Consider the following 143,412-nt stretch of genomic DNA (forward strand, 5'->3'; position numbering starts at 1 on the left):
GCTTTCACGTGAAAGATTATTCCAAGAAAAAACTTTTAAGCTCATATTTGTTGGAATTGAACACTTAGTAAAGAAGCTGCGAAAAATAAGCGAAGGAAAAAAAACATTTTTTAATATAAAATCGTTTTTCAACCGATTTGAGCGAGCCAAAGACGAACGATTTATAATTTTTTTTACATATTATGAAACCTTAGACCCTAGTAAAACTTTTGACCACTATTACATTGCGAAATTATGTGTATCTTTTGTATACTGAAATATCTTATTTGTTAATACAAATTGTAAAAATTGTAAAATGTGGTAAGTAATTTTTTACTTGCGATATAGGTACTATAGGGCAAGTTTAGGATTCGTTAGAAAAATCGAAGTCGAGATAACAATTTTACATGACATTACGATGATGGAGAATGCCAAAAAAGTGGGCCCGGCAATTCTGTCTGTCTGTCTGTCTGTACATACTTCGAGCTACAGCCTAAAGGAGTGAAGCGATTTTCTTCAAACTTGGTAGTTAACAGTTTTTGGTGATTCCCTAAAGGGGAAATTGAAATTTTTTTTTTATGACCAAAACTAAAGGTACCTGCCATATAACGGATATAGAAAAGTTAATTTTTTCCAAAAACGGCTCTAACGATTTTGATTAAAATTTGTATGTGTAGTATTACACATAAGAACCAACTCATGAAATAAAAAAATATTTTTTGTACCGTTATTAACGGTACCTGTCATAGAACGGTTTTTTGGTTTCTGAATATCTCGTACAAAATTAACCCGATTTCAACGCAAATTTTTATGCAAAAGCGTTTAGATAAAAGTGATATTAAAATTTTAGAAAATTTTCAAAAAGTGCATTTTTGGATTTTTAAAAAATATTTCAAAATTTTTTTTTGAAAAATCAATTTTTTGAAAACGGGTTGGTGAAAAATTTTGAAATTTCGTTTTTATGTGTAACTTAATTATTTCTTTAAAATAGCATAACAACTTTTATTTGAAAAATGTTAGAAATTTTTTATATATAAAAAATTATTTTTTTAAAAAACGGCTCTAACGATTTTGGAAATTTTTTTTTCTAAAAATACCTTTTTATGCAAGTAATAAAATGGCAAACTTGGTTTTTTGTAAAGCATAATTTAAAACGGTGTTTCTTGAATAAAAAGCTTTAACATTAGGTAGAGTTACTTTTAGCAAGTACGTGCGACCCCAGTCGTGCATTTTATTATTTATTAATTACACTTTTTAAGAACCTTTTTCATTCAAAAATACCAAAAAATAATTTTAACCACCTTTTTTTGTCAAATACCCCCATGCGCGTGTGTAGTAAGTTAACGTAATAATTGCTCACAATAGCTCTTTTGCTTCATAATTCGGCTCAGCCTATGAAAGAGGTCCCAAGTCCATGGGCCGGAGCACTACAAACAAAAGGTGGCACATGGTTTAATGTGTTGTGGACAAACTGCCAAAAGAAAAGACATTCAGCTAGCTTTAAGGGCTGTCAAAATCAATGATTTATTTTTTTCATAATCAGGATACTGAGCAGAAGTCGTATAAAACCTGACAACTCTTAAAAAAGTGTTCTTTTGTCCATACATATAATCCATCTAATATAAATAACGGAAACATACTTCCAGAAACTTGAACAAATTATGAGCAAGTCAACTTTATACGTGCATCGCAATGCCATCACATATTCTTTCAATTTAAACTTTATCTTAAACATTTTAATATGAAACAATGAAGAAGAATTCTTTCCAGCTTCCTTCCTTCAACAATTCAGATCATAACTAAACTATGACGGAAAGTTTGTTCAAAGTTTCTTCAACATTAACTTCGCATTATTCAAAGTTTGCAATTCAATGATGATGCAGAATTAATATATACACAAGACACAACCAACCAACGCAAAGGCACGCACGTATCTTCAAGTTATATATACGTTAATTAAATTCTAGAACAAAACTTTTGTTTCATCACTATTTTCATTATAAAACGGATACAAGCATGGAATGAGATTGAAATTTATGTTTTGAATTTTAAAATCATCCTGCGTACAAACTGGATAAAAAAAAGAAAAATGTCTACATCCGTCTCCGCTGGTGCGGGTTCGCGCGGCGCGATGGGAGTTGTATATGAGATAGGGACATAAAACACAGTCCGTGTCATGTCGTCAATCAAATCCTATTTGGGATTCGCCAGACGCGGTGTTCATTTGATTCATTAGAATTCATAGAAAGACACTGCCGGAAAAATCAGCTGAAAAAGGAAAAAAAAGAACAAAGCAAAAAAAAAATGGAAACAAAGTTCTTTAGTATCAGTTTCAGTACGCAGCACACGCCTAAACAGAAAAATAAGCAAACAACACTGAATATTCAAAAGATGGGACACAAAAAATATGTCAATCTCTTTTCTCCTTTTTCACCCAACAAAATTTGCCTTACCAAAACACCCGTACTTTGTACCATCACTGTAGTCCCCGGATAACATCTGTAGAATTGGCATTGTCACTTTCGGTTCAGATGGTTAAGCTCTGTCATGCATCTGCACCTCATAATCCAGTATACAGTTTGGGGACAAAACTATAGTGGCTGGGGTAGCCAGCAGCAGCACAGCACTACTGGAAAGTTTATTCAATTGGAAAGATTTAATGGCTTTCCCTAGGCCACACTGGCACTAAAAGAAGGCCAAAACTTTTAGTGAGAATTTTGTCTCTCCTGTGCCCATGTTCTGTAACTTTTATCACTGGCGATAAAATATTTGAATAACTTGAAAATTCATTTTATCTCATCGAAATAAAAGAAATTTCGTTCAAAATCATAATTTCTTAATTCAAAAACTCTGAATGTCTTTTTATGCTGGTGGTCAGCTTTTAGAAGAAAGGAAACAAACCAAATGAAATTTTTAAATAGGAAACGTATTTAAACTCAAGTTGTATTGGAATTTTTCTCTCAATTCAAATAAAATGGGGGAAAATAATTCGGCCAATTTAGTCAAAAACTGGTCATGAAATTGCATTTTTCGCGGGACAAAATGTTTTAAGTAATAAAGAAAACATTAAAACATAATTGTGAGAGACTAATTTCCATTATAGAAATGGAAAATAGAGGAATATTCGGTCTTATTTCATAAAGCGTTATTTCATGTCACCACGAATTATACTTTAAATCTGATTTATATTTTAGTGTTAAACTCTATCATTTCAATAATTTTTGCTGAAATAAAAGTGTTTTTGGTGCTTTAACAATGGAGTAGAGTTGCCAAATACATGCTCGTATTTTAGAGTTTGCAGTCGACATTTTTTAATATTTTTTATCTGTATTAAATAATTAAGACAAAGCTATTTGTTATAAATTTTAGGTATTTAGTAAAATAAAATAGGGTTACCATACCTATTTGAAGGCCTAAATTCTTTAGATTATATTTCAAACACTGGAGTTTGTTTGACATCTAAAAAATTTCGTTATTTGGACAACCTATAAAGATGACATATTTAGCCATGTGAAACTTTTTCCTGTAAAATAGGGTTGCCACATAGAAGTTCCAAATTTAAAAGTGCTAATAACCCATGTTTTTCTTTATCAGTATGAACTCATCTATAATTTGAAACCAACCTCTAATGGTTTGAGATAAACTAGTAAGGAGTTAAGTATACTACCGTGTCGCCGCTTGGACTAAATGGTTTAGAGATACAATTTAAATAAATATAATACATATAGGTAAGCTTGGTTTTCCAAGTTTGCTGACTAGGTTATCCTCCCGGTTGTCCAGCTGTGGTATTGATTGTGTTGGATTGGGTGTAGTAAGTCGAGTACGTATTGGCGTAACTGCTTCCTTGTCGTCCATCCATTGGGATTATGTGCTCATCCGGGGTATCCAAAGCACAAAGGAACCTATGTTCAGGATGTCATCGTTAGGTTGTCATCAGTCTAATCTGCTCATTGGTGTGGTAGACCATATTGATCTTTGTGCTATACTACGGTGACCATCCGTTTATTATTTGAAGGACATGTTCATTATGAATTATTTTGTGTTAAAAAACATACAAATGTTCATTATTTCAAAAGCTGTTAATATTTTGTTCAGTATTTTTTATAATTTTGTTGAAACAAAAACGAATTTTTGGAATTTTGGAATGATAATGCGAACTTGGCCCAGTTTCCTGAAAGTGTAAAAATTTGTAACTAAATTTGGCCTAACCAACGGGTTGAAATATTGGTTCAACAAAGTTTTTATTATATTTATTGGAAAAGAATTCGATAGTAAAGTATCAGTGATATCAGTGATATTGCCTTTCGTCAGAATAACATTAACAAAATCATGAATACTTTACTATCAAATTCTTTTCCAATAAATATTCCAATAAATATAATAAAAACTTTGTTCAACCCGTTGGTTAGACCAAATTTAGTTACAAATACAACACAGTTTTCCTTGTTGTTTGTATATTCCTAATCTTTCGAATCGACTTCAAAATGCTCCTATTAGAAACAATGATAGGATTCGCTTAGCTTTTAAATCAGTAAATGTTTTGAGAAATTCACTTTTTTCTAATTTAAAAAGTGAATTTTCTAAAAACGATAAATCAGATATAGTATAAAAAATCAAATGTTTAGGTGATGCAGCAAACTATTGTCCATCAGTTATTGTAGGTACTTCCATGCAAAAGCTAAAAAATCGTATAGCTGGTCATAGATCGGATTTAATAACGGACATTCTCAAAAAACTGCTCTAGCTTTGCATTGTATAGGTGAGGGACATAGGCCAGATTATAACAATATTTTACAGTCAGAAAAGCATTATAATAAGAGAATGATATTAGAAATGTTACATATTTTGGATACAGACAACACCGTAAATAAGAGATCGGATTGTGAAGGGGTTAGTAGTATTTATAGTCAGTTTGTTAAAAGGAATTTTTTGAGTTGAATTATCAATTCAATTTGATAAGAAAAATTTTTGAATTTCTTATCAAATAATTTCAAAAAGTTTTAATGTTTTGAAATTTTGATAATTTTCAAGACATTTTTTATTAATTTTCAAAATATTGATGAAATAATGAAACCTTTAACTGCAATCAATTGGGGATCATTAGAGGATTCAAGATAAGTATTTACCTATTCTATACGTTTTTAGAACTTCCTAGAATTATTTTTCTTAGTCCTGAAGAAGCGTGTAAGCACACGTGAAACGTCGACACAGAATATAAGACAGAATCAAAACAAGACCTATAGCCAACGAAGAAGATTAACCGTATTATATTTTTTATCATTTTAAATGATAATATATTTTCAAACTATCAAAAAAAAAAGTTTTGGAAAAGCTACTCTCAATTTTTGTATGAAAGTACCTACGTGTGACCCATTCGTTCATTTTATCTTCAAAAATATAAGCAGTACCTACAATTCATGTAGTTTTTCTTATTTTTATTCTTTGATTCCATAAATTTTGAAGGCAAAGACAGTTAAATTTCTAAGCATACAAACCGTATTTCTATGTTTGTCCGAAATAAAAATAAGAAACCAAACTAATTTAAGGACAACAAACCTCTTCTGAACTGTATACCTACAGCAAAACCTAATAAACAACTCCTACGCAACACAAAACATTAAGGCCCATTTGCTGAAACGAGTCATAAATCTTCCTTTTAAGTATTCCAAACTTAGCTCTAAGAGAAACTTAGTTCTTAAGGTTCACTTAGTTTATTCTACGTTGCTAGGAAAAATAATATTTCGTCTCAGCAATGAATCGGTTTGACAGTTTATTAATTAAATTAAATTAAATTTTATTGATTAGAAAAAATAATTGTTGTTTTAAAAATATAATACCAAATGGCAGAAAAAAGGAAAAGGAATCCAAACTTCTCAAACCATGAAAAGTCAATATTATTGCAATGTGTGTCAGAGGAAAAAAATATAGTAGAAAACAAAAAAACAGACGGGACAACATGGAAAGAAAAGGAGCAAGCCTGGGTTAGAATAACCAATAGTTTCAATGCACTATCGGGAGGGGCTTGCTATAGAACCACGGAAGCCCTGAAGAAACTTTACATAGTTTACAAAAAAGATGTAAGGAAAGAAGCTGCAGCAGAAAAATTTTCAGCACTTCAAACAGGAGGTGGTAATCCATATACAGTTAAGGATCCTAATTTTGACCTCGCGGTTACAATTATGAACCCAAAAACTGTGCATGGATTACCTAATTCGTTCGACAGTGATTCAGTCCAAAATTTATTCATAAATTTGGTGTCAGATAAAGAAAATGTAGGTGGTTTTAAAAAAATTTATTTTATATACAACTTAAAATATATATATGCATGTAAATTTAATATACATATGTAGGAATCCCCAGAGTTGGAAAATTCAGTTGAAGATTGGTCAACATACAAGCCAGACCAACTTAGGGCTCCTGTGTCAAAGAAACTTAAACCAAATTCCTTGGAAGTTGCCAATGATGTACATTTTGGTTTAAAAGAGGAGGAAAATGCAACACTTCCGGTTAAAAACTCAGAAAAACAAGGCGCAAAGAGATGCGTAGAAAACAATTGGTCTACTCGCCGTAGACCTATAGCGGCTAGTTTACCGAGTTCAAAAATTAGCGAACAATACTCATTGTTATCTAAAATAAAAACGGAGTTGGTACAGTTGCAACTTCAAGCTGCGAAGGTTGAAAGTGAATTGAAGAAAAAGTCTTTAGAACTCGACATTCAAATAAAGGAAGAACTACTAAAAAAAATTAAAAACTCTACTATATCAAATGATGATGTAGATCTTTTACAGTTAACCAAAAACATTATTTAAATACATCATAATACGTTATTATAATTACATTATATCTGCACATTAAACATAATTTATTAAAAATAAAATAATGTTGTTTTAATTTTTTTGAAATTTGTTTTTTGAATCAAACCCCAGAGAAGATTTACAAATGGTATGGTAACAGCCTTTATACACATACATATGAGTGTATTCCATAATTGGGTCAGTGATTCTATCATGAAAACAAAACCCGGAAACTAAAAACTATTGCCAATTTTTTGTAATTTGATTTTTATTGAGAACTTAACCATTTTTACAGACGTGCGAAATAATTATTAATTAAATGTAAGCGTTTCTGCATTCCTGAATTGTTAGACGTTGAGTTAGAATTGTTATATGGAATGTTATCAACTTGTCCGCTAGTAATTGCATTTTGTAGATCCTCTTCACTGAAGTCCAAACTCTCAGGTGATTCATCCATTATTCCATTTTGCCGCAATATGTTGTGTAAAACACAAGTTGCAACAATTATGCTTAAAACAGTACTTAGTTTTAGTCGAACACCATAAGCTAAAACGGGAAATCTTCTTTTGAGAATTCCAAACGCTTTCTCAATAACACCTCTTGACCGAATTTGAGATTCATTATAAAGTTGCTCAGCTGAGGTGCGTGGATTTAGGAGTGGTGTCATCAGATATGTTTTTTGTGGATAGGCCGAATCACCTATTTTTTCAAACAAAAAAATACCATTTGATTACTAATATGAATGTACCTTGTATAATTTAGGAATCTACCTAAAATGAAACCATCAACATTCATAAACGAATCTCCTTCAAAAACAGCTCTAAGACTTGAGTTATTAAAAATAGTGGCGTCATGGGTAGATCCAGGCCACCTAGCTACCACATTTGTAAAAATCATTTTTGCGTTGCAAGCTGCTTGTACATTTACAGAAAAATAACTTTTTCTATTGCGGAAAACCTCTGCATCAAGCCCACCTTAGATAATAAAACCGAATTTGAAAATATATATTATACGCATTATTACAAAAGCTTAAAGCAAAACAGACCAGGAGACTGAATTCTCACATGTGTGCCATCAACGGCACTGATTACATTTGGAAAGGATGCGATATCGAAGAACTCTCGCTTAGTTTTCAAAATGTCAGATGTGGTCTCTGGAAATTTTATGTAATTTACTCCAAGTCTAGCTAATGCAGTTGAAACTCGCAAAACAATTCTTGATACTGTCGATACATGCATCCCTCCAAAATCAGCTATACTCAGAAGGTGATTCCCAGTAGCAAAAAAACGTAAAGCAACCAAAAGTTGGTTAATAGGAGCAATTGAATTATTACTGAAATATGAAATTTTATCTGTCATACCTAATAATATCTTTTAATTATGGACATATGGCATTTTATAGATACACATATGTATATTTTCTTACCGGTTTAATGGACATTCAAGCGAGCTTTCGATTTGCTCCAAAATATTAACTGTTATATCCTTCGTTAAACGAAATCTTTTATAAAAAGAAAGTTCATCAAAAGAATAGAAATATTCTTTTCTCTCATATATTTGGCGTGGCACTCCTACTTCTAAAATTTCGAGAACTTCAACATCATCTTCAAGTAAATCCAGGATTTCAAAATTCATCTTTACGAATTTATTTATTTTTATTCACAGAAAAATTATTTGTCAAAACAAACTTCAGGCACTATGTTTTACTTAGAGACTTAGGATGTACAAATTCTTCCCCCTAATATAAGTCATACTTAGCAACTTTTATGATTAAGAATATTGTTGGTGCAAACGAATAAGTAAAACTTAAGACTATAAGTTATACTTAAATATTTATGACTCGTTTCAGCAAATGGGCCAGTAAAAGTTTTTTTTTTTGTTAAGTTTGCCCTAAGAAGACATCTTTTACTTTTCCTATTCTATTATAAATTTTAAAGAAGCCTCAAGGTAACCTGTCATTGCCTTTTATATGGTAGAATACACGTCTGTTTCTTCTGCTGGTTCTGTTGCTGCTGCTGCTGTTCTTGCAATAGATTTATACATTTTCGGGTAAAAAGTTTTCCATTATCCAAATTCCAAAAGTTAAAAAGACAACAAGCAAGGAGAAGAAGAAGGAATAGGTTAGGTACTTAAATGGCATTTAAATGCAACCTCACTTCTAGATATTGCTTTTTCCGAAATTAAAGTTTAAATTGGTTTTGAAAGATATGGTTTTCTTCTGTTGAGGTAGTAAAGTTTCTATTTATGTATCTGTATGCATTAACAGATATCAAAGAAATAAGTTTTGCTTCGTCTTCCTTTTTCTGTTTTTTGAGAAATTTAATTTATTTCTGAAAGAAAAGAAAATTATTATCTTCTTCGTGTTTCGTGCCTTACTTGATTTTACATTTTTTCCTTGTATAATTTATATAGATTTTATGTAACATTAGGCTTCTTCGAAAAAATATTATCAATCCCAATAAACAGAACAGAACAGGAACAGACAAACAAGCTTCTTTGAAAATACTTTGGCAATAAGAAGAAAATGGATAAGACTTCATTTCACTTGACCTTTTGTCACGGCAACTATGAACTATAACGACAAGCGACAGTAGAAGCTGTTTCCGGGTAATAGTAAAAGGAATAAATATTAGATGCTACTATAGCTCGAATGCCTTCTTTTGTACAATAATCTTTAAGTGTGAATTGAATTTAAACAACTTGTTGAAAGTGAGCCCAAATTATATGTAGTTCGTGTTATTTTTGTATTGCAATTCCTGATCAGTCTTAAATCTTCGGGGAAGAAATTTCTTACATCTAATGGTGTGCACTGGCCGCTGTTAATAATAATCGGTCCCTGAAACTTGGATTTACAATTTGTATAGTCTGGCTTACTTTAACTCTAACGCGTAGCCCAACAAACAATATCACTTCTATAAAGCTTTATAGGAGCTATATTAACACCTGTAAAGCTTTATAGGAGCAAATTTGTTAGTCGGGAGGTTAGTAAATTGGAAATCTTCGACTGTTGCCGTGTTCCTTAATTGCTTAAATAATTATTCAACAATTTGACACCTCATTCGAAGTGTCAAACCTATAATGATGTAGGAAAGGGGATACATAAACTAATATCGAAAGGTCACTATGGCGTATTAGTAATATTTATTTATATAGAAAATGTTAAATGGTTATAAAGAAAATTTATGTACTGAAGAAAAGTTAAGACAAAAACTTAAAAGCCAGTTTGTAGAGAAACTCAAAGAAAGGAAAATTTTTACTCTGGATGAAATGCGTCTTCCCAAAAAAATTCAAATATAATGAATCGAACTTTGTGATGGATGACTTATCTCATGATGAGTTATCCTCTGATGATTAATATATACTGTGATACTTTAGGGTGATCCTTTTTTCTTTATGTTAGGTATTTTGACAAAGTGTCAAGCAGTTGGACTTATGACACTTTACAAGAGTTCTAGTTGAATGCATATTTATTTTTACTGGTAAAAACTGTCGATTTTATTAGTTATTTGAACCGCATTAAAGGTTTATTTATCCATAACGCTTTTTCGGAGTCTTCCGTACTTCTTTTCAGACATATAAACATATGTGCCCTTAATTATGAAAGTGGACTAAGTCACTCCTAAAAATGCCATCAAATCTAGCCTAAAAATAATTATTATTTAAGGGGTAAAGTTTATTTGAAAGCGAAATTGCAGCAAATAGACTTCTTTATTGCTCCTCTAGTGATTTCATAAAAGAAATATAATTAAATCGTTATAAGAAAATTATTATGTAAGTTTTTCTTCAACCAATGCAAAAAGTGACTTAGTCCACTTTCATAATCATAGGCACATGAGTACATCTCAAAGATAAACAAAATACACTTGAGTTTGTATTAACACCTTTAAATATACAAACTTTTCAAAAACAGCATCACACCACACAAAAGGCCTTCTGGGTGAGGTTTGGTGGGTTCATCCATAATGATAAAAAATAATAAAATATATACAAACAAAAATAATGTTTAAGGATAAAAACATATAAAAGTGGGATATGAACCTACATTACTCAGTTTTGATTATACCCTTGCGCCTTAGAATAAACCAAAGTTATTTCATTCCTTTCCAATGACGACAGAATGCGGGATGATTATCTCAAATAAAATCCATTAAAAGAGAAAGTAAGACATAACCTCGTATAAATAAATACATAAAAAAAATAAAACCTCTCTTTTATTTGGATTGATAAAAAATAAGGACTCACACAGGATGTGTGATACAATGTTACCCTCTATTTTGAGAATGTTTCCTTTTTTTTCATTTTTCTTGGGTGAATGTCATATTGTTTGTTTGCATGTAAAGAAATTAAATATAGAATCCGAAATCCTTTGAGCTTACGAGGCTTAATCAACTCAGATATAGTCGTATAGTATGATCGAATCGAAGGATGAAATGAATGTTGAACAAAGGGCAAAGGATATACGAAGCAAGAGTATTGTGAACGGAAACTGATTGATCTTTAAACAGGATTATGACGAAATAACATAAATATAATACATAGATTGAATGGAATTGAATTCTAGGATTCAATTTTGTGTAACCTTTTTTGGCATGTTTGTATGTAAGACTGTACTCACTGAAGACAACAAATCAATTAAAGTGAAAAGTTTACAAATACAGGCCATAGGCTGGGCTATACTCGTGGGATCAAGGGTTTACCTATAAATCGCAGTCTGTGATAGCAGACGTTACTATAAATAACAGTTTGAAATAGCAGACGTTGCTATTGATCACCGTTTGAGATAGCAGACATCAAAATTAATCACAGTGTAAGATATTAGACACGTTACTATAAATCACAGTCTAAGAAAGCAGACGTCACTATAAATCACAGTCTTAGATAGCAGACGTCACTTTAAATCACAGCCTGAGAAAGCAGACGTCACTATAAATCATGGTCCGAGAAAGCAGACGTCACTTTAAATCACAGTCTGAAATAGCAGACGTCACTTTAAATCACAATCTGGGATAACAGACGTTGCTATTGATCACCGTTTGAGATAGCAGACATCATTATTAATCACAGTGTAAGATATTAGAGACGTTACTTTAAGTCACTGGTCTTAGATAGCAGACGTCACTTTAAATCACAGTCTGAAATAGCAGACGTCACTTTAAATCACAATCTGGGATAGCAGACGTCACTTTATATCACAGTCTGAGATATCAGGTGCGATACAGGGCTAACAGTATTGTTTATGTGGACTTACTTATGTGGTGCATGGATTGAATAGTGCATTGTTCTGGTTTTTGTTATTTATACCATTACAATACAAAATTTGAGCAGTTTATGATTTAAAGTTCCCTTTGTCAATTTCTCACGTAAATAAAGCAGGTACCTACTAGCTACTCCTTAAAATAAAAAAAATGCTTAAGGAGCTCTAAAACGTCAACCTGCTTATTCAATCGAAAAACCAATTGCAGTGAATATAAATTTCATCTCATTGTTTATGATTTGCAATTCTAGGGAAGCACTAGTTGCAATTGAGTCTGCACACTCAAATTTCAATTTAAAAAGTTTTTCATGGAAAATATTATTTTATTATAAAATAATTTACTCTCTCGTTCGCTTCCATTCAAAGTCAGAAAACAAAAAACAATGTTTCGTGAAGCCAAAGTCAACGACGAGACGAGAGAAAAAACAAAAATACGTCTGTCTACAAATTTTCCTAAAAAATAATTTCATTTTCGTTGGAAAATTATGTGCAGGTACCTTCACTTTTCATGATCCTATAGAATTTTATTTAAAAACTTGGCAACAGAAAACACTTATTTAAAGTTTCCTTGTTTTTCTTTCTTATTAAAAGTTGCTGATGCTTTTGAAAGAAAATTAAATGTTTTTTTTCCACCCTCATAATTGTGTGATTTTTTTTTAATAAGAAACAAGAATATTTTGTAGCTTACTTAATCGCTTGGCAAATATGGATAACATTTTCGCTTAGCTATAGATAAATAGTGACCCGAATCCCAATAGTTTTGTTTGCTAATAATAAATTGATTAAAGTTAATAATATTGGTGGAAAGAACTACTAGATGGATTACTTTAAACATCCCAAACCAGGTAGTTTGTTTTTTTTTTTTCAAATTCACAACAACTTTACAAAGAATAAATTCTTTTTGTGACTCTCACAAGTTGTGACGGGGGACAAAATCGGGGTATTAGTTTAAAGTTCAATTTATTTCAATTCAATTTAAAAGATGGTCCCCTTGTAGCTTGTACCTTGTCCTTAAGACTTTCGAGGAGTGTTTAGAGGAAGATTTGCTTATTTAGTTATAGAAGGCTTTTTTCAAGACCTTCTGAACAATGCAATGTTTTTTTTTTCGAATGCATTAGAAACATTGCATACCTACAAGAAACCTCTTGGTCTTAACGAAGCCTCTTACTTACAAGAAGTAGGCTAGCTTAAGAATGTTTATAGCAAACTGAGGGAAGTCTTTATGTGTGGTTTCAATTACCTCACTATTTTTCACTCATCTTTAATGTTGGAGCATGGTCTACTCGATAGAGTGCAGGGCTTGTATTCGGAAGTACTACGTCGGAGCGGTTCTTGGCCGGACCATGTGAAAGTAAAAAATGTGTTCTTTCAATTAAAATAAAATTCTTACGGTTTCAGAGCAACAGAAAAAGAAGTGGAATGACCAAAAAAAGGAGATAATAAAATTTTTTTTATTGATAAAACCAACATCTAATGACAATAACCTCTACTACTACTAACCTCTACCTTTGGAAATATTTATCTACTTTTTAGTACTTAAAACTACTTTGATCTACTTTGCTATACTGAAAAAGTAGTTCAAAGGAGCTTTAAGTACTAAAAAGTAGATAAATATTTCCAAAGGAACGCAGCTTATAACATCAAACAAAAGTGATTTTGTTTGTGCATAAGTTAAAGCCGCTGCAGATAGACCTCCGTAAGGCCATTTTACTCTGTTCGTCACAAGTTTTTAACTTGTGGATTACGTGTGAAGAAAATTCCTAAACAATAGGTGTGTTTTTTTGTTTATCTATATAGATTTTGTGCAAAAAAACGACATCGAGATTTTTGAAATCCATGCAAACATTTGGCACCACTGTACATATACTTTGGCAGCTGTCTGTCAAAAATGTTGCTTTTGTTTTTTTTTTTATTTTAACTCCGAAGTGGAAAGGCCATTACATCCATGTTGGATGCAATCAAAAATTTTCATATGGCCATGGCATCCATGTTGGATTCAAAGCGTTTGAAGGTAGCCATATTGAATTTTTTTTTCGATTTTTTAAAAATCAAATGTGAAAACTTTTTTATTTTTATTTCTAATTTTTCGAAAAAACTTTGGTAATTTTATATACATATCTGTTCAACAATCTTATCAGGATCCATTTAAGACTTTTATCTGAAAAGTGCATTGCGTATATCTCGAGATATTAACATTTCAACGCAACCATGTCAAACAAATTTTTGATTATTTTTTTCTATGAGAGTTTTTTTCAAACCTCGTTTTCTCCGCTTTTTTTTTTGTTAATATTTTTAGATATTTCTGTATGAACACAACAATTAAACTACCTTGGCACTACTGTTTTTATCGAGAGAAAGTAAAATCTGGATAATTATTTATATAATTATAATTATTTATTTTGTTGTTTTTAACACGTAAATTGTTTTGATTTCAAAAATCTCGATGTCGTTTTTTTGCACAAAATCTATATAGATAAACAAAAAAACACACCTAATGTCGTAAATTACGTCAAAGTGATTTTTAAAAGACCTGTCCATTATCTAATAGAAGACAAATATAGCTAGCATTGAACTCTATGAAAGCTGAATTGTAGATTGTTACTTGAGAACGCAATAATACCTACGTGATGCGACATAATAAATATATTTGTATATTCGTCTTTTTTACGCTCGTGTTAGTTTATTCTCCATTCAATGCTATCCATCTCCTATTTTCCTCCCTACCGACGTACAAAAGCCGTCCGTCTATCAAAGTAGTAGAGCTATAAAATCAGACTAACAATTTAGCCTCTATAAAACTTTACAGAAGCAACAAAAATATCTTTAAAGCTTTATAGAAGCAAAATTGTTAGTCGGTACCTTCGTTTTCAGGAAAGGTGTTTGATTCATTGTATAGCCAGTTTCGAATAGAGACACAAATGAGATAATTTGCGAAAATATCTCTTTCGGGCTCTAGCAGAAACAGGCAATTACATAATTCTCATAAAACACCTCATTTGCTCGAAATTAACTAGAAAATTAATTCACATTTCTACAAACAAACCTAATCATTCATAGTAGGGGTAGGTGTTCATGTAAACGCGGAAAACCCATAGAAACTGTAGAAACCGACGGATTTTCTATCGGTAGAAATATGAGCTGTCAAAATTTGTATGGGAAAAATATTCAGCAAATCATAGAATTTATTCTCACAAAATTGAAGCAAAAACCGTAGAAAAAAATCTGATAAACTTTGGGTGAGTTCAATCACCTATATCGGATAGGCTATCTATAACCGTATCTGGAATATTTTTTTGAACGCGACAAAAATGTCTTATTATTCAGATAACCACAAATACAATATGTTAATATTGAAAAGAGAATATTATTTTATTTGAACAAATTACATTTTTTTTTTAATTAATGCATAGTATTTGCGAAATTAGCTTGACTTTATTTTTGTAATTGAACAAAGTTAAGAATTCTATCGTTACATGAATACCCTCATTATAAATAAATAGTGTGAATTTTCTACGAACAAACCAAATCATTCATTGTGAATGTGTTAGAAAGTAGTTCTATTATGAGCTGCGTCCTGCGTTCCTTTGGAAATATTTATCTACTGCTTAGTACTTAAAGCTGCTTTGAACCACATTAGACATTACACATAATAAGGTAATATATTCCGAACGTTGTCAAAATTTGTTTGCCAAAAATGGGCACCAATCTGTCAGGTCGGCCTTTAATTTTTATATTTCAATCGCAGTAAACAGGAAATTTGTTTTTGTTTTAATTTATAAAATGTCATTTAAAAATATTATAAATTGAAAAATAACAAATTTTCTTCGTGTTTCATCGCGGTTTATCGGTTTTTGTGCGTTTTTCGTCGGTATTTTAAACAATTAAGAATTCGGTAGCTGACATTGGTAGCCAAAGTGTCATGTTTTGACAATCTGGCGACCAATGTCAGTTCGGAATATATTACCTTTTTATGTGTACTGTGGCTTTGAACTACTTTTTCAGTATAGCAACAACAATTTAAAAAGGAACGCAGCTATGATAAAAGAAGAAATGAATTCTGGAACGACATGAACTAGTCTGTAATGAAAGCACTTATTGATTAATTTGCTAAATTATCTCGAAGTTTCAAAGACAATTTGCAAAATTTTATCAAAAATTATCTCATTTTCCCCATTTGAATGAAATTTGACATAAAAGAAAAATGTTTTTATGGCATTCATTGTGAATGTACTCCATATGCCTATGGTGAACTATCAAAAACCACATGCAACTACCCTACCGACTCCATTTTGACATTTCATCTGATGTGTCAGAATTTTTTAATTGACTTTTTTGTGTTAAAATAAATTTTATCAACAAAGTATAAATATTTTTGTTTTATTTGGTATGTTTATTTTATTCAATTAAAAATTAAATAAAAATAAAAAAGACATTTAATATTTTCCAATTCAATGTGTCACCAATCACTTTAAATAAAAAAACTAATATTTTCTAAAGCGAAAAGAAAACGTTTACTTCACATGTTTCTTTGAATTGGGTGACGCCCAAAAAAAATGTCTTAGTTTTGGTGCTGACGCCTTATTCTTAATTGAAAAAATACACTTTCCTTAAAACTCTTAAACTCTTTTTATTTATTTTTCTTAAATCAAATTAGTTTAAAATATGACGTTAAACTATGGAAGGAAAACTCCATCGAGTGCCTATCGATCAAATCCTTCTGTTTACTCTCATGCAACTGGAAGGTAAACAACGTCAACATGCACTTAATTTTCCCTCACTTAACTAAAAATTGAATTTTAATAGGTCATCAACGAATCTTCATTCGATAAAATCACGTTCAACTCGATCCGTTCGAATACCTTGGTACCAGAAACCAATTTTGAAAAACAATCAATACATCGATGTGCAAAAGAGTGCTCTGCTGATTGGATTCTTTTCTATTGTAAGTTGAAGAAGAGTGACATTATTCATGATTTTGTTTTAATGCTTTAAGTTTATCTTTGTAGTTCGTAGCATTGTTTACTATTGCAACTGCGATTTTCGATTTATATTGCTTAGCAATGGCTGCTCCAGGATCAACTCATTACGGATATTATATCATTTCGTATGAATTTGTTTACGTTGGAAATGTTCATGGTGAGTATTAAAATAATTGATTTAATGGAAATAATATGACTCTTCTATCAATGTTGTGGGAATTTAAAGATCACGTGTTGCGCTTGAAATGAATGCAACTCTGAAGCAGGGTCGATAATAACTTTTACCCAATAATTCATGTTTTATCTTCAGAAATGTATAAATTTTAGGGCCAATTTATTGAGCCTCCATTAAATTTTTAAATTTGTCGTTTTAGTTAAAAGCTTTGTTAATCTATTGACGTCTTTAAGTTTCCATCATTAAAAATTCATTTAATTCACTCTGCTTTAATTAAAGTCTTTACTTTTAATGGAAACTTTAAATTTAAAACTCCATTAAAAATATCCCAGGAATTTTTTTATTTTTTGAAAAATTAAACTGTCAAAAGCTACATTTTTGTCAAATAAAATATATTTAAATTTGAAGATTTGAAGGATAAACAATATAAAAACTCAAAAATGATGGCCCTTAAGTATTTTGCAGCTAAAACGCCAGGCAAAAACCCACAGACGGTGTTACGATATACAATATCACGAATAGAACTTATGACAAGGCTGAGCATAAACTGAAAATATGTATTTTGCAGCACGACAACCGTTTTTTTGGAGGTGAAGCAGTTGATATAGTATACATATGTATGTGACAATTGCCCACGTACATGTTAACGAAAATTGACTTATTATAATAAGTGAATTTTCGTTTGTTTAACCCGCATACCTTCCCTTAATAGAGCCTCGACTCGCAGTTATTTAAAATAATATTACCTTTATGGCATTATTTTGAATATAAACCAATTCTTAGTTAGCAACGGCTCGCATGATAATACCAATATAATCGGCAATAGATTCGCATATTTGCAAGTGCATAGAAGCATAAATTCATGAAGATTTACCCTATTGAACAGCTTTAGCTCCATTAAAATCACATCACAAAATTTAAAATAAAGTTTTAGAATAATTTGGGGTAGGTACTTTTACCAATTACAATTACCAAACGTTGGTCTTATGATATTGATTGAACACTTTTTCACCATCTCAATATTTCCATATTTTTATGCATATTTTATTTATTTTTAATTGTCAATTGACACTGAAACTTTTTTTAATAAAATAATAAATGAAATGACATTTGACGCTAATGGAGAGTGAATAAATAGAAACCCTGTCTAAAACTTCTATTTGCTCTAAAAATCCCTCTTAAAAGGTCGAATTTGGTGTTTTAACTAAAACGACTTTTAAATTTAATGATCAATTAGTTAATGATGCCAAACTTCAAAAAAGCCCTTAAAAGAGACTGAATTAAACGAATTTGGTTTTTAATTTTAAAATTCCCTTTTTTAATGGCGATTTAAGTTTATTGGAGAGTCAATAAATTGGGCCTTAATTAATAATTATAATTAATCTAGCTGTTTGGATATTAAAATTGTTTTATTCTACAGTCTACTCGTCTACTGCTAAGTGCCTTATAAAACTAAAAACATCGGTTGGCAGGAGTAATTCTTTGTTTAGTTTCTGCAATATTTACAAAAACGTTGAGGATGTTGAAATTAAACCTCAATCGTAATGTCTTGAAGTTATAATGGGCGCATTTAAGAACGTAGTGACTACGTAGTCGAGTTTCAACTAGCTTTTGGAATGCGAATTTGCACTACAAAGCTAGTCAAACGTAGACTGTCATATTTGATAGATGAAAACATGAAATAAAAAAAAAATTGTGTTTTGAGTGCCTTTAAATTGCTTTTTTTCCTTTCATAATTTTTCAATTTTGCAATTTATATTTAAATACTGCAGAATTATTTCATTTTGAATGCTTTTTTAATCAATTCCACCAAAAAATTAAATTAAATACAATTGCTTCCATCAAACAGCTGTCTGAGAAATGTCAACTAACTCTAAAGTCGAAATTTTTACACTACGTCGGAGGGGAAATTTTAACTAATTTTTTAGTTCTTTTCAGCCAATCAGAAATCGACTACGTAGTCACTAGATTTTTTAATGCGGTTAATGATTTACCTGCAGTGGTAAGCTCAGTTGGCTTAGTTCAACCAGCGTTACCGTTGAAAATTTTTGAAAGGTCGCTAAAAAAGTCGCTTTGAGAAAAAAAAGGTCGCTAATCTGAAAAATTGAAAAAAAGTCGCTTTTTTGTGGAAAAAGTCGCTATTTGATGTAAAAAAAAGTCGCTAAACCGTTTTCATATGTTTTAACATAGAGAAATGAACGCAAGTTGTCTTAAAACAAAGTTTTAATTCTTTGATGCCGGGTACAAAGGGGTTAAGTCAAAAAAATCGATTTTCTTTCGTTTGGTCCTATCGCCATAGCTCTAGCGTATCTCCTTCTGTTTGAAATGATTCGGTACAAAGGGTTTAAGTCAAATTTTTTTTAAATAGTTTGGTACTAAAGGCGTAAGTTGACTTAACTCCTTTGTTTTTGCATTCATTTTTAATTTTTAAATAAAAAAATTGATCCTAAAGCGTTAAGTCAAGAGGAAGGAAAAAAACGAAAAGCGATTTTTCTACAGTATTATATTATTTCAAAAAGAATTTTCACATTTGTTAATTAATCACATTAATATTTCCAATTTTCTTTTATAAATTAAACCTTGTTATCAATGTAAACAAAGATTTTTCTTGACTTAACACCATTGGACCAAGTTTATTTTTGAAGACTAAATGGCTCTAAAGTGTTAAGTCAACACAAGTTTTTTTTCAAAAACGGTCATTTTCTGGTCAACAGCATATGGATATTAAAATAGATCTTATAAATGATATTTCTGCATCATTACTTTTTAAAGATAATAATATTCAGATTTACAAACAAAAATTGAAACTTCAATTTCATTTTCCTCAAAACTACATTTTCTGACTTAACACCTTTTTACCCGGCGCCAAAGAATTTATACCAAAAATATAACAAAATTAGAAACTAAAAAAAAAGTCTTAATTTTAGGAACTTAAATTTAGTTGGAGGCTACGCTTGGACCGTAGATTTGAAGTATGTATGAAACATTTAATTTAACCAAGAATAAAATATTAAATGAAAAAAGGCTTTCAAGCTTACCAATATATTTTTTCTCTTACCAATTCCATTGAAAATTCCATCTTTTTGTTCGGCTATTTTTTCATTGTATGTGTTCTTGTTTGATTTGACATCTGAATAGGAATGTGGAAGAAGTGCAAAAGAACATACCTACCTACTCACATGCAATGTAATGGACTTTGAGTTTGAATTGAAGTTGTGGGTATGGAAATAGATGAGTTTATGGGTAGGCGTTTTTCTCTTTTAACTCAGAAAAAGGCTCTGAACAGAGCCAGAACATTCTGAGCACGCTCTGAATAGCCTCTGAGCGCTCAGAATTATTTTTAAAACACACCTAAACATTTTGTCTATTAACCTGTAATTTTCTTTTACAGAAACAAGAAATAAAATTTAAAACTTAAATTAAAATAAAAAACTAGACCGACTGCTGCACTTTTGCACCATTATTTTATTTGTTTGATTTTTTTTCAATTTCACTTGCTAAATGCTTGTGTTCAGCATTCAACTCGGTCTGCTCAGTTATTTTATTCAGAGTCCATCGATCGCACTCTGAACAAGCTCAGAATACGTTCAGAAAGAAAAAATAAACACAAATTTGAAGCTCCAAATGTTCAGATAAAAAAGAAATACAATTTTTAGAAAAAAAGTCGCTATTATGAAATTAGTGAAAAAGTCGCTTTGAATAAAAAGTCGTCTCTTGGTCGCTAAGGCTTCAAAAAGGTCGCTAATAGCGACTAAAGTCGCTTAGCGGTAACGCTGGTTCAACCCCTTTTTTTAATCGTTTCATTCATTGTTAAAACTTTCAAACATTAATGCAAAGCAACCCAATGCGCAATAAACTCGACCACTTTCTTTTCTTTTTCTCTCTTCTTTTGAGAAATCAATTTGCAGAATGTCTGCTTTCAATTGCCTGCATCGTTTTGTTTGTATTTTGAAAGGCGTTAAAATATTCCTGCAAAACAAAATCACTGACGCACTATTATCTATGATACGATGATATCCCGAAAACTGGAATTAATTCATTTTTTGTTTACAAACCAAATAGCAATGCCGAAAAAATTTCGTTACATTAGCAGACAGACATATAGACACTTTATTATATAGCCCAGTAACCTTGTCGAGTCTGTAGAGGAAGACCGTAGTTCTGATTTTAGGTACAGCTTTTTATAACAATGGCCAGGGGAACGAACAACAAAGTGTCGAAGAAAGTTTCGGACCGCAAATATGTAAAAAAATGCAATTTCAAAAAATACAATTAAAAAAATTATATTTATTTATGAACGGAAAAACTAAATAATTAAATAAATTAAAAAACCAAGACAAAACAAAAACTTATGAACTAATATCATAGACTCTTTACTTAATGACAGCACGTAGCTTGCACTGAGATTATCTTTGTCTTCTTGTAAATTCATCGTTCTCTTAATTTTTGCTGTATTCTCCAGTGTGAATCTCTTATTCATAATTCTTTCCTTGTCATCAAAATCAGCGGTGTGTCCATGCTCTGTGATATGCTGTAAGGGTCCAGCTGATACTCTACTCATTGTTCAGCTATTCTCGTAGCTAGTGTTAAAATTAAAATAATTCTTAAAAAATGCTAATATAATTTAAAATAATAATTCATTCTCAATTAATATGTTGTCGTATGGTAAACCTAGAGCCAACGAAGAAGACAACTTATTTATCAAAGAATAATTTAGCTCTTTAGTGCTAATTTCATCAATTTAGTTCAAATATATTATTTTTTTAATACTATATTATATACAAGTTGTTCCGAACCTTTACATTTTACTGAAATGAAATTTTTGAAAAAGCTGTTAGAGCATAAAATAAAACTTTTGAGATCAGAACCACGTTGCAAAACAATTTTACACTGGGAGAATTTCACATGAATCCCTTAAAAATTACTAATGTTACTCCTTATGTCGCCCTCCCCTTCATGATTTGAAATAACTTTATCCGTGTTAAAAATAAATTAAAATATATAAAACTTGGGGCTGTTGTTATTTGAAACATTTGGAAACTGAATGTTTCCTCTAATATAATTTTTGTTCTAAAAACTAAAACAAGGTTTTTTCGCCGAGCTGGAACTCAAAAAGGTAAAAATCTGTTTCAAATTCAAAGAAGAGTAACTACCATATAGTTAAAGCATGCAAAGTTTAACATTTTTGAGATGAATAGTTTTGCAAGAATTTAAAGTTTATTGCCCAAGGCCCAAAATTCTAGACTAGTATTTTTAAAATTCCCGTTTTAAATGGCGGTCTTGCCGTTTAAATTTTCAAACGTCGAGAAGTTATCGTATATGAATATGTTTACTTTTTAAAATGTCCCTTACCAATTCCAATTTGAGAAAATTGTGTAATTTCATCACCTGAATACCGTCCCGAAAGTTCGCCGGGGAGTAAATTGAAGGACAATTTTATTCGACTTTCTATTAGAGATTCGATCGCTTGCTTGTTTGAAATCTGGAGAAATTCCGCTTAAACTAAACTGTTTTGTGATTAAAAAAAAAAAAAAATAAAGGACATATAAGTCAACTTTGAGGCACAATAAAAAATTCCCATTTGTGATCAGGAAAAAAATCTAGAGAATTTTAAACTAAACAATAAAATTTATTTATTTATTTTTCAGTACGCAATGGACTCATTGTAGCAGCCTTATTTTCCTTAATTGGAGCTTGTGTCGTATTTTTCACCAGCATTCTTCTTGTTATAGCTTTACGCAAGGTAAGTTCTATTTATGAGTAACCATTTAAACAAAATAATATTCTAATTCATTACTTAAGTTTATTATGTACCATAATCAATTATATGTATATCAATATCAATCATTAACTTGCACATTTCACGCTCACTGCTCTCTGACTTTTCATTTTTAAAGAGAAAAGAGCATGGATATTTTAAAAATAGATTCTACATACCGGTAGGACTTTTTTCTTTCTTTTTTAATTTCATTTTTTGTTCCTTACAAATTGTAAAGATTTTTTTTTTAATTATCAAAAAAATGCTTCCATTCATTCATCTCGCATGTGTCTGCAAAAATTAAAAAATTAACAAAAACAACTAAAAGCTTTGTATATGTTTTGGTGGTAAAATTGGCTTCAAATTGATTGTTTGCATATCATGCCGAATGTGTCCATTGTTGAAATTGTGTTTAAAGGTTTTTTGTTTTTTAATTGTGTTTGTTAGGAATACGAAAGAAAAGTAATGCCATGGTTATGGTCGTTTGCTGCATTCACGTGCCTCAGATTGTTGGCTTTTATATTTTTCGCCATTGTCAACGATTTGATTTTCTTCTACAACATTGTAATGGTGCTTTTGTGGATTGTCATTATTTGCATTTCAATTTATGGCTGGCTAATTGTCTACTCGTTATTCTTGGAGTTGGCTGATTTGACAAAACTCGAAGATTTGGCACATTTAAGGGTGAGTTTATTTAAATTTATGCACTGATTCAATTTTAATGAGTTTTTTTTATAGATGGGAACAATGGCTTCTTTACATTCCACAACGCACTCCCTTGCTGGTTCGCGTCCAACAACACCTCACAGCACTGTGTCTACAATGCCCATTGGCGAGACATTTAAATAAAACAAAAATGTTTTGAAAACACAAAAAAACGAATACACATCCCATCCACCAATCGAATATAACACACATCCGTCCCTCTTTTTTATAGATTTTTATTATTAGGTGTAAGCTTTTAAAGTAAGCATTCCATAAACAGAAAGTTATGCTAGAAACTTTTCTAGTATTATTTTGAAAAAAAAAAACACTTTTTTTAAAGCAATTGTGCCTTAATGTTAAAGATAGATTTATTATATCATCACTTTATAATGTATTTTATTGTTAAACAAAAGAAAAAAAAAAAAGAACTTAAATGAAAGTATTCAATTCCGTCCACAAAGTTAAAATTCGTAAGAAAAATGGAATTTTTTCTTTTATAAATTAAAATTTTTTTTACACACAAGTTTTAAATTGTTTTGGATAAAACTTGTATAAAGTTCATTTTTACGTTATGACGTAACATTTTTTTAAATCATTGACATAGAAAATATTTACAAGTTTCCTAGAGTTTTTTTTACATTTTACTTATTTGCAAAGTTATTATTGTATTTTGTACTAAAGAAATAACATAACTGTTTAATATACAAAATAAATTTTGTTTAAAAACTTTAATTTCATGCCTTTTTCTGAAACAAACAAATCATAAGTAAGTTATCGAATTAAACGTTTCCTTTTTTTAAAATAGGGCGCCAATGTTTCTTGTTCGTCTCATAAATTCAAACTGAATTGGGTTGAATTGGTCGCACGAACTTGCTCTTAGAGTTCAAGTTGCTTAAACTTTTAAGACTTTTTATATAGAAATTTGGGAAATGTAGGGCCATAAAAACAAACCAAAATAAAAATAAAATTTATTTTTCAAAAAAATAAAACAACATCTGAAATCAAATCACCCCAAAAAACAAGTATGCAGTTTTATTTGAAATATTAAGGTGCATTTTTAGAAGAAAAATTTCAAAGTCGTTAGAGCCGTTTTTTAAAAAAACTAATTTTGTATAAATAATTTTTTGGAAAAAAAGTTTTAACAACTTAACTGTCCCCATAGAAACTCATTATAAAACCTCATACGTCCATCATTATTCTCATCAACAACCTTATAAGTCCCATGAAGCACATTGGATTCATATAATTTATTTTTTCCCTTGCCACCAGAGTCCAATGAGTCATATATGATACATACACATATTTTCATAAAATAGAATTTACTGTCCCCATACAAACTTCTTCAAAATCATCTCTACGTCCAGTACTTTTTTTCAAAAATAAGCATTACTATTTAAAAATAATGTAATTAGAATTGGTTTCTTACCTGAGTAATTGGTAAATATTGTTTAAAAAAGGATTTAGTTTTATGCTCCTATATGATTCACGGACGTATGATATTTGATTTTCATCGCCACAAGTCTAATGAATCATATAGGAGCATAAAACTAAACCCTTTTTTAAACAATATTTACCAATTACTCAGGTAAGAAATCAACTCTAATTGCATTATTTGTAAATAGTAATGCTTATTTTTGTAATGAAAATGTGAAAAACTGACATTGATACCGTATAGGCTAAAAAAGTTATAACTTATAAGGGTCAAATGGTCATGGAAATCAGTTTTTCACAAATATCTCGCGATCTATTTCTCGGAGGTCATCAGAGAGCATGATTCGTCGTAAAACTATATACAATATAATTTTCTCTCTAAAATCAACCGTTTCGGGTGTAGAGCGCAGAGAAGATGAACTAGATTGCACTTACATACGAAAAAACACATCTCTTTGGTTTATGTTTCTCAATTTTTGAGGTTCTTATAGAAGCTGAAGCTGCTTATATTTGTTTGGTCTAATTTACTTAGGATTATTATTTTTATACGGATTCTCTAAAAAAGTGCAAAAATGTACACACTGAGATAAAAAGTAATAAACAAAAAAGAAAAAAAAAATTGTTTTTAAATTGTGTATGTTCCCTTACTTCTTACCCCTTTCAACAGCCTTGGGGAGTAAAAAATTAAAATTAAAAGCAGGTATTAGTTGTTTGGCTCTCTAATTAAAAAAGTATTCATTCTATAGGAAAATTTTGAATTTAAAAAAGAAAGATAATATAATTTAATGTCAAAAACGTCCCTGCAAATTTTCTGTAAGATGAGTCGTTTTCGAGGTATTGATCAAAACGTATTTTTCAAAAAGGCTGGCGTGTGGAAAGCCGTACTAGACAAAACACATTATCAAGCCTCTTTTAATTACCCTGCATTCAAATTTTGATGCCTCTACTATTAATGGTGTTTTAATTTTCTTATTATGTATATACCCATACAATAATTGTGGATCGTAGTTAAAAAAATATTCTTCCATATGTTTACTCCCAAAATAAAAAAAAATCTTCAAAAAAATCAAAGATTTTTTTATGAAATAACTTTTTTTGCTCAAACATTTTTCCAATTTTTCTTGCAGTTTGGGAAAGTATTTCTTCTTTTAATACACATTCATGAATAAATTATGTTCTATAGCCATATTTTCATATAGCAAACACGTTTTTGGAAACACGTCTTTATGAATCATATATGACTCATGGACTCTAGAAACACGATACAGAAAATATTCTATGAGTCAAATAGGACTCATGGGACGTGGAGTGATGAATCCTTCAAATAAACAAAATAATATTGAACGTAGAGAGGTTTTTTAATCAGATTTTATGGGGACAGTGAAGTTGTTTTTAGTAAAATATGTAAATGAGTCATATATGATACATGGGACTCTGTAGGCTTGTGACAAAACATATATTTTGAGTCATATGGGACTCATTGGACAGTTAAGTTGTTTTAAAATAAAATTGTTATGCCATTTTGTAGAAACCACAAATAAAATAAAAATTTCAAAAAAATTCAATGTCCCGTTTTCGAAAATTTGATTTAAAAAAAAATTTCAAATTTTTTTTTTTAAATCCAAAAATTATTTTTTTCAAAATTTTATTTTTGGCTTATATTAAAATGAGCTGCATTCCTTTGGAAATATTTATCTACTGCTTAGTACTTAAAGCTGCTTTGAACTACTTTTTCAGTATAGCAAAAGTAGTTCAAAGTAGTTTTAAGTACTAAGCAGGAGATAAATATTTCCAAAGGAACGCAGCTATGTATTATATAAGTGCTTTTGTATGAAAAATTTCGTTGAAATACAATAAGCAGTTTGGCAGAAAATCAGATTTGAAAAAAGCGGTCCTATGGCAGGTACCGTTAATAATGATTTTCGAAAAAAAAATTTTTTCTTCAAAAGATAGACCTTGTTTAAAAACTAACATTTTAATTTTTTTTTAACAAAATCGTTGGAGCCGTTTTTGAGAAATTAAACTTTTCCGAAATTTTTATATGACAGGTACCGTTATTTTTGGTTCAAAAAAATTAATTCCAAAAATCCCTCTGGAGAGTCGCCAAAAACTGCAACATAACAAGTTTGAAGACAATCGGTCCATCCGTTTAGGCTCTAGTTCCTTATACAGACAGACAGACGGACTTCCGGGACCCACTTTTTTGGCATTGTCTATCATCGTCATATCATGGAAAAATGTTATCTCAACTTTTTTTGTTGTTGTACGTATGCATAACTTGATATAGCACCTATATCGCAAGTAAAAATCTCTTAGATGGACTTTCTTGATTCTTTATTCGCATGATAAATGAAACCGCATTATCAGATTTTTTTTTTGTTGGGTACCATATTTTTTAACAGTTTTTTTTTTTTTAATTTAGATAAAGCTATAACGTGTAAGTTCTAGTGACTGACTTTCGATCGCATACCCCACCGAAGGTTATTTTTCATGTGTACACAAAGTACTCTTTTAATTCTTTTTTCTGTTCTCCATTTTTATGTCAATTTGGAATCAAGGATTTCCCCAAGATATTTAGCTTCCTTTGAAAGTTTCAGAGGAATGTCATTTAGTTTAGGATAAGTAAAGTGTTCTAAATTCCTTTGTATTATTAGCACCGATATCATTTTATGTGCCCAAGAAATTCGTTAAATGCGTATTATTTATCTTTAATAGCAGTAAGATACTTACCCGAAATCCATATTACCTACTATATAGTCACAATTTCATTTGATTCCTTAACCTTTTAAATATGTCCGGGGTGTGTTTTTTGAGCTCGAGACTTTTTTTTCAATTTATAAAACCACTGCACTGATTTACCTTTAAGGTAAGCAAATAGTTAGGATTGAGAAGTGACCTAACATGCAAATCAATTATTCTCTCCAGTGTCTTGAGGAAGGACGGTGAGAGACTTATCGGTCTGTAATCTCTTGCAGTAGTGTGTCTTATATAATTATCCAAATTTAATTAAAATTTGTTTGAAATTAAAAAAAAAAAATACCGCCAAATATCGCTTGTCTGTAGCTGAAATTATATTGATGTATGCATGGTCCTTTAGTGCTGCACCACATTTGTCAATCTTCAATACCATTATAATATTTAAAAAATAATATGTAACATTTAAAAAAAGTTCCACATACGCCACAGTGACCCACTTAATTACAAACAAGTTCAACTTGACCTGTTATTGACTGTCAATGCTTTATTCGGCCTTATCACTAATCTATTTTATATGTATTTGCAATGAATCTTGAGCTTTTTGGGATTCCCAACTAATCAGCCCTATTGTGAGTTTCACGTGAACAAGATTCCACCCGGAAAAATTGAATTTCACTTTTCTCGTATTGTGAGTTCCGGGCGAAAAGTTGTTCACGTTCGGACATCTCCCTGTATTTTTAACTTTTTTTTTTCAGGTAACTTGTGAGGTATTCGACAGCTCTTCTCTCACTAGTTTAGCGGAAAATGTAAATGCACTTCGGGTGAAACTTATGATAGCTATTAAAATTCCGGACGAACAAAAATATTCCGGGCGGAAAACATTCCACGTGAAACTCACACTATCACACGATGACTAAAAAGCCATGATTTTTTTTTTGAAAACAAGAAGAAAAATCACTACGTGCCCTATTCCCACGAGTTGATTTGACTCAGTCAAGCAAAAAAATCTCCAAGTTGTATTGAAGTTACAAAACAATTATTATAAAGAGATACAAATTTATTTGTTGAGCTTTAATGAATGAAATTGTAATATTATCTCGAAAAACTCTACATAAAATTTTTAGTTTGCTATATCCCACGACATCTCTTCTTCTTCTCTTGGAATCAATTCAATCATTTGATCTCTCTTTAGAGACAAACAATTATAATATTCCTTAGCTTTATCACTTTCCGTTGGCAGATCAGTTCTCTCTGCAAATTCCATAGCACAGGTGTGTAATTTCGTTCGATTATAAATATCAAATCTTAATGTTGTGTTTTGTTTTGGTATCTCATTTGGTGTAGTTGAACTTTCTTGTCTCTCATACTCTTCCAAATTTTTGTAAAATTTTGCAAAATTTCTAGATTCATCCAATGAAGATTGATATAATTCAGAGTCATTTCCTTTTTTATATATTTCTTGGCACTCAACTGGCAAATATTTAATAATACCTTCAATTCCTGCCAAATCGAAATCACAAGTTACATTCCAGGCTGCGTGGGAATTTCCCAGCTGAAAACAACCTCGGATTATCAAAATATTGAGTTCAAATAGCTTTAGATACAAATAACTTACAAAAACTGAAATAATTATTAATAATTTTGCAAACATTCCGAGCGAAGTTGAGTCAAGTGTTTTGTTTAAATTAATATTTCCAACTGCCTTCTTCCCAGTTCACAGGAATTCGGAAAGCGCAGTCATAAAAACTTCATACAAAAAACAATTGTCGATAAGATATCATTGCCATTGAATATACATTTTGTGATAAGCTTTGATAAAAAAATGACGAATAAGTTCTTCTTATCAAACAAAAACCAAAATAGAATCAAAAATCTGTTTACTTTTTTCGTTTTTTTTTTTTTGTAACTTCTTTGTTGACGATTTTATTACAAATGAAAAATTAAAGAGAAATAATAAAACAAAAATAATAGATTTCTAATCTTAAAGTGTTTTGGAGTTAGAACAGAAAATAATGTGTTCAGACACAGGAGTGAAAATGGAGAGTTATTCAATGAGTTTCTTTGCTTTGAAATATCTTCGCAGGTAGAGCACTTGCCAAGTGGCTAATCCAAGCAGGCAGCACATACTGAATATGCTAAAGAACAATACACGGCTGTTTGTTGATTCTGTAAAAAAAAAGAATATACATTAAACAAATTTGAACAATCAGTTATATGATGTACACATTACCGTTTGTATCACGCATTTCTTCTTCGCGTTTACGCATCAAAGCAAAGTCACGAACAATTGAGTCAGATAAGTCTTCCAGACGTCTTAAATCCACTTCGAGAGGTTTAAGTTTAGCTGCTTCACCGATCTGTGAATTCAAATAAAAAAAGTTAATGCAAATTCTTGTTGAAATTTAAAATCAGCACTACATGCAGAAAAAAAAATTATTTTAATTGGATTCATGATTTTATTTAAAAACCTTTGAAATGAAAATAAATTAACTGAGTTTGGGATGAAAATTAATAGGTAGGTACAAAATACAGAAAATATTTAATTTATCGGAAGTGTTTAATGAACGATTGTATTCCTTCTATTTTATTTATAATGATAAATTTCCGTTCTTTCAGAAAAAATGCTGTCAATTTACATTTTACGCACGAAACTTTAAAAACTTTATGAATAAACTTCATATACATACATATGTATATCCAACCAATGGAAAGTGAAGAGGAATTCTTCTTTGGAAGTTTAGCCAAGATGTTAACTAAGGGTACGGTAACGTGTACAAATTTTGAGATAAGTCTGTCTTAACCATATCTAACCCTCTTTAACCATCAGCAAAGTTTCTATGGTAAACACAATTGTTTCTATAGTAAACACAATCGGGGAAAAGTAAGAGGGACTTAAAACCTAGAAACCGAACAATTAGGCGGTAATCCAATGATTTATGTCTAGATTTATGTAAGTAAATAAGAGTAACGAAGCACATGTCCGTTTCCTGCTGCCGTTTGATCATATCTCAAAGTGAGTATTAGAGTGGTCCTAAAAAAAATTTTTGTTGAACTTCGACTGAGACACCCCTCAATAATTAAAAAATCCTTTAAAATGTCAGGTATTTTTTTTTTTTAACATTAACCCGGCCTCCAAGAAGGCGGAAGGTTAATATGGGAAATCCCATATAAAACGTCAAACCAGACTTCTAACTCATATAATTTTAATAATATTTGCTCAAAAATTATGAATTTTGGCACTAATTTTACTGTGTATAAAACGGTATTTTTGAACCACTTCTTTTCTTATTTATTTGTCTGTCTTTTTCTACTATTGGTCTATGACAATGGTTAACAAGCTTTTTGCTACAAAAAAAAAAACCAAAATATACTTTTGAGCAGGTTTTGAACTCGAATCCGAAGTCAAAACATTTTTAATGGCCTCCGTTTTTGAAATATTGCCTTATATTATAAATGCAAAAAAAAAACGTTTCTTTTTTTGTATTAGATACGGATTGTCTTAAAAAAAATTGAAGAATTCATACATTTTGATTAAAAATAACGTGCAAAAGGTTTTCTATCGAATTCATGTCCGGAGAGTTATTAAACCGGTCCAATACTTAAATTTTTGTATCGCGGAATAACGTCACATTCTCAACTTTATGGCAAGGAATTCATCTTGCCTATTCAAAAATCGTAGAATCAAAATGTTCCCAAGTTCCTTTTCGTGTTGGCCTGGAGTTATGGTGTTTTTCAACAGAAAAAAATTTAAGATGTTTCGCTTGGGCCAAATAATATGGCAAAGTACGTTATTTGCACGCACCCAGAGAACGCAAAACGTAAACTTATATGTACATCTCGTCAAAATTCAATCCGCAACTTGGTAAAGCTTCTATTCCTATCGACAGCTGCGTGTTGTTTTTGTAATGCAAGTAAACGTCAACTGCGGACGGAAAGCAATGCCAAAAATACACAGCTGTTATTAAGTCTCCTTCTTATAACTCAGTTTGGAACGTTTAAATAATCCCACTTAACATTTCCATGTAATCGGTCACTTTCACTCGTATGGAAATTTTGCGCGAAGAAGGCATGCGAAATTTATTTTATTTTTAAAGTATAAATTTCTATTTGCTCTTACAAATGGCCTGAATGGTGTATAACGTTATACAACACTCAGGCGACTAATACAGTGTTTAAGCTATTTGATAAGAATTTTTTCTTTGACTGCGAAGCTCAAAAATAATTCTTTTTAAATAAATTTTCTGTCTACATTTTTAAAAACCACTTATCAATTAATAGGTTCCAATAAAAAAAATAAATACAAATTTTGAACGAGGAAAGAAAATATAACGGTTCAAAAATATGCTATTTCTGTGTTCGCTTGTTAGAGAGTAAAGAAAAGCAAGTGAAACTAACTATCCAAGATAACCGTGCTTTTAAGACTACTTTTTTGTCTCAACCCGTTTATGTTGACAATAAAGCAAAGAAATACAAAATTAAAAGCATTCCATTTTTCAAATATGCCATTTTGTATCATACGAAAACGTTTACAAGGTCTTTTTCTCTAGAAATCAATCGGATTTCAGTTTGAAGAAGAAGCAATTTCAACAAATTTCCCATATTTGTACACACTTTTTTTAAGCAATCATGATTTTTCGCCCCACTTGAGAAATTTTTTTTTTTTTCAATTAAGTTGGCATTCTTAATACAAAGAGGGCCTTAAAATATAAAATACTATGGCAGCTGCAACATCTTAGCCCGCACAAAGTTATTTTTGTTAGTGCATCAACTAACCAAAATAAAAAAAAAACTACTGTGAAAATTGCAGAACCCCCTACAACAGGCATGTCAAACTCAATGGTAACGAAGGGCCAAAACAGCGAGATCAAAATTTGTATGGGCCGCAGAAAAAAGGAGAACTAAAATTTTTATAAAACAAATTATTAAAAAAAAACAAGAAAAATGATTACATTAATGTATTCCATTTACCATGTTTTTTCTAAGACCAAGGTAAGTTAGGCTGGATCTTATAGGTAACTCATTCGTCTTAATGACTTAAATAACAACTCGCATCGACAGGTACATTTAACAGGAAAAAAGCGAAGAAAATCAAGAGAACTTGTCTTTCAAAGACATAAATCTGCAAGCCTTTTTCATATTCAGTATGAAAGTTTATATTTTTTTGTGGATTATTTTTGATAAGACCGATAAGGATAGATACGGATTAACTTAAAAAAAGTAAAAGAATTCATAAATTTCGATAAATAATAACGTGTAAAAGGGATTAAGCTCTTAAAGACATTTTCGTTTTGATTCTACGATTTCGGAATATGCTTGAGTCTCAAAGATGCTATATTTGTGCATAATGGGGTTCTTGCCATAAAATTAAGAATGTTATTCTTCCTAACAAAAAATAAAGTATTGGACCAATCTGGAAACTCTCTGGTCATGAAATCCTTAGAAAACGTCTTTTAGGGCTGTACGTTATTTTTTTTTATCAAAATTTAAAATTAAATGAGACAAAAAAAATGTTGGATATCTCAACAAAAACTTTAAAAATTGAGCAACATGAAACAAAAAATTGCAATTTTTTCGCTCATGCCTAATAATATGGCAAAGTACTGTAAATTATAAACTTAAACTCGAAATTTTTAAAAATGTGGACTGGGCCGCAGAGTTAAGCGTCGTGGGCCGCATGCGGCCCGTGGGCCGCAAGTTTGACATGCCTGCCCTACAAGAACCCAGACTCTAAGATAATCTATATTAATAAGTGTGAATGGCAAAGACATTTCCTCCTCTAGGACCGTGATTACATTTATGGGGGTTTTTCCACTTCACATAAGAATTGAAAACATTTTTTATTTTTACTTCTCGTAACACATTCCCCATCGACCAAGTCCACAGCCTCTAACGAGGAATTGATACAGTCTTTAAGAGTATCATGGTCATAAAAAGCCTCTCATTTTACCAAATCGAACTCGGCGGTAAATTAAATGTCCCTTCCATTATTGCACAATTAATTATAGGTACCTACGCACACAAAAATGGTTGAGATTTGTTATTCACTAGGCTTTTGCCCTTTCACAGGGTGACGACGCACAGTGGGGCAAAAGTAGTGGTTTTGTGCGATAAATTATTTTGAAGAGTCTAAAGTGACTTTTTGTGTTTAATAGTTATGTAAAATAGTAAAAATGAGCACAAATTTAATTTTTACTAAGAAAAGACAAAGTTGCTTAAACATAAACATGAGTGTTTACACAGGAAAAAAAGGCACGAGTACGATAACTTAGGGGAAAAGAATTTATAACAGTATTTTGTAGAAGAGTTCAATACAATTATATTTTACTATGGGAGGGGGGGTCTATCTCCCCCCGTTTAGGCGGGAGGGGCAATTTTCTAAAATATGACGAAAAATTAAAAAAAAATTATTAAAAAACAACGGCAACACTTACAGGTATAAATGATACCTTTTTCAAAAGCAGAAACTGTACACTTAATTTGAGTTTTAAAATCAAGTTATTTCAATCACTTGTTTTTGAAATAATCGATTTCAGAGTCAAAATTTGTGAAAAAAAATTTGAAAAAACAAATTGAATACTATTTTAATCAAGACTGTGACTTTAAATATGAAATTAATCGATGAAATAATCTGCCTCAACTAATTTTTTATCAAATACTGAAAACCATTTGCTTCAATGCCTTCTAGTTTCCGAGAAAATTGAAAATAAGAGAATTACCTTTGTATCAGATTTTCATTTTCTTGGCTATTTTCGCTAATATTAACACCTTTTTAACTTAACTCCCTTTTTAAGACCCTCTTTGTCCCGCATGCTATACCCCTGCAACCCCCCTGCTTGGGCACAATAAAAGATTTGGGGTGGGGGCAAGGTTGGGTATGTACAAAGTTTCTTTTGGATTCGAAAAACTTAAATTTTAAAGAAAATTTGTCTACACCCAAAATCGCACTCACCCGAAATACTATAATAGTGAGCCTTAGTAGGGTAGTTGCTAAGGGCATACTGCTTGCAAACATTATGTTTATGTAAAAACGAAAACAGCTAAAAAATACAAATCTGATAAAAAGGTAGTTTTTTAATTTTCAATTTTCTCAAAAACTAGGAGTCATAGAAGCATACGGTTTTCAGAATTTGATAAGAGATTAATTGAGGCAGTTTATTTCATCGATAAATTTCATATTTAAATTCACAGTCTTGGTAAAAATAGTATTGAATGCGTTTTTTTTTAATTTTTTTTTCCCAAATTTCGACTTTATAGTTGATTATTTAGAGAACAATTAATTTAAATAATTTGATTTAAAAATTAGAATTAAGTGTATAATTATGGCTTTTGAAAAAGGTATCGTTCATAACTGTAAGTGTTGCCGTTGTTTTTTAATAATTTTTTTATATTTTTCGTCATATTTTAGAAAATTGGCCCTCCCGCCTAAACGGGGGGAGATAGACCCCCCTCTCCCATAGTAAAAAATGATTGTATTGAACTCTTCTACAAAATACGGTTATCAATTCTTGTCGCCTTAATTATCGTATTTTCCCCATCGCGAACACTATTTTTCTGAAATGAAAAAAAAAAAATAGGCGGCAGAAGTTTAGCACTTCTGCTTTCACATTCATACTAAGGAAGTATGTCTTAGTCTTCGCCAATTATTAGGTTTGTTAAACTTTTGCCGCCACGGAAGATATTGTACAAAAACTAAAACAACGTCTAAAAAAAAAACACTCGCACTTCATATCCCTTAATTAATTACAAGAATTCTTTTTTTCATTTTTAAAATAAAAAAATTAATCTTCACATCTTTACCTTCCATGGACATATTTTATATTTTAAATGGCACAATAAATAACAAATTTATTAAAAATACAAAAGGAACTTATTTATGTAGGTACTATTTCCCAATTGCAAATTTCACAACGAACTTGTCAACTTTGATCGCGTGTCTAACATAGTGCAAGGCATGAAAATAAAAAAAAAATGGATTTTTCATATCATAAATACTGTATACTTTCCGAAACGAAAAAGTTTTTTCTTCTTTCGACAACATTTAAAAGTGACCTTTTGCGCACTGATCTCTATGGAGCTGCCCCAGTGTGCGACGTGCCACAAATTTTATTTTTTATTCATAGATCTTAAAATGCAAACTTATTGCTTTTGAACAAGGATCAAGCGATATAAAACTAACTAATGAGACAAATGTGACAGAAAAAAGTTATGCACAGATATTGTTCACTCTAGGGAAACTCATAGCACCATTGGGTACAGATTTTGAACCCAATTTTTAACATTTGTGATAGTTTGAATGATTTTAGTTGCACTCGTATGTATTTAACAAATTAAATTGATACACAAAACAACAGATTTGATTAGTCTATCACACCATCACTGTTCTTCATAAATAAACGGGATCATTAAACTTAACCGGTTTTTGAAAAATAAATGAAAAAAAAAAAAAACTCAAGCAATGCAACAAAAAGATAAAGAAATTATATGATTGATGGAATCAAAACTCGCAAAAAATAGAAAAAAAAAGTCTTTAAGGGGCAAAATAATATTTACCAACTGAAGACCGGAATTTTTTTTCAAAAATTAATATGCAATTAAGAAGAAAAAATATTTAAAATAGAAAAAAAAAGATAAGACAAGAAAAATATTCAAATATAAAAAAAAAGATAAACACAAAATTCAAATTAACTTACTCCTTCATAGCTTTTTGTTTCGACACCTTTCTTTGTGGTGTATGAAACTTCTTGTGAGACTCCACGTTGATCTATGAAAATAAAAATAAAATAACTTTAATTTCTTTATCAAACTTAAATCTGTAAAAAAAAAAATGATGGTAAATTGTCTCTATTATCTGAAGGAAAAACAAGTTACTACTTCTTACAAACTCTTCCATCTACAAGAAGTCAAAAAGAGAAAAAAAAAGTTTCACTTACGTGGCGGTACTGAGGACGTGAAACAGATTTCATAAGTGTCGTAGATTTCCGATGTGAAACTTATTTTTCCCTTTGTAATGTGTTGTTTTTGGGATAGAATATGTCCTTTGGTATCTTTTGCCTAAAAATATTCAACTCATTTAAGAAATAATTTAATTTAAAAAATATTTGTCATAGGTACAATATAATCGATCGTTTGGCCGGGAACATCAGTAACTTCGTACTCGCCCATTAGCAGCTGGTTAGCTTGGATGTCTTCTTTTAAACACTTTTGTGTGTTTGGAGCCAAGTTGAACATAACACCATCGACATAACACATTAATAGACATATTAAACTAATATATTTTATTAGAAATTCCATTTTGTATGGATTAATTTTTGGACTAAAAACAAAAAGAATTTTTTGAAGATTTTAGTGCCGCTGTGTCAAAAAATTTTTTGTTCTACTTCCCTCTATCAGTTTTGACAAAAGAGTCGTAAGCGTATAGCTGTTAGCGAGTATTAGGATGAGGTGGCCATCGCGCCGCCTGTCACTGGTTTGTCAGATGAAAATGACTGCATTCGAGGTAGTTTTGCTGTTTTTGAAACATAATGGTACGCTTGCACTGACTATCAATTTAAGATTTTCTTAAAACTATCTCGTCCTTCTCGTTAGCGCAATTGGTTTGTGAAAAAATCATACAAATTGTTTTTTAGACCAAAAACTAGTTACTTATTGCATCATTAGGTGTGTTTTTTATTACAACCGGTCTTTACTAGACAAAAAAAACGCAGTCTGGGCTAAGCAATTTAAATGTTGAATACAACAACACCTTAGCCCCTTGGGCTTAGTTGTTTAGCCCGGAGATTTCTCTGGGCTTAACTTTTTGAAGAGTTTTAAATCTGTGCTACCAAACTAATTTTTTCATAAATTGTTTAGAATTTGTTTAAAAACGTGAAATGAAAAAAATGTATTAAAATAGTTTTGCTAGCATACATTTTTGTATCTCTTTGTAAAACATACATGAAAAATACAAGAAAAGGATGAAAGCGAAAAATATGACAACTCTAAATTTTTGTTGTGTCTGCTGCTGATGGTAATAAAAAACACACCTATTATTTGAAGTTTTTCGTTTCCAGAAACCAATTGCAACTTTCTCGCGATTTCGCGATATTGGAAACATTTTGCATTGAATAAATTTAATAGGTTAAAGGTTGATCCATATTCTTAGACGCTGTCTAATGGGGACTTTTCACTAGTCGATTTTTGCCGTGCAGCGAAGCTTTTCGACTAGTTTGAACGTAAGTCGCAGGCGACTAAAGTGACAATCCCTATAGAAAAATGCTAGTTGACCGAAGTGTGGCTAAAATTGACTCGTGAAAAGTGGGCATAAAGGTATAAATACAACGGCCACTTTTTGCAATACCTAACTCAAAAACTGAAAATTTTCAAACGCATTTTCTGATAGTTTTTTCGACTACAAAATTAAAAATAATGATGCAAAAAGCTTATTTTTTGGTTTAAAAAACAATTTTTCTATTTTTTTTCCAAAAAACAAATAGCGCTAGAAAGAAGTAGGTAAAAAAATTTACTTATGTAAGTTTCCCACTTTTTTACTTCTTAAATCATTGTAGTTAAATCCTAGTACGCAGCTGAAACGAAACGAAAATTTCCATACAAAATTGCGTTAACGAAAACCTGAACGGAAAATTTCGTTTTGCTTTTCGTTTTTCAGTACGCAGCTCTAGCGAAAAATTGGAGAGTTTTCACTCATTTGTCACTTACTTTTAAATGTCCTGTGCATTTTTCTTAACTCCAAGAGCAGTGTTTACGGTTTTTCCACTTTTAATTCATTTATTTCTTGCTTTAAAAATTGTTTTCTGTTGATATTTCTTGATTTAAAATTAATTTTGAATTTTTTTATTTTGACTTTGACAGAATAATCGATGATATTTTTTCGTTAGAATTTTCGTTGTCGACTTTGGAGACTTAAAAATTTTTCGTTTCGCATCAGCAGCGTACTAGGCTTTAAGTAGGATTTTTTTCATCCAGAAAAATGGACTATTAAACAAAAAAAATTTAGGGCCAGTTGTAAAAATATTTAATCCGTGGCTCAGCAACTTTTATTTTCTGAAATCGATGATAAGGTTTCGGTTTATCATTGGTGCAATAGTCATATCCATGCTTGAACCGAAGTTGACCCGCAGATAATCCGCCGAAATCGGTGGGTTAAATTCCTGATCCGAGGCTGAGCCACGTTTGTACGACTGGCCCTTAATTAGAAATCTGAACTGACCTCAATTACGAAATTATTTCATTTTGGCTATCATAAAATCATCTCATTGTGGTGGAAACCACAGTACACAATAAGGTAATATCTTCCGAACGTTGTCAAAATATGTTTGTCAAAAATGGGCACCAATCTGTCAGGTCGGCCTTTAATTTTTATATTTCAATCGTAGTTAACAGGAAATTTGTTTTTGTTTTAATTTATAAAATGTCATTTAAAAAAAATTATAAATTAAATAATAACAAATTTTTTTCATGTTTCTTAGTGAATTATTGTTTAAAAATTAGTAGTGTGCGTGGTTTTTCGGTTTTTGTGCGTTTTTCGTCGAGAAATAAAAAAATAAGATTTACTGAAGCTGACCTTGGCCGCCAAATTGTCATGTTTTGACAATTTGGCGACCAATGTCAGTTTGGAAGATATTACCTTTTTATGTGTACTGTGGGAGGAAACACCATTTTAAATCTAGATTTAGGTTAGGTGGAGCTGGGACATAAAAAAAAATCAATTTTTGTTTCCTTTCATTTACTTGCTCGATATAACCGTCTCCTTAAGTACATACATGAGACATAGCTCTGAATGATTCCATTTTTCTGGCAGTTTGTATTGTGTTTCCACCTTAAATATATTTGACAGCTAGAAAAAATAAAACAGCTGTTAATTTTCTTGCGGTAACCAAATTTGAATTTTTCATCAATTTTTTCTTGTTTTTCTTATAATAATTAAATAAATTCAACAATGCTGATTCAAACAAATATTATTCGATGTTTAAAAAAAGTTTGTACAATCACAAAAAATCGATATTACAGTTCAAAAGTGATTGACATACGAAATATTGGTATTTTAGCTCACATCGATGCCGGTAAGTCTTGCAAATATTTTTTGTTATCAATCCACAACAATTGATTTACAATACAAAAATCCAGGTAAAACAACAACTACCGAACGAATGTTATTCTATTCTGGTAAAACAAGATCTCTTGGAGAAGTACATCGTGGAAACACCGTCACCGATTACTTAACCCAAGAACGAGATCGAGGAATAACAATTTGTAGTTCCGCAGTAACATTTCAATGGAATGATGCAAAGTAAGAATAAAAGTGGGAATGATTATGATTCTGTATTTATTTATGTTAAAATTTGAATATAGAATAAACCTCCTTGATACTCCTGGTCATATTGATTTCACGATGGAAGTAGAACAATCATTATTTGCTGTAGATGGGGTAATAATTGTTTTAGATGGAACGGCTGGAGTTGAAGCTCAAACTCTGACTGTTTGGTCACAAGCTGAGAAACATAAATTACCAAAAATGATTTTCATTAATAAAATGGATCGTCCTGATGCTAATTTTGATGCTTCTGTAAAAGATATTACATCAAGATTGGACATTAGGCCAATTTGTTTGCAATATCCCGAAAAAGATTCCAAAGCTAATTTGAGTGAGTTGAATTATATTTTTTAGTGGAGTAACTAAAGCGAATTATTAGATAACCCGGTCAAACAGCTCTCATTTTGACGATCTTTCTTTTAAACGTCGGTAATTAAATATACTTTAAAGTCTATAGTTTAAAAATTGCAGATGCTGCTGTAATAAAACCATTAGTCGGGCGGGTTAGAATTAAAAAAAACAGCTAAATTGTGCACATTGTGATAAAAGCATGAAATTTACATGGTTAGTAGTAGGTATAGGGTTGAGTTGCTAGTGATTTCAAAGGGGTTTATTTCAAATTTTCACTCGTATGCTGTTCTAACATATATGAGAACAGTATAAGAGCAAAATTTTGGAATAAAACCTACGAAATCCCTAGTTATAAGTTATTATAAGACGGCCGAAAATAGGCAACTCTACCCTACTCAATATAAAAGTTATTTTGAGATATTGGGCCACTTTGTATTCCATCCGGAAGGGATCAAATTAATAGGATTGTTAATACAATACATAACCCTCATAAGATATTGGGCCAATTTAATTTAATTTGATCCCTTTATCACAAACTGCACAATTATTTTTCATACTTTTACTTATGCACCTCACTCCTTCAAAACTTTAGTTTGTATGAAAATTAAATGAAAAATAAAAGCAAGCTCTTTAAGTTTGTCATAAAAATTAAATATTCCATGGTAAATTTTTGATTCCAATAGTATGTATAACATTTGTATGCAGTTAAACAAAAATGCATAAATTGTTCATGGTGTGCAATGGTACCATTTCAAAAGTGTTCTTTCACCCTAAAAAAAAAAATACCCTTTAACCCAATATATTTGTATGGGCATATTTTATTATTTTTTCGTATGGTATATGAAACGTCCATACAAAATTTCATTAGCCTAGCACTTATTTTCAATGAGTAAATGGTAATATTCTGACTCTAGCTCCTTAAGTAAAAGACTATTCATAAAGACTCCAATAACTTTTTACGTGATGGTCGAGACATTTTGGTGTCAGTTTTATTGGAACAGGCATTTAAAAATACCTCGAAATCATGTATCATTAGAGTGACCGCAACTCCCATAGAAAAAATTTTTTGTCGAATTTTTTTCGGGGGAACCCCATAAAATGTTCCGCCTTTGCAGATTTTTAGATAGCCAAAATTTCAGCTCGATTGGATAACTCTAAATGGTGCCGACACTCGCTCAAAGTATCAAAAATCTCTGTTTTTTCACTGTTTTTTCACTGTTTTTCCAAGAAAATTAGCTCTAGCTCCCAAACAAATCAAGTTATTTTCACTTTTTATATATTAAATTAAAGGTAGTGTTGTTACACATAATTCAGATGCTAAATTTGTTTAGTTTTACTAAAAATGAAAAATATTGTCATCAATTTAAATTTTCAGTACTTACCTCAAAAAGAGCTGAAGTGCAAACTCGATTTAAAATTAAACTTTTTTTTAACTGTTTTATTCTGCGGATTGGGATAGAATGGATGTTTCTCTATCTCTGGGCCCTCGGGTAGCAAAAGTATGAGGTATAGTCGTGGGGTGAAAGAGCTATTAACAATGAAACTTTCTATGTTATTGGATCGATGTAAGGCATCTGATAGAAATGCTTTTCACATAATTATAGCTACAATAGAAGCACTAGGGCAAAATCCAATTGACGTTGTAGTTTTAAAATCAAACTTACATTCGACAAGAAAAACTTTTGCTTGGTTTAATGCCCCAAGAGCTTATCTGACTCCTAAACAAGATCTTGATCTTTTGCGTAATAACATTGAATACCGCAAGATAAACAAAGATATTTCAGAGAAGGCTCTTGCTAAATTCTCAAACCATTTATGGTATTTGAGTTCAGAGCTGGCAGGTCTGGCGTTCTTTGACCTAACTTTACGAGATGGCGAAAAATTAGAAACGGCCAACATAATTTTGAAAACCAGTGAAACGGAAACCAACAGAATAGTAAATCCAAAGCTACAGACACATGAAGATGAACAATTTGTCACAGCAGGGTTAACAAATATTGTGAACAAAGAAACATTGAACTTTTTAAGCCGATTGAAAATAGACACAAGTTTTCTCAAAGAACCTCCAAATCTTTGGCCCGAAAACCCGCATTTTAAAGATGGCTTTAAAAAAGTGCAATCACTTAAAGTCGTAAATGACATGACAGAAAGAGGAGTCAAATTAATAACCGATTTTAATAACCTTTTTACTAAAGATGAGGAACAAAAACAATATGTACTTCAAGTAGTCAGTGAGTACCGAAAATTTGTATCCTGATGCTTCCAAAACTACTTTGTAAATCTCTTGATTAAATTTTTTTAGTATTTACTTCATTAATTATGTATAAAAAATGTAACACGATGTTATTTTTTTTTGTTTTTTAGGACGTGTGTGAATTGCGTAAAATAGTTAACATAGTGTAAAATTTTTGACACTATTGAGGTGAATAAAAAAATTTTCAGCTGTTAAAATTTTATTGGGCTCTGGGACTTGGCTAAATTTGAGTTCAATTTTTTTTGCAGATGGTTTTGTTTTGTTTTTTTTTTTTTTTATTAAAAAGGATTTTCATAGCAGAAAAGAGGCAGAGAAAAATATTAAACAATAAGCCATACAGCTGAAATTTTTTTGTTCACCTCAATAGTGTCAAAAATTTTACACGGTGTACTATTTAACGCAATTCACACACAGCCTTAGAATTCTGTTAAATGTTTCGTTTTTTTAAATAAAACAGTTTAAAAAAAAAGTTTCATTTTAAATCGAGTTTGCACTTCAGCTCTTTTTGAGGTAAGTACTGAAAATTTAAATTGATGACAAAATTTTTCTTTTTTAGTAAAACTAAGCAAATTTAGCATCTGAATTACGTGTAGCAACACTACCTTTAAGTTAATATATAAAAATTGAAAATAACCCGATTTGTTTGGGAGCTAGAGCTAATTTTCTTGGAAAAACAGTGAAAAAACAGAGATTTTTGATACTTTGAGCGAGTGTCGGCACCATTTAGAGTTATCCAATCGAGCTGAAATTTTGGCTATCTAAAAATCTGCAAAGGCGGAACATTTTATGGGGTTCCCCCGATTAAATTTCGAAAATCGATTTCTTGCGGTCACTCTAATGTATCATATTAATAAAAATGTTTCATTACCTATACTATAATATACAACAAACCGAGTGCAACACAGAAAAACTCTTATATCTACCCTTCCGGATGGAATATAAGGTGGCCCAATATCTCAAAATAAATCTTATATTGAGTACTACCAACGATGTAGATTTCATGCTTTTATCACAAAGTGCACGATTTTGTTGCTAAGCCGCCCCCACTACATATGTATGTTTTGCTTAAATTTCATAAAATAAATGATAGCAAAAGATTCTCTAGATAATTTAAGGAAAAAAAAAATGGGAATAAGGGACAATCTTTCATCGTTTAAGCGATAAATGCAATTCTCTCACACACTGACTTCAAACACAAAAACTTCAAACACAACGGCAACACCTACAATATTTGCATACAGGTTTTTGAAAAGCTAGAATCTCATTTCTTCTATCCACTAAATTAAAACATGAGTTTTTGAAAGAATAGTCCTCAACTCAAAATTGGAAAAAAACGTTATTAAAAAAATTTAAATGGCTTTTTTTTCAAACTTTTTCGTAGTAAAATATGAATTTATTTTAAAAAAATGTTTGGCCATAAATATTATCAGTTGAATTCCGAAGAGGAAAAGGTAATATATATAACAGTTTTGAAAAAAAAAAAAAATAAGTAAAAATTACTCCATAAGATTTTTTTGATAAAAACTGAATTTTTGCATTGAAATAATTAATTTTTTCAAAGGCTTTAGCAAATAAGAACTTTAAACTTTTGATATTTAACTTTCAACAATAAGGGCTATTGAATGAAGAAAAATATAACTTTATACATATTTAAATGTTGAACTTAAAAAAAAAATAAGTTAAATTTTTTTTTCAAAAGTTCTTCGAAAATGAAATACTTTTTAATTTTTTCATAAACTGTAATACATATTGACATTTCCTTTTATAATTTCAAGTCATAATAAATGTGGCCAGAAAAAATTTGAAAAATAAATGCATTTTATATTACGAAAAAGTTTTAAAAACGACATGTTGAAATTTTTTCAATAATTTTTTTTTTTCAAAATCTGAGTTTAATTACCATTCTTTCAAAAGTCCTTCATTCAATTTATGTACATAATTTTAATTTTACAAATATGAATAAGCTTCTAGCTTTTTTAAAATGTATATATATAAATATTGTAGGTGTTGCCGTTGTGTTCAAATATTTTTTTCTGTGTTTGAAGTCAATAATTTATGATATAAATATGATATGCAATATAAATTGCATCTATCGCTTAAACCATATATTTTTTTTCCTTTCATTTCCTTGACAATTTTTTGGCTTCAATTAATTTATGAAATTTAAGCAAAATTTTTGAAAACAATTTTTTTTTGTTAACAAAAATCTTCCATTAAATTTTAAAAAATCAAAAGGCCATCAGCGGAAATTTTTAATCTATAGACTTTATTTTTTTTTATTTTTATTTATCGACGTTTGAAAAAAAGATTATCGAAATCTAAGCTGTTCGGCCGGTTTCCCTAATTTTGCCATTTTTTTAGCTTTAGTTACTCCACTTCTTCTTAAGATTCAACTTGAGATAGAAATTCTTCAACAGGTATCATCGATGTTGTCACTCTTAATAGAATATCATGGAATCCAGAGACTTATGGTCGTACATTCCGAGTGGAACCTTTAAAAGATAAATCGCTAGATGAAGCGGTAAATTTTAGAAATAATTTAATAGATGACCTGTCTGGCATTGATGATGAACTAGCTGATACTGTGATAAGTGCTGAGAGCTTTAATACAGTTTCTAATGATTTAATATGGTCAGCTGTTCGACGTGCTACTTGCAGTCACAAGGCAGTGCCTGTGTTACTTGGATCGGCATATAAGAACGTTGGTATACAACCTTTGATGGATTCAGTTATACGGTTTCTTCCAGCACCACATGAGAGAAATCAATTGTATGATTGCTTTGGGTGAGTTTTTTTTATGAATAACATTAATAATAAAATTAATAGAGTGGAACATCGATTGGAAGATGTAGAGCGGTATTCAGAGTCGTTACTCAAGTACAAATTTTTCTCAAGCATAATTCTGAAATGAATTTTCTGAGTGTTTGCCCAAGCATTTACTTCAAAATATCCTCAGTTGGAATTCATAAGCTAAAAGTAAAGAAACCCTTAGGTTTTCTTAACATAACCAGTAGCTGAATAACATTAGTAATACAATTCTGAATTCCGCTCGTAGTGTAGTTATGCTCCAAAATGGAGTGCCTTTGTTAAACAAGACTCCGGTTTCTCATGCTATGTTTTATGGTTAAATTAATCTTGTAAATGCTGAGTTAGCTTTTCAGAGCTGTGACGAGAGTATTGTTTCCGCTTGCTGCACCGGTGTCCGTACTGAATATTTTTGCTCCTTTAAGAAGTGACTCTACTCCCTACTGGTCAGAAAAGCCCAATTAGTTTTGATTTTCGTCTTTTTTATACTATAATTCTATTAAAGGTGGCTTAAGCTGTGGCGCCCATTCTTCGACTTCCATCTCAGCCTCAAGTGCTGAGAGGGTTAAGGACACGATTTCAATGAGCTTAGTGTTAGTAGACTTACACTTGAGAAACCCATTAAATACTACTCTTATCAATTCGTAAAATAAGCATTCATATATAGTGGGAATAAGAAGGATTGGATACAATAAAATGAAATTGATGATCAGAAGCTTTCCATTTTGAGCCAAGAGGATTAAAATCTCCGAAAATAAGAATATCGTCTTGAGGGTCAGCTTAGGTTATTGCTTGATCTACAGCGTTAAAAGCAGTGTCGTATGACTGGCTGAACAGAATGGAAATTCGCTTGTGGCAAAGAAAAACGCCGTGGTACAAGATGTCAAATAAAATCGCTCAAAATGTAGAAAAGATGAACAGAATTATGTGGTGCGCTAAAATGTCAATTGCCTTGAAAAAAAATAATTTTAACTGAGCAACCACATTTGAAACGTAAAAAGTCATTGCGCTTGTAGCTTGAAGTAAAAGTCGACTCGACTTGTACCACAGCGAATTTGCTTGCCACAGCCACAGCTACGTATTCTGGCACCAATATACTAATTTCATACTTTTTAACTTTGACAGCGACACAAGACACAAGCCACAGACACACATTCTGGTCTACCAGTGAATCAATGAAACTTGATGAATCAACGTTATTTCTCTATGGTCATCCTCCACAAGGAGATGACTCTGAAATTATTGGTATTGGTCATAAGACCAGTGAAGAACCTATGCATCTTTCCTTCAATTCCTCAAATTTTTCTTCCTTACACAATTTTTCATCATTCCAGTTTTCGTATTAGGAAACCAGACATGGGTTCTAATAGCTGCTTGTATAGCTGTAGTATTGTCCATCTCTTAGTTCTGTTCCTTTTTCTCATCCACTGGGGGATGCGATGAAAAACGCAGTTAGTTTTTTTTCAATACTGCTGGCATTCGTTGGAGTTAAATAGTAATTTTCCTCAAAGGTGACACCCGAATATTTCTTCGTTTGGCTTGGGTTTTAGATATTATTCGTCAACAATCGTACGGGACTTCTGCAACCACACAGCTTCGATTTGGTTAAGTTTAATTATTTTGTTGCCCAATTTTATGTAGTAGTTAGATTGCTGTCCAATGTGGTCCTCTCCTCGTCATGAAGGTAACTGAATTGGACTTGAATTATGAAAGGGAGTCCGTCGCATATGACCGGTCATTGCTTTTCCTGACGATTCATTCTTTAATTTTAAAAGCGAATATAACAGAAACTATTATCGTTAACGTGCCCTTATTCACGGAATGACGCCCCTGTCCGTTTCTTTATCGGATTGTCTGTAATAATGAAATTGTATACTTGCTAAAACAAAATACTAATTGGGTTTATGAAAAGAAAACGAAATAATCTTAAGTAAGAAAATCTTGGTCCTCCCACCTTTTAGCTACCGTGTACCGTCTAAAAAACCCCAGATTCTGAGTTATTTTTTAATTTTATGATGCTCCTTCGATGAACAGCTACTATAGTTCTATTGATCTCATAAATTTCTTCGACGATGGCCCTCGTATCAAATTGGTTTTTAATCACAAGTTTTTCAGAAACGATTTTGTTGGCAAAGTGTTCAAAATAGTTCACGACAAACAACGTGGTCCATTGACTCTAATCCGTGTGTTACGTGGTTCTCTGAAAAAAGGAATGCGTCTCATTAATACTAAATCATCAACAGAATCTTTACAAAGAATCTATGAACCTTTAGCTGATGAGTATCGAGAAATAAATGAAGTTCCTTGTGGAGGTGTGGCTGTTTGTAGTGGACTGAAGGTGAGACACTTTATATTTCTTTAACAACAAAAATAAAACATTATTTGTAAATAAATATTTTAGAATACAGTTACAGGAGATTTACTAACATCCAGTGCTTCCTCAATAAAACAAGCTCAAAAAAAGCTACAAAAAATACTTGGCAAATCTGATGTGGACGACGAAGAAGACAATATGGAAACTATAAATGAAGTTCTCTCCTTGGATCCTCAAATACCAGATGCAGTATATTTCTGTTCGATTGAACCACCTAGTATTGGATCTCAAACAGCTATGGAAGCTGCTTTGAAGCAATTGCAACGAGAAGACCCCAGTTTGAGAGTTAATTTTGATGAAACTACTGGACAGACAGTTTTGGGAGGTTGGTCAAAGGTGTTCTTTTGTAAGCAGTTCCATGTACACAAAGATTATTCTTATAGGAATGGGCGAGCTACATATGGACATTGTAAAGTCTCGAATTCTTACTGAATATAAAATCGATGTTGACTTGGGTCCACTGCAAATTGCTTATAAAGAAACTATTGAATCGCCTGCAATTGATACTTTCACATTAGAAAAAGAAATCGCTGGATCTAAACAAAGTGTCACAATTACTTTGGAATTAGTAAATGACCAAAAAGAAATCTTTAAGTAAACATCATTTATTTAATGAGTTCTAAATAACAAAGAGTGTATTTTCTTAGCTTGAGTAAATCACAAGAAAATATGGCTAACCTAAACACTTTGCGACCGAAAACTCTGCAAGTTATCAAAAAAGGCGCTATAGCTGCTTTGGAGAGGGGACCTCGTGTTGGTGGTCAAGTTGTTGAAACTCAAGTTAGACTTCATAATGCAACTATTGGTCGTGGAACAGCGGATTCTTTTGTTATGGCTGCAACTGGACAATGTGTTCAAAAGGTTACTTTGTATTATTCCAAGTTTCAAAAAATCTAAAATTTATCTTCCATTCAGATTCTTATTAATTCTGGTACTCGTCTATTGGAACCAATAATGGCGGTACAAATAATCGTTCCTTCAGAGAGAGTATCAACTGTTCTTGCTGACTTATCACGAAGAAGAGCTAAAATTAATGATGTTCAACCAAAAGGGCAGCAGAATAAGGTGAGAACTATTTTTTTTTTTTAAGTTCTTCAATATTTTATTTTGGTTTTGTTTTTAGTTAATTGATGTTCAAGCACCATTAGCAGAATTATCCGGATACACAAGTGTGATACGAACAATTACTTCCGGAACTGCCAGCATGACAATGCAACCTTGTGGATATTCGAATATGAATTCACAGGATGAAGTTGTAGCTATACGTAGAGCTCAAGGCTTAGAATAATTGTTAATGTGCTATAGTGCTATTTTAAATAAAATGTTTATTATTTATTTTTCAAAAAAAAAAAATGACCTATTCATTTGTTATTTGATTTTCCGATTTGCCGTGATATTTGGCAAAAGAACACTGCTTTATTTTTATATAAAAGTAGTTATATAAAAAGCTTTAATAACTGGCGTTCTGAACAAAAGTCTTAATCGGAATGACTAAACCATACTACAGAAATTTAAGATACTAGCCACTTAAAGTCTCATATTACGTAATTAAACTGGTAAAATATAAAGGTTTTGGACAAAAACATGCATAGCAGTATGAATTTTGGCTTATTTCCGGTAATATTTTTTTCCCCTATTAGGTCCTTAAAAAACAAAGTACAAGGGGTTTCAACGATTTCTGGCAAAAATACCACTTTTATCGAAAACAAATTATAAAGAAACTTGTGCTACACTTGTTCTACAATTTGTGGTTTACATAATTTTTTAAGATAACCTCAAAAATTTTGAGAAATTATTTTTATCTTTAACAAAGATGTTTGGATTTTAATAAAATTTTGTGAAAATATATATGTATTTTTGTTTTTCAAGTAAACTTAAATTTTCTCTAAAGGACCAGATTTGGTCCGGCGAGCAATTTGGTCTTGTGTGATTTAACACCTATCACAAATCACATTTGCCGATTTCACCCTGGAGCCCGAATCCCCAAGAATAATTAAATAAAACGGCCATTCCAAAGTAACGGAGAAGACATATTGAAATTGTTTCATTGAAGAAGCAATATTTTTTCTTCAAACTTGGTAGGTCTTAAGGACTCATGATAAAGTTGATGTTCTAGAAGTTTTACGAAAAACTAATTAACCGTAGCCAAATTACTCACAGATAAAGCGGTAACTGACAAGACGCGTACAAGTCTTCTCCGTTACCGTCTTTGTCTCGTAAAAATTTAGATATTTTAAATTAGTTTTTCTTGAAACTTCTAGAACTTCAACTTTATCATGAGCCCTTAAGAAAAGGAGTTGAATATGCAATCAAAAGTAGTTAGCAGTAGATACTGGACCCCAAAAAAACATAGCTAAAGATTGAATTGTAATTGTTACGAATGTATTTTTCTAAAAAAAATTACTTCAAACCAAAGTGGACCAAGAAAAATAGAACTGCCCTTAAAAATTAATATCTGTTCAGTCAAAAAAAAGATATCTACATAATTTAAACTCAATTACAAAGAATAGCAGTTTTTTTTAAATTAAAACCTGCTAGAAGTTTCTACCTTTATTATCAACAGAGAAATTATAATTAACATGAGTCGAGGTATACAGTAAGTATTTTCTTAAATATTCGATAAGTGTGCCAAATTTGAAGATAGAGTCTAACTGTTAAACAATTTTTTTCTTAGAATATACCCAACAACAATCATTTAAATTTTAAGTATCTACTTACGAAGTAAAAAACTCAATTACAAAAAAATAGGTACGTATACGCCCGAGTGCCCACGTCAGTAGAAAAATGTGTTTCTTATTAAGCAACTTTTACGCATAAAAGCAAGAAATTGCGACCAAAATTTGTGAATATTTTGTGTAAATCACCATGTACAAAAAAAATATTTTGTGCTTAATAGTTATAGCGTTTTCGTTTGGTCGTCCGGGACTGTCCGGAATTCTTCCGAACGATTCTGAAACTGTTCGTTTGGCACTCAATGACAGTTCTAATTCTGAAAAGAAGAGAAAATCGATTCTGAATTTTGAGGCAGAATCAAAACCAGAATCACGCACACATGTTCACACTTAAGACGTCAAAGTAATAAAATGTCATTCTTTGTTGTTCATTTCTCAATTTTTAGATTTTTAACTATGCACAAACTTTAAACTATATTAAAATAAAGTGAAAAAAACAAAAAAAGAATAGATAACTTAATAATAATAAAAAAAAATAAAAAAAACAAAATTTTCATCAGACGTTCGCATTTGATGTTTCACAAATACAAAGAAACCCAAACTTCAGAATCAAAAAAAAGTATACAACACTGATCGTTTGGCATTCCGGATCGGACAGTCCCGGACAGTTCTAAGAATTCCCAAACGAAAACGCTATTAATCTCCGAAAGTCCTTTTCCAATTTTTTTGAAGTTTGACATAGGTTCCATTTCATTTTGGTTGTGATGTCGATAGATTAAAATAGTTCTGAAAGTTTTAAAGTAGTTTAAAGAATTTAGATTGCATTTTAAAAGTATTTCGAAAAGATGGTATATTTTTTGTATCAAAAGGATTAAAAGCTCAAAATTTTGAAAGAAAAGGGTTCAGTTTTTCTGTAACTTTTGATTCGTAAGTTTATAGAACTACTTCTCGTTTGGTTTCGTTTCCTTAACCAAAATATGAATGCAATCAAAAGAACGCAAAATTATAGGTGAATGCAAATTTGAATTCGCATTTTTATCATCCAATTCTTCATAAATTGCATTCAAAAAAGATTGCAAATCTTTTACAACTCTGATCCGTGTAGATTGTGTCAATGAGACATTTATTAAAAATTGTTTTGCGTTGAGCATTAACAAGTTGTTAAAATATTCATACATAGTCTCAAAATGACTTAATTAATAAAAATCATATTTAAAATGTACTTTGCTTATTTTTTTTTTAAATTAAAAATAAATCATTTTTAATTTTTTACCCGTTTTTTCGTTTTTAAATTTTATGTATTTTTTCTCATATTTTTTGTCCAAGCTGTATTAATTTCCCTTAAAATATTAATAAAATGGCATTTTCAACACAAAAAGGCTTTCAACATGTTCCCTTTCTAAACGAGTACCCTCAACCATTATGCCTTCCTATTGAAGGAATCAGGCTTAAAACTTACGCTAGCACCCGTGATGAGCGAGCATGGTGCAGGAGTGACACAAAAAAAGCCCAGTATTTAATTGATTTGGTTACATGTAGATTGGTAAGTTGTTTTATGCAGCTTAAAGGTCTTGTTGGAACTTTGAAAAATAACTGATTGTTTTTAGTATGACGATGATGCTGATGGAGATGGATTGCATGAAAAATCCACCCAATGCACAAAAAAATTAGGTGAGGAAGTTTTCCCAAGAAAGGATGAAATTCATGACAAAAAAGATCTTTTTGATTCCATCAATGCGGAAAAGGATGATCTAAAATCTCGACTTGCAGAATCGCAAGAGAATCTACAAATTCTCAGAGAAGAAAATAAGGCTTTAAATGCAGCTCTACGAGATGACCATCAACCTGATTTGTTTGTTGATATCAAGAGAAAAATCTCTCAACTGCGAATGTCATCAAAAATTGATAAAAATGATGAAAATGAATTGTTAAAGATGCTAGATGGCTTGAAGAAAACTGAGAAAGCCTTTAGCGCCACTAATATTGAAAACAAATATCTGAGAAGATCGATTGAGAAGCTTTCACTTAAAAAAGACCTTGACAAAATTCCGGTTGAGCCAGAAACGAATACCGATGTTGATTATCTTCAAAAGGAAGTTAACAAGTTGCGAAAAGAATTAGCTCAGTTAAAACGTTTTGAAGAGAAAGCACTTAAAAAACAAACCGTTTCTAGAGGAATCCAAAACTTGGATCAGCAACAAGTTGCTAAAGAGCAATTACATAGCCTTAGGGCAGAGCGAAATGCACTGAAAGAAAAATGCGAAAGTTTTGCTTCGGTTGAAGGAAAAATTATCGAATGGAAAAATGATTCTGAACAATTCAAAAGCTTCCGCAAAAAAGCTTGTATTGCTCTAAAGCAAAAAGATGAGGAAATTCACGACCTTCGTGAAAGAATTCAGGAAGTTGAATATGAATTCAAAGAAATTATTAAATGCTTTAAGGCCAAAGAACAAGAAAGAGATGCAGTTTGTTCAGCTTATGATTGTTTGAAGGTACATAACTTTAATATCCAGGTTTTCGAGAAAATCGTTTATTTGTTTAAAAATACATATGTCATAAAGTTGTCGATAGGGGGCTTTGTTAAGGTTTCTGAAACTGCTAAGCTACAAACATAAAAATTCAGTAAGCATGAGTAGTTTTTAAGATAGCTGAGAATGGGCTCTTATTCTTTACACAGGGTGTCATTTATAAGTTTTTCTTAAGAACTTATATCATTGCTTTAAAAAAAAAAACGTCTCTGAATAATGTTATATTCATACATATGCATCGATTGCTACAAGTTTTTCATTTAAGTAAAAAAAAACCAAACTTCTTTTGTTTATAAAAAACACCCTAAGATATTGGCAATTTTAATGGTTTTTTTCCATTACCTACTAATTAAACTTTTTTTTTAGATATTTCAAAGAAAAAACACATTTCACTAACGTTTTAAAATAACATATTTCAATATTTTTATTTTTTGATAACCTTGGTTTAATAAGCAATAATTATAAACTTTATTAGCCAAAGGAACGCAGCTATTGTAAAAAATGTATTGTAAAAATATACGCAATTTTTTGAAATACATTTTTGGGCAGGCAAAAACTATAAAAAAGTGTTTATGCAAAATTGGCAAAACATATTTCTCTAGGAAAAGATCTTTAAGGGATTTTTGTTGAGGAAATTGGATTGGGGTCAAAATCCCGAAAAAACCAAAATCCCGAAAACCTAAAATCTCGAAAACCCAAAATCCCGAAAACCTAAAAACCCGAAAACCCAGAATCCCGAAAACCCAGAATCCTGAAAATCCAGAATCCCGAATGGGATCCCAAAATACCGAAAAATTATATAAAATGAAAAATTTGCTCAAAATTTTTAATTTTATATAATTTTTTGGGATTTCGATTACGAAAACAATCCTAAGTGTTAAATTAAGGTGTTAACACGTAAAAAAACAATATAAGTGAATGATTCTGTTAATATCTCTTTTTACATAATTTCAAGTTCATACTGTGCTTTCAGCAGTGTTTTGTTGTGATTGAGTTAAGTTAGAAAAATCGTTGAACTAAAATCAATAGAGTTATGAGTTTTAACATTTAACTTATAATAATTGTATGTTTAAATTATGTTATTTAATTGGTTTTTATTTTATGTTTCAGTTAAGATTTCAGTGAAACACAATTTTGAAGAGTTTTCTAATTTTTCTGTTTTATTTTTGGGATTTTAGTTTTTCAAGATTCTTGGTTTTCGGGATTTTGGGTTTTCGGGATTGTAGGTTTTCGGGAGTAAGGGTTTTCTGGATTTTGGGCTTTCTGGATTTTGGATTTCGGGATTCTGTCCGTCTCCCAAGGAAATTGTTTTTCTTTTCTGATAAAAGTATTTTTTAAGTTTTTATTATTATAATAAATAATGTAAAAATAAAATGAAAAATTAATTTCAAGTAAAAAACCGTTTCAAGCTCAACGAATTTAAATGAGACTCAAACAGATAAAGAATCAAAACATTCTTAAGCAAAAACAAATTAATTCATAAAATTGTAAAATTAAAGTCACACAAAAATAAAGAATTGAAATTATGTATTTGTGTCTTTTAAAAATAGAACTTAGCTCTTAAAGTGTTTATCGATACAAAAAAAAAATTTTAAATAGAGGTGTAACTACAAATCTTAAGTGTTAGTTTCAAAAGATCTGATTCAACACATACCAAAATAATTTCTTTCAGGAGGAAAATCAACGTCTAAAAGAAGAAATTTGCCGATACAATTGCGATTTAAAAGCAATCACAACACTTCAAAATCAAATTCAATTACTGTCCAATGAGCTTTGTGAAAAGAATTGTGCTATCGAACAATATGACATGCAATTTCAACAATTATTGGTAATTATATTTTTTTCATAAAATATTTACAAAAAAACATCATTTTTTCTGAATTAATATTTCACTATCAAAGTACAAAATAAATAGTTTTATTCAAGGCGGTTATCAGAACATAAGATTCAGTGTGAAAAGCTTCTCTTAGTTGTTTTAGTGAGTACCAAAAAAAAAAAAAAAACAAAATAATTTCCTACAAAAATTCTAATTTGAAAACTTTTATAGAGATTTCGAGTAAAATTGGACCCCCATTTCCAAGAACAAGTTTTTACGTTTTTAAGAAAAAATAAAAATTTTACAATTTGTTAAAAAAATGCTTTATAATTGTACTTTGTTTGTGATGTATTAAATGAAAATAATTCTCAAAATTGCTATGTTTTTGTTTTATTTGAAATGTTTTTTTTATGAACTTTGTTAGGGTGTAATCGAAGGTCTACAAACTAAAGCAGCTGTAGATATTCGCAACTTACAAGATGTAGATAGTCAAACCCAGAGCGAAAATATTGAAGAATTAGCTGCTTCGACAAGGGCAACTCTTGAACAGATCTCCAAAGAACTCGAACAGCGACAAGAGCTTGAAGCAGATTTGGCTGAGAGCATGGCCGAATTGGAAACCATTCGTCGTGAGACCGAAGAAAAAGAAAAGGCAGCCATAGAAATGTTAAATACAAAAGAAATTGAAAATCAAGAGCTCAGAGAAAGCTTACAAAAGACTGCCATAGCAGTCAAACAAAGCTTAGAACAATTGAATCTAGAAGTCCACCCTGATGAGGATTGTATACAAGAAATTTCTCGACTAAATGAACTTATAACTAATTTAAAATCCGAGTACGAGAATGAAATTGAGCTTTTAAAGAAAAAGTCTAATGATCTTTTGCAAGATCTAGAAAGTGAAAAGATCAACCAATCCTCTGGGACGGAAAAGCTCACTGACCAGATCAACAATCTCAATTTGGAATTAACATCTGAAAAGGACAAAAACCGAAAGCTCCTAATTGAAAACGAAGATTTAAATAATGACCTGAAATATTGCCAAAATAAAGTAAAAGCTCAACAAGATGAAATCAAAAGATTGGATGAAAAAACTACAGAACTGTTGTGTTCTTCGGAAGCAGGTCTTAAAGAAGTCGGAAAATTAGTAAAGGATATCAGCAACGTCCAGGACCGGAATGAAAATCTCGAATCGGTCCTGGACGCTGTTGATTATTCAGAGAAGTATAAACAGGAAATAGATGATCTTAAAAAGTTATTAGAAGATAAGACGAAGAAGAATAAAAGCTGCGAAAATCAGAATAAGCTTTTACAAAAAGAACTAGATGATTCCAAAGAGATCCTTACTTCACAGAAAACAGCTATGGACAATATGAAAAAAGACTTGGAACAAGCCAAGGAAATGGCAAAAGAAGCAGTGAAAGCTAGAGAACTAGTCGAATCCAAAAAAGATATTAGTTCACCGAAGCCAATGAAAACTAGTGAACTAGTCGAACCCAAAAAAGAACTTAGTTCACCAAAGCTAGTTAAAGCTACTGAACTGGCCGAATCCAAACAAATACGTAGTTCACCGAAACCAGTGAAAGTTACCAATGATGACACTTTTAGGGCTGTTGACAAGGGGTCAAACGAATTGGAGACAGAAGATTCCAAACGAAAAACTGTCTCAAAAACGTCTGATGCTTTGGCACAACCCTCATCGTCGAGAGGAAAGAAAAGCTCTACAAAGTTAACACAACTTCAAAAACTTCACGAGGCTACACGTAACGCTGAACGTATTTACTATGAGAAAGAAATCGAAGGTCATCGAATGTCGAATGAACTTCTTAAAAGTTCCCTCACAAAACTTACATCAAAAGTTCAAACCACATCAACTGCTGATTTTGAAAAAGAAATGCGTTCGGTTCTTGATAATTTCGCTTTAGAAATATGTAAGTGGCGTTCTGAGAAAAATTTCAAGAAACTTACAAAACTTCAAGAAATTTGCAAGAGAATTTTAGAATACGGTATTTATTGTTTAACATATAAGGATCTTGTGTATTTGCATCAAAGAATGTCTGAAGCTGCTTTAAGACTTAAACCTGATTGTCTATCTTCAAGTACAAGTAGTTCACATAGGGAACTTTTGTGTTGCAAATGCTCTGGAAAAATTTGTGAAGTTCCTATTATTCCGATGGAGAATAAGATGCTTTTAGAAAAAAGTAAGTAAATGTTCAAATCGAAGATCAATCCACCGTAAAATTGAAATATTAATGTATTTATTTTAACCATATTATAGTGTTAAATTTAGAACGTGAAATTCAAAGTGCAAGAGAAGATCTGCGAAAAAGTAAAGAAGAAAAAGAAACATGTGTTTCTGAACTTGAGCAATCTGATCCTGATACATTGAGGTAAAATAATTAAATGAAGCTAGGTAAATATGTTTTAACGAAATTAATATTTTAGAGCTATGCCTAAACAAATCAGTCTTGCGGCTAGAAAGGTACCATAGAATATTATAATAGGCTTTTTAACTATTATAATTGAAATTAATGACTTTAAAACTTTTTTAACAGAGTTGTTCAAGACCAAAATCTTCTCGTGTTTCTTATAAAATAAAAGAGGAAGAATTTCAAATTCCAACCAAGGATAGATGTTGATATTGAAATGTTGGAAAACATTTTATTTTGTATTTTTCTATATTTGATTATAAAACAAATACAAATGTAAATGGATTTGAATAATTTCGTTCTATTCAAATATCTTGAACTTTGAATTTTTTTTAATTTTAAACTTATAGGAGCATTGAAAAACCACTGAGCTGTTTCTAAGTGATTCTATTTGCCACAAAACAGGTTCTAATTTCGACTATTTGGGATAAGGCACAATAAACTCCCGTAATAATTTTTTTGGGAGAAGGACTCAAATTGAATGATTTTGTTTAAACGAACAAAAATAAAAAACAGAAAGAAAATCTGGGAGTTATACACCCTTTCTGCGATATAAAACTATCAATATTGATAAAATTGATACAAATTAAAACATGATATCTCATAATCAAAAAAAGTTTTGAAAAAGAGAGAAAACGAATTGCAAAATTGTATAAAAAAGTTGAACAGTTTTCCCATAAATTAGAGTTTAAAATACCAAATTTAAGTATTATTAAATTTATCAATACTATCAAATGATAATTGTTGATCGCAATATGGGTGATTCTCTTTAAAACATTTCTCCAAGATATGTCACTAGTTGTTTGGTTGTATTTTTAGGGGAATATTAAAAATATGTGTTAATTATAATTTTTATGTGTGAATAATGTATGTAGATGTACGAGTAAGCTGATAAAGCGATAAAAAATGTTTATTTTAAAAAAGTACTACAGTTAAATTAGAAAAGTACCTACACATTACTTTGAGTAATTATATCGTATGAGAAATAATTACACTAATAGTGGGAACAAATTCAAATTCGGTACTGCATGTGAGAACCAAACTAATATAAAGTCACTTTTATGTGTTTATGAAATTCAAAAAGTAAATTTTCTCTGGGTACAATGCCAGAAAGGAAGTATAAATTCAAAAACACCTTCTTTGTTGAATATAGTACAAAAAAATTTTCACTTTTTTTTTCAAAAAATCAATTTTTTGAAAACAGGTTGATGATTTAAGCCTGAACTACATCAAAACACAAAGTCAGAAAAGTACAAAAAAGTAAACACGATGTTTTTTCTTGTTCCCCCTAGTAACTTATTTGTATATCTCTCTTTCATTTTTAAAAAGTATTCGAGTCAAAAAGCTTGAACATGAACAAGCTTTCAATTTTCACAAAGTTTCAAAAACAAATACACTCAAACAAAATTGTATATCCTTTCCGTAAGGTAGCTCTGCGATCACATAGTTCCTGTCATTTTCGAAGAAAAGCTCTTTTGACAAATAAATGTAATTTCAAACTAATATCTAAAAATTATGAGCTAAATTTATACAAAAGCTTAGAAAACAATGCCGTAAGTAAAAAATTTACCATTTTAAATGTTTTAGAATATTTGTATACCTAAATAAATTATTTGACATTGATTTCTTTATAGATTTTTCAAAGATTCTATTTAAATTGACCACGTGTTTGAAGAATGGATCCTTAAAAACCTTGAAATGGTCTATTCAATCGAAATTTTTAAACATTTTGACGAAACTTAATTTTCCAGAAGCAAGTAACGAAGATTGAAGAAAGTAATTTGATAACAATCATTCAGAAAATTCCAACAATTTGCGACAAAATGCGAAATTACTTCGAAACAGAAGCAACTTATTGCCCAACAAATAGCTCAACGCTTCTTGGGTTAGTTTTCGTCGTATTTTCAAGAGCGAACACTATATTTAAATGCAATTTTTTGACAGTTGTAAAATGTATGTTTAGACCGTATTCCTTAGAAATTATTTTTATATGTTAAATAATTTCTGCATTAAAATAAAAATATTTCGATTTTGGTTCGCAACTTATTATAATGAAGTTTTTTTTTTCAAATATACAGTCGATTCCCTCGAAGACGTACTTCCTTTAGGTTGAATTTCCCTCTAACAAGAACAAGATTCCTAACTTAAATTTCCATCTAACTGGAACTAATTTTGGTGTCCTGAAAAAATTCGAATTAGATGAAATCTACTGTAATTTGTTTACTTTTTCAGATTTTTTTTATTTGAAATTACAAAACTTCAAAAACAAAAGAGCTTGTTTAGTTAATTTTTTTCCAATAGATGTCAGGTAAATATACATGTGATTTTTATATTTTGAACTTTGTTTACTTTTTTGTACTTTTTTCACTTTGTGTTTTGATGTAGTTCAGGCTTTATAATTTCAACTTTTGAAAAATATTAAAAAGTTTGTATTTATTTAAGAAGAAAGGTAGATCTAAAAACTCGTACAAGCAAATGCAAAAACACCATTCAGCATTCAGTTGGCCTCAGAATGGAACAATGCAAAATATAGACATAAACTTGTTTATAATATTGGTACAAGCACTTTTTAAAATTGGCACCGAGGATTCATTAGTCTAATTAATACAAATCAAGAAACTACCTTAGTATATTTAATGGAAGTGACAAGTTTCTCACGACAAGACTCATGAGTAGTAAGCGATTTTTCATGTAAAGTAACACTATGAAATTCGGTTTAAGTATTACATTTGGCATGACAAGAATCAAAAAGATTCATTCAACTATCCATACATTTTATTTAAAAAAAATGCAAACAACGGCACTACGAACAGTATCAGGACAAGACAATTTAAGCTATATTTTTCTTTAACTTGGCTGATGTCCAAATTGCAAACAAATTTTAATCATTTCTCTAAAACTCAAGTATGTATTTAACTTTTTTGTATCGATTTGATTCATACTTTCATATTCAAAAATAACGACTTCTTTTATTAGGTACGATTCACTTATGTCGAATTATGTCGAATTCCTTTCAATTTTTTGAATCGCCTCAAAAAAATTGAATTTTTGGTGTTAAAAAGGAACATGAAAACAGACCGAATTCTTTTTTGCGATTGTATGTGTGTCATTTGACAACAATTTTTACACGAACGTCAAGCTGAAACCAAAACAATTTCTGCAAAATAAAACCAGAGATTCCTTTGATCAATAATATTGTTTATTTTCTTCGGTAATATAAATTTATTTTAATCAGAATCAAAGGGAAATTGCAGTTGTTATTAAAATCTGAGTGAAGATTAGGTAGAAGGTTATTATTTTGGCGGTATGCTGTGGTTTTACAGAGAAAAAATTTTCTGACGACAATTACGAGAAGAAAAGTCACAGTAATTTGACTTTTTCACAAGAACTATGCCAGGAAAAAATATATTTTGATCGCACATTGATTTCTTTTTATTTATTTCATATTTTTCCGCAATAAAAATACAATATTCAATTAAAATTTACTCTTTATTTGAAGTTGGTGTTCTCAAATAAACAAACAACAAGAATTTTTTTGAATTGAATTTCTTTATTGAGTCTTTTAGGTTACAGTTGCTGTCTTAGTCTAAAAATAACAATTCTTTACTACTTTACTTAAGTTAAACTGGCGGCTATAATGTATTGCCTGCTCTTTCAGTTGCTTTGTAATGAAAATGAATACAATGTTTGCCTCATGGCGGTCAGTAAAATGTTTTTCTTTTTTTTTTCTACTCTTGCTCATGACAGAGAGTTTTGTTTACGTTAACTGTGTGACGTTTTGTCACCCTCTTATAAACTAGGATACATATATACAATAAAAAAAACTACAGATACCTTACAAACTAACCCTACGATAGAATGCCTTGAACATTTGTTAGGTTTGTGAGATACGAATATACATAGTATGTACGGAATACAAATATACATTTTCTTTTTTTTTTTTTGTTAGAGCGAGAGCTCAGTCAGATTCTTGTGAATACATTGTATGTTAGGTTAACATTTTCGTTTATAAGAGCGAGTACGCCCTTAGATTCATTATTTATTTGTTTTTTTTTTTTTTTCCCTTTTTAGTGAATATTATTAACATGGAGGAAAAAGGCATTTATCGGGGAACACATTTATACTTCGATTGTTGTGTACGAGACGAGATAAACATAGATACACAGAGGGTGTTACAAAAGAAAAAAAAAGAAACTTCATTAATGAAGATAATGAATGACAGATAACATTGATTATTACAATTATTTGTTTTATAAAATATTTTTACTTTTGATTTGTTGTTCATTTAATTGTCTTTTACATTGGTGATTTTGTAATTATTTATTTTATAATAATACCTGTTATATATTGTTTGATAAATACTTGAATTGTATTTTATTTCAATTAGAAGATAACTAAATGATACTTATTCTAGTATTTTTAAGTAAGTACTGTCGGCCAATCTTTAGAGAATTTTGGTAACTTATTTTTAATAATTTTATAGGTAGAAAAGGGGTTCCCCCAACGTACACTGTAGTGAATCGCGGGACGCAAGTGGCGAATGGATAATTATCCGCGATTTTGATTTGGGATGGCCCTGTTATAGAACTCTAAAGGTTCTAACACTGGAGCGTCAAGATCCACTGAGAGTATTCCGAGTGGTGACAGATAACCAACGCCGTCCCAAGAGGACCCAGTCTAGGATGCTAAGGAATGTATTATTAAGTCGTTTTCGGATTGTTCAAAGTTTGAAATTGTTTTTTTCATGAGAAGCGAGACGTATCTCATCAGCGGGACAGTATTTGTGTCGCTGTAAATAAAGTTATTTGAGAATCTTTTGGTCCGGGTCTCAAAGTTTTTACCAGCACAGAGCCTAAGAAGTTTTCTTTCAAGGATTTCCATATTTTGGGCTACCGAGGGAGAGATGGTAAACCATATTGGAAACCCGTATGTCATTACTGGTCTAACTAATGTTTTATAAAACAGTAGTTTGGATTTTTTGTTTAAGGCTCTGTGCCTGAAAAAGGGCATCAGCATGTTAGAGACTTTTCTGGTCTTTTCAATGGTGAGTTTAGCATGATAATTAAATTTAAATAGATTGTTGAAGTTGATTCCTAAATATTTCAACTTGTTTTGAACTTGGATTGGGCAACCGTTGACGTTTAGTGTGAGATGTTTGCTTTCCCTTACTACTCCAATTGGACCTTTACCACTCGCGTTTCTGATGCAAATCAGTTCTGATTTTGGGACATTCAGCTTGATACCCCAGGTGTTGTAATAGTCGTTTATGACCCCGATGTGTTTTTCGAGGTCAAACAACAAGAATTTTGAATTGAATTGAATTTTATTGAGTCTTCAAAGTTAGGTTACATTTTATATCTTATTCTAACAATAGCTTTTATTGTACTAAAGTGGCTATAAAGTATTGCCTTCTTTTTCGAGTATTTTTTTTGTAAAGCCTCGTGGCTGTCAGTATTTATATAAAACTAAATATATGGTTGGACTGCTTTTGCTCATAAGCATTTAGTTGAATTTGTTTGTGACGGTAGTCACGAATACATATATACAATAAACTTAACCTATCTTAAAACTACATATATACGAAAACTGGCCAGTGCAGTGATATGCTTAATATCTAACATATTGCTTGAGATTTTTATTTTTTTTTCGTTTCTTTTCTTTTTTGTTTCTTTTGAGTTTATGAAGCGAGAGCGCCATATATACATTAAACATACAAGTAAAATCACATTGTAGCAAACAATAAAACATTCAATTTAGATGAAATTAAATCAATTAACTGGCGAATATGTTTTAAAGTATTTTAGATGTACTAGGGAATATGCTTTCAGTTTTAGCATCAGGTGTTTCGATGCGCCGTTATGATTCGTACCGCTTACTTGTATGGATATAGCGTGCGATGAAATGCCGCTATTTACTGTTGTGGTGTGTTATGTTGTACTGTTAGCACAGTTTAACTTTTTGTACATACTAGTTTCCCTGTTTTATGGCGATGTAATTATCCATCCTAGTCACTTTTTGTGTTATTATTAGCTGTGGCTAATTGTCTGTTGCTGTTGATGATTTATGTCGACTTCAAAGTCGCACGTTCTTTGCAGGACACACGAACGGGTTGGGGCATCCCGCAGACCCGTAAGTGACTCGTCCGGATCTCCATCACTATTTGAATTAATTAGCTGTGGCTAATTATCTATTGCTGGTGTTGACTTATAAGTCACACGTGTTTGTTGGACATACGAATGGGTTGGGGCAATCCCACAGACCCATTAGTAACTCGTCCAGATAATATAACTTTACGTTAAACTTTTACTAGCTCCAAGAGCTGCGACTGCCTTCGGCCACGACTGCCTTCGGCCACGGTTACTTCCAAACCCCCAAACAACAAGAAGAAAACTTTCAGCTTGACGTTTAAGAAATGTCAAATGTTCCAAGTGTGTGTGCAAATCCGTGTAAATCTTTCAAAAAAGAGGGATTACAAAAAATTCGAATTCTGCGGCGGTATGCTGTGGTTTTACAGAGAAAAAATTTTCTGACGACAATTACGAGAAGAAAAGTCACAGTAATTTGACTTTTTCACAAGAACTATGCCAGGAAAAAATATATTTTGATCGCACATTGTTTTTTTTTTTTTTTTTATTTATTTCATATTTTTCCGCAATAAAAATACGATATTCAATTAAAATTTACTCTTTATTTGAAGTTGGTGTTCTCAAATAAACAAACAATACGAAGAAAACTTTCAGCTTGACGTTTGAGAAATGTCAAATGTTCCAAGTGTGTGTGCAAATCCGTGTAAATCTCTCAAAAAAGAGGGATTAAAAAAAATTCGAATTCTGCTTCGTTTGAGGCGAATTTTTTTTCTATGGAACATGATTTTCAGAAAAAATTCGCTTCGAGATCGCCAAAAATTCGATTTTTCAATTGAAAGGAATTCGACATTACTTTCAATTGAAAAATCGAATTTTTGGCGATCTCGAAGCGAATTTTTTCTGAAAATCATGTTCCATAGAAAAAAAATTCGCCTCAAACGAAGCAGAATTCGAATTTTTTTTAATCCCTCTTTTTTGAGAGATTTACACGGATTTGCACACACACTTGGAACATTTGACATTTCTCAAACGTCAAGCTGAAAGTTTTCTTCGTATTGTTTGTTTATTTGAGAACACCAACTTCAAATAAAGAGTAAATTTTAATTGAATATCGTATTTTTATTGCGGAAAAATATGAAATAAATAAAAAAAAAAAAAAAAACAATGTGCGATCAAAATATATTTTTTCCTGGCATAGTTCTTGTGAAAAAGTCAAATTACTGTGACTTTTCTTCTCGTAATTGTCGTCAGAAAATTTTTTCTCTGTAAAACCACAGCATACCGCCAAAATAATAACCTTCTACCTAATCTTCACTCAGATTTTAATAACAACTGCAATTTCCCTTTGATTCTGATTAAAATAAATCTATATTACCGAAGAAAATAAATAAAATTATTGATCAAAGGAATCTCTGGTTTTATTTTGCAGAAATTGTTTTGGTTTCAGCTTGACGTTCGTGTAAAAATTGTTGTCAAATGACACACATACAATCGCAAAAAGAATTCGGTCTGTTTTCATGTTCCTTTTTAACATCAAAAATTCGATTTTTTTGAGGCGATTCAAAAAATTGAAAGGAATTCGACATTAAAAAGTACTAGATTAGACCAAAATAGTTTAACTTTACGTTACATTTAACGTTACGTTAAATGAGCACATGTTAGCGAAATGTCAGTTCAACAAACAACAAAAACACAAATTCAAGTTTGGAAATCGCCGGACGGACAAAAAGAATTATAAAAATCTTTCAATAAATGGACGGAATATTAAACATTTTCCAAGGCATTACCAGGACTGATGGTGAAAGTCTTGATATTTATTTAAATTCACTTAAGGAACACCAATGTTTTCGATTAAAAGTAAGTACATAGTCGGTAATTTTCCAGATCTTCATTTATGAATGAAAAAACCTTCTTCATAGGGAACAAGTGGCAACGATTCTATCGTCCAACATATAACTTCTGTGCTAAGTAAGCCAGCGACTCGTCATGAAGGTTTAGTTCTTCTAAAATGCTATCTTGATCAGTGCCCAGTTGAAGCATTGGAGCAGAAAGGTCATCTCTGGTTGACTTTGGCTCTGAAAGCCTGCAATCCTAAAGAATTGGAGAGTGTTGGCGAACTAGTCTATGTTGTACTGAGTAAGTTTTTCCTAACAAAACTAGTAAAATCAAATTTTCATTATTCCTTATCTCTTAAAGAAACCCTTGCGATAAAAAGTGTTGACATTCCCGATCTCTCCAAAGCGTTTATTAGTAATTTCCTTAATAAAATCTACGATTCTCTGAGTTCAGTAATACCATTAGCTTACCAATCGGCTTTGGAATGTATAGAAACTTGTTTGCGTCTTCATCCAGGGCCAAGTGGTCCATCACGTGGGTCAATAGAAAAGTTTCTTCTCAAATTCACTGATACTACAGATGAAAATTTGTCTTTGTTGAGTGGAAAATGTCTTCATTTGCTGCAACAAGTTCGTGGTGGTGGTGTTCAAGGAATCAGCCAAAAAGCTGCTTGGCAAAATTATCAAATGAAACTTCTCGGAAGTCTTCATAGTTTAATGGATTCGGCATTTGCTAATTGTACTGAATTGTATGATGATTTTGTTGAGAAGGAACAACTTAATATTGCCCCGCTGGTATTGAGTGATGAACCAGTTAAGAGAGCAATGCAAATCTATATTAGATTTAGGAATTTGATTAGATATTTGATTGCAGCATTACGGTAAGTTGTTTTGTTCGTAAAATGAGTTTTTGATTTTTATTAAAATTATTGATATTTCAGTCAACCCTATCCAGTTCCAAAGGCAATAGCTCCAAAGAAAATTCTTAATCTTATTACACGAGGATTGGGCGTTACTTGTTTGATGTTGCAGAGAAATCAAATATCTGATAATTTAGCAATTGGAACATTGTTGCCGAAAATGCAAATGCATTTGTGGGAGTTATTAGAAGCAACAATTCTAACGTAAGTAAAAAAACATTTACGATAGTTCAACAAAAAAGTAGTTTTTTTTTTTAAATTGTTATTGAATCAAAAAAAAAAACAAAAATAATTATACGTTTACACGTCGTCATTGCAAAATGTCCTAGCTAACCATCATAAATTAATTTTATTTAATTAGATTTAGTTAGAATATAACTAAAAAAAAAAAAGTGTATAGGGGCGTGAGAGCCAAATGGTGATTTTAACACACTTTTTTTTAAGAAAGATTATATCCTTAAATATTTTGAAGAAGATAAAGCTTTTAGCCCAGGCACTTTATAAAAACCAAAAGTTAACTGGCGAAAAGGCTTAATGCTGAGAGTTTAGATAATAATAATCTCAGAACTACCGCATTAAAAAATGTCAGGCCGAAAAAAGGCGCTTATTGTAGAAAAAGGGACACATTCAAAATATGAAAAGGTGTGATCTCCATTATTTTTATTAATTTTTTGACTTTGAAAATTTAAAATAAATAATTAATGGAAATCGCTTCTGTTCTGTGAACACGAAAAAATCATTGCTTACACAATTTTAATAAAAAGTTAAATATTTTTAACGTCATCATATTCAAGGTTTTCCACTTTTCAAAGAAGCTTACCGTTCTTCTACATAAACATTTATTGAAACAATCTACTTTAAAATCTTACATTGAAATAGCACTACCTTTATTTTTTTCTGTTTCAAGCTTCCAAAAATTTATTTTTCATGTTTTTTTTTTTATAGTAAACGGTTTTTTAAATTATTGTTTCTTATATTACCTTAAATCGGCACTGTCCAAAATTGTATAAATGGGCATTAAACCGATGTATTTAGAGAAAAAAAAACTAACCAGTGCATTGAAATGGTGAGCAATACAGCAAAATCCAAAGTAGTAAATCTTAGCACGAAACACGTAATCCAAAAAGATTCAGGACTTACCTTAGACTAACTGGCAAAGTATCATCCTTAAATAGACTCCAATAAACAAACAATTAACTCCAAGTTTCGGCAAGGTCAAAACCTTTGTTTTCTAAACCAGAAGTGATAGAGCGTTGATTTGTGTGTTCAATAGGTAAATGTGTCGAGCTAATGTCTATGTAAATTAATAAATTCTAAAAATATTTAAAACTGACCTATGAAAGGGGTTTTGCATATTTTTTTGCGTTATTTTTTTTTTATTGTAGTTTTCAGAAGAATTTGAAAAATTTCAAAATTAAAGAAATATAAAATTGAAAATCGTTTTTTTTTATATGAAGTTTCTTTCGATTAAAACGTTTCTCGGTCACTTTTCTTGATAAGAGAATACCATAAAGTATGCGCTGGTTGACATGTTTTACAAAAATATAGATTCACCATAACATCGACTGTGCCAAATGGAAATTAAACAATGGCCTGTATGCATAACAAACAGTAAATACTAGCAATATGAAATTAACAAGTATAAACTAGGTTTGATAAGCACAAAATGTAGATAAAAAACGTTCATACTTTACAATTTTTCAACATTTACTTTTTTATGCATATGACCCAATGAAGTAGGTTTGGGTAAGCAACCCCCCTGCTTGGGCGTACTATAGGAATGTAAAAGGTTGGGCGTGCTCAAAGTTTCTTTATATTCAAAAGATTCTTTAGATCCAATTTAGACTTTGCATAAACCTCGCACCTATCCCAAAATGTAAAATTAAATTTGGATCTACCTTTTCATACGTCCAGATTTCAAAAAGTCTTCAAAAAGGCAACATTTTAACAACCAGAAAAATTGGCAAAAATCGACCATTTTCCAGTCGATTGTATTTTTTTTAAACTTTTCTACGTAAATCATATAAATATTTAATTGTGTTTTATATATTAAGTTCAGTTCATAAGGCACTCTATTCGTAGTTTGAAACATAATTAGAAATCTTATCCATTTAATATTCTTAATTTTAGCTTGAAATCACATTTGGCCATGTACCACACTTCCATCTTAGGAGTCATCCTCGATACTCTCAAATGGACATCTTCTAAAAAATCCAATGGCCATCAAAAACCATACACGTAAGTTACAACTTTGCCAATTTCCTATAATATCATACTTTTACATTTAAACCGTTTTCTCAGATCTCTAAGATCTTCTGCTTACAAAGCTCTTAGTCTGTGGTGTAACACAATGAAACATGGTAGCAGATGTGAAATAATTGCCGATAACATTATCGAAGAAATTAACTTTGATATTACTCCTTATGAAAATGCTTTTACACTCAAGGTAAGATATGATGTGACTCATGAATTTAGAAAAGAAAAATATTTTGCTTCTCTAGGTTCTTAGTGGTGCAAAGAAGCACATGTCGAAGAAGGCTCGTCGTCAATTGCATAAGGCCCAAAACGAACAGTCAAATTTGGCTCAAACTCACTCTAACCCAAGTGATTCACAGGCCAAAAAACAAATTCTTAGCGATGAGGGCAATCAAAAACTATGTATAGCAGCTCTTCAATGTCTTCGTAGTGTCTTTCTGTCTGCTGGATGTTTCTTAAAACCAACAGTTGTCAAGGTAAAACCTGAAAATAAAATTAAATCTTTTAATTGTTATTCATCTCTTTGTTTTTTCAGTCTACACATCTTAAAATCGTTGGCATTTGCCTTTCACTTTCTAATGCAACATTGAAAAGGGAGCATCTTTACAACAATTATCTATGTCGCCTAGAAGTATACAACGTCTTGTATTCACTCATCCTTTCTCCACATCACCTTTGTCCACCACCAACGCAAATTACAATAAGTCTTCTAAAAACTGCTCACATTGGCGATTCAAATGTAAAAGTTCGTGAAACTTGTTCAATGTTCTTAAACTACATCGAGAAGATAATTCATCCACAAAAGGAGAGTTTAATATTTCCACCAGATATTCGTGAAATTAAAAATGCATTCCTAAAAGTAGGCAAGGAAAAATTACTAACTGAAGATCCAATGATTAATGGAGATGATGATGAAGATGACGAAGAAGATGAGTCATCAGAGGATGAAGAAAATGAACCAACTCCAGCAATAGAAGACGAAGAAATGGTAGATTTAAGTGCTCCAATTGCACCAGAATCTTCAAAAAAACCTGAATTTAAAACTCCAAATAGTGAAATTCAAACAGTTTCGGTAGATTTGACTGCAGATGAAAGTTTTGCCAAAGATGCATCAATTCACTTAGATTCATCAAATGACTCTGTAGAATATATTCCAGAAAAACAAAATAAACAGATTACAGAAGAAAATATTGAAATGCCAAAATCACCTGAAATGAATTTACGAGTCGAAGAAGATGAAGATGATGATATTGAAGAAGTACCAGTCACAGAAAAGGTTTCGGAAGTAGCCAATAAAGTTGGTGAAAATAGTGTGAATGATAATGAAAATGAAGCATCATCACCTAAGAAACCAAGATTGGAAGAAACTACTCCAGTGGATAGTAATAAGGAAGGAGAAGAAAAACAAAATGATGACAGTGAAGCATGCTTTGAGGATATCGCTGCTACATTTGTTGATGAATTAAACTAAGTTTTTGTATTGTGTTTTTGGACGAAGAATTATTGATTTTGTTTTTGAAAATATATTCTGAAATTTTTTTTTGGTTAAAATATTCAATTAAATATTTTTTATAATTTTTTTTATTTTCCCCGGAAAACATATTTTTAGATAGTCGTGGTTATGTCGTTGACAGTTTAAAGGGCTGACCTTCTGATTCGAGCTATTGTAGTTATAAACGAAACATTAACGCGAATACAACCTTCCCTGGAAATAGTTTCCACATTTTTTATTCCCGAAAAATTAATAGTGAGTAACCATCCCTCTGGCAAAAGTTTCTAACTTGATAAGGGTCTACTATGTACGTACAATTTGTTTAGGTCCCAAAAAAAAAAAAAAAACAAATCCGAAATTGATTATTCTAATCATGACTATGAAATATTTTCATAGATATGACTGAATAGAAATTTGTGTTTAAATTGTACAACTGGTTAACATTTCTATATTGACAAAGAGTAAATAAACAAATTTATTAAGAACCATGATCACTACGGCGTGTACGTAATTTTTTAGTTTGTATTTTTATATTTTACTTGCGTTAAAAATCGAACTCGAGATAACAATCAGACATGATATTACGATGATGGAGAATGCCAAAAAAGTCCAGAAATACCAAAAAGGTCAAGAAATTCTGTCTGTCTGTGTATACCTCGAGCTAAACTACTGGAGCGATTTTCTTCAAACTTGGGGGGAGTTGTTTTTTTACTACCAAAACTAACGGTACCTGCCATATAACGAAAAGAAAATAGTTTTTTTCAGCTGTTACGATTTTGATAAAAAATTCTGTTTCTGCCATAGAACCGATTTGGTTTTTTATTTGTGAATTTAGCGTGAATGAATAGCCCAGTGAAAAAATGGTACATGTCCACTTTTTGTCAGTTACACGGCTGTTCTGATATCCGTTCGAATTCTATTTTCTCCCGTTTTCAAATTTTAGCTGTTCCGTTTTCCGTATTGGTTTTCCGTAAACATTTTGCGAATTCATAGGCGTTTCGCAAAACGAACGGACCTACAATCCGACAAATTTTTGCCCTTTTCAATCCGGGTAGCAATTTGCTACCGGAAAAAATATTCTCCAACAAAAAAGTCGAATGGAAATCAGAGCAACCGTTTTCAATCCGTACGGATTCAATTTTCGTTACCGTTTTCCAATTCGGAACAAATATAAGAACAGCCGTGTTAGTGTATGTCTTGTAGTAATTACTGAGTACTATCTGATGACATTCTTATTTTTAGAAATCTAATTTAAACCTTTGCTAAAAAATTAAATGAATGATGTGCCTTCAGTTCTTAATTGTATGGAGAACAAAATTTAAAATTCTGTTTTTCTCGGATTGAGTTAGAATGGACTCGTGCTGTTTTTCCCTTGAAATCGGCAAAATTGCTAACGAGAAAGTCAGAAATCAAGGTCCTATAGCAAATACCGTTTATTACTGTACCTACACGAATGTGTGTAATTAAAATAATAAAATGAAAAAAATAAAACAAACAAAATTCTCTTTTAAGTTTCATTTAATTGAAAACTATGTAAAAATGCATATTTAACAAGTTTCGACTTTTATTTTCTTTTTTTTTTTTTGTTCATTTTTAATTGCTAAGGACTTTGTTTTTTTCCAATAATAATTATTATATAATAATAAGAGAAGCTTCAAATTGCATTTTGACAATTTTATGTTGTATATAGATTGTAGCTTTTTTTTTTAAATTTCGTGTCTTGTCTTGTTATTTTTTTTATTCTAATATAAATTTAAAAAGTGAAATAATTGCCAATATAATATTTATTGTTACATATTTTTTAAATTTTGCCGAATCTCTAATACTTATTTTCGTTGCTATTACACAATTTTTATGTTTTTTATTTTTTGTTATTTGTTTTTTTTTTTTTTTTTTTTTTTTTTAGTTTATAACAATATGAAGAAAAATGCCCTGCAAAAATCATTTAATATTTTCTGATATAAGATATAAGATGGGGAAGATTTTTTTTTTTAAATAAAACTAATTAATAAGATTATTGCTCTTGGAGTATAAATTTTTAAAGCCTAATTTATTTATTTTTTTGTTTTTGTTTTTAATTTTAATCAAAAGAATCACATTCTTAGAATGTCCATGAAACAAGTGATGCTACTGATGGTACAGCATGAGCCCAACGTGGAATTTTCGCCAAAAGATTAGCAAATGCTGGTGTATGCTCTTTATGATATTCTGAATGGAGTGTTACCAAAGATATGTCAACAAGGGATCTTTCATGATTATCACCCGTTGTCTATGAAAATAGGAAAAAATAAGATAAATGATGAAAGAAAAATGGAACAAGTGCATACCTTTAAATCTAATGTTATATTCATGGGAGCTGATTCAAGACCATGACTAATCATAACAAAATGGGATTTTTGTTTATTGTACACTGTCGCCTCGGGAACATAATCCATTATGTTCCAATTGTCCAGCACTACAGAGTCTTTTGGACGAATTTGTAATGACAATTGATAACTTCCGATTAACAAAAAGTTCAAACGATGAATTTTCGGGGAAATCTTTTCCCTGCTAATAAGTTTGAGAGTTGCAACTTCTCGGATCAGAGGAGTTGGAGCTGGTACCCAATAGCCGCTAAGAAAAAAAAAAAAAAACATAAAATTAAACAGAGATTGTGGTAAATTATGTTGCTTTCAAACTCACCCATGATGCAATTGTCGGGATGTTAAAAATGGCAATCCACAAAATACTTCATTCTTACAGAGAATATTGAATTCATGTGGTATAGGCGTCTCGGGCATTGAGAGACTTTCTACGGTCTTACGGCAGTTACGATCCATGTCACTCATCCAGAATCCAGAGTCAGTATATCGTATGTTACCATCTTTGTCGTATAATGTACGCACTGTGTGCTGTTTGAAAACCAACATAATTTCAAATAAAAAACCAAACCCATTCAAAGAAAAAATTCTATTTACCGTTATATAATGCCTTTGAACAGCTGGAGCACCTCCCCTATCATCTCGATATGGAAATCCGTAATGTGTAAAAGAAATAAAATAAAATCTCGTAATAACGTAGACAGCAAACAGCGAAATCAATAAACTTTTGCATCTTTTTAAAAGTATAACCAGTGGAGTAACATAACTTGTTGCAAAGAATGTTAAAGATCCACAAATCATGGCAATCATTATGTCTGGGTTTTTGTGACCACCTGAACGGCCAGCAGTTGGAATAAACATACTAACGACCATATGATAGAAATGCGTTGCCCAAATTATAACAAATATTTGACCACCAAGATGGACATAGAGCCAACTGCGAACTAAAAGTAATTTAATTCGAAAATGTTATTTTTAGGGATACACTGTGAAGGGAAGATCTTACTTGAATTTTGATATCCGAGGAAACCAATTGCAAGATTTGTGAAAAGAGTTATGACTAAAGGTACAATCAAAACATATGCAGTGCGTATGCCAGCTCCTGTGAGGGCAGCAGCTAAGAGACCCCAAAACATACTTGTTCCTGTAAGTCGAGCTTGTGTTTGGAGGGCTAGGCTAAGAGGAGCCTGTTAAAAAAAATATGAAGTAATTTAGATAGAAATGTTTCAAGATTTTTAATGTTTTGTGAAGACGAATTTTTAACGCTCACTCGCTAAGAAGTTTTACCTTATTATTTCTACTCAAGACGAGATGCACAAGACACTGAAAGAAAACAGTTGCTAGACAATAAGTTGGCACACAGAGAAAAGTGTTTGAGTACCTGCAAATACAAAAAAAGAAAGAAATAAACAATAAAAAAAACCTTTTTCCCATATTTTAACATTTCTACTAACCATGCCATCGACTTTCCCATTAAATCCAAATCATATGCAATTGCATAACAAATCGCTAAACCACCAACAAAACTTATTACATTTATTAAAAATCCCAAAAATATTTCAAATCGCAGATGTTTCTTGTTAATTCCTTTACAAAAAGATAAAATATTAGTTTTTTTCGATAAATTGTTGTAACACACTTCACCTCTTGTAGCTCTCGATAGAAATAAATATGGAAGCAATACAGCCAATGTTACCACGACATAATTGAATATATTAGCAAAATCCATCGAATATGATATAAATGTAAATCCAAGAATATCAAAAAATACTTCATCACCTGGAGGAAGTTTCTGAAAGTAAATTATTAATTCTTCATTGTAATTTTTGTTATTTTTATAATAACAAACTCAATCTTACATCAGAATTTCCCAATTCCTCCCAATTGACAATGAATTTTGTCAATTCCAAAATATTATCACCCGTGTGTTGAAGTACGCTTCGTGATACATAATCAATATGATCGTATTTCGTGTGATATCTGTATCCGTTGATGACATGTGCAAAATCTAGTCCAGGAATTTTACCAAAATCTCGAAATATACGAAAATCTGTATCCGATGGAATTAGACCAGAATGGAAAACTTCTTCAGCAGCAGATTGAGCATTTGGGTATGGAATTGCTCGGCCATACATCTAAAAGAGTAATAAAATTTATTAGAAAATTTATTTGGTAGATTATGCAAAATTGATAAATGATACCTTAACCAACCATGGTGTGTTTGGACCAGTTTGGAAGAGAACTTCCTTTCCTCCGGATCCAGCTGATTCAAGATTTATAAATGCTGTGGAAAGAATTGATAAGCACAATCAAAGAAAAGGTAAGTTTTTAAGTAATCCTATTGTTTAATTATAAAAGAATCATGTTCCTGTTCAAAGGACTTAATTTTTTTTTAACCCGTAAGAATATGCAAAAACAAAATGACAAAGAAAGGAAAACATTGATGCTTTCGTTGTTTTAAAAACAATTTTTAGTCTTTTTTTACAATTCTTATAAAATTAATGACAAAATTTAAGTTTTTTTTGTTTTATTAATGCTATAAGAACATCCTAAACGACTTAAACGATAAGAGCAAGTTCGTGCGACCCATTTGTGCATTTTATTTGTTTAACAAAAGAAAACAAATCCTAATAAAAAAAATGTATTTAAAAAAAAAATGTTACACATACACCACAGTGTACGTTTGAGTTTAAACCTTTGAAAATAAATACAAAATGAAAATAATTAGAATTAATGATAATGATACAACAGAAACAACGCTATTTATTAGTTCCTTAAAAGTGAACTTAGTTAAAATATATTTAAATTAGGTGACACAGTAAAACAATACATTGTAAATGTATATTATAAACATTTTATATACATATTTAAGAAATTCGTACATCGTTCGATGGATTTTCCCGATCACTGTATGTTATAGTTTTAACTTACATTTGACTTCTTTAGCCCATTTATGCTGTGTAATAAATCCATGTGAAGCCTTCAGTCCAACCTCTTCAGCTCCATTGAAAAGAAAGATAATTGAGTGCTTATTAAGCATACTTCCTCTCGAAAGAACTCGTAGAATTTCCAACATAACAACACAACTTCCTGCATCGTCACTTGCACCTAAAAATTTAAATTTTCAATAAAAGTTTGGCAAAATCTTAAAAATTCCATTACTTACCCGGACTTCCTGGAACTGAATCAAAATGACAATTAATCAATAGCGAATGATTTCCTTTCGTAGAACTCTCGCCATGAAGTTTAACAACAACATTTTGCACATTTCTATAAACCGTCGTCATTCCATAAGGTTTGAAATCCACCCAAAATGCACCACTAACAACCTTGAAGAGTATAAATTAGGTACAGGTTTAAATTCTAGTAAAGCTAGGTATACACGATTGCAAGATCTTCTAATACTGGCCGAACTTACAAAAGTCCTCCAATAGCAACCAATTAGGTGCCACATGGCAATTTTCTACCAAGTGAAAAATTGTCTGTTGATACGGTAGGATCATTTTATCCAAAAATTAGATAAATAATTGGGAGATAATCAGCTGATATCTGCCGCCAATTTTTTTTATCCAATTAAAAATTGTTTGTTTACATGGTTGGAAAAATATGGAAACCAAAAAATTGGTAGATTATTTGGAAGACAATTTTCTTAACAGATGAAAATATGGAAAAATATGGAAACCAAAAAATTGGTAGATTATTTGGAAGACAATTTTCTTAACAGATGACGGAGAATACAAAACTTTATTAAGAATTTGAATTGAGACAGAAATAAAATCGTATGGGAGAGCGTCTATTCCCCTTCGTTTAACTTGTAAAAAAAATATTAAACATTTTACAATGACATGCTATACCTTTAGGCAAACACAATAAATGTTTCCTTTATATTATTTGTAAATAAATCTGCTTTTAGGAATAGTGCTTGAAAAATTTATTTTGAATTTCAAAATCTTGAAAAAAATTTAATTTTATGTAATTGAGTATTACCTAAGGCTGTTTTCAATTCTTTCATAAGTTTTTAGTCAAGAACAGAAAACCGTATGCGAAAATGTTTTGTCGTTTTCACGAAACTAAAGAAAAAAAAAAACAAAATTCCTTTTTACATTTTCTCTCAATAACTAATGAAAAATTACACTAGCCAACAATTTTCAACTTCTTAAAATTTTCCAAAAGGATTTGTATCAAATTTTATAGACTTGGGTTTAGTAAGCTCAAAAATCATATTGGTTTCTTTCTAGCAGCTTTAGTTTTTGAAATATTTAATTTTTCATATTTGGGGGAATATTCATACGAATTTTTAAGTTTTCCATATTTTGAGCTTTTATTAAAATTTTGCAGAAAATTTTATATTAAACTTAATGTATTTGGAGTCAGTAAACCTTAAAATCACATTCATTCATTTATTTATAGGAGCTCTATTTTAAGAAATATTTTAGTTTTTCGCATTTTGTCGGAAGTTTCGTACTAATTTTAAATTTATGCTTATTTCAACTGTTTATTAACATTTTCCACAATTTTTTTATCGAAACTAATGCATTGGGTTCACTAACAGTAAAAATCAAACTGGTTGCTTTCTAGGAGCTCAATTTTTCATATTTTCATTTTTCAAATTTTGGGGGTAATTTTATACTATTTTTTTTAGATTACAAGCGTATTTAAAGTTTTGATGGAAAAATTTATTTCGAATGTAATAATTAAAATAAAAATACAAACAAAATGTTTTAAATAAAGAAAAAAAAATTTTATGAATTTTTATGCCTTTTCATGTATGAATAATTTAAAAACTAGAGCTGCTAGAAAAAAACTAATGCTGTTTTCGGAATCACCACCCTAAATTTAGTAAGAAATGATAAACAACGGTGTGGAAAATGCTCGTGTGTTGGGCAGTGTTATTATCCAATTTAAAATTGGACATTGCTTTTGATAAGAACATCATCCAATGACCAAGTAGTCAACAATCGTCCAATTATTTGACAGTTAGAAAAATCGTGTGTTTAGATTCAGTGGCGTAGATAGGGGGGGATCAGGGGGATATATCCCCCCCATTGGGATCGATAATTGTGCAGTATAAACAGTCATGAATAAATAAGTTGAAGAAACGCACTTTGAAAAAAACGCTATGGATTTCGAGTTCTTGATTAGCTTAAAGGTTATAAATATGGTTTACCAACTTTCGTTGCCATTAAGTCGGTGTTTCAAAGAGTGAATTTAGACTTGGTCCAAGCAATGGAGCTCGCTAAAGATTTAAGGGATCAACTAAAAATTAAACGGGCAGAAGATGACTCATTTTCGAAAGTTTTTTGTATATGGGAAAAAATTAGCTGAAATCCTTGACATAGGCGTTAAACATAAGAGAATAGTGAAGCGACAAAAGAATCGTTCGAACCCTTCGGTTCAAAGTACAGTAAAGAATATTTTCGTGTTCTTTTTCTCGATTTCTATGTAATGGGCCTTGGAGAAAAATGTACAAACCATGAAAACACACTAGAAGGGTTTCCGGTTCTTTCTAAGGATTCTTCGTCTGAAAAAGACAAAGCAGCTAAAAAATTTAATGAAACTGTTGAGTTTTACCAAAAACTAGACCACATAAAATAGAACAAAAACAATAAGATTTCCTTATAGTTTTCATCCAAGAAGGAAATATTATTTAAACAATCGGGATTTCCTAATTGTTTTACCGACTTCCAAAAAGGAGGAGTTATTCAATTCGTCTGTACTTTTTTTTTTGTGTTTGTCACCTCATAACTTTGGACCGAGTGAACCAATTTTGATAATTCTTTTTGTAGGTATTGAAAAGCTGGTGTCTGTTCAGTACTATTAGAAAAACCATAAAACCCAGTTTTGATCCATGGAAGTCGGTTTTGTTTTTTTTAATAAAAAAAATACGATCATGTACGGGATCACCTATTCCAACTTACTATAGAAATATTGGTCACAATTTTTGTTCTAGTGCCAAGTTGGAAAAAATATGAAATTTTTACAAAAAATTTTGAAAGATTTTGTACATGAAAATAATAAGAAATCTCTATGGAAAAACCTTATTAATTGTTGATATTAATAAGGTTTCTTCATAAAACAGTTCAATAAGGAAATCTGTTGGTATTTAGGTGGTCCTGGTCATATTTTTCTCTGTGTGAAGAATTAAAAACCCAGAAAAGATATTTGATCAGAAGAAAAAATACTTCCTCTATAAACTCATTGAAAGCGCTCGAAAGCTGCACCGAAAAAAGTTGTCCTGGTATTTATATTTTATTAAAAATATTAGCTACACTGCTGGTTTCTACGTCAACTACCGAAAGAACTTTCTCCAATTTAAAGAGAGTAAAAACAATACAAAGAAGCATTATTAAAACTTAAAAAATTTGCGAACTAGATCTATACCCCCCCCTTAGCAAAAAGCTATCTACGCCACTGGTTTAGATGAGTTCATACGTCAGCCAATTTTTTGATAGAAAATTGGCAAAAGATTGGCTGCCAATTTGTACTTGCTCTATAGGGCAAGTATCGGTTACGTGTAGAAAACAAAATCGAGGTTTTAATCAAAACCAACATTACGATGATGGAAAAGATAAAAAAGTGGTTTTCGTCAGGCCGTCTGTGTCGGTCTGTCTCTGTGCGCCCATCTGTACATCGAGCTAAGGCCTAAACGGATGAATGGATTTGCTTGAAACTTGGTACAGATGATTTTTACGTAATTCCCTTGACCCTTTTTGTTTTTATTTTTTTAATATCTTCTTTTTAACGCATATCTCCCATATAACGTTTCCGAGGTTTTCTCAAAAACAGCTCTAACGATTTCGATTAAATTTGGTGTACGTAATACTCTTATTGATTCTAACAAAACTGCGATTTTAGTTTTTCTCAAAAAATTCGGAGAACGGGAATATGGCGTTGCCTGCCGTTTTTCCAAAAATTGACATATTTTTTAAGTTCATAAATTTCATCAAAGCATAAGTCAATTTTATTCAAAATTTACAGACATCTTTTTGAAGTGTCAAATATAAAAAACAAAGGTTTTTTTTTTAAGTTTTTGAAAAAAAAAATTTTTCTAACTTTCAATTTTGTTGAACTACAAAAGCAAGTACGTGCAACCCAGTCGTGCATTTTATTTGAAAATTGATTGGGAAAAACCGGCCAATATTGGAAGATCTTGCAATCGTATATACCTAGCTTATGAATAATCAAAACCTACCTGAACATCCAATTCAATTCTCTGATTTCTATTAGCCATTTGCTTAATATAAGATATTTCTCTTCTCAAGAAATCAACAGCTAAAACTTCATTGCTATATGCTCCAGTCGGACGTGGTCCGAAACTAGTAAGAATCTTCAAATCTTTCCATGCTCTCTCGGCAATAAAGGAATTCGGTTGTTGCATTAGTTGCGAGTTCCCTAAACCTCTTGGAAGATTCTCCAAGTAATTGTATCTGCTAACAGCTCCTAAAGCTAGAATTCCAATGATGACAACAACACCCCATATCTCAGAAATATGATGAACACTTCGTTTGTTATAAGCTGCAAAGAATTATTTATGATTAAATCGATAGAACTTTAGTTTGCTTCTTATCGAAAGTGACTGTCATTTACCAGCTTCGAATATATTAACCCCTTTGTCTCGACGACAGTCCTATTTTTTTGTTTGGATTGATAGCAAATTAAACAAATCTGTTGTTAACTGTCTTATCTTTTTAACTTATAAATAATACCGTTACCTTGTATGCTCCATCAAGAACTCGCATATTTTCCAAAGAATATCAAGAATTCTTTCTATACTAATCAATAACTTTGTCGAAACCAGATAAGATTAAAACAGAAAAAAAAGAGTTTGGAGGCGACTTGTATAATGAGTCTATGGCTTCATTTGTCTAGTTAATAACAAGTTCATAATTTTGGAAGAATTGTTTTATAGTTATAAATTATAATTTGCTTTTTTTAATATGATTTATTATCTTTTTTTTTAAACACAAAAATAGAGCCGGCAATATTTTGCGAATGCAGATATATGATGCACATGCGAAAAAATCGACAACGATTTTGACGTTTTGAAATATGACAGCTGTTTGACAACAAAAAAAAATATTGGTAAACAAAATGGAATGAAATGGTATTTGAAATGAATTTGCAACAGGGATGTTAGTTTGTGGAAACAGGAAAAGGAAGTGTTGTTGATTTTCAAATGTCGTTAAAATTTGAATGTGTGGTACATTTAGCTTTATTTGAGTGTTTTCCATGTGGGGAACTTAAAATTTTGTTGGGCCAACATTAACTGTATTTGGAATAATGGCTATATAGAATAATACAGCAAAACCTTTATAAAGTTATGTGAATATAAAACAGCTATTAAATGTGTATTTAAATGGGTAGTAGTACCTGCATCTGATATTTAAAAAAAATCTACTCTGCGAGAAAATAAAATAAGTAAATGCTTCTTTTTGTTTTACTACCTATACTATCCATAATCTCGTTAAGGCCGTAACTACAAAATTTTCGATCTTGATTTTTTTTTACATATATTTGGAGTTAGGGCATCGTCTCTGATTTATTCTCATTTATTTTTTTTTTTGCCTAGGTCTTTACATAAGTCAGAAAATTCCAAATATTTTTGAAATTTTTAAAATTTTTATATGCAAATTGAGGTATTTGATTTTGTGTTTTCGTCTATAACTCAGAAGTATAAAAATGTAGTTAGGGCCTTTACTAGATTATAGGCAGTATAAGGCTTCAATAAAATCCACCATAGTACAGGAAAGATAGACTTTTTCGTGGAACGAAATATAGGACGGCTGAATTTTTCAAATCTGAAAGAGTTATATTAGAAAAGCTTAAGTCCTGGTTTTCGGGACGCCACCCCTTTGGCGAAATCCGCCATTTTGGAAAACGCGAATCGCTCTATATCTTCAAAACTATTTGTCCTAGAGAAATGGTTATTAGACCAAAGTTCTTGGAAATTTAATTATCCTTTTCTTTGTAATACATTATTATTCTGAGCGGGCAATAGTTTTGAGGTTATGTTGTTTTTATTTATTTTTTTTCGGTTTTTTTAAGATTTAAACATTCCCGGTATTAGTTACATAATTTTTTAAACAGTTAAAGTTATAGACCATCAAATTTCCAATAATTTGATATATTTTTGAATGTCATGCGATGTATGAGTCGAAAGTTATTGATCATAAAACTATAGTCTAAGTACAGGAAAATTAGTAAAAAAAAACAGGCATTTTGTGGAACGAAATATAGGGAGGCTGATTTTTTCAAATCTGAAAGAAGGGTATTAGAAAAGCTTAAGTTCTGGTTCTCGGGACGCCAACCACCAGGCGAAATCCACCATTTTGAAAACTTGAATTGGTCTATATCTGCTATACTATTGACTTGACCGAATAAGTTACTCAACCAAAGTTGCAGGCAATATAAATATCTTTTCTTGTACATGCACTGTTTTTCAGCGAGGACAACACTTTTGAGGTTATGTTGTTTTATTTTATTTTTTTTCGGTTTTTAATGTTTCTCAGTCTCTATGGAAACATAATGTTTAGCATCATAAAAGTTGGATTTTGACTTAAAGCAAAATATGTGTACCACAATATTCTAAGTTAACCGTTACCCACCTTAATAACTCCTCTCATATCATTTGTTTCTTGTTTTTACGTTACATAAAAGATTTAGCCTTTTTTTCATATCTTATGCAAAAACATATTAGTAGGTATATTTTTTGAAAATATTGAAAGGGATTGCTCTTAAAATTCCGTATCTTTGGTTTAAAAATATAATCTTCAAAATTATACCAAATTAATATAAATTTGATGTTCTACAACTTTATTCATGCTAAAAAATTATGTTTCTATCATAGATGCTGAGAAAAATTAAAAAAACCGAAAAAATAAAACAACATAACCTCAAAAGTGTTGTCCTCGTTGAAAAACAGTGAATGCACAAGAAAAGATATTTATATTACCTACAACTTTGGTTAAGTAACTTATTCGGCCAAACCAATAGTTTAGTAGATATAGACCAATTCGCGTTTTTCAAAATGGCGGATTTCACCATGGGATTGGCGTCCCGAGAACCAGGACTTAAGCTTTTTTCCAACCTTTATTTCAGATTTTTAAAAATAAGCCTCCCTATATTTCGTTTCACACAATTTCGTTTTTTATTTACTAACTTTCCTGTACTTAGACTATAGTTTTATGATCAATAACTTTCGACTCATACATCGCATGACTTTCAAAAATATACCAAATTATTGGAAATTTGATGGTCTATAACTTTAACTGTTTAAAAAATTATGTTACTATTACCGGGAATGTTTAAATCTTAAAAAAACCGAAAAAAAAATAAATTAAAACAACATAACCACAAAAATATTGCCCGCTAAGAATAATAATGTATAATAAAGAGAAAGATAATTAAATTTCCAAGAACTTTTTTCTGATAACCATTTCTCTAGGACAAATAGTTTTGAAGATATAGAGCGATTCGCGTTTTCCAAAATGGCGGATTTCGCCAGGGGGGTGGCGTCCCGAAAACCAGGACTTAAGCTTTTCTAATACCCCTCTTTCAGATTTGAAAAATTCAGCCGTCCTATATTTCGTTCCACAATATGCCTGTTTTTTAACTAACTTTCCTGTACTACCAGTTAAAATTTTGTTTTGCTATTTTGAATAACTTAAACTTATGTTTTGAGCAAAATATTCACTAATGTTTTCAAAATGAAACAATGCATGATGTTAAATTTTATTTAGAAATCTAATCTATATAAATCGTCGGTTCAAAGGAAAAACTCACTAATTAACAAAATCGATAATTTGATTCAAACACAATTTTCGGTCTTAAAGCTTAGTACGCAGCTAAAGCGAAACGAAAAAAATTCGATAACGAAATCTTGAACGAAATTAAATATGTTTCGTCGGCCTCATGTAAGGAAACCTCGTAACTCCCAAAATCAAAATTTTGCAGGAGAGACGAAAGAGTAGAAAGACTACAGAGTAGTTGATGAGTAACGTGCTGTGCAAAATTTGAATTTAAGTCTATTTAGAGTTTTCGGAATGACTTCAAATTTTCTGGGTTGCTCCGCTGACATATTTTCTAAAAAATGGCATTCAAAAGTCATTTTCGAAAAAAGGTGGAGTTACGAGGTTTCCTTATGAGACCGACCGGCGGTTTTGTTTTTGCTTTAAAACTTATTTTCTGATGTTTTTTCATGAATTTTTTTATTTGTATTTTTATTATTTTTACTTTTCTATAATACCCGATGGTATTTTTTCGTTTACATGTCCGCTGTTGACTTTGGAGACTTCAAAATGTTTCGTTTTGCTTCAGCTGCGTTCTAGGCTTAAAATTTCAATTTTGTGAATGTAGATACTGAATTGGTTTTTATACATTGCACGTAATTAAGCATTGGGATTATGGTGTCTTCTTAATTTTTAGTAAAAACCATTCAATGAAGTAGATTTTACACTTTTTTATACATTTTTCTTCAAAATTCTTCCGTGCGCTTAGTTGTCACAAAATGTGTAGTAGGTGAAAAAGAAAATGTGTTTTTTTTGGAGGAGCATAACTCGGCTGAAATTCTTGTATCAAATTTTGTGATCTAATCAAGCCTGTGGTTTCGATGGCAACGGTTAATAAGCGAATAGAAAGATTGAGGCCGGTATTCTTAAGAACGCTGAATCCGAAAAACTCCGAAATTTTAATTTATAAGTGCTTGAAGAATACCAAATATAATAGACGGAAGCAAACGGAAGCCAGAGTGTCAAATATAAACAAAGTGTTTCTTTCCGTTCTGTCAAATGGAAAGAAAGTGAAACACGCAGTTCGCAGTCGGATTCTTCCGTAAAGTGCGATATGGATCGATCGCACTTTACATTCAAAAATAAAAATGAACAAAACTTAGAGTTTCGCAATTGAGACGTTCAGAATAATAGTGGGTCAAGTCCACTTCTTTATAAGTTGGATGTTTTAAGGTCTTAAAAATTCAAGGTTTCGTAATTTTTGAGGTATCGATCTATTGATCAGTGAAACATTAATTTGTTTCTAAAGTTCCGTTGGTTCCTGAGAAAAAGCTTATCAAAGTTCAAAATAATGTACAAATTTCAAATGGACTTCACCCATTATTATTCCGAACGCCTAACATTTCCATAAAACGCAGTGCTCTCTAATTCGGCTATTACCTATATTTGTGTGGAGTTAACACTGGCGACCATATTAAATTGTGGATGATACATACCCTTTACAAACAGCAACATAGAACAACCTTAGCACGTTTCATGCATTTGCAAAAATGGACCAAATAATATAAATTTAAACTTCAGAATTCTATTTACAAACATGTGCTCATCACCCATATTATAGGGTAACACACTAACATAATTCTTTATTCTGGGTTGGTTATGAAAATTATCCTTAAATATAAAATCTTCTTTTTTTGATCTTAATTCTAAAAAAAAATAAAAAAGACTAAGCCTCTGTACAAAACATTATACAATTTTTATAGTATTTAAATCTAGATTCTTTATTTTTATATATGATTCTCTTAAACAGTCTTATTTGTTTATTATAGTTTTTTTTTTGTTTTTATATCCTTAATTTCTTAAACTAATGTCCTGAAAAAAATTATAGGAATCCGCACTTATTTTTATACTCATATAAAATATATGTACAACATACAAAATTATTAATTTATTCATATTTTAAATGACTTAAAACTTGCATTTCTCAAGAAATGTGTTAAATTTGTTTTGTTTTTAATTATCAACAAATTCGTGCCGAAGAAAATGATCTTAAAATCGATCGATTAAATAAATATAAAATATATTTAGCACAAAATATATAAATCTATAGAAATTGATATGATAGTAACGTTTTTTTCTTATTTAACGATTACTCGTGGTGTAAGGCACATTGAAAAAGTATCCGGTGGAACTGCAACACATGCGGGATAAGTTCTGATTGAATTGACATCTCTGCATGAAATGTCATATTTTTGTAAAATGTTAGCAATCATCACGAAACCAAAACCTTTTACAAGATTTTGTCCAATGCATGTCCGTTTGCCAATACTGAAGGGCAAAAAATGTGGAATGTTCTTACGTAGTTGATACTTTATTGGCATCTCATTATTTGACACTTGATTTGTCTTAGATTGATGGGATTGTACAGGAACTGGTTCAATGAATCTTTCAGGAAGAAATTTTTCTGGTTCATTCCAATAACGTTCACTTGTGTTTAATTCGTAGTTATTAACAAATACGATTGTTCCTTTTGTCACACCATAACCAGCAATTGCAACATCCTCAGTCGCAACATGAGGTACAATTGGCGAAGAGCAATAACGAAGAACTTCAAAAATCGTAGCAACTGTATATGGCATATTTTCCATATCCATCAAAGTGACTTTTCTATTCTCACTTCCGGCTATTAAATCGACTTCATTTTGAATTTTTCGAGCAACTTCTGGATTACGAAGAATATAAGCCAAAGCAAGTGTTACCAAATTTCCAACAGCCGAATGACCACCAATAAAATCTTCCAACATAAATATAATAGTTTCTCTCTCAACATCACCATCTTCAGCCAAAACTTTCAATAAAGCATCAGTAAAATCAACTTCCGGTTGATCAACATCAATATGACGTTCACGTTCATTGATAATTCGTTCTAAAATAAATTTACGAATCATTGTCGACCAGTTGACTATTTTTTTCATATGTCCCGAATAGAATGGTACAAGCCAGGGTAGAAAATCAACAGCATATCCTTGGTTGATTTCCCAAAAGATCTCATCGAATGATCTAACTATTCCTTGGAATTTCTCATCGTCATAATCAAATCGAATTGAACACATGTATTTTATGAATAAATTGGCACAAGTTTGTTGAATTAGGGGCTTGAGTTGGTAATCTTCACCTGGAACGATGATCTTTTCCAATCGACCCATGAATTCTTCCATTTCAAAGCAGCCAACTTCACTCATTTTCGAGTAATAAGCAGAAGCGTCCCGTGGTGAACAATGTTTGCGGGCTAAGTTACGACGTTTTTGTTGTAACTGTGACCAATCGCATAAGGCAAGAGCTGCAAATAAAAAAAAACATAATTTGAAGCATTTGTGATATTCGGATTAATGATTTATTATGCATATGGTGAGAAATCTGTCAGAAATTACAAAACATCACAAGAACAACTGTCAACTTACAAAAGTCGGCAGCCCTGTCAAAATTATAGATCTGAAACCTTACTTAACAGGTTGACAGCACTGGTTTGGTTTGTACCTATTTATAATTGGACCTGTTCAAAGTCTTGCTCTATTTAATTTTTTTTAAATACACTCCTGCTCAAATTTAACGCACATCATATTTATTTTACAAAAAAGTCCTACTATTACTTTATCTCACAGTATCGTGGTTATTTTCTCAAATAAGACAGGAGTTAGCTTAAATTGAAGGTATGGAATAAAATGTTTGTGGGGAAGATTTGGAGAGGTATGCTGAAGTCTATCTGTCAACCCGCGAACCTTTTAGAGATGAGTCATAAATTTTCATGGAGTAAACTCTGCCTCACAACACCTACGGAGTTAGTGAGATCTCCTAGACCTAATTTAAGTACCCAAAGATACTTGGCTGATATTCTCGAACAGCATGCGGTTCCAATCACCCCTAGATTTGGTCCACAAATCAGTCTGATGGACGATAATGCATGCTAGAGTGGTTTGAGAATATCTTCATGATTAAAATATGCCACCTTTGAATTGACCACACAGATATCCGGATGTTAATTCAATAGAACATGTCTAGGAAATGTTGAAAAAAATGCATTTGCGGCCGAAATTAACCTCCAAGCATTCTTGATTAACAGAAAACTGCAGTGAAAGAAAAGTTACAACAAAACCTTCAAAACTTAATTCGTGGAATGAATAGACGACTCCAAATTACCATATGCGCTAGAGGAGACAATGCCAAGTATTGAATAAAATTATTGGAAAGAACTGTCACGCGTTTCCATTTTTTTAAATTTTTTTTCTTAAAAAACAAAAATTATTTTAATATCAGTTTTCAGACCTTGAATTGCTAAATTTGGTTTATCTTTTTTTTGGTTAATAATACTGTTGCAATTTAGCATTTTTCTGACTTGCTAAACAATAAGCAAACACAAAAAAATACAACAAATAATTTTAAAGCCATTTCAAACAAGATGCAGGGGTATAACTAAAGAAAAAAAAAGTGTGCGTTAATTTTGAGCAGGAGTGTATTAGGTTTGTTTGTTGACTCAAACGTTGTAAACCGTTGTACAAAGTTGTAATACGTTTTTCCAGTTCTTCTGAAAAGAAGAAGAAAAGTTGAAAAGAGAGGGAAATCAAGAGAGCGAAAAACTCATTTCCATTGAAAATCTTAAAATTAATTTGCTCATGAGTACTTTACTAGCGATTTTAAATCGAACGCAGTTTCAATGAAATCAATGCAATTTTCATCTACTCGGGCATAAAAGATGTAGTTATAGATAATGTACTAGATCAGCTAGACGGAGGTGGTAACCCTACTAACAATTTTGCTTCTATAATGCTTTACAGAAGCAACAATTGCATCTGTATAGCTTTATAGAACCAAAATTGTTTGTCGGTAAACTACTATTTTACTAGCGATTTTCATTGGAACACCCTTTCATTGCAATGCGCAATTCCCAACAACTCGAGCAGAAGAGTATGACTGTATTTAGAAATAAACGTACTAGATTATTTTACTCATAAGTAGTTGTACTGTACTAGATCTAGATCTAATGAGTAGTCTACTGCCTTCAAATACTTGTTGTGCCACAGATTTTGAAGATGCTTTTTAAAATTTTAAAACATGCATCCGCAGTAAAATAAAAAATAAAAGCTTGAGTTGAATACTTGAAAAGACAAAAGACTGTATTGCTATTAGTTTTCTATTAAATTTTAAAACTCTCACTGTTTTATTCCACCTGTTGGCTTATGTTAGTAATTGGCACTTTTTCTCTTAAAAAAAAAATAAACAAACAAAAAATGAAGACAAAAAAATGCCTTCATTTAATGTTTTCACCTATTTTACGTAAAAATGAAACAAATTAAAACCTCAATATATCCAATTTCATATTCACTACGCATAATCTGATATACCTTTTATGTACGTACATATAAAGACATAATGTATTAAGATACTGATATAAAGCAAATGCTCAGATATCTTTAACACATGTTTATTTTTGTTTATATTCCAGACATATAAAGATAGAAAGTGTAACAGAAATTACCTACTTGCGTCAACCGGCATCGATTGTTTTGTTTTTTTTTCTAGGGATGAGCTTGCAGAAAAAAAATATTCAAAGAAAAAAAGGAACAAAAAAAAACAGAAATAAGAACATTTAACATTGAAATTCGTAACAAGATCCACGAATTTATTCGACCTAACTTTTGCGTCGTTTAATTATGTATGCGCTTAACTTGTAGGTGCGAAACAATAAAATTTATTTTTTATTCATTTATACAAATCAACTTACGTTGATTTCCAGACAGTGTCCCATTTAAAATTCCACTGAAATTGAATTATACTCAATGAATTGTTGGGAGATGATAAGCAAGCATCAAAAGTAAGGTATAATAAATAAGAACCCTTCTTATAGAGGTGTTATATAAAAATACACATATTAGCATTGACAGATCACGCTTAAATGTCAAATGAAACCAAATTTATAATAATGTCCAGCACTTGTTATTGATACATCCGTTCCGAAGTGCGAAAGAGCTTCAGTACCAATCCATTTCATTTATTAAGTAGGTATGGGGCAAAAGAAGTGCTACTCAAGGACGCGAAGCCTACACAATCTGCATTACAAATTATGTCTCTTCTGTCAAAGAGTAAAGTACCAGACTATATGCTTGTGCTGTCAGAGACATCAAAGATGCGCACTAATTTTGCATATAAATCGACGACGACAACGACGACGCGCCTACAGAAAATTGCATTCAAATGCAATATGCAACGCATTGCGCAAACGTAACGTTTTTGTTGTCTTATTTTTCTGCTGCACTCGAGCTCAGTGCTTCTCTGACCACTTAATTCCTCCTGCACTCTTCCATAATTGGATTAAATGCGGTTTTGATCGATAAACAAAAATGACCTTGAATTGTTGTTTTTGTTGCGCTGCAGGCAAAATGTAAACTCGGTTAAGTGGAACGATAAGGTCTCTGGCTCTCTGTGAACAAGTCAGTTTCACTTGCTTCTCCGAGGGATTCCACGCGCACATTCATTCATATTCTTGTAAAGTAGCCATTATAGCTGATAAAACAACACTCCAAAACTCACTCTTCACACACTTTGACGAGTAATGAATTCAAGTTGCCCATATATAAACATACTTTACCTACCCATTCGCACGCACAATGCAGTGGTAATTGCATTGTACGCATGCATAATAAACCTGATTGGGTACAACACCACTTCTTGTTGCGATTATCTATTTCCTTTCTTTATGGCGGTGGTGGCGACCCTGAACTTGAAAAATTTGTTGTTGTTGTTGTCTCATGTCGTCTGGCGTTTTATATATTGAAAGATGTAATTGGTATAAGGAATTCGATAATGTTTTTGTTTTTATGCTTTAATATCAACTTCCGGTCGGTAAGAAAAGTGGTCTGTGTAGTTTTTCTTTTTGATAAGAGAAAACGATCTTCTTAAGTGAAAGAGCTCAAGAGTCAAGAGTAAATTTAGTTGCTCGCGAGGCAACTCGTTGCAATTTGTATTTGCAATCTCTATAAGAAAAGCTATTATGGATTTCTTTTCAAAATACTAACATATTTCGGAACTTGGCAGTGACTATTATCTATTAAATTGTATCATTACCGTTATTACAGGAAAAAAGGAAGAGCCTTTAACAAGAAATTTTTTTGAAAGAGTGTATCAAAATGAAAGAATAAAACTGTAAAAAGTTGGTCATGATTATACCAACTTATAATTTTGTTACTATAAAGCTTCACAGCTTTAAAACAACAGAAGCATCTTTAAAGCTTTATAGAAGTAAAATTGTTAGTCGTGTTCCAATACTTATGATTATGGTCCATTAACATATCCGAAAAACTGCACACATAAATGTCATATAATCTGTCATAATTTGTAGCGTTTTGTCGAAGTTTGCTCCGTTCCTTTGGAGATGGTACACTACTCAAGAGTAGTTGATCTATATATTTATTACAAGAAAACAACATTCTGTTATCTGTTCTACTAGAATTGATTTCGCTTGAAAGTGCTTTTCCAGTACTATAAAGTTATTACATTGCCACCTCCCAAAGGGACAGGGGTGTTATATTTCTTTTCCGGCATTTTTGTATCAGAGTGAAAGTTTACTTTTTGAGAGAAGATGTCAAAACGACATTTCCCTATTTTAGCGTTTCTTCAGAGGTGTTAGACTACTCTAAAATAGATGACAAAGTATAATTTTTTCAATTTTAAAGGGAAACAAACGACCAAATGGTGGCTTACATATTATGGAAAATGCAACAACTGAAAATATTCAGAGCTCAGCTCAGATCAGACTTATCTCAGCTAAAATAATTTTTAAGGCTTCTCTTACAAGTTCATGTAGGCACCTCTTATATTTTTAATTGCAAAAGTAATGAAATTAAGTGAGTTAGCATTAGTTTTAAAAAATACATAAATGTAGTTTTAAATGTTTTTTTTTTAGATTTGAAGATTTTGTCTTAATATATACGAGTGCAAGTTCAAAATGGTTGAATTTACTTGATTTTAAAACTACCGGACATGCATACAAAAAGAACTATAAAACAATAACTGTGCAAAGTTCTCTAACTTGCAAATCGAGAGTAACCGCGAATCGAAACAAATTTCATTTGAATCAAAAACAACATTAAATTAAAGGTTTTTTCTTCCGGGAACGCATGTTTTGGGATTGATTTAGATTGAACTACTGCTAAGTACTTAAAGCTGCTTTGAATAGCAAAAGTATTTCAAAGTAGTTTTAAGTAGGTACTAAGCACTCAAAGCAGTAGATATAAATGTTCCCAAAGGAACGCAGCTATTTTCGAATTCATAATCAGAAGCCTTTCAGTATGGCTAAATATAAAAAAAACCTTTTCCGATATGCATAAAACGGTTTTTTTTTATAGAAATTCGTTTTTGAATAACGAAATAAAGTAATATTTTATTTGCTTGACTACTACTTTAATTCAACTACGCATAATTTAGATCCCTACAGTCGTTTTGAAGACATCTCCACGATTTCGGGGGCCATTCGTCTATGAAAAGTACATTTTTGAACCGATAAATGACGGCTATACTGAACATTTAAGCGTGAATCTTTTTCATATAACTATAACAACTTCGAGTTATTAAAAATAATTCGGACCTCGAAATTGAAGTATTTAGAAGAATCCAATTAAAAAGTTAATAACTTTTTATTATTAAAAAGTTAAATTGACCTCAACTCCATATGCGTTTCGCCCAGGTATGACAGTGGGCTCATCAGTTAGATGCTGTCATACCCTTACTAAGACGCAAAATTTTGGTCCATGAATACAGACACTTATAAAAATCACAACCTGAATAGACTGTGAATTTTAATATTTTATTATTTTATTATTTTTTTCACTTTGTTTATTTAGAAGAATCTATGGTGTTATATGAAGAATAATTTACCTACCAAGTAAGGTTTAAGACTTGTACCCAGATTGAGCTAAATTTTAGCTGACATTTTGTATGTCCATTTTTTTACATTTTTTTTGTGCGCTTTATTGCAAATTGCAGTTGAAAACAAAATAGAAGCTTGGCAAAATTTTAGACAGATAGATATAGGCTTTAAGCTTGAATTATTTTTTAATTATAATGCATAATTTTCTTATCAGTCTAATAACATTTTATTCTATGCGAACTTATATATTCTGAATCTTAGAAACTTCAATAATCCAAATATCTGTTGCACAATTTTAAACTTATAATAGCAAAGCATTTCCGGGTTTTTGAACTTGAAAAAAATATGTGTTATCAGAAGTTATAAAAATCTAACGCCAGTTTTCAACCTTAAGCTGAGCATCGCGTCACCTAGTTGTGAGTGTGACACTTATCACCAAAAAATTGACTGTGGTTTATCACAAAAAATCATAAAGTGCCGATTACATCGAAGGGCAACCACACACATCAAACAAACTTCACCGAACTAAACTTTATCACTTTTAAATATTTATTTTTTCTTTTATATTATATTTCACTTACAATTATTTCGATTGCCTCCGAATAGTTTATGAAATCGTAAAAAGTCAGGTCGTCCACCAAAATATTTTCCATTCTGATTAAGCACCTCGCGAATAAGTTCCAAATTATTAACCACCAAACAGCGTGTAGTGCCCAAAGTCAGTGTATAAACATCACCAAATTGCTTAGCTAATTCGGTGAATCCTTGGAATGGCACTTCATATTGTCCTAACAACGCTAAATTGCCCAAAATTGGCCATGGCATTGGCCCTGGTGCTTGTTTCAATACCATTGTTTTTGTGGTGACGCTGGGCACTTTGTTATTATGTAGGTCAATAATTGTTTTATTAGCAATATTGAGCGATTTTTTATTAGGTTGTTGGATTTTGGTTATATGAACTTTTCGAATACACTCGTACACAAGACGAAGATATAAATATAAAAAGATTACAAGAATTGTTCCTGTAAGGACAACGGTTAGGAGAAAACCCATTTTGGATAAGTCACTGTTTTTATAAAGTTTTTCACTATTTAATTTTTATTGCACAAGCAAGTATTTTTTAAAAATTTTTCTTTAAGGATTTAATTGATCCTTATTTATCATCAAAAATACACAAAATATCAATTTGTTCAAATCCCGAGAATTATTTATTTTCTCTCTGTGTTAAGCAGAGTTTGAATTAGGATGATATCGCAACATGAACTGAGCGCTTTTTAATATCGTCGTTTGCTTTTATATTCAACACATCCGAATGCCACCAGTCCATAGAAGATACAACCGACTACGGTGCGTGTCTTGTCTCTTATGTTTCGGTTACGATTTTTCTTTTAACCACAGTTTGCTTTTGCTTTGTTGAAAAACCAAACCCCTGGACTGGACATGAATCTTAATCCAAACAGAAAGAGCACACAGCAACATCAGAGGTAGATAGAGGCATCAGAGAGGTGGTAGAATCTCAAGTTGGATGTTAGTTTTAAATTTGGTTTCTTCAGGTAAGTTGTTTCATTACGAGAAAGAAGGTAAGAGTGATAATGGGGAATTCAGTGTCTGATTCTCTGGATACATGTTGATAACTTGGGATAGGGCAGATATAACCGTGTGTTATCATTGAGGTGAGTTATAATAAAAATTATTATGTTTTCTCTTGTTACAACTCCATTAAATGTGAAAAGTTTGACTTTTAAAAAACAAATGCGTTATTACAACAATATTAGATTTTAAGAGAAAAGAGATCAACTATCAGGTATAATGCATATTTTCCGACTCTTAACTTTTGTTTGTGAAATGTAAAAAAAAAATATTTTATATAGGATTTTTAAAAAAACCGGTTTTGTTTTCTGAGAGTTTCTGAGAGTTTTCCTTATATCATAAATTTGTTAATCGAAATAGCTATTGAAAGCAAAAACCAAAGTCTAAGGTGCATAGGTATTTATAGATTTATCGTTTTCTTTAACTAATCAATCTCAGATATTAGAGAATTTTCTGGAATAAAGTGATGAAATGATTAAACCAATGTTTTCATAAATAAGTAATACTATGTTTCCACCTACGCTAAATCCGAGATCCGAGTCGATTTAGAATAAATCTCGAGATTTATTTTAAATCTACTTCGCTTTATCTTAGATTTGGGTTCAGATACCCTAAATCTAAGAAGTTTACCTACTTTCAATCCGAGATTAAGAATAAAACTCGAGATTTATGCTAAATCTACTTAGCTAAATCTCGGATTTAGCGTAGGTGAAAACGTAGTATAAAAGTGATGAATTTTGTATGTGAAATTCAGATAAGGTTAGTAAATATTTGTATAATGTAGATATCTGAGATCTCAGAAACCTGAACTGGCCCAATTCTACCCGTTAAACTACACAGTACACATAATAAGGTAATATATTCCGGAAAATTTCAAAATTTGTTTGTCAAAAAATGAGCACCAATCTGTCAGGCCGGCCTTTAATTTTTATATTTCAATCGCAGTTAGAAGGAAATTTGTTTTTTGTTTTTGTTTTAATTTATAAAATGTCATTTAAAAAAAATTATAATTTGAAAAATAACAAATTTTCTTCGTGTTTCGTCTCGGAAAATGGTAAATAATTGTTAAAAATTTAGTTGTGTGCGTTTTTCGTCGGTAATTTAAACAATTAAGAATTACGTTAGCTGACATTGGTCGCCAAATTGTCATGTTTTGACAATTTGGCGACCAATGTCAGTTCGGAATATATTACCTTTTTATGTGTACTGTGGTTAAACTATAAGTTTAAAAATGAAAAAAAAAGTAAGGAAACAGATCATCAGAAGATTTGACATTTCATCTAAAAAAATACAGCCCGATCGATAGATCTGTTCCGCTATGCATTTAATTAGGCTTTTTTTTTTTTAATAGCACGAAGAATATTTTCTCAGAAAGAAAAATAATCAAAAAAATGTTGGAAACAAAGTTTGAACAATATAATTTCATATATTTATGCATCTTTTTCTAAAATTTGAACACTCACAAATTTACAGATTTGTTTCTTTTTGAAGTGTCAAAATTTTTTTTTTTTAATATTTTGAACTTCACCTTTGCCATAAGGTTTTTTTCGGCTAAAAGTACATACAGGAACATTTCACCATAGCAAATTCTTGAGGTTTTACTTCTTTTGACGCGTTATATCTACACGATTAAAAATAGCTGTGTTTGGAAATATACCTACATACATATGTACTACTGCTTAGTACCTAAAGTTGCTTTGAACTACTTTTTCAATATATCAAAAGTAGTTCAAAGTAGTTTTAAGTACTAAGCAGTAGATAATGTTCCCAAAGGAACGCAACTATTAACATTTAAGCGGCCATTGTTTCCAATTGACACGTAGAGATTAGGGTTTGTTTGTTTTCCGTACTAAATTAAGCGGCCATTCTTTCCAATTGACACGTAGAGATTAGGGTTTGTTTGTTTTCCGTACTAAATTAATTCGGTTTGTAAACCCTTTCCTTTTCTCAAATGTTTCTTTTTTCGCTCAGAGCACAAGAAAAAACAATTATCTCGCATTGTTGCTATTTTCAATGTTAATCTACTTGGATTTTAAAAACTTCTTAAATATATTAAACACAAGCAATATCAACAGTGTGTGCAACAAACACACCTATTTATTTGTCAAATTCGGTTAGAACAAATTCGATAGTTAAATATAAAAAGTCTAATTCAATAAAACATTTTGGAAACGACCATTTCTGATCTGACCATACACAATTTACTGATACCTATGCTGCAAGAAAAAAACCTATCATACATAATTCAAACAAAATTAAAACCGTTTCCTCAAATTAAATTTAAATATTGAACAATTTTCCTCCAATACAAATTTCTTCTTTCCATGCCAATAAATAATTTGAAAATAAAAAAAAATATCAGACACAAGTGCAAAAGGTAGCTGTAGTTTAAATAGCAACTTGAACACCAGAGAGGCATGGGGATGTAGCTCAGTGGTAGAGCGCTCGCTTCGCATGTGAGAAGTCCCGGGTTCAAACCCCGGCATCTCCAGTGACACCAATCTATGGGGTTGTTTCTTTTTTTAATTTTTTTTTTTATTTTTTGTTATTATTTTCTCATTATTAATATCGGTGTCCTAATTTTGGGTCAGTTTAGTTGAAGAGTTTTTTCTTTTTAAATAAGAATTACAATTTGCAATATGAATGTTATGAACTTGTGCAATGAGAAATGATATGGTATCTGATAGATGCTTATGCAGAAAATAGACGTAAATAAGCCTACTTATAGGACAAAAATCCATGATCTCGTTTTTATTTCAGATTCAACTATCTGTTGGTTTCAATGAGAAATTGCACGTAAACTAAGAAGTAGCTATAATTTAGCCATGGACAACAGACATAACAGTATACAATTTAGCAATCAAAGGCGTATCTGAAGTCAAAGTTACATTAATTTCGACCATCATCGGTCTTTTAGAATTAACCTTAGAAATATCTAACGTGAAATTCTTTGACAATTTTTCTGTCATATTTTTGAGCCATAATCATTTAAACGAGTGATAAAACATCATCATTTTTGCCATTTTCTTGACATTACTGACAATCGTGTAAATTCTTAAAATATTTGCCTTTGAAAAATGACAGAAATGTCATTCTATACCCTTTTTTTTGGCGTATAAATGCTTTGTCATATTTTTAAATAATGGCAAAGTGACATTAAAAAGAACGTGTTTTTTCTATTACTAGTCGTATAATAGAAGTACATATTTGACACTTCTGTCTGTTAGACATTATTAGTTGATCTGAAATGAATAAATTCAAATCTTCTAATATAACTAACCGTTATTTTTGTATTTCATTTGAAAACGAAAGACAACAAAGTTTTGTGCCGACAACTGACATATTTCTAATGTCAGTTAAAATGAATGACAATTTTCTAGGTTTTTCTAACAGTACCTAGGAGTAATTCTTTATCAAAATGTAAACATTATTTAGGCAGGTAGCTATATAGTAGTAGCTGATTCAATCAATTGGACCGGAAACGCATCCCTATCGTCATAGCACAAATCTATTGAACCGTTAATTTGTTCGAACTTCTGTTTGTCCAAAAATACAATAAATATTTACTTAGTCATTCAAAAACACCTAAAAATACATGTGACCTAATAATATACGAAAAAAGTGCATACAATTTAGGTGCACTGTTTTTCTTTTTTAAATCAAAACTTCAGATATTATTAGTTCCATCGCATGTTTGTTTACTCTATCTACAACCAGGTAGTAAGGTGGTTGTTGTACCCACATGTGTCCTAGTTTCGTTTCTTGGAAAAAGGTGTCGTACCGGTCAATCGATTCAAATATAAATTTTGATCAACAATCTTGTTTATTTAGTCCAAAAGACAGGTAAACATGCGCAAAGACTTGTGTCGTCAGTATGCGTCAATCGATAAGAATTTCATTGCGGATGAATCATTCAAAAGAAATGGGAACAAACAACATTTTCTGTCATTGGACATGGTTCAATATTTATATAGAAAGGAATTTTAGGGGAAAAATAAGATCTCTTAAAGCTGATTGGCTGGCTGTCAAATCAAGCAATTTTTCGACAGGTAACCAATGGGAAATGGAATCTTCTTTCTCTTCAATTTAGGTAAAACAAAAAAATATGTAAATTGCAAATTTGTCCATAAAATTATCTTCTATTTTATTTATCATTATTGTGTTTGAAAGAAATGCGAATTATAATGTCAAAGCAAAATGATAAGTAAATAATTGAAAATCACCATTTTATGCTTATGCATAATCAAACAATCATTAAAATGTATCTGATGAATTAAATCAACATAATTAAGTAAGTCATTAAAAATATACACGTGACTGGTGACGCAATCATGGAGTGTGCACCGTTGCGGAGGCGTGTAACAGCGATTTATGAATCAAACAGGTTTTTTCTTTGGATTGCATTCATTGTTGTGTTGATCAACAAGAGCAGGTACAAATATCGATAAGGTGCCGGTAGCCCGGTAAAGGTATAGAAGAGGTCTTTGACTTAATCAAAGAGTTATTTTTAGGGGATTTTATTTTAAAAATGAAGAGTATATCTTTTTGTATGCGTTATTATTTATTATAATTTTTTCGTATGTATTTTACTTATTTATGGTTTCATTGATCAACTAATCAAATTTATCGACCTTATGGGTTGTAGTGAGACCGGGAAAAAAAAATCCGGTATGAGTTAGTGTGGCGCTACAATCGCTTTACAGGATTGTGTATTTGATTGCAAAAAAATCCCTAAAAAGGACATTTTGGTTACTAGGTAACGAAATCTGTAGTAAAAATGTTATTTATATATTTGTTTATTTGTATTTATATTGGGTTTGTTTTGTATCAAGTTTGTATTTGTTTATTTTTTGTTTTTGTAATACATATTTAAAAATAAAATGCACGACTGGGGCCGCACGTACTTGCTCTCGCAGTTCAAAGCACTTTTATGTTAGCTTACTTGTAGGTTATTAGAGCTGCCTCTATATACATTTTTAAGAAAATTATTAAATATTATTAAATATTACGTATGCAAAATTTTATCAAAATCCTTAGAGCCATTTTTGAGAAAATTGCAATAACTCCATAATGATGTACGGGAAGAGCCGACATCCGCGATTTAAAAAAATATAAAGACCATATTTCCACTATCCGTATTTTTTGAGAAAAACTAAAAACGCAGTTATGTTAAAACTATATACAGCATTACGTGTGCTAAATTTAATCGAAATCGTTAGAGCCGTTTTCGAGAAAATTGCAATAACTCGAAAATTTTGTATGGGAGGTATACGTTCTAAGCGAGATATTAAAAAACAAAAAAAAACCAACCTTGGAAATTACGAAAAAAACATCCATACCAAATTTAAAGAAAATCCGTCCACTCGTTTAGGCTGTAGCTACTTGTACAGATGGACGCACGGACGCACCGACGCACCGACGCACAGACCGACGGACGTCATGACGAAACCCACTTTTTTGGGCTTCTCCATCATCGTAATGTTAGTTTTGATTAAAACCTCGAATTTTTTTTTTTACACGAAACCAATACTTGCCCTATTGAGCAAGTAACAAGTTGAATTTACGAAGCTTATATTATACTAGCTTTTTTTTATATTTATACATGCGTAGGGGAGGAAAAGGCGATTGATCAAGCAAAACAAATTAAGTTTCAGCATTCTGACCATATGACACATTATTTTAATGTAGGGGAAAGGTGCGAACAGTGAGACAGTGCAAACAGTGAGACAGTCCATTTTTTTTTTCCTGAAAATAAGCACAGTAACGCTAGTTTGGGTCAAAACGTTTATTTCCCCGTCTGCGTCTTTTAATTTTGTCCCGACTAAATTAAAGCTATCCATTTTCCTACACCGTAAAATATCACACAAAATCAGGTGAAAGTAGTTTTTGGAGTGTTATAAAAAGAGTGTATAACACAAAAAAATCCGGTTAGTGGACAGAACTCTTTTTACATATGTATTATATTTATATGTTCTTTCATAAAAAAATATCATGTGATTAGAATTCCTTCTCGTTTTTTGTAATTTTATATTTTTCCGAAAAATGACAAAAAGTAAACAGTGAGACATTATTAAAAATCAAACAGTGAGACATAGATTTTTAAAAAAGCAAACAGTGAGACATAAGATTTAAGAAAAAATCTATTATTTTAGCATGACTGCAATATGATTTCGTAGTGTTTTTTCTTTCGTTTTTTTTGGGCTTTTTCTTACATTTTTTGAAAAAAATGGGTTAAAGTAACATAAATTAATTAATTATATACTTGTCAATTACCTAATTATTTGACGTTTTCGTTAATTTTTTTTTTCACCTTAGAATGTCTCACTGATCGCACCCTTTGCAAACAGTGAGACGTTTTGACTTTTTTTACATTTTAGTCCAATGTGATGCTCTCATTCATTCTTTAACTACAAGTTTTTTTGCAACATTAAGATAAAATATGTCTTAAACTGACTTCAAAGTTTCGTTAAATTATCTTGAAAACATTCTAAGATATACCAATTTAAAAAAAGGGTGTCTCAATGTCCGCACCTCTCCCCTACCTGAAAGAATAAAATGTTCGTACGTATTTTCCATCCCCTTCCGTTGCAAATAAGAATTTTGTTTGTGTTTTTGGGCTTTCCCTTAATAGAGTGTCTTGTTTTGTCATGCATTATTTGTATTTAATTAAAACATTAACGAGTTAAAATTACTCACTTTATTTATTTATGTGAAGTGATGTATTATGTATGCGAACAAGCTGTTTGTTCTTATTTGTGTTTCATTTTAAAAAAGATCCTGTTCCAAAACTCTTTGACAAACAGGAAACAAAGTTTTAACTCCTTGAAAAAAAAGGCAAAACAAAGTTTTTAGCCTCTTCATCTGGAAAACAAGATGGGCAAGATTTACTACTAATTTGCCAAGACACTTTTTTTTCAATGTTTGATGCATACAAATTTTTACAATTATCCTGTCTAATGGGATCCTTTCACTTAAAAGTCTGCATTAACTGTGACTTAGATGGAGTTTCTTCTTAATTTCTATTCATTAAAATTTCTTTTTTTTTATTCTTGCCACATGCACCGAAAAAAAAAACCAATATCAATTTAACATTTTTTTAAATATCAAATTAACATTTTTTAAATATCAGCAAAAAATGCTCTATAAAATGTGTTTTATGATAATTAAAATATGATATAAAATATATTATCAGCATGATATTTAAATATCACATTTTTACTTGCGATATAGGTACCTACTATATATCAAGTTATGCATTCGTAAAAAAAAAAAAGTTGAGATAACATTTTTCCATGACATTACGATGGTAGACAATGCCAATAAAATGCACGACTGGGGTCGCACGTACTTGCTCTTATGCTAAAAGTAACTCTAATGTTAAAGCTTTTTATTCAAAAAACACCGTTTTAAATTATGTTTTACAAAAAACCAAGTATGCCATTTTATTACTTGCATAAAAAGGTATTTTTAGAAAAAAAATTTCCAAAATCGTTAGAGCCGTTTTTTAAAAAAATTATTTTTTATATATAAAAAATTTCTAACATTTTTCAAAAAAAAAGTTGGTATGCCATTTTAAAGAAATAATTAATTTACACATAAAAACGAAATTTCAAAAATTTTCACCAACCCGTTTTCAAAAAATTGATTTTTCAAAAAAAAATTTTGAAATATTTTTTAAAAATCCTAAAATGCACTTTTTGAAAATTTTCTAAAATTTTAATATTATTATTATTTAATTGCTTTTGCATAAAAATTTTCGTTCAAATCAGGTTAATTTTGTACGAGATATTCAGAAACCAAAAAAACCGTTCTATGACAGGTACCGTTAATAACGGTACAAAAAATATTTTTTTTATTTAAAAAGTTGGCTCTTATGTGTAATACCACACATAAAAATTTTAATCAAAATCGTTAGAGCCGTTTTTGAAAAAAATTAACTTTTCTATTTCCGTTATATGGCAGGTACCGTTAGTTTTGGTCATAAAAAAAAAATTTCAATTTCCCCTCTAGGGAATCACCAAAAACTGCTAACTACCAAGTTTGAACAAAATCGCTTCAGTAGTTTAGGCTGTAGCTCGAGGTTCTTACAGACAGACAGACAGACAGACAGACAGACAGACAGAATTGCCGGACCCACTTTTTTGGCATTCTCCATCATCGTAATGTCATGTAAAATTGTTATCTCGAGTTCGATTTTTTTTACGAATCCTAAACTTGCCCTATAGTACCTATATCGCAAGTAAAAAAGTGGGTCCCGGAAGTCCGTCTGTCTGTCTGTCAGTCTGTCAGTCTGTCAGTCTGTCAGTCTGTCAGTCTGTCAGTCTGTCAGTCTGTCAGTCTGTCAGTCTGTCAGTCTGTCAGTCTGTCAGTCTGTCAGTCTGTCAGTCTGTCAGTCTGTCAGTCTGTCAGTCTGTCAGTCTGTCAGTCTGTCAGTCTGTCAGTCTGTCAGTCTGTCAGTCTGTCAGTCTGTCAGTCTGTCAGTCTGTCAGTCTGTCTGTCTGTCTGTCTGTATAAGGAGCTACAGCCTAAACGGATGGACCGATTGATGTCAAACTTGGTATGCAGCGTTATTTGGCGACTCTCCAGAGGGGTTTTTGGAATTAATTTTTTTGGACCAAAAATAACGGTACTTGTCATATACCGATTTTAGTAAAATTGAAATATCTCAAAAACGGCTCTAACGATTTTGTTTAAAAAATTCAAATGTTAGTTTTAAGCTAAGGTCTATCTTTCAATGAAAAATTTTTTTTTTGAAAATCATTATTAATGGTACCTGCCATAGAACCGTTTTTTTCAAATCCGATTATCTCCAAAACTGCTTATTCGATTTTAACGAAACTTTTTGTGAAGAAGCTTTTATATAATTTAAATATAAGCCAAAAATAAAATTTTGAAAAAAAATAATTTTTGGATTTTAAAAAAAAATTTGAAAATTTTTTTTTGAAAAATCCAACTTTCGAAAACGGGACATTGAATTTTTTTGAAATTTTGTTTTTAGATGTTGATTAGTGATTTCTACAAAATGGCATACCAACTTTATTTTTAAACTTATTTTCCAAAAAATTATTTATAAAAAATAAGTTTTTTAAAAAACGGCTCTAACGATTTTGAAAATTTTTTTTCTAAAAATGTATATTAATATATCAATCAAAACTGCATACTTGTTTTGGAGGGCAATTTAATTTCAGGTTTTATTTTATTTTTTTTTTAACGAATTTTATTTTTTTTTTCCAAATTTTTATATAAAAAGTCTTAAAAATTTAAGCAAATTTAACTCTAAGAGCAAGTTCGTTCGACCCCAGTCGTGCATTTTATTTTTTTTGATATTGATCAATTTATCATATCAATTTCTCATTCTAAATTATTGAAGATTATTAAATAAAAAACTATTAATGTGTACTAGGTACTTGAAATGCGCTTTGTGTTTTTTCGAATAAAATGTATGATTTACTGAAAAAATTTGATCGGCAATAAGATTTTACTTCACATAGTTTGGGAAAAAATAACAAAACAATTATATCACCTATAATATGTAGAAAAAATAATATCACCACTATTTTATAAAAAATATTCACTTTCAGCAATGTTTTGAAAAAAGAAAGAAAATTCTTAAATAATAGAAATAATAAAAAAGAAAAAGAATGAAATTTCAACATTGAACATTTTAACTGTCAAAGTGAAATTTGTATTATCCACCTCAAATAAAAAAATGTCAAAATGATATGATAATAATAGGTGTGTTTTTTATTACAACCGGTCTTAACTAGACAAAAAAAACGCAGTCTGGGCTAAGCAATTTACATGTTAAATACAACAACACCTTAGCCCCTTGGGCTTAGTTGTTAAGCCCGGAGATTTCTCTGGGCTTAACTTTTTGAAGAGTTTTAAATCTGTGCTACCAAACTAATTTTTTCATAAATTGTTTAGAATTTGTTTAATAACGTGAAAACTCATGTTTGGAAGGACAAAATGTATTAAAATAGTTTTGCTAGCATACATTTTTGTATCTCTTTGTAAAACATAAATGAAAAATACAAGAAAATGACGAAAGCGAAAAATATGACAACTCTAAATTTTTGTTGTGTCTGCTGTTTTCGGAACATTCAATATACAGTGCTGCCAAGATTTCAGGTTAAGCCCCGAGGCGTTTTTTTTGTCCAGTTAAGACCGGTGGTAATAAAAAACACACCTAATATAAAAAAAATTGATACGTTAATTGTTGGACGACTTTTATCACTCAAAAATGTTAACTTGATAGCTGTTATTATCAAATTTTTCTTTCGGTGTAGGTTTCAGGTTTCATGAAATTTTTATTTGGTATTGCTCCCTTCTTTTTTCAAAAAAGGTTGTTTTTTTTAGCAATGGAATTAACACGTACATATGTATGATTTCAGGGTATTTTTTTAATGTTGAGACATATAAATACAACTCTTTTTATTTTTGATAATTATATAGACTCTTTCTAGATTCAAATTGATTTAAGATATAAATTTCAACTTTTCATTCTTCTCAAAAGAACACCCTTTAAATTTTGGGATAGTTAAATAAAATGTTTGGGTTCTTAATCCTCCTTTTTCTAAAATGTTCACACAGTTTTCCAAAAACTTCATCGACTTGCTCATTCTTTGCCAGTTTTATGACAAAAACTTGAACAGGTGTAGGTGTGTGTCAAATTTACTGGCAGGGAGATAAGGTTTTTCTTGGCGCCAAAATTGGCATTCAAAGTAACAAAAATATGAATGTGTTATAGTAAAAAAGTTTCCATGAATTTTGAATTTATTATCAAAATTGCATCATTTAAATACCTACTATATAAAATGCATCGTTTTATCAAACCAAACAAAATTTTTTCATTTGTATTTGTATTTCTTCTTTCAATTGTATAAAACAAGTACAATGTATGAGAACATTCACAAAGTATTTTTGGGCATAAATTAACACAACAAACAATCAAATATAATCTTCCCCTATAAGGCCTATATAATTTACAAAGGCGTCGCACCGCACTTTATCATATATTAAATTCGCAGACAAAAAGCGGAAAAAAATTAAAAAAGAATCACGTTATTGGGTCAAGTTTAATACGAAAATAACTGGCAGTTAGCATGCCAATTGAATAAATAAAATTACCAAAAACAACAACAACAATAAAATACATGAAGATCCTTTAATTTTGGCGCACAAGAGTTTTGATTTTTTTTTTGCTTTGCAATTTTATTTTGGTTTTTTAATTTTATGCGGCAACGGTAAGTGTTCCATTAAGCAAAGCAGAAACAACATATCAACAAAACTGGTTAAGAATTTTAAGCATCGTCAATGTGAATCCGGAAAGGACAGACATATTAAATTAAACCCGTGTTATCCATAACACCAGCGAGCGGCGCGACAATCAACGCAAATTTTTAATTTTCAAATTGGGTTTGACGAACATGATGCGACTTGGTAACTACCATTAATTTATTTGCACAAGAATTTAAAATGCCATCAAGGATTATCAATTTATGATGATTAAACATAATGTAAAATAAAATATGTAGTTTGGCCTTTAAACTTCTAGTTTTAGTTAGACACGTTTATTCTATTATTTAGTAGAAGGTAGGCACATGTCTACTTATATATTTTAACGGTAAGCATACCTAAATTACTTTTGTTTTTTAATTAAGAGAAACAATTCAAGTACCTACTAAATAAAAAAAAATTGTGTACACAAACAGATTTTATTTGGTACTGGAAAATAAAAAAAAAAAAACAAACAAACAGACCTAATGATTATACTAACTTGTCAAATGGAAAATAACATACAACAAATTACCGTAATAATGTAGTAAAATGGCAATTCAAATGTTAATTTTTCTCGTGTATAGCGCACAAAAAGAAAAAAAAAAAGAATTGGTAACTAAGAAAATTAAAATATGTAAATATATTTTATGATAAGTCATTAGATTTGTGTCACTCTTGAGAATGAAGAAGATGCATGTTAATAGCTCTGTCAAAAGTACCTGCATTTGAAGTTCCAAAAACAGCCCTGTTCCATTGGAGATGGTAGTTTACTACTAGTAGATGTTTTGGTTAATCTAGTACTATCATCTTCTCATGCTCTTCTTCCCGAGTAGATACGATTTGTATTGAATTCGTTGAAAGTGCGTTCCATTGAAAATCGCTAGTAAACTACTAGTAGTACTTTGCCACCTCCCAATGGAACAGGGCTAATAATATAGGGGATTTTTATTCGTGTTCATTTGTTGCGTTCCTTTGGAGGTGGTAAAATACTCATGAGCATGGTATAAGGAGACAAGGCAATATCATGCGCAGGTAGTCAGTAACGCTCTATTGAAATTGTTGTTGTTTTTCTTAAAAATTGTTGTTGCTTTTGACTTTGAGATTGTTGTTGCTTTTGACTTTGAGAAATCAAATCTCATAAACTTATGACTCTATTTTGAAAAGTTTGCACAAATGCGCAGAAGATTCATAAGTAGAAATTTAGTACTACCATAACCAATTGCACATCATTATCTAGTCAAGCAGAAGATGATGTGTTGATTCTGTAGTACTAGATCAACAATCATGAGTAATCTGAAACCTGAATTGTATTTTTTATTGAGACTTTAAAAACGAAATAGTTACATGAATATAAATAAAGGAATGCGGCATTGAGATACATTTGCACTGTTCCATTGGAATTGGTAGTTTACTCGTGAGTAGAAATCTAGTACAAAAGCTACACATTCCTATCTCCTCAAAGATAGGATCATGTGTTAATTGTAGTACTAGATCTACTCATGAGTAAACTACCACCTCCTACGGGGCTATTGAGTGGTAAGTTTGTTATGAGTACATTATATAGTAGTTTGGAAATAGATTGATTGATTGAACGTGCGTTCCATTTTTTGCGTTTCATTAGAGGTGGAAGACTATGAGTAGAAATCTAGTACTTGAGCAGAAGATCATGTACTAGATCTACTAATCATTTAATAATGAGTAGCCTACCACCTCCAAAGGAACATGGCAGTTAAAAGAGCAAGCATTTTAAAAATTGTATTCTCTAAAACATTGAGCGAAACATATTTTTGAATACGACCGATATTAAACGCGTTCCTATGGAGGTGGTAGACTTCTCATGAGTAGATGACGAGGGTACTACAATCTACACATGACCTTCTGATAGGAATGTGTAGTTGGTAGCACTAGATTTCCATTCATGAATTGAATACAACCTTCAACGCAGCCATTATCGACATGTACTTAAAATTATAAAGATATCAATTTACATTTTAAATCATATTAGCTGCGTTCCTTTGGAAATTTTTATCTACTGCTTAGTACTTACTTAGTTCAAAGTAGTTTTAAGTACTAAGCAGTAGATAAATATTTCCAAAGGAACGCAGCTATTATAAATTAGCCCTGTTCCTTTGAGGGTGGTTCAGTTGAAAGTTCAACTATTATCGATTTTCAATGGAACACACATTCAACGAAATCAATGCAATTTCCATCTACTCGGGAAGAAGAGAATAATGAGCAGACCTGTAAATGTACTAAAGTAAAATCCGCTTAAGAGGAACCCGCTTAATAGAAAACACCGTTTAACTGAAAAACTTTTCTGATCTCCAAATACTTTTTTTTTAGTTAAACGCGGTTCGTTTGAGTGAAAAACCCGCTCAAGTGAAAGATGGACTGTGACATTTTACCGATTCTCTTAAGCGAGTTTTACTGTAGACCATTTATTTATGCGTAGTTTACGGGGTATATTATTTTTTATTTTTTAAGTGCTTAAATATGATTAAGATATCTCATTTATGAATGATAAAATGTAACTCAATGTCTTTTTTTCTTCTTTTAAACTGCGGTGTTTCTCAAGGTTGTATTTTAAGCCCTTGATGGCTATTCACAATGTGTATTAATGATCTGTATGCAGAAGACGTACATTTGTATCACAGCTTTCAATTATATGCATCCATGGAAAATATTAAATCCTGCATAATTCAATTTTGACATTCCATGTAACAAAATTGTTGTAAAATAATTCTTGATTTGTAATAAGTATCTCTATAGGTACCCATAAACAAAGTTGAAAGTAGCAAAATCTTGTCCACTTTCGTTTTCACAAATACTAGTCGCTGTTTTCTGGGTAACAACTAAAATATTTTGATACCCCACAACAAGCAACAACTCTATGTAGCTATATACCTATAGTTATTAATTTAAACACACAAGATACAAACAAGTTCAAAATGAAACCGAACTTACTTTTTAACCATATAGTTTAACAGCACAACAATCTCTATTAAGCTTAGATAATTCCTGAATTTGACTCCCCAAATCAACCACATAAAAAGTCACAATTACAAATCCTCATAGGCCAACATAAAAGTAACATCAATTTATTCAATAAATCCAGTTAAACAAGCTCTATAGAGGATTGCAGTAAGACAAAGCGACCCTGTCCGGTCGGTTTTCACCTTTTTTGTTATACTATTTTAAACATTCAGATAATGACTCATTTGGCAACAGTGTTTATCTTTATTGCCTGCCACATAAAATCGAAACGGATTCATCATCAGCTTCAGCAGCCGCAACCACACGCTTCGCTTAAAGATCGATTGCCTACTTCAATCACGATGCAATTGCGCTTTCCTGCGAACGGTACGGTTAATGGATCACGAAGGTGCAAATTTAATCTAAGCCGCAGAGAGAGAGAGAGAGAAATGAAAAACCTGTCCGACTTGGTTTCGGACCCTCATCGGAGATTTAGCTAGAAAAAATGCGTACACCGTCCGCAGAGGGCAAAAAGGGGAGGCTACAATCTAGAGAAGAGTCTAGGACTAGTTTAGTGGTACAGGCTGTATTGGCTCCATGAGACCAAGTTTCCCATTCAGTGGGTAACATAGCCAGAGCGGTCTCTAGGGAAAATTTTCTTTTCTATGCTATGTCTTCGCCTTGCTTCACTGACATTGCAATGCGGAAGCGATGTAACCGGTGGTGGTGCTGGTGTTGCTGATGGCGATATGAAGGTATATAGGTACAGTGCGGTAGCTATGCTAGAAAAGTAGAAACTCATGATGGCTTTGGAGCTTATAGTAACAAGATTATGGTGAAGCTGTAGGCTTCCCCGGTCCTGTTTGGTTTCGCTGCGGCAGTAATAGCATTTATAATGATGATGTTGTGTTGCCGGTTTAGGTAGCTTCAACAACATACCCGACCGTGATTTGGCTTTTCGTTGGCTGGACTATGTAATAGGAGCGAAGTTCGAGTTCGAGTTTTATGGTGTGTGCGAATTTGTTTTGGTTTTGATATAATTCAATGTGATTTACATAGGGTGTTTTTTTGCTCGCTTAGTTGTTTATTTTAGTTATTACCTATCTCCTTTTTGAGGTGGTAGTCTATACTCTCATGAGTAAAAATCTAGTACCATCAACACAACACATTTTAACTACTCGAGCAGAAGATGATGTGTTAATTTTAGTAATAGATCTATCAAACATCTTGTCATGAGTAGCAGTGGCGTACGTTTAGTCGCCGGGGCCCCGGGACAAGACTAAATTTTGGAGCCCCTTTGATATTTGGGGGCCCCTTAGATACAAAAAAAAAGTACGTATACGCCATATATTTTTTTTTGTATGGCTTATTTATTTTTAGGTTTATTTGAATGTTTTAATATGTTCGTAATCCACTTTGCTATACTTACTTAAAATGTCTATCATAAAAGTAGTAAATACTTGTACTAGGGGCCACAAAATTAAATATTTAGAGACCCCTTAAATACAAATTTTTTTTAGCTTAGAATTGATAGTTCTTGGGGCCTCTGTTCTGAAGTAATACGTACACATTTGATTTTCCATCATCAAACATAGTTTATTTCTTTTGGGGCAACTGAAATATTATTTTTGGGGCCTTAAAATTAAGTGCTTATAGGCCCCTAAAATATAATATAATTTTTTTGGAGCCAAGAAATAATAGGTAGGTATTGGGGCCTCTGTTCTGAAGTAATATTCGGATTGCCACCAATAACGTAATGTTTTTATTTTGGGCCTGAATTTGTTTGCTTTTTTGGGGCCCCTAACGTATTGACTTGAAGTAATATTTGGTATGCCATTAACAAAGCTTTTTTTGCTTTTTTGGGTTGCAACTAATATTTTTTGGGGCCTAAAGATAAAATTATAATTTTTCTTTTAAAAAAGCAGTTTATTTTTTTATGGCCCCTGGGGTAAACTTTTTTAAAATCAATATAATATATTGTTTGGCTACCAATACATTGTAGTTCTAGATGTACAATCATTTTCTCATGAGTAGTCTGCCACCTCCAAAGGAACGCGGCTATCGACATCTGCCTACTTCTTTATTCTACTACATTCTAACTCACTTTGCAGAAATATATACACTAGGTATCTAATTATGAGCAGATGACTAGTACATCTAGTACAACAACTAACAAAATGACTTTTGCTCGAGTAGATAGAATGTGTATAGCAATAGATTTTTACTCATGAGTGATCTGCCATGCTCGGCTAAGTTTTGGAGACAATTTTGTATTGGAGCTAAAATTTAACTCGATCTGCGTACAAGGCTTAACACTCATAGAATTGCACAATGAGTACTGCAAGATGTCGATTTTTGAAAATTGATTCCGGGAACCCCACAAAATGTTTAGTATTTGCAAATTTTCTACTAATTTCTGCGGAAAAAAAAATCGTTCTTGAAAAATCGAGTTCTTAGGTTGTTATTTACAGATTACAGGATACTTCAATTTGAAAAAATCCTTTTACTAACATCATTTTCAAACAATATAACAATAAAAAAAAACACCCAGTAAAAATATAAGAGAAGTTAGTAAGGTACAATAAAATTGAAAAATAGTTGATGTACAAGTGTACAACCAGTCCATCATGTATGTATGTACCTGCGACTGTGATGATTGTAAATAATGGATTTGTGGTATTTGATTTATTATTACTTTGGCCTCATTATTTTCAAATGAATAATAAAAAAATATAATTTCATAAATTCGAATACAAAATTATTTCTGCATATCATTGACATAGGAAATGACATATTTCTGCTGACAATATTGGCGCCACTACTTTGAATTAATAATCCTGGATTAGTGAAAAGTTTTAAAAATTACAAATCATATACCTACAATATTAGGTACTTTTGTATTACAAGTGAGTATTCGTGGAACAAACCACGATCGCGTCACATTTCCAACTCCTAGAATGTTCATCGAAAGAAGAATGCTCTAATTTTTATAGATCGGCCATTCCATTTGCATTTTAAGGACATTTTCACACTTTTTATTATCCAGTTTATCTCGTTTCTTGAAACTTGGTGGGTTTTAAGGGCTCATGATAAAATTGAAGTTCTAGAAGTTCCAAGAAAAACTAATTCAAAATAGCTAAATTATTAACAGACAACAGACAGACGCTTTATCTGTAAATAATTTGGCTACGTTTAATTAGTTTTTCGTGAAACTTCTAGAACATCAATTTTATCATGAGCTCTTAAGACCTACCAAGTTTCAAGAAAAAAGATTGCTTTTTCAACGAGATAAACTGTAAAGAAGGTCAATGTATTGTCTTCTCCGTTACTTTGGAATGGCCGAGATATAAGCGATTGCCGATATTATAATTATATATTAAGATCTAAACATTAAGTAGAAAAATAATTGCTATCTCAGCTGTGGAACTTTTCTTCTGGAAAATTAAAAAAAAACTATAAAAGTTTATTTCTATATAATTGAAGGCAATCAATAAAGTCAATATGATACTTTTTCTCATTTTTAATACATTAAGTCCTGGTTTCCAATCGTGAGTATGGTCAAAACAGACGTGCAGTTTTTTCCCTGCAGCAAAATAAAATAACACGGGCTTTTATAGGAGAAAAATCTACATGCAGCGCAGAGCTGCATCATGTCTCTATTTCTAAATTCCATGCCAAGTTTCAACAAAAATACAAAATACTTGCTACTTGGCATTACTGATATTGGCAGTTGACACAATCTATCATTCAAAAATTCAAATAACGTTCGTTTTGATTTTCTTAAAATGGAAGAAATAATTGAATTCATAAAAAAAACAACCATCTTGTTTTGTTTTATAAATTCAACTATTTCTTCCATTTTAACCGCTTATAATCCATTTTTATCGTTTTCTTACAAAAAAAAAAAAATATACAAAATATCAAGGTTATCAATTTTTTTGACAGAAATCGGCATTTAAAAAGTGATGCACATGTATTTTGGGTGCAGCGCTGCATGCAGCGATGCGTGCAGATGTGCCGCACATCTGTTTTAGCCATTAGACTATCAGAAGAATAAATGTCAATAAACTTTTATTAGTTGGAATAAGACTTAACTGGGGCTTATACGGCTATTGAAAAATTGGGTCTAAATCAGATGGTAATGCCAGATTTCTGCGAAAGAGACAGAATATTTATTTTTAATGATAAAGATATGAATGTAATTGAATGCGAAAATTGAAGAAGCACAAAAGATAGTCTAAGTACAAATTTGTCATTTATGTATAAAACACAGAACACAAAATAAACAAACTGTTTGTTGATCAGAAGAGTAAGTTCTGGTAATGTGGTATAGGCGGCTAATGTGGTACCCATGTTTTTGAAGAATCTAAAGATAATAGAAGGACGTCCTTTGAAGCAATAGGTGACAACTTTTGTTTAACGAAAAATGCGAACTCAAAAACACGAAAATATTCCATACTTTTCAAAAAAATTGATAAATCTAATGTTTTAAAGCACAAATGTCCGAAAAATGTACAATGGCTGGAAATTGTGAAGTCTTGAATTTTGGGGTAGAGCAAGTGATTGAAAAGTGTCAATTGTCAGCTGTTTGTTTGATTGCGAAAAAAATGATAGAAAATACGATTTTAAAAGTTTTCTAAGAGTTTTTGATAAATAACAAAAAAAAAAAAAACGGGAATATTAAAAGTGCTAGTAATTCATTTATTTTAGAAAAAAATCATTTCATGAAATGATTTTGAATTAAAAATTTTTCAACTGATATTGACAACTGTCAATCTTGTAAAATAAGAGGTTGAACTTTTCTGTTCTTTCTTGTTCACAATATTTACAAACTTGTGCTGCCCTGATCTATTTTGTCTAAGATTTGTTTCTATAAACGGACCTAATTTTACTATGCATTTGATACGTGTTTTTCTACTCCGTATGCATTTTTAATGCATTGAAAATGAAAAGAAAAGAAGTATCATATAAGCTCCAGGAACTAATTTTATTGAAAAATAAAGAATGTATAAACAAAGGCAAAACATAATGAAAATTATTTTAATTCTTTGATTTAACCTCATATCATAACTTTTAAATGGTTGAACCAATTTTGATTTGTGTTATTGTGTGGTCCCATTTCAATTTCGTCCAGTGATGACTATAGAATCCATTAGAAACCCATAAATCCAAGTTTCAATCCATAGAATTCGTTTTTTTTTTTTTTTTTTATAAAAATGATTATTAAGCATGTGTGTTTTTCAATTCAAAACTGTGTAACTGCCCTTAAATCGGCATTACCCTTAAAGCATAATGATAGAATATCAAAAATTAACTAAATATACAAGTTTCTAAGTATTTAAAAATACGTTCACTCGGGCGTATGCGTAACATATTTTTTTTTTTTTTAAATTTCTCCTAGAATATTTTTAGTCTCCATAATATTTTCGTGCACTTAATTAGTTATTGGAACTATTTTTAGGATGTACCCTTAAGGTGTTCTATAGTCAGAGCCTTGCAGTTAAATTCACCAACTGAGCAAAGTTTTGGATATCAATAGCTTCCTGAAAGCTTTCCGATTCCTTTCCTGACAAGAATTTGTAGTACAAGTTTACCGCTTAGTGATTTACGTTTATGCAATCAACAAGTTTTCTTTTCGTTAATAGGTACCTAGCTAGGATGTAATTTTCTAATTGCGTAAATTCACCTCATGCATTAGAATGACTCACGTTTCTATTTTTTTCCAAAAATGTCTTTACTTTCAAATTGTATCTTTATCCAAACTTTTCCACGAATTACTTATTTAATCCGTTAACAAAAAACCTGTTCACTAGTCAGTTTCAAAAAAAAACCAAAATCATACCCAATGACTCACTATTTTTCGGAGTACACATGCACTTCAACACGTTCACCGTTCAAAAAGCAATAAAATAAAAAAAACCGACGGTGCATAAGAAAAATATAAAAAGTACTTTCCATAATGAAAAGAAAATTCATTTGATTTCATTTGATGATGAAATCGTTTTCGCTTATTTCGCTCCGTCCAGATGTCCCCACAAACACCAAAAGGCTATAACGTCGTTGTCGTCATATTATCAACGCTCGAACGTGCATGCTTGCCAAAGCACGTAACAACCCAAATTCGGAAAAGAATCTCTGTCGATCTTCACCACAAACACCGTTAACATAAATCTTCTTTCTCTCTCCTGCCTGCCCCCCTCCTCCCATGCATTAGTAAATAAATCGTTAGGATACGATTTACCGTTAAGCCACCCGTTCTAGAAATTTCCATTTATATATACAAAAAAAAAAAAACAAAAAAAAATCTGAAAGAGAATTCAAAACAACCGAAGAAAGACTGACCAAGAGACCACATTCCAGAGTTGTTTTCGCGTCCGTGCGTCAAGTCGGTTCTTGGTTATTTGATTAAGTGATGCAAAACAAATTATATGCGATTCAAGAACACACATGCCAAAGGAAAGAAGATTATTATAATACAAAACACACCACAATCAGGTATCTTCTCTTAGAGATATATACCGTTACAGAGATGAACGTGCCGTCACTTCCTTATGAAGTTGGAGCCGGTACATCTGCACCGATGCGGTCAATGTTTTGACGTCTGTCAAAACAAAAATAGCCATAATTTTCGATCGAATGCAAAGTCAGTAAATGTGACGCATTGACACTTACGATACAAGCCATGCAATGACGGTTACATACTAATTTTATGGCGGTGTTACATTGTTATGGCGCGAAGTCACATACCGCACCGGCATGTAATAAACTTGTTTGGTTGGAATCAAACAGATTCACTTGGTTGACAACGGTATAAATGAGTTCCCACGCCAAGTGAAGGAATTAACATTAACATTCTTCGTTGATAGTGAGGAAGCAATTGACAGAACTAGAACAAAACTATTTAACGGTTTTTTGACAGTTTCTTTGTTGTGGCCGCAGTTCTTTCTGGTTAAGTGCCGCACGCCGACATGCCATGATTAGGAATTATGTAAACAAAAACAATAAAAGTCAGTTAAGAATTCTCTTAACGAGTTAATGTTGTTGATAGGAAAAATATCATGAATGAGATGTTATTGATTGCAGAGAGCGAAAGTACCGTAATACGATTTCGTATGCTAAATCGGTAGTCGAAGATTTAAGTGGGTTATTGCGCATTTGATTTTCGACAGTTTTGGGATTTTTTTTTTTTTTTTTTCATTTTCGGATATCAATAGGTGCTGTTGGGTAGTGAGTACCTACTTGTATAAATTAATATTAAAAGGAAGAGTTTCTGTTTTATTTATTTTTATGACCAAAATAGCTAATTTATATTCTGAGAAGTTTTAAGGTATACAGTTATAAGATGAAATGAATTCGTAAAATGTATTCAATGAAATTTTTGTTGTGATGACAAACAAATAAATAAATACCGTATGTTGATGAATCACTTCCTTCTTTTAATAAATATTTCAATTTGGTTCATTACACATAGATACTCTTTAAGTTTAAACTAAAACCTAGTTTAAAAATTTAATTGAAATATTTCGATAGAAAAGTTTTGGCAGCACCAATCCATTTTTCGAATCAAAAACGTTATTTAAGCATGTATATTCAAAGAGTTAAGTTAGGATTAGACGGTCAACGTTAAAGTTTAACGCGATAGAAAGTCAACTCTTGCCACTCTAACGTTAAACTGTCATCCAAAACTGTCATGATCGTAAACGTCAAAATAATGTCAACGCATCGACGCACATAGGGGTATTTATACCAAAAAAAACTGACCAAAAGTCTAAAATAAAAAATGAAGTATAACATGAAAGTTTAACCGTTATGTCGTAGATAAATAGGCACTGCATCATGTGACAACCATATATTTATTACCGCCATGTCGATCCGTTCCTCTTGTTCTTAGTTTAAAGTTAGCGCTTGCCGGATCGACTTATTTTTGTGTGATTTTGTTTAAAGGTGTTTTTTTATAAGGTGGATTTCCTCTGTGTTTTCTTATTTTGAAATTAGTTTATGTTTGCCTTTAAATAAATATAAAGGTTTAAACTTTATTTAAAGCATATTATTTTTCAATCAAGCAAGTTTCTTTTTTTTAATTTTGATCATTTAAGGTAAGTCAGCAATAAATTTGTTTTAATTATTTTGTATGCGTCCTAAAGGGCCCAACCCATAGAATCCGTTGCGTCCGTTCCGTCGAAGTTTTCAACTGACAGCTCGATAGAATACACACGTTCTTATGGGAAGCGACCCATAAGCGACGGATCGGACGGAGACGGACGGATTCGACGGAAGAAGTAGCCCAACTTTCTACTTTTTCATCCGTTGTATCCTTTGACATTGGTTGTCAACAATAGATCAGTTCGATTTTCTGTTTTTGAGTGCACACCGGGGATTTTCAGAACAAAGAAATGTGTTCTTTTCTTCTCCGATTTTATGAATTGTGAACTTAAATTGTATATTTGTGAAGAAAATGTAATAAAAGTAACATTTAATGATATATCTAATAAATTATATCAATTAAATACTCAAATTCTGTTGTATAGGCTACTGACCCAACTAACAATTTTACCTACTTCCACAAGGTTAGGATCTTTAATTTCTTGCAGCTAATATCTCTACAGGGCTTGTATTTAGTTTGTGATTCGAAAATTCAAACTTCCGAGGCTTAACTTTCGTTAATCGCTTCCTAGAAACCTAGTGCAAGTGGAATTTAAAAATTTCTACAAGCATTAATGAAAACATTTCGTTTAAATTTTAATATGGCCACATGAAATTCCATTGTAGAAGCACAAGAAATAAAAGCCAATAAATGGCTTTGCAAAAGAAATTGTATTAGAACTGCTTACAAAATCTTTATGAATGCTATGTATTTTTTTTATCCAATTCGAAAATTATTAGACTCAAAAATGACTTAGGTAGGTTTTTTAGTATGGTAGAAGTACCTACAACTTATACAATTGCCTTAAATGCATTTATTATTATAGTTCTATATTACCAAAATTATGTCAATAGTATTATGAGTCGTGATATTCATTAAAAAAAAAAAATTACGTTGAATTTCAAATAAACCGCAGTTAAACGGTTTTGCCTTTTTAAACAAATATTCCACAAACTAAATGTGTTATAGTTACTCCATTCTAATATTTGAATTAAAAAATTGTTGAATCATTGTTTTTGATTGAAAATTATGTTTAATATAACTTTCAAATATAACGACTTACATAATTGTATGTTTTGCATCTCTGTGTGAGAAAAAAAGAAGTTCAATTTCCGGCGCATGCTCGAAAAGCTTTTAGTTTTATATGTTTGCCTTAGCGAAGTTAGGGGATATTTATTTATATTTGTAGAAGTCCTTTAAGTACAAGCAAAACATTGTAAAAAGCATTTAATTTTATAAGTTTGCCTAAGCGAAGTTAGGCTCCCTAATTTTATTTCTAGAAGCCCTGTGAAAGTGAGTACAAGCTAAATTTTTTAAACTGTCAGGCAAACTCATGAGAATAAGAAATATTTGGATAAGTGCCATTATGGTGACCATTTTTGTTTTTTTTATTCATTGTTATAAAGAAATAAATGAAAAAGTGAATCTTTTCATATCGGTAATTGGTTTAGATTAAAATGGCCATACTTCGGTCAATTTTCAATGAAAAAATTTAGTGAGTACAGCATTTTGAAGGAAATTTAATCTTCTTTTTTTCTTTGGAGCAATGTTTATGTCTATCTCAACCCAAAAAAAATGTACAACTAAAAAAGCAAAAAAACTCAAAAAATCGATTTTTTTGATATTTTTTTATGATTGTTTCGACTATTTTGGTATGGAAATTTTTTTTTTTTCAATTTTTAAAAAACATTTTTCCAATTGGAAATTTAATTCTCTACAAAAAGTTGTATATACAATATATCAAAATTTTGCTTGGTTTACGAGGTATATTGAAAAAACCAAAAAGGGGGCTTTTGCACCCCTATCTTCAGTTTCCACCCTCTCATTTAATAGCACTCCGCGGTTTTATCTTCTTTTATAACCCATTAAAAGATTCCTGTAATAAAAACCCGTGAACGTCTTAGTTCCTTTCTGAACTACATAATCAATAGCCTATGTAGAGTTCAATTTTACTATGCCAAAGTCATACCTACAACTCATAATTTGTTAAAAAAAATTGTTTTTAACTGAAGAGCAAGTACCTACAGGAAATCTATTCGTGCATTTTATTTTATTAAAAAAAAGAACAATAATAGTTGAAAATTTCTTGCATCAGAACTTCCTTAGTGCACATTCAGCGATAAAATATCGAACACACCTTGGAATTTGAAGTGAGCTGTCAAAAAGCAATCCGTCATACGACGTATTCTATGGGTCACCCCTTTCTGTCTCATCCTTCAACTTCAACGGATGGATTGACGGAACGGACGCAACGGATTCTATGGGTTGGGGCCTTAATTGCAGATCACTGTGACGTATGCAAAACTTTTTTTATATTGAAATTCTTATTGGTTAATACAAGTTGTAAAAATTATATTTATTACAATTTATTGTAATTGCACTTTTTTGGGTAGGTACACTGGAAATTGGACACAGCCTATTCGTTCGCCAACTCATTCCCTATTTTACATTTTAATTAATTTTTCTATTAAAACTTCGAATAATATTGTATTGTTTGCTTTACATTCAGTTATTTCACTTTAGAAACAAAATAAAAATGGATGGTCCTTCAGTTCTGACAGTTCGAAGCATTTTCGAAATCGATCGAAATGTAGAATATTTATGCAATTTCATTTCACGTGAAATTTAAATGTGATTTCGATTCACTTTCGATCGAATTGCGGAACATGAGCGAAAGGCACCAATTTCAAGAACAAAGTGATTGAATTTGATTAGAAACTGTAAATGAGTGAAATGCAGAACACCTATTTTCACTTTTGGTAACTGAATTCGCAAAAAGTAAAATGGAGAACATAGGTGTAAATATTAATATACAGGGTGTCCCAAAAGTTAAGGTCGAAACGAAAACGGTAGATAGGGTAGGTGGTGACAGTTATCAGAAAAATAATTAAAAAAATCGCAACCACATATTTTGGGAGTTATGGGCATTTGAAAAAAAGTCGAAAAAATGGTCACCCTGTGACGGTTTTTCATGTGCCGTGACTACAAATCTTAATTTTTCTCATTTTTTTCTTTTGTTACGGAACCTTGAATAACCCTGTTATCAAATGCATTCAAAAAATTTAACGCAGCTGCATCAGTTTTAAAGAAAATATTACTTTTTTACCCAACTTAGTACTAAAAAATTTTACATGACTCTAATTCAATGAGTCGTAGTGTAAAAAAATGCACTACGATGTTTCGGCAAGTTGCTTTAAAAGTTGGTGTGTTCAATTCTCTTTTCAAAATGGTATAACATTGTTGGGAATATTTCATAAATTACAGAGATAAAATTTTTTGTCTTAAGAAATCCAATTTTTTTTTAGATAATTTTTCCATATTATTTAAGTTTTTATATTCTGAAAGGTTCTGAGAGGGTACAAAACTTGAATAATATGGAAAAATTACCTCATAAAAAAGTCGGATTTCTTAAGAAAAAAAAATGTATCTCGGTTATTTATGGAATATTCCCAACAATGTTGTACCATTTTGAAAAGAGAATTGAATTTATAATTTGTCTTAAAAATGCAAAGTGATAAAAAAAAGACTAATCACGAAGCAAAAGCTGAGTGAATTTAATTAGATCAGAAAATGTAAGAATAACTCATATCACTTTCGATGTGAATTCGCAAAAGTGACGTACTTTGAAAAAATTCGACAGGTTTCATTTCAAGAATAGAAGTGTTTTATTGGTAACACAGAACTAAGATCAGTAAAATTTTGCACGGTAAACGACAACAAATGATTGCTTATTATAAACCAAATATTTGTTTGTTGTGGTTTACAGAGAATTTTTTTTCTAAATTTACATTTTTCACCTTTTTGAAAATTAAAATTAAGTGGTCACTCGGGTGTATGAGTAACAAACACAATTTAATTAAAAAACTGACTTCATACGAACCATTCCTTGATGTGTTTATTCCGACAGGTAAAAACTCTTCGATTCGTAGCAAATCGGACAACATTCCACTCGGGCAGATATGTACCTCACTTTGGCCGAATATTTGAATATAAGCCATATATGCTGTTTTATAGAATATCCAAATAAACTGTATTCCAACAAATTGAAAAAAAAAACCGAAGTCTTTTGGAAAAAACTTTTCCGTTTTAAATAAAACACAAATAATTGGTCTTCAAATATATGCATCTATATATTTTGTTTATTATTTTAACACTTTTAGAAATACTGATTAATATAGTGATATAATGAATTATTACAATAATAATTAAAACATACATAGCTCCTCTTACTCAAACATTAATTGACAAAATAAAAAAAAAAATATATTTAAAATAATAATTATAAAAAATCTTATTGTAATTTTTTCTAACATGTAATAATTTGAATAAATAAAAAAAATATTGAATATTGGATTTCCAATACAATGAAATATGTTTTTCTTTTTTTTCTACATTTTTTTGTAATATATTTTTGATCGTAAAAAAGAAAATGTTGAATAAAATGGTAAAAGCCAACGAATTTAGTACAAAGAAGAAGAAATTAATTGAAATTCTCTGAACATTTTTGAAGTTTTACGTGAATTGATTTATTGTATTTGTTTTTTTGTTTTATTTTTTTTTTAACTATGCTGTGAGTTGGTTTTAGTTTTTTTTTGTGTTTTTTTTTTTTTTAATTTTCTTCATTGCTATCAATTCGTTATTTTAAAATACTGTCACCAATATTCTTAATCAAAAATGTGCTATTTTATCAGAACAACACACTATTTTAATGAAGATGTCTTTTATTAATTTTTGTTTTCATGGAAATTTTACATTTTTCCATTTTTCTTTTTTTTTCTTTTGTTTACCACGTGCGTACTTTATATTCGCCTAAAATGTTTTTGTTTTATAATGAGAATGATATTTTATTATAAATATATTAATTTTAGTTTTTTGTTTTTTTTCTTTTTGTTTAAATATCATTCAAAATTTAAAGTAAAATGTCATTATATTGCATTTTTTCTTGATCATTAATTTAATTTATTAGAGCCGCTGTAGCTGCTGCTGCTGCTAGTAGGATACAAGTACTTTAGACAGCATCCGCCGGACTTTGGAATTCAGAGAGGGCATGAATTGGATTCTGAACCTTCTTTTGTGATCCTTTACGGACTTTGGCTCGTACCTCTTCGGGTTTTTCTGGTCGAACAAGTGGTTTCTTTTCGGGAGCTTTCATCTTCCAAACGACAATGGGACACTGAAATTGAGAATGAAATTAAAGTTTATTAAAAATAAATCATTTTATTTTGATCTCTATTATTAGAAAAGTCGATTATATGAGAAAAAAAATTTTAAATCTATTTTATAATACATTTACATACAAAAGTTGTGGTATTGTACTGAGCAGTGAAATTTTAATGTGTGATTAAATTTCTTTATGATTTATGTATGTTTTGTATTATATTTAAATTATTTCAAAAGGTTATTAAAACTAAGTTATTAACTCTAAGAAAACGTCTATTAAAAACAGCGTGCTTGAATTATTTTTGTGACTTAAAATAAATCTAATAGAAGAAACCAATTTCGTTTAAGTATAATTCTTAAGTATAGGCAATTGTAAGTTTATTAATGTGTAATTCAAAACGAGTTTCTTTTCTTCTTTAAATGGCCATATTTGAACTTTTTTTTTTTTAGCAATCTTTTATCCATCTTCTTTTGCGCTAGAATCTTTATTTCTCAAGTAAGAATAAATCCAGAATTTTTTTAATTGTAACATGTCGTAGTATGGGTTGTTATTTCATTAAAAAGTTTGTGATGATGTTTTGGGTAAAATTCTTTAACAAATTTGGTGACTTTTCTTATATATAAATAAATTCTTTTATTGTGGGCTTAAAGTCAATTTTATTCAATTTTTATATATTATATTTTTTGGCGCAACGTTTCAGGGATGGTTATCCCCTTCATCAGGCCTTTAAATAAAAATATTTTAAATAATTAATAAAATATTTATAAATTACAAAGTTGGAAAACTTACAAAATATAAACAATATTTGATGAAAACAAAATTATTTATGATTTTTAAAAAATAAGCAAAATATTTAAAATGAAAACAAACTCAAAATTTAGTAGTAAAAATACATAAGTAAGGTAATTTAACTTTTAGCATTTAACATTTAGCATTTAACATTTAACATTTAGCTAAAAGTTAAATTACCTTACTTATGTATTTTTACTACTAAATTTTGAGTTTGTTTTCATTTTAAATATTTTGCTTATTTTTTAAAAATCATAAATAATTTTGTTTTCATCAAATATTGTTTATATTTTGTAAGTTTTCCAACTTTGTAATTTATAAATATTTTATTAATTATTTAAAATATTTTTATTTAAAGGCCTGATGAAGGGGATAACCATCCCTGAAACGTTGCGCCAAAAAATATAATATATAAAAATTGAATAAAATTGACTTTAAGCCCACAATAAAAGAATTTATTTATAGTTTTGGGTAAAACTAAGCGACCTTTGTTTGTTTAAATTATAATTTAAAAGCCTAGTTACTGATTTTAAGTGGAAATTACTTCAGAAAACACACAAATATCAATGATTACGATTCGGTTAGAGCAACTCAATTTTTCGATTTGGATTGCTTTGAAAGGGAGTCAGTGAAAAAATAACCGCGTTTTTTTTTAGTTATTTTTCTCGTTGCATATGTTTCTCGTGAAGGTTAGTGAAAACGTTTCCCTAACACAATTTCGCCTATTGAAGTGCAATACTGATTTTGGTTTTGAAAATTCCGAGTTTTTAACAAAAATTCTGGTATACATTTCCGCCGCCGGTGGACGTTTTTTGTTTTTTTTTTTCAGATTTTTAGTTTTTTGATAAATAGTCGACACAAGACTAAATTTAGCTGTGTATGCGCTGAATCCGAAGTACGTTTGGCAACTTGTTTTGAGTAGAGTACAAAATTATACCAAATGTGAAATTATTTTGTGGTTTTCTGGAACTTAAAAAAAACTTGGAACTTTACGGGTTGGGCGGACTTCTATTGGTGTTTTTTTTTTTTTATCTCAGCAAAAAAATGATTTTGTTCTTGGTCAACGGAACACATTTTGTTTGTGATTGTATTGGTGTGCATCCTAAATTCCTAAAAACCAAAAAATGTCAAATTCATTTATATCTTGATAAAAAGTCAGTTTCTAGACAGATTTAGTTCAAAAATAAAAAAAAATTACCAAACCCCAAAAAAAAATTGCGCCAAATCGATGCCAAAGTCCTAACATCCCTGCCAAATTTTACTTGAGATGCATCAAAAATTGTTTGCAAGGACTTTTGAGATTGGAAATATAATTATCTTTCTTTCTTTAGTATATTATTTTTCTCTAGGAGTTATACTTTCAGAGAACTGCAAAGTATCTCATTTTCAGTTATTTCCCACTTAACTCTGAGGGTTGTTGAAAATATTTAAAATATCAAAAAATGCACTATTAGCGGTACTGTAACACTGAGAGTATAACTCCTAGAAAATAATGATATACTAAAGAAAGAAAGATAATTATATTTCCAATCTAAAAAGTCCAAATTTTCTGTCCCACCAGTCGTTCTCGAGATATTGAGACTAATGCGTTTTTCAAAATGGCTGACGCCCCACAAAACCAATTAATACGCAAACTGAGATTTATACTCAGGATAAACTCTTCTTCAATACTGCATCCAAACTTAGCTGAACAACTTTTTTCGGATCCCCTGCATTTGACTCCTCATTGACTGAACTAAAGGAAGATCTGGGCTTTTTTGAGTGCCTGACAGGTGATACATTTCTGTTTCAAATATAATTTGAAAATTCTGGAGAATTGTCGGAAAAATTACACCACTTGTCCAGGTTTCGCAAAAAAAATTGTTTTGGGAGGTAAAAATATGTATGAAAATTATAATTTTGTTAGTACATAATTAACACTACAGTCGGTAATTTTGAAAAGGCGATAAGCCCATTAAATAACTTTTTCGGGCGAAAGAAAACTGTAGAACTTATTTTGCAAAGATCATTCACCAGATTTGTTTCAAAATATTGTAGAGTGGGTAAAAGAACTTACAACAAGTCAATTGCTATTTCTTGACTACCTTCATTTACCTATTGAACAGTAAGTTTTATTGCAGTTAAAAGAATGAAAAGTAGAAATCGGAGACTAGAAAAAGTTAAAAAAAAAAAAAAAAAAAAAAAATTGAAACCGAAGTTCGTGAGAAAGGTTAAAGAAGTATGATAAACTCTTATTGCACAGGCTGTTTTCTGCAATGGTTTTCGGAAAATAAAAGGATTTCACTTTTTGTGAAGTAAAATATCTATATCTATTTAAAAATGTTATAAACAGTGAAAATAAATCGTTTTATTGTAAAGTGTATTCTTAAACACTAAAAAAAACTAGTGTGTTCTTTTTTTTAGAAAAAACATGCACAAAAATTGATACATTGACTATATTTGAGATATTTTGTTTTTTCTTCTTGTCTTGGAAAAAATATAGCCAATTGGTCCTGTTACATTTCAATAGAAAAATTTTGTTTTGTTTGTTTTCAAAATATCTCAGTGAAAGTTAAAGAAAACAAGATTTAAAAAAAAACTGCACACCAAATTCGCCGAATGACGAATAATACTCACGTAATTCTGTTTTGAAATAAATTTCAAAAAATAAGAATACAAGATAAAAAGTTACTTTAAACATTTCTATTTAGAGTTGTCGGTTTAATTTTTTTCTTCATTTGAATAAGAAAACAAAAAATAAAATCAAAAGTAACTTAAAAAATTCAATAAATAAAAAATAAAAGCATCAAGTATTTTTGTGAGTAAAAAAACAAACTTACCGGAACAGTTCCCTGTCTAGTGTATTTCGTTGAAGCCACATACGAATATTTAACCGTTAGGACAACAGCATTCATGAGATTTTTGGCCGCCTGTATAAGAGAAGTGGCACTGTCCAACTGAAAAGAAAGACAAGAAAAAATAATTTTCCAGTGTCCAGACAATTTATTCTCAATGTCTTACCCCAGAGACAATAAGTTCGCCACTTATATTCTGTACATCGGCTTTGACCTTTGATGTTATTTGAATTTGGTGACAATAGAGAGCAATGCGTTGCAAATAAGCAAGCAGATCTTTTTTGGTGCTACTTTCCGGGCATTGTTCGGCGATTTCTCGTGTTAGCTTATCTAATTTGGTACCAGCTTCGGAGATTTTCTTAGCAGCATTGATAACGTCCATTGTTGTCTTTAATGGACCACGACCACTATTTTAAAATGGATAAAAATTAATATATTGTTCAGTGATTAGATTTTAAAATTTTGATTTACCGTGTAAAATCTGTCATTTCCATCATAATCATGCACATGTGTTTGGCTAAGAAGATTATATCGTTGCCAGTGTCGTCCCATTTAGCAACTTCAGAATCAAATGTGAGTTTTTCTCTTCGGAAAAGTTCAACTTGTTGGGCAATCTTTTGCTTATCTTCTTCAGTCATCTTACGCATGGCTTCCTGTAAAATTGAAAAAAAAAAATGGTTTGAATCATCTTTTTGATGATTTTGTTTTGAAACTTACTCTTGCTGTACAGATGCCACTAATATCTGGATATTCATCAACTGTCTGGTCACCAGTATGTGCGCTCGCTATAAAAATTATTCATGATTATTATTTTGTTGAAAACTAATTGAAAAGAGAAACAAACATACTCCTCACCCCATCTACATAGAAGAACAAAAAATGATACTTATTTGGGAAAGTTCTTTTGAAACATTAAAAAAAATTATGATTTTAATAAAAAAAAAGTGCAACATTCAAAATACCCACGTGATTTGTTAGTTTATAAGATTGATAATGTAAAGTATGTTAAAAGAGGAAATGTTACTGAAATGTTTCAGCAATATTCAAATAATTGTTCGTCAGAAATGCACGACTCTTTATACAATTACCCAGGAAATCCAACTACAGGAATCACGCTTTGTGTATTATTTTAAGCATGATTTTTATCTTAACTTAACTCAGAAATACTGACTACCACTTAAATATTTGCTACGACGATATTGTTATTAAAACAAAAGAAATTAACGGTTTGCTTATTGGATTTTTTTTAAGAACTCCCCGCAGATATTTTGAATTCAATTCAATCAAGTATAAGTTTTGGAGAACGAATGAAGGAAAGCAACTTAGTCCTTTAAAACTGTTAAATAAGATTTTTGGAAGGCAGCCTTCTGAAAATACTAGGCAGTACTTAAATATACATACGAATTAGTTGAAAGTTTGAGATTACCTCACAAAAATTATTTACAGGATAACTTTGTAATTTATATTTCCTTGAAGTCTATTATGTTACTTCAATGTAAAAACTTTAAAGAAAAACCAATTCTGGGAACTTTTGTTTCCCCCTATCTTCTTAAAGAGAAACTATAGAGCGTCAAACATTGGGAATAAAATGTTCAAAATCTGAACGCGAATAAATTTTGCTCACACTTTTTGCCTCTCTGCAATAGGATTAAAAATAAATGGGAGGGGCGATTGGGAGAAGCACGAGAGTCAGTTTTCAGGCGTTATTAATTAAAAAAAAATTGATTAATTCAACGTTAATCCAATACTGTCCCATTTATTGTACTTCATTCAAGTATGAATGTTTAAAAAATAAAAGACGTAAGGTTAATGTTTCATAAACTAACTTACGAACATGTGCAGCCACTTAAAAACAAATAATTAAGAGGTTTCTAAGAAAAAAGATTTCTCGAAAACGGCAAGACATTTTTGCATACAGTTTTTAGTTTCTTTTAAAAACAAATAAGAGCATTGAATTTTTAAAACAAAAATAGTACTTAATTACACAAAATTTTGAAAAAAAATACTTCGAAATATTTTTTTCAAATTTTTCAAAATTTTGACTTTGAAAATTATTTTTTCAAAAACGTTTTTGTAGGTGATTTTCCAAATTAAGTAATTTTTGTTTTAAAATTGCCCCTCCTGCTGACTAAGTGGAGGAGAATATATACATACATTTTAACATAAACTTGGTATGTAGCATTTTTTGGAGATTCTCCACAGGGATTTTTGGAAATGATTTATTTGGATTAAAAATGACGGTACCTGCTTTTAGGCAAGTTCTATTATCCATTCATGAATTTTTTTTTTCGAAAATCGTTATTGACGGTTTCTGCCTTTGTTTGTACAAATATGATTATTTGGTAAACTACTAATTCAATTTCAACGTAATAAGAATTTTTTGGAAGTTTTGGTTTTGAAATGTTGGTTTTTCATATAAATTTTCTAAATTTCTATAATATAAAAACTCTTAATAATTTTAGCAACTTGAACCCTCAAGAGCAAGTTTGTGCGACCCAGTCTTGCATTTTATTATTTTTTTTTATTCGTTTATTTATTAAATTTCAAGTAAATACATTTTCTCTAAGCAACTACTCTCTGTTTAGATATAAATCATTCCAAAATCTTCTTTTTTTAAACTTCGAAATCGGCGGTGCTATTCATGCAGCAAGAACAAACCTTTCCTTAAGATTTAATTTTCAACTAAATATGATCCAATTCTACATAAAAGGGCATGCAATAAAAATAATAAAACAAGAAACACACAAAAAAGAAATTAAATGCAAAAAAAAGCAATGAAATTATATAAAAATATAAACTCATACATCGACTACGCGTTTCCAATGTCATATCTTCGACTGGTTCAAATTCAGTATCTGTATCTAAATCTTCTGAACTCTGTAAAATAAAAACAAAAATGAAACGAAAAAGAAAACACACCAAGCAAGATGCAAAACACAAAAAAAAAATTATTATGTTAAAATGATAAAGTTATTGGTTAAAGGAAATTATTTAAAAAAAATGTATATAAACAAATAATGTGTTGAGAATTAAAAACAAAATGCTGTGAGATAAAAAAGTTAACAAAAAAAAAAACATTCAAGCAATGAGTACAACACATAAAAGGATATAAGATGGCAGCAGGATGTATGTTCGACCCCATCGATTAAACGATTTGCTTACATTTGCTTCTAGTTTCGGTTGTGTAGTGTTCGTCGAATTCCACGTCTTCTGGATCGAGGTCATCTTCATCCTTTTTTTTTATATTTTGAACATTGATTTATTATTTAATTGAAATTTATATTGACTCATTTTATATTTAAATGAAACACACAGCGGACGGACATTTAAAACAAAAATAAAAACAAATACAAAAAAGAGTCTTAAACTTACCCTATTCATTAGGACAGCACGACGAATTTCCCTCACTCCATCATACACCAATCGAGAAGCATCAATAAAATCATTTTCATCGACATCTTTGTTCGAATTAGTTGCCAGAGCTTCAACGGCAACATCAACTCTCTGATCAAATTTAGACATGACTGCAAAAAGATTCAAATTAACATCTCTCTTAATTTGATCTCCACTCTTTAACTTACCTTGTTCTCTCAAAACCTTAACAGCTTCAAGAACTCTCTTGGTATAAATGCACGGCTCATAGTTATCCATTTCAGCTTCGACAACATTACACACTCTAGCCGATCGTCCCTGAATTGCGCCAGCAGTGCTTCGTAAATCCTGTGCGTCACCAACTTGCAATGCCATCACACATTTATTCACATCTTCGAGAATGTGATTCTCCGAAACGGCCAAGAAATCATCAATTGTTGTAATATCATCAACAGCTTCAGTTAGAATTCGAACTTGAACTTCCCATGCCTGACGATAAGCTGCCATATTTTCTTGAGCGACCTTTGAATTTGGTCGCACAGTGAGTATTGAAGCTGCATTGATGACCTGTGGGCAAAGACTTTCGATTTGTGCAGCAGCGAAACGTACCATTTTGACGCCATCTTCATTGTTCGACATGCTGCATACAAGATTGGCAACTTCAACTAGTTTCTCAGCGTGTTTGGTAAAGATGTCGGCTTTTTCGCGTACTTTTTTCTCATTTCCAGTTTTGGCTGCTTCGATTAAATCGATAAGGGGTGTGGTGGTTTCTAAGAAAGAATCAGAAACATGATCAACAACTGCTTTGCGTAGTTGACGACGGAGATCGCGAGTTTTGCGACACATTTGATCGATGGCTCTATCCAGACCAGCGCTGTTGTCCTTTTGACCCATCTGAAAATGTGAAGAAAGATGTGTGTCGATATTAGTTGTTATTTTATGGAAATTGGAAAAGGGGTCAAGCAAACGTGTTGTTGTAATTAAAATGATGAACAATGTGTTAATATTTATTAGCAACGATTTCTTAGGTGGGTATAAGCTTACTAGCTAGACTTTGGATGTGAATTTATTCTAGATCACAGTAAGGCGGATGAAGAAAGGAATCGATCGGATATAAAATCAAATCAATGGGGATCAAACCTATTTTTTTCTAAAACCACGTATTTATGCAAATCATTGAAAAGGATTAATCTTTCCTGACCAGAGGCTGGCCTAAACCCACTACAAACAATTGAAGTCACAAGACTTATGGGAAAATCGGGAATTATGGTCTTTTTGTTCTTACTCTTATCATAAACTGCTCAAGAAATCATTCGAATGAACATTGTGTCCAATAAAACAAAAAGTAATAGAGACTTTTCTATTAACTAAATGGTTACGAGTTACTGTTAATTAATAAGAAAGTATGTACTTTAGTTCAAGTAAATTAATATTGCTTCTTGGTAGAGCAGAGTTTGCGGCAACTTGCTCTTCAATCAAATTGCCTTTATCGACAGAACTTAATATACATAGGTTATCTTTGATGATGAGTATGGGAGGCAGTTATGAAATTGAATTTTCGAGTAAAATCAAGGTCTCTCAAAATTTGGGAAGCTGAGTTTTTGGAATTCATTAGAGCAACGGGGTTAACTTGCACTTAGTAGCAATATATTTAGTTAAAAAATTTGAGAGTTCGCTAAGACACTAAGACAAACTAAGGGAAAATCTCATCGGTCTAATCTAGCGTCGTTGAAATAGCAAAGAGTCAATAATGGACTATAGATCTCGTTTAAATATTAAGCCGATTCATCGAAAATTAAGTTCAAAGACTCTTTAGCAGTAAGGGGTGTTCTTTTTGAACATATGCGCAATATCGAATTCCGTGCATAAACGTTTTTAATAGTACTTTAAACCAATGATAACATTTTTGAGACAATTTTAAAGTTCAAGTGAGCTCAACTCTAAAGCTTTTTGCCCAGGTACGAAAGTGGGCTAATCAGTTAGATCTGTCGTACCCTTACTTTGACGCCTAATTTTGAACGGATTACGTTTATTTTAAAAAAGAAGTCATATAAGTTGTAAGATTTAATAGTTTCATACCGATTAAACTCAACTTCATTAACAGGTTGCAGTAGTTGTGCCGTTCAAAACTTCATACTATTGTTTTTGAAGTTGTATATTAATTGTTGTGCTCAAGAGAAGAAATACGTATCGAATTGACTTGCAATATTACATTATGTTTGAGTAAAGATTTGTTGTTTTAATGTTTATTTAGTACAAGGCACATACAATGTAATATGAATAATATAAGCTCTTGCTCTAAAAACAATTGCAAGTTATAAAAAATTTCACACAAACACAGAGGAAATGACACACTCTGCGTACATACCAATTTTTTTGATTTCGCTGCAATTAACTAATTTATAGTAATAAATAAAAGAAAATATAATTAAAATAAGAAGTAAAATATTAAACTACAAAACTTACATTAGCCATATACTCGGATAAAAGATCCTGTAATGCTTGACGAACAGCATTACATTCAGCAACAATTCTTTCACGACGTTCATCACGCGTACAATCAGCATCAGCCATCAATGCAGCTGCACTAATAATACTCTCCAATCTCTCTTCCAATAGCTGTCTGGAGCGTTTCTCACTATAAGTCAATGGATCCATGATGATACCTTCATCGAAATCATCCAATGCTGCTGCTAATTCACCAGCTCCACTATAAATATCAGTTGGTTGTGATGATTTGCCCTGAGCAACATCACTGATCGTATTGACAGCATCACAAACTTGTTTTAATATAAAATCTCGATTGACTTTGGCTAAATCAAGTTCTGGATGACGCACATAGACTTTAGATGCGGTCAAAAGCATAGTCGAGTGTTTCTTGAGCATTGCTCGAGCAGCTGCCAAATCATCTCGCAGTTGGGGATCTTTGAGTTCTTGTTGACGCTTGGCAGCTTGTTTAATCAATTCACCAGCATTTCTTCCAAATTGCTAAAAAAAATTACATGCATTTTAATAAAAATGGTTTTCGAGAAGACAACGAAAAAACTTACTCTCATATTATTCATCAATTCATCTTGACTGGATGCATTTTTAAGCTTATTCAAGTCATCTTCAACAACATGCAGCGACTTGAGCAACAAATGAACATCAACCATATCGGCCAAGATCAAAAGTCGTGTTACAGCTGAAAGTAAATTTCGAGCTGCACGAACCATATTGCCACGTTTCAATGAGCTGCATGGATCTTCGGAGAATTCACGAGCTGCAATGCTCATGGCATCGCCAGTCTTACGAACTTCATCCACAGCTGCCAACATTTCTTGGGTAATGTCGGGATTCTCATAGGCTATTTGTTCACCTTTCTGAATGAAATTTTCAGTTGCCTTTTCGACAGCTGCAACCAATGCGCTGGCACGCTTGGATTTACCTTAAATTAAAAAGAAGACAAGAAAAAATTAATGAATTATTCGGGCAAAGTTGACTAAAGTTGACCTAGAACTATATTCTGGTCAAGAAGAGAACATTGATTCTTTATTTAACCCAACAAGTTGGTGGTGACACTTTTGTATATATAAAAGCCTATACAAGCATAATGTAATACGATTTCCATGAAAGGGTTTGTGTTATATCAGAAACAGAGAAGCGTGTATGTTTTGGTCTTGAAAACCAATACTATAATGTGGAAGAAGGGTGTGAGAGAAAGTGGTGTAAATGTATTTAATGCAATTTTTAGGTTGTAATAATGCTGCGGCTTTGAGGGTTGGAGTGGAAGTCATTGCATTACCAGGTTCTCTAGTAGTAACCACCAATTTGTAGCGTAATACAGGCAGAAAATCAAAGAGTGAAGGTTTAATTATGTGGAATTTTGAATAATTTTGCCCTTTGATAAAGTATAATGGGCTGGATATAAATTCATGGATGACCTTTTAATTTTTTTCTTTAATTTATCAACTAGAAACCACACAGAACTATAATGTAATATAACATTTTTAAACAGTTTGATTTAAATATTTAAGTTAACAACTAGAACAATTTAAAAATAGCTAATCCAGTTAATTCGCTTCAATTCACCTGACTCAAATGGAATAGAATAATGAATTTAGGAGAAAAATCTAATCTAAATATTTTTTCAAATGAAATAATATAAGGAAATTTAAAATAATGTAACATTTCCATATTAGTTTAATTAGCGATTCAAAACAAGTTATGCGAAAAATGTTTTGAAAACAAATAATATTTTTAAGGCGTATTCTGTAATAAAATACAATAATTACATCAGTGTTCCTAAAAGGGGTTATACAAAATTAATTTCTTAACTTATTGTTATGAATTTTTTATATTCCAACTTTCCGCAGCGCAGCCAAGACTTCGTCCCACATTTGTTGCAACAGTCATTTTATCATTTTATGAACATTATTTTGGAATCATTTGGAAATAAGCAAATAAAAAAATAATTAAAATGAGAATTTCAGACCTGAAGTATACAGAGTATAAACTGAATTATATCTAATTATATCCCGGAATAGCTTCGTTTGTTGAAAAAGTAAATTTTTCGAAATTTTCCATACCCTCTGTATGGTTCACTATCGGTGATATCATTTCCTTTACTCTGTCTCAAACAAATTTTTAGGCAAATTTTTATGTTTAAAATGATTTTTTTTTTAAAGTTAAAAATAATATAAAAAAAAAAACAAGTACATCGTAGTGAACACTTTTGTACGTTTACTTTCTTAATTTATATTCATTCTATTTATTTAAAGCTTAAAAAAAGTTATTAAATATTTTCAAAAATGACTATAAAAGTAGGAAACTCGGGACAATAAATATACACAACCCTGGATAGTATTAAATTTTGGATAAACAAGGGTCGAATTACGGCACACGATTACAATCATACGTTAACGTTTTGACAATAAGTCGAATGTTCTTTATTTGAAACAAAAACTGATTAAATAACAGATGAGGATATATATTTCTCCACACGCTCACCATTATTTAGACATTCTGTATATGAATACAAAATTCTGTATACGAGCTTTATTCTGCTCTCCAAAATTCCAAGGATCCATAATCCTCATTTCTAAAAATTCTAAAATTCACTAAACAAACCATTTTGCTTCTCAACTTCAAAATTCTGCCAATGTAAATATAAAGAAAAATTGTCAAAATAATATTTCTTTTACGTATGTATAATTTACAAAATTTTAGAATATTCAATTTTGAAATTCATAATTTTGGAATACAGAATGGGCAGGTTCAGAAACGTTAGAGACTAATGTCGTTTTCGATTGGCTCTCCCGAAGCGTCCGGAATCATTGAGAAGCCTTCTGAAAGTGTTTTATTCATCCAAATATGACAGTCAGAACGCTTCTCAGAATTAAAATTCTCTTCTTGATTTCAAAACAGAATTCACTCAAAATCACTAATATTTAAAAAATTAAATGTCAAACAAAATTTCCTAGTAGAAAAGCAAAAAATTTTTATTTGAGTATTCACCAATACAGATATAATATTTCAGAATTGAGTGAAAAAGATTGAAACTGTTTTATTGGATTTCAGAATGAGTGAATCCTTGAGTGAAACCAATCGAAAACGACATAAATATTTAGGTAATTTCTCGGCCTCTGATTGGTCAGCTGTCAAAAAGGAATCCTTTCAATTTAGGTAATTTTATTGGAAAGCTAACTGGAAAATTAGACAAGAAAATTTTACCTAAAAATCTAGGAAAGTTTTTTTTGTCAACATGACAGCTGATTGTTTTCAATTACAGAATTTCGTTAGTAAAATTGAATTTATTTGTGTGAAAAACGAATTAAAAGTGCATTATCGGTAAAGTTATATTCGGTGTTTGTCCCATGCGGTCTTAATTAAATTTCAAAATTTTGTCAATTAACGCAAATTTCCGTTCAGAAAATGACGTTGCCTAAATATTTAGTCCCTAATATTTCCTGAACGTGCCCAAATTGAATGGATTCACAGACGTTTGGCAAAACCAGATTTTGGAATTAAAGAATTTAAAAATACATAATTTTGGAATACAGAATAATTATGGATTCACAGACTTTTGAAAAAACCTGATTTTGAAATTAAAGAATTTAAAAATACATAATTTTGGAATACAGAATTATAGAATTATTACCCAAAGCCACTAATAAATTGTACATTTTAATGTACATTTTTAATTTCTCTAAGCTATTTTACTCCAGTTAAACTAAGCAATCGTAAATTTCGTTTTTTTCATGTGTTTTTTTTTTTATTGGCTAAAAATTGTTTTTAATTTTGATAATTTTCTTATATGTGAATAATTTTCTATCAACAAAACACTTCGCTCCAAAATGAAAATGGTTAGATTTCGAAAAATCCCTACATTCGAAACTTTTATACATATATATTTGCAAATTTCAATAACAGGCATTTAAAAAAAAATTAACATGCCAATTCGCATTTTTTTTGGACAGAGAAAGCCAAATATGTTTTTAAAGAAGGTTTTTTTCGAAGTTTCACCAGATTTGCATTTGATCGAAAATCGTAAATATTCGGGACGAACAATTCTAAAAGCCCATAAGATGGTATTTCATCATTTTCAGTTTGAACCACTACTTTTGGGACACTCTGTATAAACTAATTAAAAAAATTAAACATGTAATTTTAAAAGTTAAAATAATTAAAACAAAAATTTAAGTGGAACATTGAAAAAATACGAAACTGGAACTGGATAAAATTGCCATCGGAAAGTACAATGCAACTCTTTTTAAATTCTCAAAAACACTATTTTTATGACAAATTTGTGCTTTGGATACTTTTACGTATAATAAACAGACTTGCCGAATACTTTGTGCTTGCACCGACATTTTTCTGATAAATAAAATGATAAATTACTGAACAAAATTGATGGCTTTAGAAATTTAAAAAAGACAATCGCATAAATAAAAACGTGAAAAAAAAACTAAAAAAAAGTATTCGGCAAGTCTGTTTATATAAGCCTGGTACGCAGTTCGAGATAAATTTTAGCTCCCATACAAATTATAGAAAATTTTTAGCCGAGATAAAATGAGTCCCATACAAATTATCGATAACTTGTATGTGAATTTTATCGCGAGCTGCGTACCAGGCTTATATAAACAGACTTGCCGAATACTTTGTGCTTGCAACGACAAATGATAAATTAATGAACAAAATTGATGGCTTTAGAAGACAATCGTAAGAAGACAATCGTATCAATAAAAACGTGAAAAAACTAAAAAACTTTAGGTATTGTTGAAGTTTGTATTTAAATGCTTTTGCCGTCGTCTAATATTTTGATTGAGATAAATATGCTTTTTCACCACTTTTCGGATAATTTAGCCTGAAACATAGATACATTAGAAATCAATTTCTTGGAGGTTTCTGTTTTGTTTTGGTGTTAAAGTTATGGTTTTTGGTACTAAAGATTATATTAATTAGCCCATATTGTTTCATATCTTTGTAATCGATAGCTTCTGGTTTCAAATTATTCATTCTATATTCATTAACATGTACTAATATGACTTGTTAACAAATTCCTCAGACTATTATGATAATGCAATTATCAAGAAGCTCTTTGTATGTATGTAATAGTAATGTGAAAATGATATGATTTAAAGCTTCAGTACTGGCAACCAATTTAATTAACAAAATATAACTATTTTGGTTAAATTAAAATTAAAATACACACAAACCAAATATTTATCAAAAGTGTTTCACAAAAATTTCCTCACCACACACAGTGAATACCCCCTTTTAAAGAGATTAATTCCAGTAAAACATTCAACAGTTTTTTTTTGTTGCTTTATTTATATTGATTGGCATGTGGAAGTTTAAGGACACACCAAAAAAGAAGAAGAAGTAGAAGCTCTTTCACTCTACGAACACAAAGTCAAAGTAAAAAAATAATTTGCATATCAAACACAAACACTGATTAGTATAATATTTTCGAGTAAGAGGTTTTTGACTTACAATTAAGGAATAACATTGAGAAAACCACTTTAAAGGCTTTTGAATTTGTATGATCTTTTATATATGTATGTATAAATTTCTATGGAATGAAGGTTGATTATAGAGAAAGTTTTATTTTTTTTATCTTTTAAAGAGAAATATTTATAATCTTTCAAAAGGATTTTTAATCTTTTCGGTTTTATTATGAATAAAATAAAAAAATAGGTAACTAATGGATTTACCTATTTTGTGATTGAAGTTATGAACAAATTTGTTAGACAAGTTTCTTTGAATATGTTCATTGCTCAACTATTAAAGGTTTATTTATTCAAAATTATGACATCTCTTGTGTGTTTAGTCTCTTTCTCTATAGAAAACAATAATTAGGTTGATTACACTGGTTTACAAAATTAAACTTTTTTTTTGTTGCCGGAACAAAAATATACTTTTCTGAAGGTTTTCGGTGTGCTGAACTTGAATCCGAAGTCAAAAAAATTCTAGCAGCTCCCGTTTTTGAGATATTACCGTTAGAAAGTGCAGCACTTCGGACCTTATTCTTTTATATAAGGAAAATTGTTTGAGCATATTTAGTAACGGTTTTTATAAGAACTATTTACCACCTTTTTAAATCTGTTTAAATCTCTCCGATATCTTTTTTACTTCCCGAGATATCCTCAGTTGTTTGATATTTTTAAAAATTTTATAATGTCATTATCTTCTTTATGATATATGAAGCCAAACCCACTGACTTCAGTTTAAGATATCTCGGGCAATACATAAGATATTGAAAAGATTTAAACAGGTATCGAAAGATGGGAAATAGTTCTTATAGAAACCGTTACTAAATATGCTCAAACAATTTTCCTTATACAATAGAATAAGGTCCGAAAAACTCAAAAAAAACGTTTTTTTTGCATTTTCTAACGGTAATATCTCAAAAACGGGAGCTGCTAGAATTTTTTTGACTTCGGATTTGAGTTCAGCACACCAAAAACCTTCAGAAAAGTATATTTTTGTTCCGGCAACAGAACCCTTGTTAACCAGTGTTATGAACTTTCAGTTATTGCTACAGGGGTAATTATGAGATGTTTTGTTAGTTTAGTAAAAAGCTCAGAGGCAATAATTATTACAAGGGTTGTATCCAGAGCTGTCATTTCAGTAATAAACTATTGTTTGAAAATGTCTATAATTTTGCAGAACTTTTAAAAAATAATTAGGTAATGAAAATTTAGAGGATTTAAAATCTTATGAATTAAAATATGAATCGGTATTGAACAATGAAGTATGACAGCGATGGTGTAGAATGAAAGCAATAGTATTTTTAAGAAAGACGTTTTTTCTTCGTTCCTTTTTTGTAAACTTTGACATCGTTTTTTACTGAAATAAAATTAAGTAGTACCTATAAACTAGAAAAAAAATTTAAAAATGAAGCCATACGACAGCACTGTTAATGTCATAAGCAATTTTAATTAAAAAAAAGACAAAGAATAAGCTTGATGTAACATTATGAGCATAAAAGAATGCTTTGTTTCATAAACACACTGACTCTTAATTTATTGCAATTAAAACAGATTTTTACTGAAGCTTGGGTGATTTGAAACATTTTCAACAAAGAGGTCAAATTAGTTAATATCCACGGCGCGCCACAGAAAGGTCAATGAAATATTAAAAAAAAAAAAATCAACTTTGAAAATGGTGAACTTGGTTCTATTATTTTAAATAAAAATTTAATATCTTTCTTTTTGTGAGGTAGAGTGTGTATTTGCTTTTAACAAAATGTAAAAAATTAATTAAGTGTACATACTACGTATATTGAATTTAAATTTACAAGTTCAAAGAAAGTAATATTACAAAAGCCCTTTGATGTTTTTTCAAGGTAAATAGTAAGTATTTTATTTTTGTTTCATTTATGATTGGATCTGTATTTGGCAGAGTTATCTTCGGCTATTTCTTTGATTAAGAACAAAACAGAAATGACTATTTCACAAGCAGTACTACAGATTTCAAGAATAAATAAAATAATAGAAAAAAATAAATAAATTGCTTTTATATTCATAGTAAAAGATTAATTTCTGTTTTCTATTAATTTTTGTTAAAAAAAAAAACAATTCCTGACAAAATAGTAAAACTCTCAAATGAACTTGTTACTGATCCCAAAACTAATGTACGTTAGCTTATCGGAAAAGTTTGGTTCATAGACAGACAGGTAAGTCAATTTAAAAACACCAAATTAAAATATTAAACGTGCCAACATCTGCTTCCAACGGAAATACGTTTTTGATATAAAATCAATAATAAAACTTTAAGGTTATGTGAATAGCAATGGTCAAAAATTGTGTAAATTATGAAAAAATAAAGTATCGTAGACCAAATCGTTCGATTTTTTCTGCATTTTGGTTCAATGTGTATTATGTTAAATTTATGCTGTGTTACAAGGTAAAGTAGGTAATGCGGTTGTTTACTATTTTAGGAAATTTATTAACTGGGTTAACAAATTCGAAGGAAAGCAACTGATCCCAATTCCAACATTGAACGGTCGAATTGAGATCATCGACAATAAATTATGCTCTTGCAAATAATTATGGTTTTAAAGTTTTCTGCAATATTCGAAAAACACATCGAATGAGCTCTACTTTCTGATACTGACAGAAGTCAGGTGGCAATAAGTTAAAATTGGTCAAGATATCAACTGTGATTTTTTCATCACCAATCAAATATTGTCCATTATTTCCCAAATTTAAGCTATAACATATTTTTTTTACAACACTAGTTTTTTCTGGTAGTTTTCTTTATTAAACCTGGTGGTGTTCCAGATATCTGTGTCGTTGTTCCATGAGAGCTCCGAAGTTGCCCAGTATATTCTCTGATGTTTCCTTAGATTATTTAAGAATCTACCAGTTTCCTCAGTTTGCAGTTCCCTATGATGAAGGTTTTGATATCGTTCTTGGTTGTAATTCTCAAGTAATAGTTTTGTCTGTCTGGGAATTGCATTTTAAATCTTTCCTCTTTTTGCCTTGTCGTCGTTTTTTTTTCATATGTTTGATCTCCAATACCACAATAAAGATTTTGCTACTTCGTTTCCCTGAACTCCAACATGTCCAGGGATCCCGTAGAGTATTATATTATTTTCCTTGCCAAGATTTTTAAGCTTCCTCATACAATCTCATAAGGGTTTGGAGTGTGATGTACCTATTAATTTTTGATAAAAACTAAAAAAATCTGCAATTTTTGAAATTTGTAACTTAAAAAAAGGATATTCAAATGATTTGAACATAAGTGGAATAGTGAATAGAACAGTTTTGATGAAGGAATAAATTTTGATGTACATATGTATGTTTTGGTTCCTATATGGTCATCAGTTAAATATTTGTAGGGTCCAGTTACATAGATCAGCTTCTTCTTCTTCTTCCTTTTTCTCGGCGCTGTTATGATTTCGATGTCGAGGGGATCATAACCTTCCCACGTTACTGCTTCACACTAGTGATCCGCCTGTGGGGTTCGCCGGGTTGACCTCAGAAATCGGCGGCAAGCCTCCCGGTTTTGTATTGTTCCGTTTCTGAGGCCAACTGAATGCTGGTGTTTTTGCATTTGCTTGTACCAGGAGTTTTTAGGCCTACCTTTCTTTTTATTTCGTGTTGGAACGTTATAGTTACATAGATCAGCTTAATGTCGGTATTACTTCTTCAACTGAGAAAGATATTTTTGCAGAAAATATCATATCTTCCTTTTATTAGATCGTACAAGGAGCAGTCAATTGGAAGATCTTCTTTGTAAGGTCTGAATTTTTGAAGCAGCAAATCTCATCTCACCTTGCAAATAGTTTCTATTAAGTCTGCATTAATTTTTTCAGTGAAGTACAAAGTTTTTTTAAGGAAGATCAGGAAGTTCAATCATTCTTAGGATGTACTTGAAATGGAGTCTTAGAGTGAATAAAAAAAGCAGCATAAGACCTGTTTCGATGTGGGGAATGTACGTTTTGTAGCTTCTCAATTTCATCGTATTACTCAACCTCATACCTGACACGCATATCACTTAATGTACCTGGCAAAGCCTTCAAAAGGTTAATATTTAAAACTGAGCGGGACATCTTTTCTGCTAAGAAAAGTTTTTTTCTGCAAAGTTTTTTGTATGCATTGCGGCTTTCTAGACCGGTGGAGAAGTCATCTTACAGTTTTTCGATATTTTGGTACCACAAACCAAACTATTTTGCTTCTGCATGGTTTCTCTTGATTAAAAGACCGCTCAACTTTTTTTTTGTACATATTCCTTTAAAATGTACGATAGGTGTCATAATTTTGATATCTTCAAAAGATGTTATTTTTTTTTTTCAAACCCTCTTAAATGCTTTTTTTTTTACAATCTTTAGAACAATTGACAAATAGCAATTTAGTCTGTCTGCCTGTAGAGTCGTTCGTGGTAAGTGTGCGCAGCCGGTAAGTGTGCGCATTGCTATTTTCTCGAAACTAGTGTAAAAATTTAAATTTCTGCTGATGCACAATTAATTAGATATCTGATCTTCGTCGAAGTCCGTTATATTTATGCTTCTGTTGTTTTTAATGTTTCGAGAAAAAGCAAAAGAAAAAAAAGCTAACTTTCCTTAAAATTTTTCACACTTTTCAAACTGTGACAGTGACCTGTCTTTGACTTAAAGTGAAATCAATTGATTTTTTTTATTGAGCTTACTATTTAAACTTTATGTTCCAATAAAAATGTTATTGTTTTTTGTATTTATTTATTAATATTTTATCAAAAACAATAAAAAACTGCATTTGGGGTAAGTGTACGCAAAAATTTGGGGGCAAGTGTGCGCATGCAAATGCATGGGATTCCACTGAAAATATATATACTTGCATAAAATGCTTCAAAATGCATCAAAATTTCACAGTGTACAGAATGGATCAAAATAATGAGAAAATCGTATGGGAGCGGGAGTCTCAGACCCCTCGTTTGGTTTTTATATGTCTTTAAAAAATGAAAAAAAAGAACAATAGATATTCATTTAGATTACTAAGCAAAAGTACCTGCGCACACTTACCGTACACCCTGCGCACACTTACCCCTTCGAAGGGGTAAGTGTGCGCAATATGACCTGTTTTGGTTTTCTTAGGAAAACATAAATAATTTTATAAATATTAGTTAAATTTTAATTGAATTTAAGAAGTCAAAACATGTATCTGTAATAATCAATTTACTTTTTTTATGTACATCCTATATTATGCTTGTAATACTTATTCAAAGTCAAAAGTGCGCACACTTACCACAAACGACTCTAGCTTACACAAAGACCGACAAAATAAAAAAAAAGTGCTCGATCAACATTTTTCCTTTAAAGTTATATCTCTTTCATGTTTTGTTCTACAAAGGAATTCTTCCTCATTCCTACAACTAATTCCTTAACATTTTCTGTGTCAATGAATGCATCAGCTCAAGAAAAAAAGAAAGAAAAAAAAAGCTTCTTACAATTAAATAACATCAAGTATATCACCCAGGCTTATAAAATTTTTTCTTGTATTTGTTTGTGTGTATTACGTGTGGAAGTATAAAAAAAATGACATGATGATGTCGTCGGCGGCGGCAACGACGAGACACTCTGTCTAGAGATTTTTGCCTTTAAGAGTCATTGCATATACTCAAAAAAAAAAAAACAACACACAAAAATATATTTAAAAAAAAACCAACATTGGTGGCCGCCAATCGTTTATCTCTTACCTTTTGTCTCTTCTTAAAAAAAAAAAGAAAAACATATAAAGTACACACTTCCTGCGCTGAGCGAGATCAAGTTAAGTCATGCTTTTGTCTCGTCGCTTGTCTTTGATCTCTTACCATGATGACTTGTATACGCTAGTGATAGGGTACCTAGGCATAACCAAAGCAGAAAGGCATATGTAAAAGTATTAAAAAAAAACATAGAAAAGCTACAAAAAAAAAAAGCACAAGAGCACTTGAGTTTTTCGTTTCAACTCGTTTAATCACTTGCTTATAAGTGAAACACCTTTATATGAATATACAAGAGTCCTTCTTTCATATCTCTGCTCTCTCCATAACACTGACGAGAGGGGAGAAATACACCAAAAGGTGGATATGTTATGAATTTTCATAGAGGAAAAAACAAAAAAAATTCTTAATTCAAACCCGCTTCTTTCCCTCCTCAGGTAGATAGATGAAGTTATATATTTTTTTCTTAAATAAAAAAAAGTAAAAACAAAAAATATAAATCAGAAACCACTGTGATGCAGAGCAACAAAGGAAACATAGAACCACACAATAATCAGCTCAGGCTTTGATGACACAAGTTTTTCTCATTAGCTTTCTCTGTTTTCACTTAAAACAAAAAAAAAAAAAAAAACAACCTAATATTAGCATCTACTACCTCCTTCTTCTCTCTTGCTGCCTCTTAACAGTCTTCACATCATCACATCAAAGGAACCTCACTAAAACCACTTACAAACAAAACAACAACAACAAAAAGACAGGTATGTAGTACATTTATTCCCCGTTGCCGTTATACAAAACATTTCAACAAAATAGTTTTTCGTAATTTTTTTACTCTCATTTCTCTCTCACTCTCTTTGACATTTTCATTGAGAAAATTGAGAGAGAGAGAGTTTTCGATAAGTATTATTACCTTCATCATCATCGTCAGACGAATTTGCATTTTGCAAATATTGCTGCATGCTAATTATCAAACAGCGAGACATATCGAAAAAGTGGAACGTAACCAACACACACTCTACCGTTATCGTTTACACTCTTAAATATAGTAAAGAGGAGCACAGTCTTTGTCACTTGCCACTAACCGACACAGAAGAAACTAAATAAGGATTTAATTCAATTTCTTGGTTTTATATGAAGGTGGTTTTAGAGTCCTTTTTTTTGGAGCTGTGTCAAAGTTCCCGTTTAACTCATTTCCCAAGAAACCAAAAACTTCTTATTGTATTGTGTTGTGTATTTAAGTCAATTCCAAGTCGAGCCGAGACGCACTTAGAGAGGTATTCCCGTGTATCCTTTTTTTTTTTTGTATTCCTTTCTTTATTTTTTTCTTTTAAATTGTTTTGTTGTTTGCCAGGATGAAATAGAGTTCAAGTTACACAAAACACGCGCGCTATATATTCAGTTTTTCATCTAAATCGTTAAACAGAAAAAAACCCCGAAGAAACAACCAACAGGAATGAAAAGTTGTCTAATACTGGTGTACTGTGATGCTCTCTATTTGTCTACTCGGTGGTGACATCCTACAATTCACAGGGATTCATCATCATCATCATCAACATCGTCATTGTCAACATCATCATCATCGTCCTCAGTGCTGGCACTGCACAGAACATAGAAAAAGCGGCATCAGAGTATCACATCACATCGTCGTTTCTTGTGCGTACAAAACACAACACAAATACAAATTCATCAAAATACAAAT

At 30.9% G+C, this 143,412-nt stretch overlaps 11 protein-coding genes, 3 long non-coding RNA genes and 1 other non-coding gene across 27 annotated transcripts in view; 10 read left to right on the top strand and 5 right to left on the bottom strand.

The window, feature by feature from the left end:
- Window positions 1-5,799: 5,799 nt before the first annotated feature.
- On the top strand, window positions 5,800-6,829 carry LOC129915671 (uncharacterized). Its single transcript, XM_055995327.1, has 2 exons — window positions 5,800-6,251; window positions 6,330-6,829. Exons 1-2 carry the CDS (start codon window positions 5,820-5,822, stop codon window positions 6,786-6,788), a joined length of 891 nt encoding a protein of 296 aa, XP_055851302.1. The 5' UTR covers window positions 5,800-5,819; the 3' UTR covers window positions 6,789-6,829.
- Window positions 6,830-7,062: 233 nt separating this feature from the next.
- LOC129915670 (putative nuclease HARBI1) lies at window positions 7,063-8,625 on the bottom strand. The gene is made up of 4 exons (XM_055995326.1): window positions 8,199-8,625; window positions 7,819-8,105; window positions 7,544-7,747; window positions 7,063-7,472 (listed from the first exon to the last, which is right to left on the bottom strand). The coding sequence occupies exons 1-4, from the start codon at window positions 8,405-8,407 to the stop codon at window positions 7,063-7,065; spliced, it is 1,110 nt and encodes a 369-aa protein (XP_055851301.1). The 5' UTR covers window positions 8,408-8,625.
- Window positions 8,626-16,302: 7,677 nt separating this feature from the next.
- Window positions 16,303-23,920, top strand: LOC129915672 (uncharacterized). The gene is made up of 7 exons (XM_055995328.1): window positions 16,303-16,410; window positions 16,681-16,768; window positions 16,830-16,968; window positions 17,033-17,162; window positions 22,829-22,923; window positions 23,386-23,622; window positions 23,677-23,920. The coding sequence occupies exons 2-7, from the start codon at window positions 16,689-16,691 to the stop codon at window positions 23,785-23,787; spliced, it is 792 nt and encodes a 263-aa protein (XP_055851303.1). The 5' UTR covers window positions 16,303-16,410; window positions 16,681-16,688; the 3' UTR covers window positions 23,788-23,920.
- A 4,887-nt stretch (window positions 23,921-28,807) lies between these two features.
- Window positions 28,808-37,158, bottom strand: LOC129915673 (transmembrane emp24 domain-containing protein bai). Its single transcript, XM_055995330.1, has 6 exons — window positions 36,883-37,158; window positions 36,702-36,822; window positions 36,462-36,532; window positions 30,002-30,128; window positions 29,387-29,937; window positions 28,808-29,323 (listed from the first exon to the last, which is right to left on the bottom strand). The coding sequence occupies exons 1-5, from the start codon at window positions 37,060-37,062 to the stop codon at window positions 29,816-29,818; spliced, it is 621 nt and encodes a 206-aa protein (XP_055851305.1). The 5' UTR covers window positions 37,063-37,158; the 3' UTR covers window positions 28,808-29,323; window positions 29,387-29,815.
- A 2,473-nt stretch (window positions 37,159-39,631) lies between these two features.
- LOC129915663 (ribosome-releasing factor 2, mitochondrial) lies at window positions 39,632-49,198 on the top strand. The gene is made up of 10 exons (XM_055995315.1): window positions 39,632-39,830; window positions 39,895-40,057; window positions 40,120-40,412; window positions 45,104-45,470; window positions 47,607-47,829; window positions 47,893-48,190; window positions 48,249-48,459; window positions 48,513-48,726; window positions 48,781-48,930; window positions 48,989-49,198. Exons 1-10 carry the CDS (start codon window positions 39,707-39,709, stop codon window positions 49,151-49,153), a joined length of 2,208 nt encoding a protein of 735 aa, XP_055851290.1. The 5' UTR covers window positions 39,632-39,706; the 3' UTR covers window positions 49,154-49,198.
- A 2,579-nt stretch (window positions 49,199-51,777) lies between these two features.
- Window positions 51,778-57,795, top strand: LOC129915658 (paramyosin-like). 2 transcript variants are annotated; one of them, XR_008772340.1, is made up of 8 exons: window positions 51,778-52,080; window positions 52,145-53,029; window positions 54,738-54,893; window positions 55,306-57,079; window positions 57,157-57,268; window positions 57,324-57,360; window positions 57,434-57,583; window positions 57,658-57,795. XR_008772340.1 is itself a non-coding variant. In XM_055995307.1 (7 exons), the coding sequence occupies exons 1-7, from the start codon at window positions 51,895-51,897 to the stop codon at window positions 57,515-57,517; spliced, it is 3,234 nt and encodes a 1,077-aa protein (XP_055851282.1). In that variant the 5' UTR covers window positions 51,778-51,894; the 3' UTR covers window positions 57,518-57,626. The 2 variants fall into 2 exon arrangements, 1 of the variants encoding a protein (XP_055851282.1); XM_055995307.1 differs by lacking the exon at window positions 57,658-57,795 and having other exon boundaries at window positions 57,434-57,626.
- A 728-nt stretch (window positions 57,796-58,523) lies between these two features.
- LOC129915675 (uncharacterized) lies at window positions 58,524-59,353 on the top strand. The gene is made up of 2 exons (XR_008772348.1): window positions 58,524-58,860; window positions 58,942-59,353. It is a non-coding gene; the product is annotated as an uncharacterized LOC129915675 (long non-coding RNA).
- Window positions 59,354-60,839: 1,486 nt separating this feature from the next.
- LOC129915674 (uncharacterized) lies at window positions 60,840-61,980 on the top strand. 7 transcript variants are annotated; one of them, XR_008772343.1, is made up of 4 exons: window positions 61,135-61,185; window positions 61,257-61,290; window positions 61,379-61,730; window positions 61,791-61,980. It is a non-coding gene; the product is annotated as an uncharacterized LOC129915674 (long non-coding RNA). The 7 variants fall into 7 exon arrangements; XR_008772347.1 differs by lacking the exons at window positions 61,135-61,185; window positions 61,257-61,290 and adding an exon at window positions 60,840-61,007; XR_008772345.1 differs by lacking the exon at window positions 61,257-61,290 and having other exon boundaries at window positions 61,065-61,185.
- Window positions 61,981-65,024: 3,044 nt separating this feature from the next.
- Window positions 65,025-69,926, top strand: LOC129915662 (proline-, glutamic acid- and leucine-rich protein 1). Its single transcript, XM_055995314.1, has 8 exons — window positions 65,025-65,250; window positions 65,313-65,529; window positions 65,590-66,109; window positions 66,170-66,352; window positions 68,279-68,386; window positions 68,450-68,594; window positions 68,650-68,880; window positions 68,940-69,926. Exons 1-8 carry the CDS (start codon window positions 65,146-65,148, stop codon window positions 69,873-69,875), a joined length of 2,445 nt encoding a protein of 814 aa, XP_055851289.1. The 5' UTR covers window positions 65,025-65,145; the 3' UTR covers window positions 69,876-69,926.
- Window positions 69,927-71,898: 1,972 nt separating this feature from the next.
- Window positions 71,899-80,270, bottom strand: LOC129915661 (endoplasmic reticulum metallopeptidase 1-like). Its single transcript, XM_055995313.1, has 15 exons — window positions 79,969-80,270; window positions 79,844-79,883; window positions 79,449-79,771; window positions 75,423-75,585; window positions 75,188-75,364; window positions 74,458-74,540; window positions 74,116-74,391; window positions 73,901-74,048; window positions 73,711-73,843; window positions 73,544-73,637; window positions 73,263-73,443; window positions 72,854-73,200; window positions 72,579-72,787; window positions 72,224-72,509; window positions 71,899-72,165 (listed from the first exon to the last, which is right to left on the bottom strand). The coding sequence occupies exons 1-15, from the start codon at window positions 79,993-79,995 to the stop codon at window positions 71,998-72,000; spliced, it is 2,655 nt and encodes an 884-aa protein (XP_055851288.1). The 5' UTR covers window positions 79,996-80,270; the 3' UTR covers window positions 71,899-71,997.
- Window positions 74,253-89,889, top strand: LOC129915676 (uncharacterized). Its single transcript, XR_008772349.1, has 3 exons — window positions 74,253-74,367; window positions 74,433-74,576; window positions 88,484-89,889. It is a non-coding gene; the product is annotated as an uncharacterized LOC129915676 (long non-coding RNA).
- On the bottom strand, window positions 85,021-93,374 carry LOC129915666 (cytochrome P450 307a1-like). The gene is made up of 2 exons (XM_055995319.1): window positions 92,485-93,374; window positions 85,021-86,323 (listed from the first exon to the last, which is right to left on the bottom strand). The coding sequence occupies exons 1-2, from the start codon at window positions 92,954-92,956 to the stop codon at window positions 85,122-85,124; spliced, it is 1,674 nt and encodes a 557-aa protein (XP_055851294.1). The 5' UTR covers window positions 92,957-93,374; the 3' UTR covers window positions 85,021-85,121.
- A 2,538-nt stretch (window positions 93,375-95,912) lies between these two features.
- On the top strand, window positions 95,913-95,984 carry Trnaa-cgc (transfer RNA alanine (anticodon CGC)). The gene has a single exon. It is a non-coding gene; the product is annotated as a tRNA-Ala (tRNA).
- Window positions 95,985-120,289: 24,305 nt separating this feature from the next.
- Window positions 120,290-143,412, bottom strand: part of LOC129915659 (catenin alpha) — a 36,921-nt gene continuing 13,798 nt past the window's right edge. Inside the window, exons 1-12 of one of the 5 annotated variants that reach the window (XM_055995312.1) lie at window positions 142,624-143,412; window positions 131,096-131,472; window positions 130,512-131,033; window positions 130,414-130,440; window positions 128,255-128,939; window positions 128,046-128,197; window positions 127,478-127,550; window positions 125,391-125,458; window positions 125,145-125,326; window positions 124,840-125,080; window positions 124,659-124,775; window positions 120,290-121,062 (exon numbers count right to left, since the gene is read on the bottom strand). The exon at window positions 142,624-143,412 is cut by the window's right edge and continues 139 nt beyond it. In XM_055995312.1, coding sequence (XP_055851287.1) covers window positions 120,898-121,062; window positions 124,659-124,775; window positions 124,840-125,080; window positions 125,145-125,326; window positions 125,391-125,458; window positions 127,478-127,550; window positions 128,046-128,197; window positions 128,255-128,939; window positions 130,414-130,440; window positions 130,512-131,033; window positions 131,096-131,472; window positions 142,624-142,696 — 2,682 coding nt within the window. In that variant the 5' untranslated portion in view covers window positions 142,697-143,412 and the 3' untranslated portion in view covers window positions 120,290-120,897. Of the gene's footprint in view, window positions 121,063-124,658; window positions 124,776-124,839; window positions 125,081-125,144; window positions 125,327-125,390; window positions 125,459-127,477; window positions 127,551-127,835; window positions 127,906-128,045; window positions 128,198-128,254; window positions 128,940-130,413; window positions 130,441-130,511; window positions 131,034-131,095; window positions 131,473-142,623 lie in introns of all 5 variants that reach the window. The other 4 variants (XM_055995308.1, XM_055995309.1, XM_055995310.1 and 1 more) reach the window with 4 other exon arrangements.
- LOC129915667 (cholesterol 7-desaturase nvd) overlaps window positions 137,551-143,412 on the top strand; it is a 101,994-nt gene continuing 96,132 nt past the window's right edge. Inside the window, exon 1 of one of the 2 annotated variants that reach the window (XM_055995321.1) lies at window positions 137,551-137,881. The gene's annotated coding sequence lies outside the window, so the exon portion shown is untranslated. The remainder of the gene's footprint in view (window positions 137,882-143,412) is intronic. The other variant, XM_055995323.1, reaches the window with a different exon arrangement.

Source organism: Episyrphus balteatus, chromosome 3 (assembly GCF_945859705.1).
Source record: "Episyrphus balteatus chromosome 3, idEpiBalt1.1, whole genome shotgun sequence".
NCBI lineage: Eukaryota > Metazoa > Arthropoda > Insecta > Diptera > Syrphidae > Episyrphus > Episyrphus balteatus.

Coding starts and splice junctions, on each gene's coding strand:
- LOC129915671 (XM_055995327.1), top strand. CDS start 5,820: ATGGCAGAAAAAAGGAAAAGGAATCCAAACTTCTCAAACCATGAAAAG. Junction 6,252..6,329: donor TGGTGTCAGATAAAGAAAAT/GTAGGTGGTTTT, acceptor ATACATATGTAG/GAATCCCCAGAGTTGGAAAA.
- LOC129915670 (XM_055995326.1), bottom strand. CDS start 8,407: ATGAATTTTGAAATCCTGGATTTACTTGAAGATGATGTTGAAGTTCTC. Junction 8,106..8,198: donor CTTGAATGTCCATTAAACCG/GTAAGAAAATAT, acceptor TTCATATTTCAG/TAATAATTCAATTGCTCCTA. Junction 7,473..7,543: donor TGTTGATGGTTTCATTTTAG/GTAGATTCCTAA, acceptor TTGAAAAAATAG/GTGATTCGGCCTATCCACAA.
- LOC129915672 (XM_055995328.1), top strand. CDS start 16,689: ATGACGTTAAACTATGGAAGGAAAACTCCATCGAGTGCCTATCGATCA. Junction 17,163..22,828: donor TTACGTTGGAAATGTTCATG/GTGAGTATTAAA, acceptor TTTATTTTTCAG/TACGCAATGGACTCATTGTA. Junction 23,623..23,676: donor AAGATTTGGCACATTTAAGG/GTGAGTTTATTT, acceptor TTTTTTTTATAG/ATGGGAACAATGGCTTCTTT.
- LOC129915673 (XM_055995330.1), bottom strand. CDS start 37,062: ATGGAATTTCTAATAAAATATATTAGTTTAATATGTCTATTAATGTGT. Junction 36,823..36,882: donor GCCAAACGATCGATTATATT/GTACCTATGACA, acceptor GAATATTTTTAG/GCAAAAGATACCAAAGGACA. Junction 30,129..36,461: donor AAACAAAAAGCTATGAAGGA/GTAAGTTAATTT, acceptor TTGAATTCACAG/ATCGGTGAAGCAGCTAAACT.
- LOC129915663 (XM_055995315.1), top strand. CDS start 39,707: ATGCTGATTCAAACAAATATTATTCGATGTTTAAAAAAAGTTTGTACA. Junction 47,830..47,892: donor CTGTTTGTAGTGGACTGAAG/GTGAGACACTTT, acceptor TAAATATTTTAG/AATACAGTTACAGGAGATTT. Junction 48,191..48,248: donor TGGACAGACAGTTTTGGGAG/GTTGGTCAAAGG, acceptor TTATTCTTATAG/GAATGGGCGAGCTACATATG.
- LOC129915658 (XM_055995307.1), top strand. CDS start 51,895: ATGGCATTTTCAACACAAAAAGGCTTTCAACATGTTCCCTTTCTAAAC. Junction 57,080..57,156: donor TAAGATGCTTTTAGAAAAAA/GTAAGTAAATGT, acceptor ACCATATTATAG/TGTTAAATTTAGAACGTGAA. Junction 57,361..57,433: donor TCAGTCTTGCGGCTAGAAAG/GTACCATAGAAT, acceptor CTTTTTTAACAG/AGTTGTTCAAGACCAAAATC.
- LOC129915662 (XM_055995314.1), top strand. CDS start 65,146: ATGGACGGAATATTAAACATTTTCCAAGGCATTACCAGGACTGATGGT. Junction 65,251..65,312: donor ACCAATGTTTTCGATTAAAA/GTAAGTACATAG, acceptor CCTTCTTCATAG/GGAACAAGTGGCAACGATTC. Junction 68,881..68,939: donor TAAAACCAACAGTTGTCAAG/GTAAAACCTGAA, acceptor TTGTTTTTTCAG/TCTACACATCTTAAAATCGT.
- LOC129915661 (XM_055995313.1), bottom strand. CDS start 79,995: ATGCGAGTTCTTGATGGAGCATACAAG. Junction 75,586..79,448: donor GAATTGAATTGGATGTTCAG/GTAGGTTTTGAT, acceptor ATACTCTTCAAG/GTTGTTAGTGGTGCATTTTG. Junction 74,541..75,187: donor ATGGGCTAAAGAAGTCAAAT/GTAAGTTAAAAC, acceptor TTCTTTCCACAG/CATTTATAAATCTTGAATCA.
- LOC129915666 (XM_055995319.1), bottom strand. CDS start 92,956: ATGGGTTTTCTCCTAACCGTTGTCCTTACAGGAACAATTCTTGTAATC. Junction 86,324..92,484: donor CGGAGGCAATCGAAATAATT/GTAAGTGAAATA, acceptor TTTTATTTGCAG/CTCTTGCCTTATGCGATTGG.